We start from the raw sequence: 130,749 nt of genomic DNA, 5'->3' as shown, positions 1-130,749 counted from the left end.
CCTCATAGGGACAGCTTCAGGTTCTTAATCCTTTGAGCCACAATAAGGATTCACCCAGAAAGCTTTTATAACCCTCAGGGCACTCCAAGGAGAAGTGATGGCACTTATTTTTCCAAGTTTCCCAAGAAGTCTTGCATCATGGCACCTACACACATTACTAAACTTATTTCCTGTCTTCTTAGACTATGAGCTCCTTGTCTTATCATTGTATTCCTAGTATCTAGTCTGTAGGCACTTAGGGAAATTGTTATAAGAAAAAAGAATACAAAATAGAACTTGCTTTTCATGTGAGAGAATTGCTGGGCCTTGAAAAGCCAGAAACATAGGAATTGAAGGCAAGCAACGTTTTTTTTTTTTTTTTTTTGCTATATTCTGTCAGTTGACTATTGTCCCTAATACCTTATTACAACATTTAGTGATCAAGTAATCTAGTGAGGTGGCTACTGAAATCCCTTAACTTTGAACAAGGAGATAAGGGCTTAGAGAAAATAAGTAACTTGCCCAAAGACTCATCTGTGTAACAAACAGGCAGCCAGAACAGAAACTTAGGTTTTCTGACGGGAATCTTGGGACTTCGTGCAACAAGTAACAGACAGTGAGAGGGAAAACTGTAGCTGCCTAGTGGAGAAAACAAGAGTGTTCAGTTTCCAGTTCAAAGGTCACTTTTCCTTGTGACCAAAACTCTTTTGAAAGAGTCCAAGTGAAAGTATTTCATCATGTACCTTTGCTTCTTGCACATATCTGTAAGCATGTTTTTGCTATTCTGATATCCCCAACTCCAAAAGCAGAGGTCTTTTCACCTTGCTATTAGCAGTTCCACCTGGGACAATACTGTTAAAGAAGGTGCTCCTGAAAATTTTTTGTTTTATCTTTCTTTAAGGGCAACAGATCTTTTGCTTTTTCATTTAACAAATATTTTGATTGATGACTTTCATGGTATTTTGTTTTGTTTTGTTTTGTTTAGGGCTGCACATGCAGCATATGTAAATTCCCAGGCTGAGCTACAACTGCCAGCCTATACCACAGCCACAGCAATGCCAGACCCAAGCAGCATCTGTGACCTACACCACAACTCACAGCAATGCCGGATCCTTAACCCAGCAAGTGGGGTCAGGGATTGAACCCTCATCCTCATGGATACTAATTGGGTTCTTAACCCATTGAGCCACAATGGAAACTCCCTTTATTGAGGACTTTCAATCTGTAAAGTATGGATAGACATGTTGGACTACAAAGGAGAATGAGGAGCTCACTAGGATATTACAAGCCTGTGAGATACTAGTGAAGATCAAGAGTTACGGGAAGTGAAAGTCCTTTGTAGGCTCTGCAACTAGAATTACTACTCATTCAAGTTATCAGTTGTTTGAAAATAATGGTTTCTATGATGATCCCTTACAGTTCTATAGATTGACTGGGTTCAGTTGGGTGGTTCTTACTGCATGAGGGGCTGCAGTCATCTGAAGGTCTTACTGGGCTGGAAGTCTAAGATTCCCACACACTCACTGGTACTTGATACTGGCTGTGGGCAGGGGGGCTCTGCTGGGTCAAATCATGTGGCCTCCTCATGTACCTTGAGCTACTGCTTATGGCATGGGGGCTGAGTTCTGAGAGGGAGGGGTAATCATAGTTGAGGATCTGGTTCTCAGCATAGAGCACCCCCAAGCTCCATTTTGTCAGGCAGGGCTCCCAGAGAAAGGGGGGGGGCACAGCCCCATGCCACTCTCTGCCTTGCTCAGCCAGCTCCAACCACAACATCCTTCTCTCAATGCTTCAACATACTTTTGAACAGGGGGTTTCCTCTACTTGAAATGCTGTCCCTTCATCCCTATGGCAGGTCTTCCCCACTCACACTACTTCCTGGGTAATTCCTCATTTTTCAGATTCTAGCCCAAATAATTACCACTTCAAGGGCAGTAAATAATTTAAGTTTCAGCATCAGATTCTCCTATTTCTTTTTTAGCTTTTTTTTTGTTAAATTACAGACTCAACAGAAGTTGCAAAATACAGAGTCCTCTGTACCCTTTATCCACTTCCCTGAATGGCAGCAGGTAGCAACTGTAATATAAATTCAAACCCAAATGTTAACACTGATACAATACTACTACCAGACTACTCTAATTTATTTTTCCCCAATTTTATACATTTCCATATTTATTTTTCTTTATTTTTTATTAAATTATAGTTGATTTAGCAATAAAATTCTTAAAAACTTTCTTTTTTAACTTTTTATATAGTGATTTTTTAAAAATTATGCCTAGTTTACAGTGTTCTGTCAATTTTCTGCTGTATAGCATGGGGATCCAGTTACACATACAAGTATATATTCTTTTTTATCACATTATCATGCCCCGTCATAAGAGACTAGATATAGTTCCCAGTGCTACACAGCAGGATCTCATTGCTTATCCATTCCAAAGACAATAGTCTGCATCCATTAACCCCAAGTTCCCCATCCATCCCACTCCTTCATCCTCCCCCTTGGCAACCACAAGTCTATTCTCCAAGTCCTTGATTTTCTTTTCTGTGGAAAGGTTCATTTGTGCCATATATTAGATTCCAGATATAAGTGATATCTCTTTCTGAATTACTTCACTCAGTATGAGAGACTCTAGTTGCATCCACATTGCTGCAAATGGCATTATTTCATTCTTTTTTATGGCTGAGTATTCCATGGTGTATATATACCACATCGTCCTAAGCCAGTTGTCTGTCGATGGACATTTGGATTGTTTCCATGTCTCAGCTATTGTGAATAGAGCTATAATGAACATGCGGGTGCATGTGTCTTTTTTAAGGAAAGTTTTGTCCAGATATGTGCCCAAGAGTGGGACTGCTGGGTCATATGGTAGTTCTATGTATAGATTTCTAAGGTATCTCCATACTGATCTCCATAATGGTTGTACCAGCTTACGTTCCCACCAATAGTGCAGTAGGGTTCGCTTTTCTCCATACCCCTCCAGCATTTGTTATTTGTGGACTTATTAATGATGGCCATTCTGACTGGTGTGAGGTGATATCTCATGGTAGTTTTGATTTGCATTTCTCCACTAACCAGTTGAGCATTTTTTTTTATGTGCTTGTTGGCCATCTGTATATCTTCCTTGGAGAACAGTCTATTCAGATCTTTTGCCCATTTTTCCATTGGGTGATTGGCTTTTTTGCTGTTGAATTGTGTAAATTGCTTGTATATTTTAGAGATTAAGCCCTTGTCCATTGCATCATTTGAAACTATTTTCCCCCATCCTGTAAGTTGTCTTTTTGTTTTCTTTTGGGTTTCCTTTGCTGTGCAAAAGCTTGTCATTTGATTCAGTCCCATTGGTTTATTTTTGCTTTTATTTCTGTGTCTTTGGGAGAGTGACCTGAGAAAACATTTGTAAGGCTGATGTCAGAGTGTTTTGCCTATGTTCTCTTCCAGGAGTTGATGGTGTCTTATCTTACATTTAAGCATTTAAGCCATTTTGAGTTTATTTTCGTGCATGGTGTGAGGGTGTGTTCTAGTTTCATTGATTTGCATGCAGCTGTCCAGGTTTATCAGCAATACTTGCTGAAAAGACTGCCTTTTTCCCATTTTATGTTCTTGCCTCCTTTGTTGAAGATTAATTGACTGTAGGTGGCTGGGTTTATTTCTGGGTTCTCTGTTCTGTTCCATTGGTCTGTATGTCTCTTTTGGTACCAGTACCACATTGTCTTGATGACTGTGGCTTTGTAATATTGCCTGAAGTATGGGAGAGCTATGCCTCCTACTTGGTTTTTGTTCCTCAGGATTGCTTTGGGAATTCTGGGTCTTTTGTGGTTCCATATAAATTTTTGGATTGTTTGTTCTAGTTCTGTGAAAAATGTCATGGGTACATTAATATGGATTGTATTGAATCTCTAGATTGCTTTGGGTAGTATGGCCATTTTTACAATATTAATTTTTCCAACAGGAGCATGAACTATCTTTCCATTTCTTTACATCTTCTTTAATTTCCTTGATTAATGTTTTATAGTTCTTACTATATAAGTCTTTCGCCTCCTTGGTCAGGTTTATTCCCAGGTATTAGATTTTTGGGGGTGCAGTTTTAAAGGTATTGTATTTTTGTGTTCCTTTTCTAATATTTCATTATTAGTATCCAGAAATGTGACTAACTTATGAATGTTAATCTTATATCCTGCTACTTTGCTGAATTTGTTGATCAGTTCAAGTAGTTTTTGGGTTGAGTCCTTAGGGTTTTCTGTATATGATATCATGTCATCTGCATACAGTGACAGTTTTATCTCTTCTCTTCCTATTTGGATGCCTTTTATTTCTTTTGTCTCTCTGATTGCTATGGCTAGGACTTCCAATATGATGTTGAATAACAGTGGTGAGAGTGGGCATCCTTGTCTTGTTCCAGATTTTAGTGGGAAGGCTTTCAGTTTTTCTCCATTGAGTATTATATTGGCTGTGGGTTTGTCATAAATGGCTTTGATTATGTTAAGGTATGTTCCCTCTATACCCACTTTGGTAGGAGTTTTGATCATGAATGGATGTTGGACTTTGTCAAATGCTTTCTCTGCATCTATTGAGATGATCATGTGGTTTTTGACTTTCCTTTTGTTAATTTGGTGTATGACGTTGATTGATTTGCATATGTTGAACCATCCTTGTGAACCTGGGATGAATCCCACCTGGTCGTGGTGTATGATCTTTTTTATATGTTGTTGGATTTGGTTGGCTAAAATGTTGAGAATTTTTGTGTCTATATTCATCAAAGATACTGGCCTATAGTTTTCTTCTTTGGTGGTATCTTGTCTGGTTTTGGAATTAGGGTGATGGTGGCATCAGAGAATGTCTTTGGGAGTGTTCCTTCTTTAACCTTTTGAAAAAGTTTAAGGAGGATGAGTATAAGTTTCTCTTTGTATGTTTGGTAGAATTCACCTATGAAGCCATCTGGTCCTGGACTTTTATTTGTAGGGAGTGTCTTTATGACCTCTTCAATTTCATTTCTAGTGATTGGTCTGTTCAGTTGGTCTATTTCTTCTTGATTCAGTTTCGGCAGGCTGTAAGTCTCTAGAAAGTTGTCCATTTCTTCTAGGTTGTCATATTTGTTGGCATATAGTCATTCATAGTATTCTCTTGTGGTTTTTTGTATTTCTGTAGTATCTGTTGTGATTTCTCCTTTTTCATTTCTGATTTTGTTTATTTGGGTTCTTTCTTCTTCTTCTTGGTGAGTCTAGCCAGAGGTCTGTCAATTTTGTTTACCTTTTCAAAGAACCAGTTCTTGGTTTTATTGATTTTTTTCTACTTTTTGAATCTCTATTTTATTGATTTCCTCTTTGATCTTTATGATTTCCTTCCTTCTGCTGACTTTAGGTTTTGTTTGTTCTTCTTTTTCTAATTCATTTATGTGGTGGGTTAATTTGTCAATTTGATTTTTCTTTTTTAAGGAAAGCCTGTATTGCTATGAGTTTCCCTCTGAGCACTGCTTTTGCAGCATCCCATAGATTTTGAGTGGTTCTGTCTTCCTTATGACTTGACTCGAGGTATTTTCTTAATTTCCTTCTTTATTTCCTCATTGGCCCATTGGTTTCTTAGTAGCATGTTGTCTGGTCTCCATGTAGTCAGTTTTTTTTATCATTTCTTTTCCTATTGTTGATTTATAGTTTCATGCTGTTGTGGTCAGAGAAGATACTTGAAATAATTTTTATACTCTTAAATTTGTTGAGGTTAACTTTGTGCCCCCGTATATGGTTGATCCTTGAGAATGTTCCATGTGCACTTGAGAAGAATATATATTCTGATTTTTTTGATGTAATATCCTGAGAAATGTCAATTAAGTCTAACTTTTCTGTTGTGTCCTTTAGGATCTCTGTTGCGTTATTGATTTTCTGTCTAGAGGATCTGTACATTGATGTGAGTGGGGTATTAAAGTCTCTTACTATGATTGTATTCCCGTCAATTTCTCCTTTTATGTCTATTAGGATTTGTTATAGGTATCTTGGTGCACCTATATTAGGCGCATGTATATTGATGATTGTAATATCCTCTTTTTGAATGGATCCTTTTATCATTAAATATTGACCTTCTTTGTATTTCTTTATGGCCTTCATTTTAAAGTCTATTTTGTCTGATATGAGTATTGCAACTCCTGCTTTCCTGTCTTGGCCATTGGCATGAAATATCTTTTCCCATCCCCTCACTTTCAATCTATATGTGTCCTTTGCCCTAAGGCAAGTTTCTTGTAGACAGCAGATTGAAGGTTTTTGCTTTTTTATCTAATCTGCCACTCTTTGTCTTTTGATTGGAGCATGCAGTCCATTGGCATTTAAGGTGATTATTGATAGATGTGTGTTTATTGCCATTTTAAACCTTGTTTTCCAGGTGATTCTGTGTTTCTCTTTTCTTCTTTTCTTTTTTTTGGTTGATCTCCATTTATTTTATGCTTGAGTACTTTTGTTTTCAGTTTTTGTGAATGTAATATTCAGCTTTGATTTGTGGTTGCCCTGTTTTTTAAGTATGTTAACCCATTCCTATATATGCTTGCTTTAGCCTGATAGTCATATAGGCTCAAACACATCATTAAAATAATAAAAGAATCTGTTTTTTATGACTTTCCTTTCCCACATTGTATGATTTTGATGTCTCTCTCTCTCTCTCTTTTTTTTTTTTTTTTTTACATCTTCATGTTTAGATCTGGTGTGCTGGCTTATTTAAGTGACTGCTTTCCAAGTGTGGTTTCCTCCATCCTAATTCTTCTTTTTTTTAATTTACAGAAGCCCTTTCAGTGTTTCTTTTAGAAAAGTTTAGTATTGCTGTACTCTTTTAGCTTTTGTTTATTGGAGAAATTCTTTATTTCTCTTTCTATTTTAAATGATATTCTTGCTGAATAGAGTATTCTGGACTGCACATTTTTTCCTTTCAGCACTTTAAATATGTCTTGCCAATCTCTTCTGGCGTGTAGTGTTTCTGTAGAGAAATCAGCTGATAGCCTTATAGTGGTTCCCTTATAATTAATGCTTTGCTTTTCTCTTGCTGCCTTTAAAATCCTATCTTTAACTTTTTCCATTTTTATTATAATATGTCTTGGTGTGGGCCTCTTTGAGTTCAACTAGTTTGGGGCCCTCTGTGCTTCCTGTATCTTGATATCAGTATCCTTTAGATTTGGAAAGTTTTCAGTCATAATTTCTTCAAAGGTATTTTCAATCCCCTTTTTCTTCTCCTTCTGGAATTCCTATTATGCATAGACTGGCCCACTTTATATTATACAAAGTCTCTTATATTGCTTTCATGTGTTTTCATTTGGTTTTGTGTCTGCTGTCCCGATTGGGCGATTTCCATTATTCTATCCTCCACATCACTAATTCATTCCTCTGCATTATTCATTCTGGTCTTTATTGCCTTTAGCTCAGTTTGTATCTGTGCAAATGAATTTTCTAGTTTTTCTTGGCTCCTCCTTATATTTTTTAGTTCCTTTCCTTTTTTTTTTTTGTCTTTTTGCCTTTTCTAGGGCTGCTTCTGGAGGTTCCCAGGCTAGGGGTCGAATCAAAGCTGTAGCTGCCAGTCTACGCCAGAGTACAGCAACGTGGGAACTGAGCCACGTCTGCAACCTACACCACAGCTCATGGCAACGCCAGATCCTTAACCCACTGAGCAAGGCCAGGGATCGAACCTGCAACCTCATGGTTCCTAGTTGGATCCGTTAACCACTGTGCCAAAATGGGAACTCCCTCTAGTTCCTTTCTAAAGTAATCTGCATTACTGTTTATATCCTCTCTTAATTCCATCAGTATTTTCACTGTCTCCTTTTTGAACTCAAAGTCTGTCAGACTGCAGAGGTCTGTTTCATTGTTGGACTACTTTAGGTGAAGTCTTCCGTTGCTTTAACTGGGAATAGTTTCTGAGCTTTTTCATCTTGCTTGTGTTTTTCTTTTTCTGTGAGTTTGGGGAAGCCAAACTGTAGTCTTGTAAGGCTACTTCTATGCAAGAATACCCCTTTGTATTTTTTTGGGGGGGTTACTATTTATTTTTGATGTGGAAGTTTGAATATTTGCTGTCTCTTTCTTCCGTGTGAACAGGCTCCGTTATTCCCAGGATACTCAGTGTGTTTTCAGGGAGAAGGAGGCAATGGATAAGGCCAGCAGTCAGTGCCTGGTCATTGGGCTCTCAACAGCAGCAAGGACCTTCAGGAAGGCAGCACAGGCTACTCCTAGTTGCAGGGCCCTGGGAAGTGGTAATGAGCTCTAGGCAGATCTACAATGTGACCAGAGCATTTGCAAGTAGCAGCAGCAGGCTGCGTGAGTTCCCAGGAGAGTGAGAGCAACAACAGCTTATGTTTGATTACAGTGCCCTCCTCTGAGGTGGTTGGAACTGCAGGTGGTGCCTGTTCAGGGACCTCTAGTGAGAGTGGGCCATGGCTGTCTCTACAGTCAGTGATAACTGCAGTGGTTTGCCCCCGTCACCTGTAGACCGTGCGTGAAGCAACCCATCTCACTTAGCCCACATAGGAGGTGCTGTACAGGCTACTCCTAGTTGCAGGATCCTGGGAAGTGACAGAGATCAGGTGTGTGGGTATTGCCTGGAATGTTTGGCAGTGGCAGCAGCAGGACGGGTGTGTTCCCAGGGGTACAAGAGCACCAACAGGTGGTGTTCTGTCACAATGCCCTCCTCTGTGGTTGCCCTTGAGATGAATGGGGCTGCAAGTGGTGTCTGTTCATGGACCCAAGTGGTGGTGAGCCATTCCCACCTCTGGAGCCAGAGATAACTGCGATGGTTTGTTCCCACCTCCTATAGACCATGCCAGAAGCACCTCGTCTTGCTTAGCCCCTGCAGGAGATGCTGCACAAGCTGCTCCTAGTTGCAGGTTCCTGGGAAGGGACAGTGATCTGGCGTCTGGGCACTTCCCAAGTGTTTGGCAGTGGCAGCAGCAGAGTGGGTGTTATCCCAACAGGTGGTGTTCTGTCGCAATGTTCTTTTCTGTGGTGCCCTCTGAGGTGGTTGGGGCTGCAAGTGATTTTTGTTCAGGTAGCCCCAGTGGCGGTGGGCCATGCCCACCTCTGGAATCAGGGGTAACTGCGGCAGTTTGCCCCCACTGCCTGCAGACCACGCAAGAAGCACCCTATCTGACTTAGCCCATGCAGGAGGTGCTGCACTAGCTGCTCCTAGTTGTAGGGGCTTGGGAAGAGACAGTGACCAAGTGTTGTGTGCTGCCCAGAGTGTTTGGCAGTGGTAACTGCAGGGCAGGTGTGTTCCCAGGGGAATGAGAGCAACAGTGTATGGTGCTTGGTTGCAGTGCCCTCTCTTTTTCTTTTTTGCCAACCCCTGAGGTGACTGGGGTTTCAGGTGGAGCCCACTCACAGGCCCCCAGTGGTGGCAAGCCACGCCTCCCTCTGGCCTCTGAGATGACTGCCACAGTCTATCCCTGCCACCTGTAGATCATGCAAGAGACACCACATTGCACTTAGCCCCCTGATACCCTTAGCCCACACAATAGGTGCCTGGCCACCGGTAGCCTGCACAAAAAGCACCTAGTCTCCCCTAAATGAGCAAGAGGCTTCTCGCTGCCAGTAGCCTATGCCAGAGCCACCCCACCCTCTGAGAGCCCACGGGCATGTGGAGCCTCTGGTGCAGAGAGTTTCCTATGGCAGTCCCTCCTCCTTCTCTTGCCCTCCCCAACAATGGCACCTTGCCTCTCCTGTGGGTCCAGACCTTCTCCCGGGTTCCCTCTGCCATGGTGTTCCTCTCCTCAGAAGGTGGTGTACTGCTCCCCTGCCCCTTAGCCCCTCAGGCTGTCCCCACACAGCCAGCCATTCCCAGTCCTCTCCCTGGGACTGACCTCTAGAGCCTAAGTCTCAGCACCCAGCCTCCACCTGAGCATCTCAGGCCATGGTGTCCAGGCCAGTGGTTCAGATGATCTGTGTGGCTCTCACTCTGCTTTGCTGTTCTCAGTCCAGCTTTTCTTGGCAACTTTGAGGTCCCTCCGATTTGGCTGGTCTTTCCGTCAATTAGGTGGCTTCCCAGGATGTGAGTTCTTTTCTCCTTCACAGCTCCCTCTTGGGAATGCTAGTCCCATCCTGATTCCCTTTCTCTCTATTTTTTTTTCTTTTGTTCTACCCAGTTATGTGAAGAGTTTCTTGCCCTTTTTTGGAGGTTTAAGTTCTTCTGACAGCATTCAGTTATGTTCTATGTGAGTCATTTTACATGTAGATGTGTTTTCTTGATGTGTTGGTGGGAGATGGAGAGCATGACCTCTTATTCCTCTGCCATCTTGTTCTGTCTCTCTAGGATGTTTTATATATGGATATGATTATGTCATCTGCAAAGACAGTTTTTCTTTCCTTCTGATTTAGATGCCTTTTTACTTCATTTTTTGCTTGATTGCTCTGGTGAGAATGCCCAGTATTATGTTGACTAGTGTAGGGAGTAGGGACTCTTAATCTTGTTCTTGATCTTAGAGGAAAAGCTTTCAACCTTTCAACAATGAGTGTGATGTTAGCTGTAGGCTTACAATATGTGGCCTTTATTGTGTTAAGATTTGTTCCCTCTTTAATTTGTTGAGAGTTTTTATCTTGAAAGGATGTTCTATACTGTCAAATTCTTGTCTGCATCTATTTAGATGATTTAATTTTTTCATTTTATTAATTTTATTTAACAAAACTTATTAATAGATTGATTTGCATATGTTGAACTACCCTGGTATCCCAGGGATAAAACCCCCTTGATCATGCTGTATGATCCCTGTAATGTGCTATTTAATTCACTCTGGTAGTATTTTGTTGAGAATTTTTGTATCTATATTTGCCACAGATATTGGTCTGTTGTTTTCTTGTAATGTTCTTATACAGCTTATTAATCAGGACAGTGTTGGCCTCATAAAATGAAAGTATTCCATCCTCTTCATTTTTTTTTGGAAGAGTCTGAGGATTGGTGTCACTTCTTTAAATGCTTGGTAGAATTCACAGTGAAGTCATTTGGTCCTGGGCTTTTCTTTGTTGGGAGATTCTAGATTACCGATTTAATCTTCTTACTCATTACTGGTTTATTCAGACTTTTTTTTGTTCATGATTCAGTCTTACTATAGTGTGTTTCTGGGAATTTGTCCGTTTATTGCAGATTATCCAATTTGTTGGTGTATAACTGTTTATAGTGTAGTCTCTTATAAACCTTTCTATTTCTGTGACATCAGTTGTAATTTTTCCTCTTTGATTTCTTTCTTTTTTTTTTTTTTTTTGACTTTTTAGGGCTTTACCCTTAACATATGGATGTTCCCAGGCTAGGGGTCAGACTGGAGCTGTAGCTGCCAGCCTACGCCACAGCCGCTGCAGTGTAGGATCCAAGTCACGTCTGTGATCTGCACCACAGCTCACGGCAATGAACCTGTGTCTTCATGGATACTAGTCAGATTCATTTCTGCTCAGCCACAATGGGAACTCCATTTCAGTCTTTTTAAATTTACTAATACTTGTTTTGTGACTTGTAATATGATCTATCCTGGAGAATTTTACATGTGTACTGAAGAAGACTGTATATTCTGCTGTTACTGGATGGAATGTTCTCTACATGTCTGATAATCCATTTGGTCTAAAGTATAGTTCAAATCCAACATTTCTTTGTTGACTTACTGTCTGGCTGATTTATTGATTGTTGAAGGACCCTTACTGTTATAGTATTATTGTTTATTTCTCATTTTAGATCTCTTAGTATATGCTTAATATATTTAGGTGCTCCAGTGTTGGGTGCACATATATTCACAACTGTGATATCTTCTTGGTGAATTGATCCCCTTATCATTATATAATGACCTTCTTTGTCTCTTGTTATCACTTTTGGCTTAAAGTCTATTTTGTCTTATAGAAGTGTAGCTGATACCAAAATCTCTGATCTCTTTTGGTTTCTACTTGTATGAATATCTTTTTCTATCGCTTCCCATTGGGCCTATGTTTGTCCTTAAAGTGAGTGTCTTGTAGATAGCATATAGTTGGGTCTTGCTTTGTTAATTATCCACCTACTCAGCGCCACTCTCCCCACCCCCTGCTTTTTTGTTTTTTTAGGGCTGCAACTGCAGCATATTAGAAGTTCTCAGGCTAAGGATGGAATCAGAGCTACAGCTGCCAGCCTATGCCACAGGCACAGCAATGAAGGATCTGAGCCACATCTACAACCTACACCACAGCTCAAGTGAAGCCAGGGATTGAACCCGCATCCTCATGGATGCTATTTGGATTCTTTTCTGCTGTGGCATGATGGGAACTCCATCAGTGCCTTTTAATTGGTGATTTTATCAAAATCTTATAGTAATTATGGATAAGTAAGGACTTAATACTGCTATCTTAGTCATTGTTTTCTAGCTGTTTTGTAATTCCTTGTTTCTTTCTTCCTTTCTTGCTGCTTTTCTTTATTGATTATTTTCCTTAGTGGTATGCTTTGATTCCTCTCTCTTTATCTTTTGTGAATCTACTGTAGGTTTTTGCATTGTGGTTACCATGATGCTTACATAAAACATCTTCCAGATCTAATAGTTTATTTTATACTCATAACAGCTTTGCATACAAAAACTCTAACCTTTTACTCCCCCTTTTATGTTTTTGATGTCATAATTTTTATTTTTTATTGTCTATTAATACATTGTAGCTATAGTTATTAATACTCTTGTCCTTTAATCTTTATATTGCTTGATAACATTTAATTTATATTTATTTATCTATTTATTTTAGGGATGCACCTGTGGCATATGGAAGTTCCCAGGCTAGGGGTCTAATTGAAGCTGTAGTCCCAGTCTTCACCACAGCCACAGCAATGCCAGATCAAAGCTGAGTCTGCAGCTTACACCATAGGTAATGGCAACACCATATCCTTAACCCACTGAATGAAGCTAGGGATCAAACCCACGTCCTCATGGGTACTAGTCAGGTTCCTTACTGCTGAGCTGCAATGGGACTCCCTGCCCTGTAACATTTAATACAGCACCATACCACAGTATCAGAGTATACTTATTTTGACTATACATTTAGCTTTAGCATTATGCTGTATATTTTCATATGTTGTCATGTTACTAATTAGCATCCTTTCATTTTAGCTTGAGGAACTCCTTTCAGCATTTCTTGTAAGACAAGTCTAGTGGTGATGAATTCTGTGAGCTTTTGTTTGTCTGGGAAAGTCTTTCTCCCTCCTTCATTTCTGACAAAAAACTTTGCTGGACAGAGTATTCTTAATTGGGAGTATTTTTTTTTTCTTTCCACACTTCTGGCCTGTAAGGTTTCTGCTGAGAAATCCATTTACCATTATGGGGGTTCTCTCAAAAGTTTTTCTCTTTTTTGATGCTTTTAAGGCTCTGTGTTTTAAAATTTGACAGTTTTATATAATGCATCTTAGAGAGAATCTAAGTTGATTTTTTTGGGTGACCTGCAAGCTTCATGAACTTGGAGATCTAATCTCTCCCCACATTTTGCAAATTCTCAGCCACTATTTCTTTAAATAAGCTTTCTGTCCTTTCTTCTTCCAGAATGCCAATAATATACAAATTTGTTCTTTGGACAGTATTCCATAAATCACATGGGCTTTCTTCACTCTTCCATTCTCTCTTCTTTGTTCCAGTACCTTGACTGGGTAATTTCATTTAAAAAAAATTTTTTTTTAATTTAGCTTTTTAGGGCTGCACCCATGGCATACGGAGATTCTCAGGCTAGGGGTTGAATCAGAGCTATAGCTGCCGGCCTACGCCACCGCCACAGCAGATCCAAGCCGAGTCTGCAACCTACACCACAGCTCGTGGCAATGCCAGGTCCTTAACCTACTGAGCAAGGCCAGGGATTGAACCCACAACCTCATGGTTCCTAGTTGGATTTGTTTCTGCTGCGCCATGATGGGAACACTTTTTTTTTTAAATTTTTTATTTTTTCCATCATCCATTCCAGTGTTCAGTCAATTTGACAGGGTAATTTCTGATTGACCTGTTCTGTTACTGAGCTTCTTTATCATAGTTTTCACTTCATTCAGTGTATTCTTCAGCTTCAGAATTTGGTTCCTTTTAATATTTTCTATCCCTGTTAAATTTCTCATTTAGTTTTGCATAGTTTATCTGATTTTGTTGACTTGTATTTCTGTTTGCTTGTAATAACTCATTGAGTTTTTTAAAAAACAATATTTTTGATCTCTTTTTCAGGTAAATCACGGATCTTCATGTCTTGGGTTGGTTACTGGAAGATTGTGACCCTTTGGTGGTGTCATGTTTCCTTGATTTTTTTCAGGTTCCTTGAAGTTTTGCATTGCTGTCTTCCCATCTAAAGTCACCCACTCCTGTCTTTATTAACTGGCTTTAGGACAGAAGTATCTGCCATCAGCTCTGCTAGTGATTCCAAGGCTTTCTCAGACTTTCTCTGGGTACAGGTGATCCACACCTCCTGCTCCCTCTTGTGGTGGAATTCTTAAGCTTATATGCCTTCTCTTGATCCTGCAATGAACCAGGCCATGTATTGGCTGCCTTCCTTTTGTTTTGTCAAAAGTGGTGCTCAAGGTCAAGCTCGTGTTCCCTCCCTGTCCCACAGATTCAGACCAGCCTTCTGTATGTGCTCATTAGCCATCTTCCAGATCTTGCTCTTGCCACTGCTACTGGGAGTACACACAGAGCTGGCCTCAGGGGAGGGGATGTGTGGGAATGAGGCATACTGAGCATTGGGAATGCCCATGGGCCAGCTGGAGGGATCTGCAGGTGAGGCATTCCCAAAAGCTTGAGGGCAAGCTTCTTGAATGTAGTTAGAAGGATCTGTATCACTTTAGAGAGCTCTTTGCCATTTGCTCTCTCTTCCTGCCTAGCAATCATGCAACGGTGGATGAGGAGAGAGAAATTAGCTTCTTTGGCAGCCTCCCACACAGATAGGGAAGCCATGTGTTACTCACAAGCTCTCACTTCCCCAGGATGAGATCTCTCTTGGCCCTAAGCTGTGTCACCTTGGGGGAGGGGTGGTGTATCTCAGGTGAAGCTGTTCTTCTCACCCTCTCAATGTATCCAAACTTGTAGCTTTTTTCTCTAAAGATGTCCTAGAACTTTTCTTCTGGAAACCTGGACTTATACAAAGGCTCTCTTGTCTGTAGGCGATCTTTCTGAGATACTGTTTTCCAGGGGCTTCTGGACCAAGGCCAAGAGAGCAGGGGGTGGGTGGAGCCAATTCACAGTCTGCTACAGGGTCTACCTACAGACAGGTCCAAGTTCTGTATCCCTATTAGTCAGCCGAATCACAGGGAAGCAGGACTCTTCTCAGATCCCTTGGCCTGTGGTGCTGGGTCCCCCAGCTCCCTAAAAGGTTCCTTTGTCTATGGTTGCAACCACACTATGGTTGTTCAGGCAAAACAAGGGATGTCTCATTATGCCATGAGAATGAGGGTTAAGGATCCTCAAGGGTTTGTTGCTTTTAATCTGCATTTTTTTTTTTTTTGAGTGTGTGTTTTCCTCCTTATGTGTTTCTTCTTTGGGCATTACTGGACCATGTCCTTTGTCTCTTTTTCCTTAGAGAGCGTGATATTTTTTCTTTTTAGATTTATATATTAAGGATACCAACTGTTTATACTAAATATGACAAATACTGGTCCCAGTTTGTGACTTTCAATAATGTTTATAGTGCTTTTTGTAGTCACAAGAGTATTATTTTTTGGTGCTATTTTCCTTTTCATCATGTTTTCCTGATGATGTATTTAAACTTATGGCACATTTTAAACATCTGCCACCAGAGGGATCAACTTTGTAAGACACCACGTTCTGGGGAAAGTGCTTCATTATCACAACAGAAAAATAATTATTGTATTTTTAAAAGTGCAAAAAAAATTAAAATCCTGTAAGAGCCCCTTGTAGGAGCAATGCAAAATAGTCAATATACATTAGAGTATATGCTTCATAAATGTCCATCCTCTGTCTCACCTCTGCTCCTATAATCTTGTATTGATCTGTATAGTTGTGAAATGGAAGAATCAGCAGGATCTAGTCCAAGAAGAATGAAACCAGATGGTTCTGTAGGACCCAATATGAAAAGACATGTATCGTAGGGATTATTATACTGTTTAAGCATTCCCACAAAAATTAACAGGTGTTTAGAGTTCCCATTATGGCTCAGCCATAACGTACCTGACTGGTATCCGTGAGGACACTGGTTCAATCTCTGGCCTGGCTCAACAGGTTAAGGATCCAGCATTGCCATGAACTATGGTATAGGTTGCAGACACAGCTGGGATCTGGAATTGCTGTGGCTTTGTATGTGTAGGCTGGCAGGTGCAGCTCCAATTTGACCCCTAGCCTGGAACTTTCATATGCTGGGGGTGCAGCTCTAAAAAGACAAAAATATTAGTGGTTTTTATTTTTTTATATAATTTTTTTTCATTATAGCTGGTTTACAGTGTTCTGTCAATTTTCTGCTGTACAGCATGGTGACCCAGTTACACATACAAGTGTACATTCTTTTTTTTCACATTATCATGCCCCATCATAGGTGACTAGACACAGTTCCCAGTACTACACAGCAGGATCTCATTGCTAATCCATTCCAAATGCAATAGTCTACATCTGTTAACCCCAAGTTCCCAATCCATCCCACTCCCTCCCCCTCCCCCTTGGCAACCAGGAGTCTATTCTCCAAGTCCATGATTTTCTTTTCTGTGCAAAGGTTCCTTTGTGCTGTATATTAGATTCCATATAAAAGTGATATCATATGGTATTTGTCTCTTTCTGACTTACATCACTTAGTATGAGAGTCTCTAGTTCCATCCATGTTGCTGCAAATGGCATTAGTTTGTTCTTTTTTATGGCTGAGTAGTATTCCATTGTGTATATATACTACATCTTCCTAATCCAATCATCTTTCAATGGACATTCAGGTTGTTTCCATGTTTTGGCTATTGTGAATAGTGCTGCAATGAACTTTTGGATACATGTGTCTTTCTCAAGGAAGGTTTTGTCCAGATACATGCCCAAGAATGGGATAATAGGGGTTTTTAAAGAAGGCTTTTTTTTTTTTTTTTTTTTAGGGCCACTCCCATGGCATATGGAAGTTCCCAGGCTAAGAGGTCAGACTGGAGCACTAGCTACCCGCTATACCACAGCAACAGCCACATCTGCAAGCTCCACTGCCCACAGCTCATGTCAATGCCAGATCCTTAACCCACTGAGCGAGGCCAGGGACTGAACTCATGTCCTCATAGATACTAGTTGGGTTCCTTACTGCTTAGCCACAATGGAAACTACTTAAGTCTTTTAATTGCAGAAATGATCTTGAGTAATCCAACTGGGAGAAGATAAATTATAGGCATTTTAGACAAGATGACTTGAGTTATATAAATCTTTAGTTTTATTATGGGCACTTCATGCAAACATTCAGTACTTTTTGCTATTTCTACAATCTTTTAGCAAGGTAATCAGTTACAGTCTGAAAAAAGAAAATATACATAAAAATTTACACTTAACAAAATCAACTTTGAATTCTATAAATTTTATAGTGCAATTAAAGCCTTTATTCCATTTAATTTTTGTTTGTTTCTTTAATTCAAACTGTCTCTTCAGAAAACTTGGTGGAATGATCTTCAGTGAATGAAATTCAGTTTAATTTGATCTTTAGTAAATGAAATTCAGTTTAATTTGAACTCTCTCTTCATTCTGAACTTGGTGGAATGATCTTCAGTGGTAGCAAGAAATGTTAAATAAGTTATTGTACATGGATTTTTCAGTAAGTGTTGACTTTTCAAATTTTGATTAAATGCCATATTTTTAAAGAATTTGATTATTATTTTTTTAGGGCCACACATGTGGCATATGGAAGTTCCCAGTGTAGGGATCCAATCAGAACTGCAGCTGCAGGCCTATACCACAGCAATGCCAAGATGTGAAATGAGTCTGCAACCTACATGTCAGCTCACCACAACACTGGATCCTTAACCCACTGAGTGAGGCCAAGGATTGAACCCCCATCCTCATGGATACTAGTCTGGTTCGTTACTGCTGAGCCACAAAGGAAACTCCTAAATGCCATATTTTAACACAAATATTAAACAATATATAACAGCTCATATCATCACAGTTGATAAGTGCTTTGTTCCAGCCTGGACGCTGACCATGGAGAAATAGATGCCTTTCTGTGCCAGCAGTTGCTGGTGTGTGCCATGCTCCTGAACTTTGCCTTTCTGAATCACCACGATCAAGTCTGCATTCTGGATGGTGGACAGGCGGTGAGCGATCACGATGCAGGTGCGGCCTTCTCTGGCTTTGTCCAGGGCTTCTTGGACAACCTGTTCAGTTATCACATAAATTGACTCCGATCATAATAATACTCTCCCTTTAAATCCTCCTCCATCACAATCCTCACAATTCATTTCTGCAACAGTAAGTGCTTCTTGCACAGTAGTGTCAGTGGATATGGATAGACTCTACAAAGCAAGGGTTCTGTCATTTCAGAATACCGAATTCTCATTTGGATTAGTTCTCCAGCAGGAGTTATTTCTTCTCAAAGTTATGACAGTAAATACAGCCCATCCAGTCATTTAAAGGCATCTAGCAGTATGCTGGCCATGCAGCCTCCTTCAGGTTGATCCCTACAGTAAATCCAAGAGGCCTGAACATAGGCCAAACACAGTTTCCCTGAATTTTGATATTTTGAAGATTAAAAAAAAATTCAGAATGAGTGTCTTTCAGATACCAGACTACTAACTTTTTCCTCAAACTGAAAGCAATTGCTAATATTTACCTTAAGGTAGAGTCAGCTTATAACACTGCACTGGCTTCTACTTCTTTATATAGTGACTCAGGAGATGCTACCACTGGAAATGAGACTGTGCCTCCTGAATGCAGCTTCTTAGGTCACTACAAAGTGATCCAGGGCTGTCTTTTGGAGCCCAAGTGCCATTAGACTAATCTGCCTTGCTTCATCACCATTCTCTTGAAGGATGGCCACAGAAAGTGTTGAGCTTCCCCCCAAAGCAACAGTCAACATATCTGGCTGAGTTCTCTTCTCTACTGTGGACGACAGAAGCATACATTTTTAAGGACAACTAATTCAATTGTGAATGTGTCCAGTTTAAATTCTTACCTTTTCACTTTGTGTATCCAGAGCCGATGTAGCTTCATCCAGAAGCAAAATAAGAGGCTGTCTGACAAGGGCACGAGCTATTGCAATGCGCTGTTTCTGGCCGCCAGAAAGCTGCGTTCCTTTGTCTCCCACTCTGGTGTTATATTTCTGTAAAGAGGGTTTTGTTAGGAAAAGTAGAACTGATGAAGTTCTAACCACTTCCATGTACACAAAAAAGTTTAGGTTCAAAAGCTAAGAATGGGTCCATAGACAGTTAAACAATAAAAACAAAGCTCTAAATGGCAGAATTGGTCTCTCTTCTTGAACATAGACATTTGGGCATTAAAAGTTACATTTTAGTGTAAACAAGGCAACATTTTCTATGAGGAGGACACTGTTGCAATGCTAGTAGTCTCTTCCAACCTTCAGGTTTTGTTACATTTGGGAAAAGGATTGGTAGGATGAAGGAAATTTGATTTTAACATAGTAAAATAATGGAAGATCATTTTATTTATAACGTACAGGTAATGGTCTTTGCTTATTTTAAAGTGAGGAAGGGAAGAAATTCTTGGGATGCTAACTTTTTGGTGTTTTTATAAAACAATTTCCAAATTTTGAACAACCTTAATGGATTCTAAGGAATTCTATTTTGATATCTAGCTTGAAAAGCTAGCATGTCCAGATTTATTTTTTTAGAGTTCTCCCAAACTATTTTTACATAGTATATCCCAGAGTAGATCGGGGTTACTAAGTAATCAACATACTGATGAAGACAGGAGTTAAAGGGATATGTAGGGGAAAGAAGAAATGGGCTGTGTAACCTAGAAAATAATACTACCTATTTATGTTAAGGTCCTTGTCAGGCTGAAATTTTAAAAACTGTGGGCTCTGATTCTGACATCCAGAGTTTGACTTTATGATTTTTTTTTCTTTTGTCTTTTTAGGGCCACACCTGTGGTGTATGGAAGTTCCCAGGCTAGAGGATGAGTCGGAGCTGTAGCTGCTGTCTACACCACAGCCACAGGAGTGTCAGATCCAAGCCAAGTCTGTGATCTATGCTGCAGCTCATGGCAATGCCAGGTTCTTTAACCCAGGGGTCATGGATACTATGCTGGGTTTTTCACTCACTGCGTCACAATGGGAATTCCCAGAGTTTGACTTTAGAATTCATGTTCTGTGTAGGGTTGTCTATTTTTGCTTGCTATTTCTTTTTTTTGGGGGGGGGGGAGGACACCCACGGCATATGGAGTTCCCAGGCCAGAGAACAGAACAGAGCCAAAGCTGTGACCTACACTGGAGGTGTGGCAATAGTTGATCCTTAGCCAGTATGCAGGGCTGCAGCTTGATCCCAGCCTTCTGTAGAGATAAGCCACTGAGCCACAGAAGGAACTCCAGTTTACCTGGTGCTTGTGGCAACCCTAGTTCTACAGCACTCAGCACAGAGGTCTCCACCTACAGATGGAAGGAAGGAGCCCCAGGGGAGGTGCCAGCATAAGCCTGGGATAGGCCTGCCCCAGCACTGCAGCTGCCAGGGAGCACCAAAGCATGTCCTATGCACGTGCAGGGGCTGCCAGGCTGCACTGCTACCATATGGATCCTCGTGAGGCAGGTAAAGGCAGGGCTGTAATCCTGAGAGGAGGCAACTAGACCAGCCCCTGCAGCGGGATGTAAATCCTAGTACAAACCACTCCAGGGAAGAAATGGGCCCTGAGACAGAAAATAGGACTTCAAGGATTTTGCCTTCCCTTTCCATGCCTAGACACTGAGGAAATGAATCACGGTGTCTACAGTGGTGCTGTGTGACAGAGCCCAGAGAGTTGGGATCCTGTGGTAGACTAACACAAGGTGTATATCTAAGCTAGATAACACTTACTCTCTATTTATCTGTGTTAACCCCTAGTCCAGTGGTTCTCAGACTTCACTTGCATCAGCATCAGGCAGGCTACTAAAACACAGATTGCTAAGAGTTCCCTGGTAGCTGAATGCATTAAGGATCCAGCATGGTCACTGCTATGGCTTGGATCATTGCTGTGGCACAGGTTCAGTCCCTGGCCCAGGAAATTGTGCATGCCATGGGCACAGCCAAATAATAAATAAATAAAACACTGATTGCTAGACTCCTACCTTCAAGTTTCTGATCAGCAGGTGTGGGATAGGGCCTGGAAATCTGCATTCTCACAGGTTCCCAGGTGATGCCGATGTGCTGATCAGCACCCAGACTTTGGGAACACTGACTTCGTCCTTAGTAAAGGGGATTAAAGTTATACGCTTTAAATGTCCCATCCTGGGAAGGGCCAGTTATTCACAGTTGGACTAGATGGTTAAAGGAGGGGAGGTGACAAAGCCTCTTCTTGGGGCCTATGATGGGGTGACATCAGTTATCCAAACAAGAGCCTCTAGAAAAGCACATCTTGGGAGAGGGATGTGGCCATAAGGCACTGCCATCCTTCACTTCTCTGCTGGTTTGAGGCTACTGCATTTTATTTTTTAGAGGGCTCTTCCTTAGAGTAGAGAACATAACTAGTGATACTGGGGGCAGGGTGGATAAGTGAGGGCTACATGTACTTCAGAAACGCAGTTTCTATGAGGAGTTTCCTGGGGGCCCAGCAGGTTAAGGGATCTGTCGTTGCCACTGCTGTGCTGCAGGTTTGATCCCTGGCCCAGGAACTTCCATATGCCACAGGCATGGGGGAAAAAAATTGGACCTATAGACTCATGAGAGTGGGAGAGTTCCAATTTATATAACTTCCAAGGAGGAATTCAGAGGGCATCTGTGGGACCAAAGGCCAGGGAAGGTTTCACTGATCCACCCCAAAAGCAGAGCTTGGGGCCCATGAAATGTGTAAGAGGGCAAGAGATGACACAACACCACGGTCACTCCAATGGCTCAGCCGTACTCAGAGAGCCTTCCTTCTGGCATGGGTCCTGTTCCCTGGCCTGATCCACAGAGGGAGGCTGAGGCTGGGGGGAGCTGCAAGGAGGCAGAGGGAAGGAAGGAAGGTTGGCAGAGCGATGGGGAGGGAGGGCCACCCCTGCTTCTGTGGGCCCCACACTCAGCCTGGGAGGGAAAGGCCTCCCACACGTATGGACTGACATGGGTCAGGCTGCTCCCAGGGAGAGTTAGTCGGTGAGCAGGTACATCGAGTGACATCGAGTGGGGGCAGGAAGTGTGGCCAGATGCCCGTGTACAGCTGGGTGTGGGTTCTGGTTGCCCATTTCTCTTCACCATTGGGAACCAGCCCATGAGAGTCAGCCCAGTGGCGAGGCTGCCACAGGCTCCTAAGCACCTCATTTGCAGAGAGACTTACATCAGGCAGTGTCTCGATGAAGGGGTGGATGTTGGCCTCCTTGGCCGCCTGCACGATCTCCTCCTGGGACACGACCCGGCTGTTGTCCCCATAGGCAATATTCTCAGCAATGCTGCAGTCAAACAGGATGGGCTCCTGGGACACGATGCCCATGTGTGCTCGGAGCCACTGGACGTTCAGTTCTTTAATCTCCTTGCCGTCAATTAGCTGAAATCAAGCATTCGCAGAGCCACTTCAGGACCAGCACATTCAGAGTTCAGCAAAATTAATATTACTATTCCATACATTAAAATTGCCAAGTGAGGAGCTCCCTTTGTGGCTCAGTGGGTTAAGGACCCAAGGTTGTCTCTGTGAGGATGCAGGATTGATGCCTGGCCTTGCTTAGTGGGTTAAGGATCCAGAGTCGCCACATGCTGCAGGGTAGGTCATAGAGCTCGAATCAAGTGTTGCCATGGCTGTGGCATAGGCCAGAAGCTATAGCTCCAATTTGACCCCTGGCCTGAGAACTTTCATATGTTGCAGGTGTGGCAGTAAAAAAAAAAAAAATTGCCAAGTAATTTTGAGACATTTCCTTGTTGTTTTTAGTTTGGATTGTCAAGGTTACTTGAATAAGGTCATTATTATAGGCCTTTGGGAACCATCGTGTTTCTTCTGTTTGGGGTTTTTTTTGTGTTTTTTATTTGTTTGTTTGTTTGTTTGTTTTGGCTGTGCCTTCAACATGCTGAAGTTCTGGGTCAGGGATTGAACCTGCACCTCTTTAGTGAAAATGAGCCATATCAGTAACAATGTCAGATCCTAAACCTCAGGGAATTCCCATGTTTCTTCTGTTTTAACCCTGGTTTCTTTTTTTTTTTTTTTTAAACCTGGTTTCTGACACAGGCCTGTGGTAGGTGTAATAAGATCCACCTCACCTCAGATATCCATGTTCTAACCCATGAAACCTGTGAATGTTGTTTACGTAGCATGAGAGAATTAAGGTCTATGGTTACTCAGCAGCCCACTTCAAAATAAGGATCCAGGTGGACTCAATATAACCATAAGGGTCCTTAACTCCACAAGAGGGGGGCAGAAGTGTGTACATGGCAGTGGTACAATATGAAAAAGAGTCATGAACATTGCTGATGGAGGTGCCACATGCCATGAGAAGTGAGTTCAAATTCTCCCTTAGAGCCTCTGGAAGGAACATAGCCCTGCTGACACCTTTTTTTTTTTTTTGGTCTTTTTTAGTGCCACACCCTCGGCATATGAAGGTCCCCAGACAAGGGTTTGAATTGGAGCTTGGCCACAGCCACAGCAACTGTGGATCTGAGCTGAGTCTGTAACCTACACCACAGCTCAGAGGAATGCCTGATCCTTAACCCATTGAGCGAGGCCAGGGATTGAACCCACATCCTCATGAATACTAGTCAGGTTTGTTAACCACTAAGCCATAATGGAAACTCCAAGTGTTTGAATATTTTGAATATCACCTCTGAGTACACCCATAACTCAGTGCCGACATAATGAAAATATTTTGCGGTAAATTCTATTCCTTCCCAACTTGATTTTCTTCCTAGATTCTATTACAGTCCTTTAAAATTTTACTACCTCAAGACTCCTATCTCATTCCTAATAGATAAGCAAGCCCCTGACAGGCACCCACTGAAGCTTTATTGAATGCTGCAAGAATAAATTTGACCCTCCACCTATTCTTTTAGTTCAAGAAACAAAAGAGAATAACTCTGTGTTCTTTATCTGTTCTGAAATGTGTGGATGTCGCTTTTTTTTTCCTTAGAAAGTGTTTCAGTGTCACCTTTCCATCAATGGTTATATTGCATCCTCAGCCTTAAAAATGTATGCGATTCCCCATCTGCAACATTTTCCTTGGGCTCTGCCTTCTCATTCTTATTTTACTTTGATTTTATTTATTTATTTTTTTGCCACAGTTGTGGCATGTGGAAGTTCCTGGGCCAGAAACCGAACCAGCTTGAGTCACTTCAGTGACAATGCTGGATCCTTAACCTGCTGCACCACCAGGGAACTCCTCCTTTGATTTTCTTGATGGTCTCCTCATTTAGTCTCCATTTCCCCTGCTAACCACACCTCAACCACGCTCTACTGTTTTCTACCACCACCACTTCACTGAGAAAACCTGAAGAGGTCAGGTTAACTGCCAACTCCTTTTCAGCATTCATCTCACCCCATCTCTCCATGGCACTTGCCATTGCTGACCATGTTCTTGCTGAAACCCTTCCCATCCCTGGCTGCCATCCTGTTTGTCTCTCTCCACACCTCTCCTCTATCTTTCTGGTGACTGATTTTTCCTGGATCTTCTCATGACAACTGAGACCCAATCAAGGAAAGGGGGTTAGGTGGTAAAATGGCTGCTTGCAGAGCAGGGGAGAGGAGCAGTGTTGAGAGAAAGGCAGGAGAAATTGGCTGGGGCAGTGGACACAACGTAGAGACCAAAGCTAGGATATCAACTGTTGTTGAAAGGTTGGTAAAACCAGGGCTTATCCATGAGAATTAAATACATCCAGGCCTATAGACAAAAAAAAAACTTGAAAAGAGCTAAAAAAGAAGGTGTTCTCACCACTTTTCCAGCCAGGGGGTCATAGAACCTCTCCAGGAGCTGGACCACTGTGCTCTTCCCACAGCCACTCCTGCCCACCAAGGCCAGGGTCTGGCCCTTCTTCACCTCCAGGCTCAGCCCCTGAAGCACTGGGATGTCTGGTCGAGTGGGGTAGTTGAACATGACTTCATTAAATGTCAGATTTCCTTCCATGGTATTCTAAAATCAGAACAGCAGTAATTTGGATTGTTCCAATCCTAAAAGCTCATTTTATAGCCAACCCTCTATACTACTAGATGTCAGAAATCAGTGATTTTGTATTAAAATCAGGTTTCGTTTGTAACTGCTAGAATGTATGTAATACATAAGCTCTAAAAGGGTAGGTGTTTCTTTTTGTTTTATTAAAGTTTAGTTGATTTATGTGTTAATTTCTGCCCTACAGCAGAGTGATTGAGTTATACACATATAGTCTTTTTCACATTCTTTTCCATTGTGGTTTATTACAGGAGACTGGATGTAGTTCCCTGTGATATACAATAGGACCTTGCTGTTTATCCATTCTATGTATAGTTACCTCTGCTAATCAAAGAGTCAGTGTTTTGATGGCATGTCTTGTTAACACAGTAAAAATGTGATCACTTAAATGTGTTCCCCCAAAATAGAGTAACTTACATATAATAAAACCTGACCGGGATTTGCATATAAAGTGGGCAGTGTTTCCATATTTTTTGTGGCTTCATTGTACAAAACTACTAGATGTTACCATGTATTTTCAGCATTTATTAAAATGAACACATGACCTAGAAAGTTTCATTTTATTGCCAGCAAATTAAAAAAAAAAAAGCATAGATGGTATTAAACTTCCTCTTGAAATACTTTCATTCATCAGTTAGGAGCAAATCACATAACAACATCAGACTGACCGGCTTTAGGCCTGTGGTGCTATAGCTGTCAACCAGAGGGGTCTTCTCAATGATCATGATGATGTGGGCTGCAGACACTTTGGCTTCAGCGTAGTCAGGAGCAAATGAACTTACGTGCCCCATGGCCATGGCACCATAGACAATAGCTGAGAAGACTCTGCATACAACGAAGTGAAAATGTGCCAAGAGTCATGGCTGCAGTGCTACAAAGTTGACACTTCTGCAATCAGTGACATCAGTCAAAAAATAAGACAACACAAAATAAAACTTTCCTTTTTTTAATCAGTGTGATAGATTGGAAAATGACTCAGTGTTTCATCTCTGTGTCCTCACCTTCTTGTGACTTTGTAGCTCCTCCATTTAAGTGGAAATTTTTTTATTACCCTTTGAATCTATGGCCTTGGGACTTTCTATGGCCATTAGGATGTGGTGGAAGTGACTGTTGCCACTTCCAAGCCTATGACTCGGGGGACCTTACATGCTTCTCTTTTCTCTCTCCCTCCCGCTGACCCTCATCTCTGCCACTAACTAGCTTTCTCAAGGATAAGGCACAGACAGAATAGTGCTGTGTGGCCCCTGCCAACTAGCTTCTGGCTCCATGCATGCAGCCAAGCTGAGATTCACTGTGCTCAACCCAGAGCAGCAGAACTGCCTGGCTGCCCCACAGACTTAAAGGCATAAATAAATGTTTACTATCGTATGTCAGTGGGCATTAGTGGCTGGTGGTTGTGCAGCAGTATTTGCCAACCAATAATGTATATGGGTGGTTTTGCTGGAAATACATCCATTTATTAGAAAACCTGTGAGTTGTACAGCAAATGGAGCTCTTTAAAGAGCCCAATTTTGTGCTGCTCTAAAGATACGTCGATTAAGATCAATGACACAGGAATCCTGGCATCCCTAAGTTGGGAAGGACCTCACAGGACATCAAGTCTGGCTCTCACTGTTGGAGTCATGGCACTTCCCCTAAGTTGTCTTCCATGCTTTGTTTTAGGAAATATGACTGAGGAAGTCCGTTGTTAAAAAGTTTGTTTCCAAATTGAAGGAAAATGTACATCCTTTTGGATTGATCCCCCCGGGAACCTCCATATGCCTCAGGATGGCCAAAAATGAACATATGTAATAATACTGATTAATAATAAAATGGATTGCTCTTCAGACAGGTCTCCCCTATCATTCACTTGGAAGACTGATTTTTCTGAGTCTAAATGCTCAAGAGTCAGCCACATCCATCAACGGAATACTTAAGCTGGAAGTTGAGCAATAGATGAAATAATTATCTAATCAAATTACCAATGACCCCTGCTTCTGGTCTTTTGGTAACAATTATAATAGCATCTGAATATCATTTGTCAGGAAGATGCTGAGGGGAAATTTTAAATCTTCTGTTGGGGTCAACCTGAAAAACTACAATGCATATGCAAGTCGATGTCTAAACAGGATGGAAACATTATACTAACACATTATATTTCTAGGCTTAGATGACTCTGGTTTAAACATAAAACTGTACTACCACTAATTGTGGTACACCACCAAAGAGCAGCTCAGCCTTCACCAAGTCTGGACACTGAGAAAAATTCTACACACTTTCACTACCAAACCACATATCTGAGTATTTCAGAAGTATAAATAAGTCCAAGCCTGTCTTCTCCTGAGCAAGGTGCTGCATTCACAGTGATGCAGCAGATCTCCTGTTCAGCTTTCCTTTATCACATCTGAATTTCGCCAGCTCTTACCTTCTAAGTGCTTTAGAGAAAAGCAGTATCAAGGAAATCAAATTTATCCTGGAATCTTCCATGGCTTTCAGAACTCAGCCCTCCACACCTGTTATTTATTTAGCTGCCCTGTTCAGAGTCCTTTATGAGTAGCCAGGTACTTTGTTCCAGATTAGGCTTCTTCCCAAATGCCAAGACCTTCTAGAAACCCCTCATTGAATCACCATCCCACCTCACCATTGATTTGGGAAAGTCAAATGTGTGAGTCAGCACTGGGGAGAAGGGAAGACACCGATTCCCTAAAGAAATGAGGTGCTTCAGTGATAACACGTGGAGACTCAGGTGGAAAATACCATCTTCTGAATCACCAAAGTCTTCATGAAGCTCCAAAGTGGAGTTTTTTTTATCCTCACCTTGGTCTGAATCTAGAGCTGAAATAGAAACATGAAGCCCATACTCACAAGAGAACATCCTGAAACTCCATGTAGCCATGTTGTACCAAGTAGGCGCCAAACCGGAAACAGATAGCGTAAGAAAAATTCATCATTGCCTGGGTGATGGCAAAAGTGATTCCGAAGATGTGTGCCTTCCTCAAAGAGTTACTGAAAAGAAGACATTGTGAAGTTTACTTGATGTTGATCCTCAATCCTTGAGACATCACCTTTGAGAGGTCAGCAAGTGGGTATGGAGGTATGACAAACAAAAATGAGTCGAGTTTCCAAAACACTAAGTTTGGTCTTCCTGTCACCACTTGTGAGAATTTAGGAAACTATCTGGTCTCTAAGCCTCAGTGTCTTCATCTTTAATGAAGAATTAACTACATCTTCAAGTGTGAGGTCAAGTCAAAATAAGCCCAGGACAATAAGAAGAGTCTGTTAGGGATTAATAAATTCCATTCCTTCCCCTCTCCACTCTTGGGCATATAACATGCATGTACTGAATAGTGAATATTCATTCAACACACGTTGACCCAAGGCCCACGAGCTGTAGGGACCATACTGGCTGGAACATAGAACCAGGCATGTGCTTGCCCTTAGGGACCCAGAAGTGAACATGGATTATTTTTTATGCATGGAAGTACCTTCTGAATAACATGTTAGAGGGAGAAAGGAGGAAGCACTAACTCCCTGGAGGAGTTAGAAAGGGCTTCACAAAGGCTTCGTGTGTGGATTTTTTTAGCCACAGTGTACTGGGCGATGTGGAGATGAGAGCAGACTGGTGAGTGGGCCTCCTGTTCCTGCTTCAACCATATCTATTTTCTATTATCTGTTTCATATACTGGTATTTCAAATGAATTTTTTTTCCCATAAAAAGACTCTATTGGAGATCCTGTCATGGCTCAGCAGTAATGAACCCTACTAGTATACATGATGATGTGGCTACAATCCCTGGCCTCGATGAGCGGGTTGAGGATTGGGTGTTGTCATGAGCTCTGGTGTAGGTTGCAGATGTGGCTTGGATCTGGTGTGGCTGTGGCTGTGGTGTAGGCCAGCAGATGCAGCTCCGGTTTGACCCCTAGCCATGGAACTTCATGTGACGCGGATGCGGCCTAAAAAGAAAAAAAAGAAAAAAAAAGGCTTTATTGTCATTAAAAAAAAAAAAAAGCTTGAAAAACTATCAGTAAGGTTCAGGTTCAGCCCTCTCCCTTCACCATGGAAGAAACAAGATTCAGAGAGGGTGACCTTGCCTATGTTGACATCACTTTTTAGAGCCCTCGCCTTGAGCTCATTAAAGGGAGAACAGAAGATGTCCACTGGAGAAGGTTAAAGAGAAGAAGGGAAGGAAAACTCAAGAAGCATCACATCCTCAGAACCCACAGATACCTCAAATTTCATGTTCCATAAAGAACTCATTCCCAAGGGGAACATGTAATAGGATCTCAGGCCAACTCAGTATCAGAGTCATTCTCAGTATCCCCTCCCTCTTCCCATCCCATCAGTTACCTGCTCTTACCGCTTCTGTCTCAGAGATGTCCCTGCCTTAGGTCAGAGTCTGAGATTTCCCTCTTGGATGATTATAAGTGCATCCCAATTGGTTTCCTCCTAGGAGTTTCTCCACTTGTCCCCTCCCTTCCAGCAAAAGTAATCTTGCAGAAAACAAATGTGATGACTGAAAAACTCCCCACACTCCCCTCCCACTCTTCAGGGGTTATTACCTGTATGGTATCTGCAAGCTCTGGTCATACATAGATTCAAACTTCTCCTCCCGAGTCAAAGAAACAACAGTTCGGAAGTTTTCTATTGCTTCAGTGGCAATCTGTGTGAGAGAGGGCCCAGTCACCACAGGCACAATGAGTCTGAACTCCATCAAAGAGATTAAGACAATTAATTTTATTATTAAATGTTTTTAATATCGCATATTAAATAATACTTAGTATGACCCATGAGCTTCGATGCTATGGAAAAGGATACTAAGTAATCTGTCACAAATGGAGTTTTAGGTCTGGAAGGAAGATGGACTAATTCAAACTCCAATTTACAGAAGGAGAAGCTGAAGGTTAAACAGATGAAGGCACTGACTAAAGCCACGTCACTTTACAGGAGCAAAATTAACCTGAGAACTCAGTATTTTACCTCTACTGCAGTGCTCTCTCTCTCTACGGCAGTGCTCTGTGTTTTATTATGATCACATTTTAAGTTTATAGTTATTACATACATGTATTTAATGTAACGTATGTATGTTTTGTACAGTTGTCGTTTGAGACAACTAAAGAATATTTGGAAAAGATTGCAAAGGTAGAGAAGGTAATGAAAAGTTACATATGTTTTACGTAAGGGTGTACATGTAGTTTTTTTCCCTAAAGATACCTGTTTAACAAAATTGGGCTCAAGTTCTGTATTTGGCCATATAGCCTTCTCTTTTACCTTAACAAATATCAAGCACATTTCCAAGGTCAATAAATATACATTAGCAATGGAATATTTAAAAGGCCACTTAATATCCCAGCCGGCTAAGCATTCCTTTAAGGTTTTCAGTTCTTATTAAAAGTAATTCTGTGTAAACATCCTTGTACATAAATGTTTGCCCATATTGTTTAAATTCTTCTGTTTTATTTTAAACATTTTTTGGCTACATGGGTGGCCTGTGGAAGTTCCTGGTCTAGGGAATAAATGTGAGCCACAGCAGGGACAACACCAGATCCTTACCTGCTGGGCCACCCCATTCAGTTGTGTTGTATTTTAATTGAATGTAATTCCCAATAAGGCTATTTGATTAGGACAAATACGCCCTTTACCACCTTGTGAAATCTGGGTAAAGGGCTGTGGAAAAGACAAAAACACCAGTGCACAAAAGGAGATTTCAGCTTGCATCAGCACAGGACCTTGAAACACCTCTCTGTCCCATTTGCCTCATCTATAAAATAAGGAGGGTGGACAAGAGGATCTCAGAAGTCCCTTTGAACTCTAAGAGATCAACTTGTAGAATTATGCCTAAATTATAAATCAATGAGAGACATTTTATTACAGTGTTTTTCCTTTCTCTGGTTTCTACACTGGTCATATTTGATACAAATAAAGACGTGTTCAATTACATTAGAATGATTTACAGTTTACAGATCATGAAACCCAAATCTCACTTATTCTTTACTGCTACTAGCAAATATTTGATATGACATTAAGCCAGTCCAAAGACTCACACAGAAAGCTATTAGAAAACCAATCAATATTATATTCTTAGAAAAAAAACATATTTAAAAATAAACTCATGCAAACTATTGCATCTGGAATGGATAAGCAATGAGATCCTGCCATAAATGCTCAGTAAGCTAAGAATGAGGGTCAGATGGGAGTGGATGTTTTATCAGGTCCTGAACTGGCTGGTGCAAGCAATACTTTCCCCACATGCTTCTGTCCCTCTCGTGAACCACCACTGAGTGCATCAGAGTGTCTACCTCACCCTCTACCTTCACCCAGGAAACCTGCCATATTCACACATATCTCTCTCCATCTGCATCCCTTCCCTTGCCCCTTCTGACAGAATTCCCAGACTCTTAAGCTGATGAACCACCTCAAAGGTGCTAAGCCGTGGTTAAGATCTACACTAGCTTAAGACTGATCTTCCTATAAACAACCTAAGACTCCCTTCTGGGACATTTTGAAACCTCAGGAAATGATGACACTATTAAATGGTAATGCATTTTCTTCCTATACACATTTTTTCCTCGGGTTTTCCATCTGCTCATTAGATGAAGAGTCCACACCAATGGGAGAAAATCAATAAAGTATAGGATTAAATGAAGCAACCAGTCACAGAATGGATTTCCTAGCAGAGGCCAGTGTTCCCTGGGCCTGACCACAGCCAGATGCCTGGGGCCGGCACCATCCTGCTGAACCTCAGGACTGGCCGGCTTCTGAAGGCCTGAAGGGAAACCTCACTTGAGGTCGTTCCCCCATCGACCATGGCTGAGAAGCACTAAGGCTGGCCCAAAGGAATTTCCTGAAGGAATCCCAGGGACCCCGGGTAAAAAGCCTGAGGAGGGGATAGCAGGGGGGTTCAGGACAAAGTGTTGGGGTGAGGACCAGCCTCTAGGACCCCTTCGTCATCCTAAGGGATGGGGAGCCGGGCCCAGAGACAAAGTACCTCAGACACCGGGGCCACTCGATCTGCCTGAGTCCCTGCCCTGACACTTGGGCACCTTTGAGGGTCCACTGATGGGCGTAGCCCTTTCCTGGATGGGAGGGTCAGTCGGGGGGTCAGCCCTGTTCTGGCCACTCATTTCGGCCATGAGCCAGATCATGTGATAGCAGGTTATGTTCAGCCATCAGCAGACCTCTTCATTTCTTAACAGCGGCACAACTTGGGAGCATGACTGCTGGGTTTGGACCCTGGCTCTGAGACTAATTGGCTCTAAGGCATTGGGGACATTATCTGATTGTGCCCCAGTCTCACTGGAAAAAGGAGCTAATAACAGACCCTCCTCCTAGGGTCACCCTGACGAGTAAAGCAATTGTTTTGGAAACGCAGCAAATGCCATATAGGAATCTGTTTAAAACAGCAACAACCACCAGACAAGTATGTAGCCAAAAAAAACCCCAAAATTTTAGAGTAAGGGTACACAGAATTAAGATGAAGGGAGATGGCATGATAAAAAGAATGAGAATAATTTAAGCCAGATGGAATAAAGACCTTTCAGCCTTTTCCATTATTTAATCTGCCCCTTTACATATTATTAAATGGACCTACTCTCCTCAATAAAGCAATGGATTTCTGCTGGTTTGAGAGAAAGAGGGAGAGAAAAAGAGATGCTGGGGGAAGAGGGGAGGGAAGGGTGTGAAGACAACCATCTGAAACTAGAAACCCTGATACAGGTGTTGTAGGTCTGGGCATCTGAGCATGTGTTTTGCTACTTTTCTTCAGCTTCCAATCTGCTGAGCAAATGTCCAACAGGACTGCATTGGGGAATGGTTATAACAGCATCCTCAGAAAAGCAAGTGGTCGTGAGTAACAGAAAAACACTGATGAGAGTATTTTACTCTCCTTAGGTCAGCAATGATATTTCATCTAACTCACCTTCCCGGCACCTTCTAGCTCTTCCTTATCTGTCACTGCTTGTCCAGATAACATTTTCATTTCAACAACTCCTGCTATTGCAATGATGGGTACAATTGTCAAGAGTAAAAGTGTTAGTTGCCAGCCAAAGATGAAGGACATAACAATGCCTGTCCCAAGATTTGCTATATTCTGGGTAATGACAGCAAGCCTGGCACCAATAGCCTGCAAAAGAAAGAAAAGACTCTAAGAGACATTTTGATAATATCTTTAAAATCAGTGCTGATATATTTTCTTAAAGATTATGATAATTCAGCTTCAGGAAAATCTCATCTCCAGTTAGGAAATAAAAAGTAAAGGTTTACTGGTAAGTTTGTTTAGTTTCTAAAATAAGGAGTGCCATTATTTCAGAATAAATATTTAAAGGAGAAGATCAATAATTTGCACTTCAATTACACATTTCTGTCTCATCTGATTTTGTATGTGTTTGTGCCAGGGGTCTTTTTAGGGCTGTACAAGGCATATGGAAGCTTCCAGGCCAGGGGTCAAACCAGAACAGTAGCTGCACAGCCACTGCAACACCACATCCCAGGCCTGTCTTCGACCTACACTGAAGCTTAAGGCAGGGCCAGATCCTTAACCCACTGAGCAAGGCTAGGGATCAAAACTGCATCCTCAGTAATACTAGTCAGGTTCTTTTCCGCTAGGCCACAATAGGAACTCCTTCATCGGGTTCTTAATGCCAAGAAAGTGTTCATTAATCAATGATACCATGATAATTAACGCAAGCTCTGCAAATAAGCAAGATAAAATAGACTCACAATTATATTAAACTGGGACTGCTGGAAATTTCCAACGTGAGGTGCAGCACTACTCATGATTTAAGGCTCTTATTTGTCATTGAGGGTATCCAAATATATCTCAGCCTATTTGAGATGCTTATTTTCTTTAGAAAAAATATACAGAGATGAAAGTTACAGAATTTAATTTAGGATATTACGTAGGCACCAGAACCTTCAGCTTATGTGCCTGAGGCAGGATTTTCAGAAGCATGCAGTTATTTCTAGCTGAAAAGCCAGAAGTCAAAATACAAAGTCAATTCACTCCACTACCCTACACCTTTATCCAGAAGCACTCCATTGCCCTCAAGTTTTTCCAAATTCTTGCTCTGGTGCACAGATCTACTTTTTCTGGAAATAGCCCGTATTTTTTCCACTCCCCAGATTTCCTCCGTCTGAGTGTGGCTGGTCTCAGGGAAAGATTATGATGGAGCACAGTCTAGAATGGTCACTGCCACCTCTGTGACCTTGGACCAATTTTTCCCAACCCCAAACAAGCAGGTATATTGATTGATAACCAAAGCTACTATCAGCTCTGAAATTTAAGACAGAATTCTTGGAGTTCCCAAAGTGGCGCAGCGGAAACAAACCCGACTAGAACCATGAAGTTGCAGGTTTGACCCCTGGCCTCACTCAGTGGGTTAAGGATCTGGCGTTGCTGTGGCTCTGGCACAGGCCTGCAGCTACAGCTCCGATGAGACCCCTAGCCTGGGAACCTCCATATGCTGTGGGTGCGGTCCTCAAAAGACAAGACAAAAAAAAAAAAAAAAAGAATTCTTTACAACCTTGCAGCTTCTTGGTGTCATTAAAAAACAGTTCCATTTTTTAAGCTGTGTAGGTACCAAAGTTCTGGAGTCATCTTCAAATTCCCTTTCTCTTGTATCTCACTCAAGAGACAGCCAACTCTGTTGGCTGTACCTTCAAACTATGTCAAGAATCTGATTCCTGATAACACTTTCTCTCTGACTCTCCTAGTCTGAAACTGTCTTCTCTCCCACTGGACGATTGCAACAGACTCTCTGCATCTCCCCTTGCCTCTTCAACCAATTCCCATAGCAGCCTTTAACATTTTCAGATCATGTCCCTCCTGTGTTCAAAACCCTACAGGGGTTCCTCATGGAATTTCAGATATGATGTTCATCTCAGTTCTTAAACGACTCTTCCTTTCACTCATTTTACTCCAGCCACTCTATCCTCCTTGCTGCTTTGGGAACAGTTGTGGAAATAAATGCTCCAGGTTCAGGGCCTTTGCATTTGTGGATCCTTCTGTTCAGAACATGCCACTCTAGATATCTACAGACTGGTGCCTTTCCTTCCTTCAGGCCTCTTGCATATGTCATCCTATCATTGAGGCTGAGGCCTTCTTCCTTCCCTGATGACCAGCAGGCTCCTACCATTTTTTCCCACAGCACTTAGGACATTCTGACACCCCACGAGGACTCTGTAAGGGCATGAGTGTGGTCTGATTTATGAAATTCAAAGTTATTTCAAGCAGTGTACATTCTGTTCTGTTAGATTCTGTACAACTTGATCTAAATCTCAAATTTTATTCACTTGTTGGCTTTAAACAAAGAGTTGTGTAGAAAAACAACATTGCCAGAGTTCCCCTCATGGCTCAGCAATAACGAAGCCAACAAGCATCCATGAGGACACAGGTTCAATCCTTGGCCTTGCTCAGTGGGTTAAGGATCTGGTGTTTCCGGAAACTGTGGTGTAGGCCAGCATCTAGAGCTCCGATTCAACTCCAGCTTGGGAACTTCCATATGCCATTGGTGCAGCCCTAAAAATACAAAACCATTGCCTGAGATATATATTACAACTTTATAATTGTATGTGCTTCCACCTGTATAGCCTAATTCATTCTTACAGAAACCCCATATTAGAAGAAATGTTACTATAGTAGTATCTTAAAGATTAAAAGCTAAAGATTGAGAAGGTTCAAAGGAGGGAAAGACATGGAAGAAATCACATGCTTTTTTTTTTTTTTTCCAAATCCATACTAGTGGATTTTTTTTTTTTTTTTCTGAGCCTGCAGCATGTGGAAGTTTCCAGGCCAGGTATCAAACCTATGCCACATTATAACCAGAACAACAGCAGTGACAACACCAGATCCTTAACCTGCTAAGCCACAAGGGATCTGCAACTTGTGGATTTTTGTCATTAACAGTTGTAGTTAAAGAAGAAATTGTCACTGATCCACCATTCAGAACTTGCTGGTTCAACATTTCCATCCCAAACACCCAGCCCATCCCTCCCCGCTAACCTGTCTCCTTTGGTAACCATAAGTTTTTCAAAGTCTGTGAGTCGGTTTCTGTTTTGCAAATAAGGTCAATGTATCCTTTTTTAGATTCTACATATAAGTGATAGAATGTGATGTTTGTGTCTGTCTAACTTCACTTAAGCATGATAGTTTCTAGGTCCATCCATGTTGTTGCAAATGCCATTATTTCATTCCCTTTTATGATTGAATAATATTCCATTGTGTATAGGTATCACATCTTCATTATTCACTTCTCTGTCAATGGACATTTAGGTTGCTTCCATGTCTGGGCTATTGTATATAGTGATACAATGAACATTGGGGTACATGTATCTTTTTGAGTCATGGTTGTCTCTGGATAGATGCCCAGGAGTGGAACTGCTGGATCAAATGGTAATTCTATTTTTTAGTTCTATGAGGAATCTCCATACTGTTTTCCACAGTGGTTGCACCAGTTTACATCCCACCAACAGTGTAAGAGCATTCCCTTTTCTCTACATCCTCTTCATGATTTATTGTTTGTCAACTTTTTGATGATGGCCATGCTGGCAGGTGTAAAGTGGTACCTCATAGTAATTCTGATTAGCGTTTCTCTAATAATTAGTGATGTTGAACATCTTTTCATGTGTTTTTTGGCATGTGTACGTCTTCTTTGGAGAATTCTCTATTTAGATCTTCTGCAACCCCCCCCCCCTTTTTTTAGGGCTGCACACATGGCATATGGAAGTTCCCAGGCTAGGGATCAAATCAGAGCTATAGCTACTGGCCTAGGCCACAGCCACAGCCACGTCAGATCTGAGCCACATCTGTGATGCATACCACAGCTCACAGCAATGCCAGATCCTTAACCCATTAAACGCTTAATGGGGATTGTACCCGCATACTCCTGGATACTAGTTGGGTTCGTTACCACTGAGCCACAACGGAAACTCCAAAAAAACTTTTAAGTTTAAATAGGTCTCATTTTTGTATTTTTATTGCCATCACTCTAGGCAGTGGATCTGAGAAGATACTGCTGTGATTTATGTCAGAAAGTGTTCGGCCTATGTTTTCCTCTAAGAGTTGTATAATATCTGGTTGTATATTTAGGTCTTTAATCCATTTTGAGTTTATTTTTGTGTACAGCGTTAGGGAGTATTCTAATTTCATTCTTTTATATGCAGCTGTGCAGCTGTCCAGTTTTTCAAGCACCACTTATGGAAGGGACTGTTTTTCTCCATTGTATATTCTTGCCTTCTTTGTCATAGATTAGTCGAGTGTAAGTAAATGGGTTTAAATCTGGGCTTTCTATCCTGTTCGACTGATCTATATTTCTGTGGTTCAACTATCAATATGATAAAATTCATTGAGTTAAAACTTGTAGGTTCAGTAACTTCTAGTTCTATCAATAAAAGAGATTCATGGAGTAGCAGAACTGTGAAAGTTGTTCCTTCTATCCTTGCCTTTTAATTTTTTCACACTCTTCACTTTCTTTCAAACATTTTAAGATATTCTTCCCTCCCCTCTGAACTTTATTGCCCCTAAACTTCCTTACAGCATCTACACACGTTCTTTTCTCTTTTTTTTATAGCAATTACAAGTTTCTATGGATTTGCAAAGCATCATTAAAACAGACTGGACCTTCATGATATGCTGATAAATACTTCCTTTTCTAAATAATTATCCTTACACACATATTTTGTTAATAGCATGAATAAGATGGAAAATAACAAAACAAAGATGCTAAGTTATCTACACACGATACAGTATATGATACTTAAATCATGAACGTATTTGCCATGGGGCACACGATATACTGCGTAAGTTAAAAGTTTAACATTTTCTTAGTGAGGATGAGAACTAACACATGCTGAAATTTAAAAAATAAATTTCATGCTGAAATTCAAAATGGTGCATTAAGACAGTCGCAAAAGAAGGGAGGCAGTCAGTACCCCTTTAACTCGAGCAGCATCATTGGCAAGCCTGGTCGTCAACGCTCCCGTGGTGTTTTTAGGGTCATCGAACCAGCTCACATCCTGTGGCACAGAAAATGATTTCATTATCTTACAGACCTATTCATGAGACAGAGGGCAGGGACAGGATTATCTACCACTTCTCTCTCCAACATATAGCACCCAGGACCTGACACTGAATAGACAAGAAAGGCACTTCATAGACAAACTCATAAATAGGTCATTTTATTTGTCAAAAAAAATTTTTTTGAGTGCCTGCTTTGTTCCAACATAATTTCTATGTGTCAGATCTATTCAACAGTGACCAAAAAAGACAGATCTGCTTCTAGTGATAGATGCCACTAATTTATACATGTCAGGTGGGAGAAAATAGAGCAAGGTAAGAGGAAAAAAAAAGTGAGGGAAGGCATTATTTCATAGACTGAGGAGGAGAGAGAGAAGGTCTCTCTCTGGAGTCCCCTTTGTGGCTCAGCAGAAATGAACCCGATTACTATACATGAGGACACGGGTTCTTTTTGTTTTGGCTTGGTTTTTGTCTTTTTAAGGCCGCACCCATGGCATATGGAGGTTCCCAGGCTAGTGGTTGAATCAGAGCTGCAGCTGCCAGTCTACACCACAGTCACAGCAATTCCAGATCCAAGCCGAGTCTGTAGCCTACACCACAGCTCATAGCAACCTTGGATCCTTAAAGCACTGAGCGAGGCCAAGGGATCAGACCTGCGTCTTCATGGATACTAGTCAGATTTGTTTCCACTGAGCCATGACGGGAACTCTCAGGACACAGGTTCTGTCCATGGCCCTGTTCAGTGAGTTAAGAACTTAGCATTGCCATGTATGCAGCTTGGATCTGAAGTTTCTGTGGCTGTGGTATAGGCCAGCAGCTGTAGCTCTGATTGGACCCCTAGCCTGGGAACTTCCATATGCTGCAGCTATAGCCCTAAAAAGAAAAAGAAGAAGAAGAAGAAGGTCTTTCTCAGGTGACATTTGAGCAGAGACCTGATGAATAAGAGTGTCAGAGACAAGGAAGAAATAGCAAGTGCATAGGCCCTGAAGCCAAGGCATACTTCATCTGTTCAGGAACCATCAAGAAAGCCATAAGTCCTGCCACCAGCCTTACAAGCATCTTTGTGTGAATGTGTAAAAGCTGCCTCTTCCTCTGGACAGACTTCCATTCTCATTGGGCCCTCCCCTACCACCTTATGCATATTCAGTGAAGCTAATGGGTACACAGTAGACTGTATGGGAAAGGGGTGAAGGAGATGAGATCTCAGAGGTAGTGGGGACCACATTGTGAGTGACGTTATAGGTAACTGATAAGATTCCAGATTTTATCCTGAGGATTAGGAGGTGGCTTTTAGCAGGGTTGGGGCACAGGATGTGATCTCACTTTTAGGCAAATGATTCTGGCTTTTGTGCAATGACCCCACTGGACTGGGATAAGGAGAGCAGCAGTGAGAGACCAGCTAGGAGGCTGCTGTAATATTAAACAAAAAAGAGGAGTCAAAGATGACTCCAAGGTCTTCAGCCTGAACAACTGGTAGAATGGAGGTGCCATTACTGACATGGGGGAGGACGAGGGAAGGAGTAAGCCCTGGGGGAGGAGAGATTCAAGAGGTCAATTTTGGAAATACTGGGTATGAAATGCTTATTAGACATCCAGATAGAGAAGTCAAATAAGCAGATAACTGTTGCTTGGGGCAGAATAAGTGATTTGGGTTTTAAAAATCAACAAAAGAAATCTAGAACAAAATCTACATTCAATGTAAAATAGAAATTTCTCTATAAATCCACTTAACATTAAAAAAATACACATATGACGGAGGATAATGTGAAAAAAATATGAGCGGGTTACTTTGCTGTACAGCAGAAATTGACAGAATATTGTAAATCAACTATAATAAAAAATTTTAAAAGAAAATTTTAAAAATACACAAATACCAAAAAGATTGTAAGTTAAAAGTATCAGATTAAGTCTGTTACAAAAATAACTGTGGTCCCAAGAAGTTACCTCAAATGGTGATTTGAAATTAAGGCAGTATCTTGTCATTTTCCCCCTAATGTATTTAAGGAAAAAAAAAGCATTATCATTTATTATGTATCAATTTGTTTTTTGTAATTGTTAAGTGTTTAAGTGCCTCCCATACTGGAATGTAACTTCCTTGCGGAAAGGGACCCAGATCTGAAGGCCTTACAATACTTAGTATTATGCTTTATAAGCAGAAGGCACTCAGTGCACATTGGCCAGACATAATAATTTATGGAGAGGGCATTACAAAAAATCAACGGCTGAGCTTCCAAAGTATAATGGACCTAGGAGTTGGCCTGGGGGCTGGTGGGGTAACGGGGCACTTGGCCCTGGACCAAAGCCTTGAATCTCACTTGAATCTCAGTTATAAATGTGGTTTGACTGAATATCATAAGACAGCACCCTCAACTGAAGAGTGCTCTCTCACTCACTTGGTTCAGGCCTGGCTCTGTCCTTCACAGGCTGGCAATCCCCATAAATATGTCTTCTTTTTAAGTGGCAGTGGGAGGGGTGGGAAGGGAAATGTGCATGTCATTCTGAAACCCAACACAGCCAACCAGTGCTTCTCAGCCAGGGTTCAGGTAACCCCTGCACGTCCAGGACATCCTTCTGGAGCACCAGTGTAGTAGAGATTTTAAAACGTGAACTCATGATGTCACAGATAACACTTGCATGATTGTTCAGGAAACCTTCCCCTTGGAACTTGGCTGCTTTGGGTGGCAGGACCAGACCCCCTTCTCCTCTCCCCAGGAAAACATTCCCATCTGTCTGTTGTCAGGGTTTTGAAGGTGTAAAATGTGAGAGGCATTCCGTGAAGTCCTTATCAGCTAGTCACACTGCAGCTTGAATTAGTGTATCAGTTTAACCCCAGCAAAGATAGTGGCAGGAAAGGGGCTGACTTGTCATCTACGGAAAGAAGGGGTGCAGAGGCCTTGTCTGGGTGGGGAGAAACAAGTGTCCTGGGTCTCCCAGGGGAAAGAAGGAAAGAAAGGGGGGAGAGGGCTGAGGGGTCTTGAGGATCACTGCCACCTGCTCTGCCTACAGCTGCTGAGGTCGAGGCTGCAGGGGAATCTGCCCTGGAGACTGTTTGTCTCGCTGGGATCCTGGTCCCTGTGCCCACGCACAGCAGACCACCCAGGGCAGGTCTCTGAGCCTGACCAGATGGGCGGCTTGGCCGCAGCTCTGAGGTGAGACTGAGCGCAGATCAGGGCAGGAGCTCGGAGTAACCTGACAGTGCTCCCGCCAGCTCCCCATGGGCACATCTCGGCCCAATCCTCAACACACATACCTGTCTCAGCATGGACCTGAAAACCATGTACCGCAGCCGCTTGGTGAGGATCTCTCCGGCTTTGCCAAACGTGAAGCCCTGTGAAGAATAACATGCCACATGGGAAAGACTTGTCAGGAACCCAGCCACTGATGACACAAAAGGAGGGGGATGTGGTGCCATTGCTAAAGCAGGACACCAGACAAAGTCAGAAAGCGCGATTTCAAGGCTTGGCCATGTTTTGGTGACTGAGCACTATGGTGTGTAGCTGCACCTCGGGCAGAGTTGGAACAGCCCAGTTTTGAACTCGACATTATGCTCCCCAGCCACCTGGCAGGCCAATCAGGGCTTTGTTGGGAAGTGGTTTTGTTTGCTTGTTTGTTTTTGTTTTTTGTCTTTTTGCCATTTCTCGGGCCGCTCCCGCAGCATATGGATGGTCCCAGGCTAGGGGTCGAATCGGAGCTACAGCTGCCTACACCACAGCCACAGCAACATGGGATCCGAGCCGTGTCTGCAACCTACACCACTGCTCACAGCAACGCCGGATCCTTAACCCACTGAGCAAGGCCAGGGATCGAACCCGCAACCTCATGGTTCCTAGTCGGATTCATTAACCACTGAGCCAGGACGGGAACTCTAGGAAGTGGATTCTTTGCCCCCTCCCTGACCCTGATCCTTTCTCTCTGTGAACCAGTGTCTGTCCCTCAGGAAGCTGGGGAGTTGTTCCCAAGGCAGGGGGCCCTCTAAACCAAGGGTCTAAATTATGTATCATCCAAAGCAGAACATTTTTGTGCTACTGAAAAGGATGCTGTTCATGATTACACCAGGACCTGAGCTGTACTCTCGGGGAAGAAGAATATATAGCCACCCAGCCATAAAGGATGCAGAGATCAAAGATCTGAAATATATCGCTTTAATTAGAACAAAACAAAACAAAAAAGGCTAGGAGGGACCTGGGTTGGGGAGGAAGGATTACCAAGAAAGAATCTTCTGCACTGCCCTGTCCCGATCCCCCAAAGCTATAACCTGTGTCTGGAAGGAGTGAAGAGAGTTTGGGGAAAGAAGAGAGTAAGATGTGATTGTGCGGCCATGCTGGGCCACATCTGGAAAGGAAGAAGGACAGACCTCATCCCAGAGAGTTTGGGGATCTGGACTCGATGGAAGCAATGCTCTCGTTTCTCTCTGGAGCTCTGGGGAGCAGCAGGCTGCAGATGAGGGCTGCCACACAGTGGCCTGGGGAAAGCAGAGTGGAAAGGGCTGGATGGTGTATGACAAGAGGAGAAGCCCCAACAAGAGGCCCAAGTCTCCAGCAGAATCAGAGAAGCAGAGGAGGACAACCAGAGTGTCCCAAGTAGCATGCTGGACAGTACTGAGAGCAAGGCAAGAAACACGTGCAAAGAGCACAGTGAGATAGAGCCAAATCTTCCAAGGGGTCCTGATAAAGGAGACAGCAGTTGGACCATATAGCTGAGGGCCCCAGGCCCCTGAAGTCACCAGCATGAAGCTGGGGTGGAATGGGATGTCCAGAGACCAGCGCCCTCCACCCAGGGCTGTAATGGCTGCACAGCCTCACCTATAACACAGATACCCACCCAGGGAGAAGTGGGAGATGGAGAAAGGACGGGTTAACTGAGTTGAAGCCTGAAGTTACCGAAATGATTCACTTTCCTTGGAAATGCCCAGATTAAGATTTCCACTATTAGACTGAATGAAATCTGGACGATCCTACCCACTTCATGAATATTCCTGCTGTTATTTTTGTTGAGAACCAGCCATTGTTAAGTACTTCACAAACATTATCCCTGGAAGTCCTCATGACAAACCTACAATCACCGTTTTATAGAAAAAAATGGAAGTTTAGAGGGATTGCTATGTTGCCAGAGGCCACAGTTCTAAGGTGGCAGAGCTGGAATCTGAATCTGCGTCTAAGAGAATCTTACCCAGAATGGGAACCCAGAGCCTGGGACTTAATCCCCCAGTGAGCGCCTTCCTTCATTTCTAAATGAGGAGGTAGCATTCGTTTGAACATTATTATGAGGTACTGTGCCTTCTCTACACTTCTAAGGTCCTGTGATTCAGGGCATCTCATCTCACCTTGTTTGCCAGTCAAGCCAGGTTCCAGCCTCTCCAAGCAGAGTCGTGTTACAAAGGTACCACTTTGACTACCTCTGTTTCACCAATCCACATCTCCAGTCCAAAGCCCAGCTCCCTCCACATTCCTTAACCACCTGCACCCTCAGCAAATGCATAGCTCCAAAACTCCTATGGCCTCAATGGTTGGTATGGCATCTCATATACAATTAGTGTCACATGTATTCTAGGACAATAAAATTCCCCAAAGAACGCCAGTAACAAAGGCGTTCAGTCTGTTTTCTTTAGGACCACCTATCAAGTGTAGAAAAGTATTCTATTTAAAGTTCAAATACATGCTTAGACCGTGTAAAATAAACAGATTTGTTGAGAGTTCCATTTTTAAAAATTACAGGTGATTAATCAATCATTCATTTAATAAGTATGTTTAGAACTGCCTCCCATAGGCCTAGACACTTAGTCTTGTCATCTCTTTCAATCATCAAGAGTCAGCTACCATTATCCCTATTTTACAGATGAGGAAACTGAGGCTTAGGCAGTTTAAGTTACTTACCTGCCCAAAGACACAAAATTAGGAACTGGTGCAACACGTCCTTGAGCCTGTGTCCAATACCAAAGCTCATACTGCCTTACCTTACTGAGCCTTAGGTCTCTTAGTTCCTTGCAATTTACTTTTAGCCAAATCCGTTGCAAGCTATAAAATCTGACTCTTTACAAATGTTTCCTACAGCTTTTGTTTCAGGACTAACATTCTTCCATTATTTCAAGGGTTCTTTGTCCTTTAGCAAAAGTTGAATAATAAGCTCTTCATATTTTTTTAAAATCAGCATGACTTGCTGGGGTTTGGGTTTCATTGTTGCTTTGGAACACTGGAAGGCATTTCTTTGAGTAATGAAGCGGACTGACACTGGCAGTACTTATATCCAAACGTATGTCCAGGGCTCCCCTAAATCCCATTTTTAGACCCCAGTTCTCTTTCCAACCATCCTATTAGATCAAAATCCTGTTCCCTCTGACCTCATTAGTATTTCCAGTTAGGGGAGGAGATGGTGTGGAGAGGGAAGGAAGGGAGCCAGAGGAAGCAAAACATCTTAAACACATCAAAGAAACTTGGCTGCCAATAGCCCAGTGAATGAATAGACAAGCAATTCTACTAAAATGCAAAAATGAACTATTTTTTGGCCGCTCCAGAGTGTATGGAGTTCCCAGGCCAGGGATCAGATCCAAGCAGCGAAAGCTGCAGCTCTGGCAATGCAGAATCCTTAACCCACTGTGCCAGGCTGGGGATCAAACCTGTGTCCCAGCACTCCCAAGATGGCACCGATCCCATTTGTTCCACAGCAAGAGCTCCAAACGCAAATTACACAGATGTTTAGTAAATTACCCCAGTTGAGTAACGATAACTTTCTCAAAATGGACAAAAGTGAAAATATAGACATTTACCTGAAGGAAGAATGTAATAAAAGAAATAATTCCAAGCATTAGAAACAAGAGTGAAAACATGTTACTATGCTGTCGTTTGGTTTCACGATCATCATTTCTTGTAAAAACCTGTTAAGAAAATATTTAAAGGGTTTTCAGTTTAATCACTGAAGCAATCATTCAAAGTCTGACCCATTTCCAAACTAGCACGGGCATTCGGGGTCAAGAGAGCCTTAGTATATGGAGGTCAGGCTGGCTCCTTCAGGGCAGACCTAAAAGGGGACGGACGTCTTGTGCTTCCCTAGGAGCCAAGAGTGGGCCTGTCATTCATTCACAAATGGACCAAGCCCCCCGCCCCTTTATTTTAAGGCCCACACCCATGCCATATGGAAGTTCCCAGGCTGAGGGTCAAATTGGAGCTGTAGCTAACAGCCACAGCTGCCATAACAAAGCCAAATCTGAGCCACGTCTGTGATCTACACCACAAATGAAAGCAATGCTGGATCCTTCACCCACTGAGCAAGGCTAAGGATTGAACCCGAGTCCTCTTGGATACTAGTCAGGTTCGATACCACTGAGTACAATGGGAACTCCCAGTCTGTTCTTCCTTTGATGGGAAACTGCATCAAATGGCAATTGGTTGTTTTACAATCTGGACATTTCAACTTGTCTGAAGTTGAACTGTGTCTGCTGATGTGGTTTTGGTGAACCAGAGGTGCTCATTCATTGAGCCCAGGCCCTTTGGAAGAAAGGAGGTTCTCAAACCAGCCTTCTTTGTAGGATGGGGGTTAGACAGTTAGGGGCGGACCATGGCTGGCTGACCTAGAACCACCCTTTGGAGACCTTGGTTAGAAGACCTAATGGGAGGCCCTGGGCTTGAGGCACACAGACAACAACACTCCACAGGGAAAGAAAACACATCTCCCTTCACACTGGGCCCAAATCAGTCTTGGAGGAGAGCCTCATTCCTAACCCAATCCAGGCATGTTTATCTCTTAAAAAGGGAAAAAAGCTTTGGAGTGCCTGTCGTGGTTCAGTGGAAATGAATCTGACTAATATCCATGAGGACTCAGGTTCAATCCCTGGCCTGGCTGAGTGAGTTAAAGATCTGTCATTGCTGTGGATCTGTCATTTAGATGCGGCTCAGATCTGTCGTTGCTGTGGCTCTTGCGTAGGCCAGCGGCTACAGCTCTGATTTGACCCCTAGCCTGGGAATCTCCATATGTCATGAGTGCTGCCCTAAAAAGACTTAAAAAGAAAAGAAGAAGAAGAAGGAAAAAAGTTTGGGGGAAGAAATCAATTTTTCTTGATTAGTCATTCCAATGAAAATATTAGCTGACCATCAGTGAGCTCCCACTCTGTGCCAGGCATTATTCTAAGCAAATTTATGTACACTATCCTTGATCCTCACAACCACCTCTTGAGGGTTTTTTTTTTTTTTCTTTCTCTTTTTCTTTTTAAGGCCGCACCTGTGACACATGGAAGTTCCCAGGCTAGGGACTGAATCAGAGCTACCACTGCCGATCTACACCACAACCACGGCAATGCCAGGTGTGATTCACCTCAGCAACCTATGCTGCAGATTGCAGCAGTGCTGGATCCTTAATTTGTTGAGCAAGCCCAGGGATTGAACCCCCTTCCTCATGGATCCTAGTTGCGTTCTTAACCCACTGAGCCACAACAGGAACTCCAAGGTTTGTTTTATTATCATCACCATTTTAACAGAGGGAACCTGAAGCATAGAGAAGTTAGTTAATTGCTCAGGATAACACAGCCAGCAAGCGATGACTCAAGGATGTACCCCCGACTGCTGTAACTCAGAGCCCACAACCCTAAACTCTGGGTTATACAACTTCAAGGAGGCAGAGAGCTTGTTGCCTACCCAATATCTAGGATCTAGAGAGTCAGCCCTGGACCATGTGTTTCTAGGCCTATCATTACATGAGGAATGAGGAAAACAGAAGGTCTGCAATTTAAGTTTTTTGTATATGTAGCCAAACCTATTCCTAACTGCTTCATTCCTTTTTTTTTTTTTTTTTCCTTCTGATGATGCCATTGTCTGCCTGCAAGACAAATGTGAGAACAGGGACTAGCCCCAATGTATAGTGGCTATGAGGCACCCACCAAATGCTTATATAAAGTTCTAACAGAACACAGTCATGTTAATTTGTTTCTGAAGGGTTACTTCTGCACTATAGTAGCAAGGTTGAATATGTGTAACAGAGACCATATGGCCTGCACAGCCTAAATATTTACTCTATTACCCTTTATAGACAAAGTCTTCTCTCCCCTGGCCTGGAACATGTGCTCCATGTAATCACACAGTTTCTCTTCTTCCTACTCTTTCAGCACCTAGAACAATACCTGGCACAAAGCAAACACTGAGAACATGTGTCCTGAATGTCACTTAAATAAGTTAGCCAGCTCTGGGTGCCCTTGAATATTTATACATCTTTCTGTATAATCAGAAGTTAGTGTTTGGGCTGCATCTTGTGGAGTGATCCACCTTTTTCTCCACAGTGTTTCCAACGTTCCGGCAAAGGCACCTGAGCTTGATGTTGGAACGTCTGCCACTAAACAGAAAGGACTCCTGCCTAGCTTGGAACGTAAAATGCCCTCATGGAAAGCAGGTGCAACCAGGCTCTGTCAACCTCAGTCTTTCGGAAGCCATCACGTTTGGTTGCAGCTTAACATGCGCATGGCCTGACACATCCTGACAAGCACCTATCAGGGTGCAGCCATGTGACAGATGTGTGAGGAACTCTATATGACAGTCCTGAGGCTTACTTAGAGTCCAGTGATGGCAGGTAGGGGACAGTCACTTAGCTTCATGGACTATTTTTCAGGGATCTCGTTCCTGGGGCTCTAGGACAGAAAGTGACTGCCACGACAAAGGAAGCTTCGAAAAAGTACCTGTTTTATCACAAACCAGACATCCATTCCTACATCCTCAAGCTGATTAGTGTCATACGAAAGTGCTTGGGTTTTTTTTGTAGCTTTTGTATACAGTTACAAATATGAACAGTTCATTTTTCACACGAGCAAACCCCCAAATGGACAGAAACACTTACCCCTATCATCCTTGAAAATATTATTGAAAATGCTGGTTGCAGACCTCCGTTTATAATGGCACAAAATATGCCAACCACAAAATAAGGCCATTCAGTTATATTCAGCTTCAGAATCCTCCAAAAGGAAACTGGAGGTACGTGTTCATCCTGGAGAACACAAAACATTACAACAGACTAGTAAGGAAAAGAACTGAGAGTAGAGTGTGCTGGGGGTTTGGGATGAAAATGCTATAAAATTGGGTTGTGATGATTGTTGTACAACCATAAATGCAATAAAATAAAAAAGAAAAGAATTGACACCTAATTGATTTAAGTGATGTAACGTTCTTCTGTATGTATGGAAATTTAAAAATGAATAGATCTTATTCCTACTTCCATATCAATTGATGGCTATTTAACTTTGAAACGAGTGCTGACAGATTCTATTATATTCCTCCTTTATTTTTAAGAAGTAAATGATGATTTCATAAACTTTTTTTTTTAGGATCCTGCGTGCAGAGGCTTCATGTGGGATCTCAGTTCCCAAACTCCCAAACCAGGGATCAAACATGGGCTATGTTGCAAAATACCAAATCCTAACCACTAGACCACCAGGGAAGTCCTCTGATTCCATAAACTTTTAAGTCTGACTTGACATTTTAAACGTGACAAAAAATTTTATAAGTAGGGATGAAGGAATAGAAATGTTTATATATGATGACCCATTATAATCTGTCTCTTTACATTACAAATTCTATTTCTAAAGTTCTTGTCCTATAAATTGTCATTCTTTTTTTTTTTTTTTTTTTTTGGCCATTACCTGGGCATGCAAATGTTCCCAGGCCAGGGATTGAACCCATGCTATAGCCGTAAAAATGCCAGGTCCTTAACCTGGAAGCCACCAGGTAACTCCCACAAATTCCACCTTGTGTCTAAAATGTTGAGATTTGGGTTTGTGGAACATGTGAGGGAAGAGGACAGGAGGCTTCTGGATAACCCCTTCTTGTTCCCACTCCTATCCCAGCCTTGGCCCACTATTAAAGACACAACTCTACAGGTTTTTCCGTACCAAGCCTTCTTTTGTACTAAGCTTTCTGTCTTGGCCTTGTGGTCCCTTGATACTCTTGCGAGTTGATCTTCTTAGTAGACTGGATCCGAAATCTTTTGGAGACATGTCCAAGGCATCAGCTTCACCAACTGCATTTTCTAATTCTATTTCATTGCCTTTTGTCTAAAAAAGAAATACGCATAAGCTGGTTAGGTTAAGTTAATCAATGAAAACTAATCATTGAATATATGGTATCAAAGTAAATGGCAATTTAAGTCCTTAACAAGAAAGGATCAAGCTAAACTGCTATTTTCTGGTGTGGTTACATTTGAAAGTTAAAGCCACTAATAAGGAATCACATTAAATATGCTGAAACAAGATGACATCCATTATGTGTATCTTATATAGCCATTTCCTTTTCCCAGTTTTTTGGGGGGTTTTTTGTTTGTTTTTTGCTTTTTAGGGCCATAACCATGGCATATGAAGTTCCTGGTTTAGGGGTCAAATTGTAGCTGCAACTTCCAACCCAAGCCACAGCCACAGCAATGTGGGATCCAAGCTGTGCTGCCACCTACACCACCACTCACAGCAATGCCAGGTCCTTAACCCACTGAGCAAAGCCAGGGATCTAATCCACATCCTCATGGATATTAGTTGTATTGTTTCCACTTCACCCCAACAGGCACTCCTTGAGTTTTTTTTGGCTCAAATATACTTGCTGTGGACTAGTGTCCTTAATAGAAATATGTTGCAAACCATACTGTGAACCAACCACATTTGTCATTGTGAAATTTTTAAGAAGTCACATTTAAAAAGAGAGGGAGGAGGAAGGCATGATGGCGGAAGAATAGGGGGATATACTTACCCTCTCCCAGAAACACAACCAAAAAAAACACATCTACAGATTAAACGACTCACACAGAATAGCAATTAATCGCTGGCAGAAGAACCTAAACTCCAATAATGGCAAGAATCTCATGACATAACTGGGTAAAACAAGAGAAAAGAGGAGAATGAGAGAAGGGGAAGCTGGGCTGGACGGGAGCTCCCAAAAGGGAACTGTGGAGGAGAAAGGGATCCCACACCCTGGAAAGTCACCTACTTGAGGGAAAGATCAACTGAATTGGTGGGATCTCCAGATGCAGAGAAGAGTGCAGCAGTAAGTCTGAGATCTGAAAAGCAGAGTGAGAACCAAACAGATCATCTCAACTATTTGCACAGTCACCAAAAACCGAGACACTTGGGTGGAGGCTGGGCACGGAGACCTCAGCTCCGGAGGTTAGTCCCTGGGAGCGGGCTGGGTTGGGTGGTGTGGAGACTGCTTGGGGGACTAGGAAGCAGTCTGTAGGGTTTCTAGGAAACTAGAAAGCTGAGTGTTGTGGGTAGAGGGAGCAATACACTAAGGGCTGGGGAGTGGAAAGCCACATCAGGAAATCCGAGAGAAGAGCTGGATCTGCAGGAGAGACAAGGTGCCAGTGAGGGGAGAGGAGGAGGGGTGAGCTGCCATAGAATACTCCCCATGCCACAGGAAGCTCACTTGCCCACCAGCTATCAGAAAGCTGTGCTTCCCAGTGCATCCCCCCTTCCCCTACCCCGTGCATGCTGGACCTGAGGCTGCCTGCCATCCTGGAGGGCTGACCTCACCATTTGAAGGAAGCCGACCACCACAGGGGCTTTCCCTGCCCTGGCCTGCCTGCCCTCTGGAGGGGCTACACCCCCGCAGAGCAGCACCCAGCACTGCCAGCCCCCTGGAAAAGGCCCACAGCCCAGAAAGCTAGAACAAGTTTGGCCTGGCTGTGCAAAATCTGCCTCCATTTCGGGGCAGTCCTGCCAATTCTGGCTGCCCTAGGGAAGAGCGCCTTGGGTTCTCAGTGGCCCAGCTAGCCTATCCCGTCCTTAGGGGGTGCTGCACTCCCATGAAACAGCTGCCCAGCATTGCCAGCCCCCTGGAAGAGCACCACAGCCCAGAAACACCAGATCAAGCTCTGCCTGGCTGCATGAAATCTGCTTCCATTGCGGTGCAGACCTCCCAGTCCTGTCTGCCCTAAGGAAGTCCTCCTTTGCTTCAGAGAGAACCTGTCAGCTCTGCCCACCCTCAGGAAAAGCCATGCTGCCTCAGAGAAGACCGACCAACAATGCCAGCCCTCGGGAAAGATTCCACAGCAGTGCCAAGGCAAACCCTGCCTGGCCATGGGGAATACAACTCCACCAAGAAAAAGAAAACAAGCAGCAAGATGAAGAAGCTGAGAAACCACCCCAAGTTAAACCAACAGGAGAACTCACCTAAAGCAGTCAACAATGAAACAGACCTCTACAGTTTCACAGACTTGGAGTTCAAAAGGGGGATAGTGAAAATACTGAAGGAATTAAGAGAAGATATGCACAGTAATGCAGACACCCTCAGAAAGGAACTAGAAAATATAAGGAGGAGCCAAGAAAAACTAGAAAATTCATTTGCAGAGATATAAACTGAACTAAGGGCAGTAAAAACCAGAATGAATAATGCAGAAGAACCAATTAGTGATGTGGAAGATAGAATAATGGAAATCACCCAATCAGGACAGCAGACAGAAAACCAAATGAAAAAACATGAAAGCAATATAAGAGACCTATGGGATAATTTAAAGCGGGCCAATCTACGCATAATAGGAATTCCAGAAGGAGAAGAAAAAGATAAGGGGATGGAAAATATATTTGAAGAAATTATCGCTGGAAACTTCCCAAATCTAAAGGATACTGATTTTAAGATACAGGAAGCACAGAGGACCCCAAACAAGTTGAACCCAAATAGACCCACACCAAGATGCATTATCACAAAAATGGCAAAAGTTAATGATAAAGAGAGGATCCTAAAGGCAGCAAGAGAAAAGCAAAATGTTACCTATAAGGGAACCCCCATAAGGTTATCAACTGATTTTTTGACAGAAACTCTACAGGCCAGGAGAGAATGGCAAGAGATATTTAAAGTGCTAAAAGGAAAAAATATGCAACCGAGAATACTCTATCCAGCAAGAATATCATTTAAAATAGAAGGGGAAATAAAAATTTTTTCCAACAAACAAAAGCTAAAAGAATACAGCAATACAAAACCCAGGCTAAAAGAAATATTGAAAGGGCTTCTCTAAACCAAAAAGGAAGGAAAGAAAGGGGAAAAAATGAGGAAAAACTAGGATTGAGGAAACCACAGGGAGCAGTCACTCAAATAAGCCAGCATACAGATTAATCATGAACATGTTTAAAACAAAATAAAATTAAAAAGAAAAAAAGAGTCATCAAAATCATAAAATGTGGGCAAGGGAAGTAAGGAAATAAATAGACTGTTTTAAAAATTTTTTTTCTTTTTTTTTTCTCTCTCTCTCTCTCACTTATTTTTCCTCTTCTTAATTTTAGTATAGTAATGAAGTATTTGAACCTACAGGACCATCAGGCTAAAACACACAATTATAGGAAGGGGTTAGCATACTTAAAAAACAGGACAACCACAAATCAAAACCAAACACTGCATTCACAAAAAATGAAAAGAAAAACACTCAAGCAGAAAATAATTGGAGACCATCCAACCAAAAAAAGAAAGGAAGAATGGAGAATCATAGAATCAACTGAAACACGAGGTTTAAAATGGCAATAAATAATCATCTATCAATTATCACCTTAAATGTCAATGGACTGAATGCTCCAATGAAAAGACACAGAGTGGCTGAGTGGATAAAAAAGCAAAAACCTTCAATATGCTGCCTACAAGAAACTCACCTTAGCACAAAGGACACATATAGATTGAAAGCAAAGGGGTGGGCAAAAATATTTCATGCCGATAGACATGACAGGAAAGCAGGAGTTGCAATACTCAGACAAAATAGACTTTAAAACAAAGGCATAAAGAAGGACACTATTTAATGATGAAGGGATCAATTCAAGAAGAGGATATTACTGTCATCAACATATTTGCCCCAAATACAGGAGCACTCAGATACATACAACAAATATTAACAGACATAAAGGGAGAAATTGATGGGAATACAATCATAGTAGGAGACTTTAATACCCCACTCACATCAATGGACAGATCCTCTAGACAGAAAACCACTAAAGCAACAGAGATCCTAAAGCAAACAATAGAAAAGTTAGACTTAATTGACATCTTCAGGACACTACATCCAAAACAATCAGAATACACATTCTTCTCAAGTGTGCATGGAACATTCTCAAGAATCGACCACATATTGGGACACAAAGCTAACCTCAACAAATTTAGGAGCATAGAAATTATTTCAAGTATCTTCTCTGACCACAGTGTCATGAAACTAGAAATCAACCACAGGAAAAGAAATGAGAACAAACCTACTACATGGAGACTAAACAGCATACTACTAAAAAACCAATGGGTCAATGAGGAAATCAAGAAGGAAATTAAAAAATACCTTAAGACAAACGATAATGAAGACACAACCTCTCAAAATCTATGGGACACCACAAAAGCAGTGCTCAGAGGGAAATTCATAGCAATACAGGCCTTCCTCAAAAAAGAAGAAAGATCTCAAATTGACAACTTAACCCTCCACCTAAACAAATTAGAAACAAGAACAAAAAAGACCTAAAGTCAGCAGAAGGAAGGAAATTATGCAGATCAAAGAGGAAATCGATAAAATAGAGATTCAAAAAGCAATAGAGAAAATTAATAAAACTAAGAGCTGGTTCTTTGAAAAGGTAAACAAAATTGACAAGCCCCTGGCTAGACTCACTAAGAAGAGGAGAGAAAGAACCCAAATAAACAAAATTAGAAATGAAAAAGGAGAAATCACAACAGATACGTACTGCAGAAATTTGTACTGTAGAAATACAAAATACCATAACAGAATACTATGAAAAACTATATGCCAACGAATTTGACAATCTGGAAGAAATGGACAATTTTCTAGAATCTTACAGCCTGCCAAAACTGAATCAAGAACAAACAGACCAACTGAACACACCAATCACTAGAAATGAAATTGAGTATGTCATAAAGACACTCCCTACAAATAAAAGTCCAGGACCAGATGGCTTCACAGGTGAATTCTACCAAACATATAAAGAGGATCTGGTGCCCATCCTCCTTAAACTTTTTCTTTTCTTTTTCTTTTTTTTTTTTTTGTCTTTTTGCTATTTCTTGGGCAGCTCCTGTGGCATATGGAGGTTCCCAGGCTAGGGGTTGAATCGGAGCTGCAGCCACAAGCCTACGCCAGAGCCACAGCAACCCGGGATCTGAGCCACGTCTGCAACCTACACCACAGCTCACGGCAATGCCGGATCGTTAACCCAATGAGCAAGGGCAGGGACCAAACCTGCAACCTCATGGTTCCTATTCAGATTCGTTAACCACAGCACCACGACGGGAACTCCCTTAAACTTTTTCAAAAGGTTGAAGAAGAAGGAACACTCCCAAAGACATTCTCTGATGCCACCATCACCCTAATTCCAAAACCAGACAAAGATATGACCAAAAAAGAAGACTATAGGCCAGTATCTTTGATGAATATAGACACAAAAATTCTCAACAAAATTTTAGCCAACCGAATCCAACAACATATCAAAAAGATCATACATCATGATCAGGTAGGGTTCATCCCAGGTGCACAAGGATGGTTCAAAATATGCAAATCAATCAGCATCATACACCACATTAATAAAAGAAAAGTCAAAAACCACATGATCATCTCAAAAGATGCAGAAAAAGCACTTGACAAAGTCCAACATCCATTCATGATCAAAACTCTCGCCAGGGACTTCCTGTCACAGCCCAGTGGTTAACGAATCCGACTAGGAACCATGAGGTTGCGGGTTCGGTCCCTGCCCTTGCTCAATGGGTTAAGGATCCAGCGTTGCCATGAGCTGTGGTGTAGGTTGCAGACGTGGCTCGGATACCGAGCTGCTGTGGCTCTGGCGTAGGCCAGTGGCTGCAGCTCTGATTTGACCACTAGCCTGGGAACCTCCATATACCATGACAGCAGCCCAAGAAATGGGAAAAAGAAAAAAAAAAAAAAACCTCTTGCCAAAGTGGGTATAGAGGGAACATTCCTGAGCATAATCAAAGCCATTTATGACAAACCCACAGCAAATATAATACTCAATGGAGAAAAACTGAAAGCCTTCTCACTCAAATCTAGAACAAGACAGGGATGCCCACTCTTACCACTGCTATTCAACATAGTTTTGGAAGTCCTAGCCATAGCAGTTAGACAGACAAAAGAAATAAAAGTCATCCAAATAGGAACAGAAGACATCAAACTGTCACTGTATGCAGATGACATGATACTATACATAGAAAACCCTAAGGACTCCACACAAAAACTACTTGAACTTATCAAAAAATTCAGCAAAGTATGAAGGATATAAGGTTAACATTCAGAAATCAGTTGCATTTCTGTATACCAACAATGAAATATTAGAAAAGGAATACAAAAATACGATACCTTTTAAAATTGCACCTCAAAAAAATCAAATACCTTGGAATACACCTGACCAAGGAGGTAAAGGACTTATATGCCAAGAACTATAAAACATTAATCAAGGAAATTAAAGAAGATGTAAAGAAATGGAAAGATATTCCATGTTCCTGTTGGAAAAATTAATATTGTAAAAATGGCCATACTTCCCAAAGCAATCTACAGATTCAATGCAATCCCTATCAGATTACCCAGGACATTTTTCACAGAACTAGAACAAACAATCCAAACATTTATATGGAACCACAAAAGACCCAGAATTGCCAAAGCAATCCTGAGAAATAAAAACCAAGCAGGAGGCATAACTCTCCCAGACTTCAAGAAATACTACAAAGCCACAGTCATCAAGACAGTGTGGTACTGGTATCAAAACAGACAGACAGACCAATGGAACAGAACAGAGAATCCGGAAATAAACCCTGACACCTAGGGTCAATTAATCTTTGACAAGGGAGGCAAGAACATAAAATGGGAAAAAGAAAGTCTATTCAGCAAGCATTGCTGGGAAACCTGGACAGCTGCATGCAAATCAATGAAACTAGAGCACACCCTCACACCATGCACGAAAATAAACTCAAAATGGCTTAAATGCTTAAATGTAAGATAAGACACCATCAACTCCTGGAAGAGAACATAGGCAAAACACTCTCTGACATCAACCTCATGAATATTTTCTCAGGTCAGTCTCCCAAAGCAATCGAAATTAGAGCAAAAATAAACCCATGGGACCTAATCAAACTGAAAAGCTTTTGCACAGCAAAGGAAACCCAAAAGAAAACAAAAAGACAACTTACAGAATGGGAGAAAATAGTTTCAAATGATGCAACCAACAAGGGCTTAATCTCTAGAATATATAAACAACTTATACAACCCAACAGCAAAAAAGCCAATCACCCAATGGAAAAATGGGCTAAAGACCTGAATAGACTGTTCTCCAAGGAAGATATACAGATGGCCAATAAGCATATGAAAAAATGCTCAACATCGCTGGTTATAAGAGAAATGCAAATCAAAACTACCATGAGATACCGCCTCACACCAGTCAGAATGGCCATCATTAATAAATCCACAAATAACAAGCACTGGAGGGGTTTTGGAGAAAAGGGAACCCTCCTGCACTGCTGGTGGGAATGTAAACTGGTACAGCCACTATGGAGAACAGTTTGGAGATATCTTAGGTATTTATACATAGAACTACCATATGACCCCACAATCCCACTCTTGGGCATATATCCGGACAAATGTTTCCTTGAAAAAGACACATGCACCCGCATGTTCATTGCAGCACTATTCACAATAGCCAAGACATGGAAACAACGCAAATGTCCACCGACAGATGATTGGATTCAGAAGAGGTGGTATATATACACAATGGAATACTACTCAGCCATAAAAAAGAATGACATCATGCCATTTACAGAAACATGGGTGGAACTAGAGACTCTCATACTGAGTGAAATAAGTCAGAAAGACAAAGACAAATACCATATGATATCACTTTTATCTGGAATCTAATTTACAGCACAAATGAACATTTCCACAGAAAAGAAAATCATGGACTTGGAGAATAGACTTGTGGCTGCTCAGGGGGAGAGGGAGGGAGTGGGAGAGATCGGGAGCTTGGGGTTATCGGATACAAGTTGGAATGAATTTACAATGAGATCCTGCTGAGTAGCATTGAGATCTATGTCTAGATACTTACATTGCAACGGAACAAAGGGTGGAAAAAAATGTATACATGGAAGTGTAACTTGGTCCCCATACTGTACAGCAGGAAAAAAAATTTAAAAAAAATTTTTTAAATCTAATTAAAAATAAAAAATAAATAAATAAAAAGAGAGGGAAAAACCAATCTTAATTATATTTTTTATTTAACTTAATGTAGCCAAGATTTTTATTTTTATGTGTCAATTTAAGGCTGCACCTGAGGCATATGTAAGTTCCCAGCCTAGGGGTCCAATCAAGCTGTAGATGCTGGCCTGCATCACAGCCACAGCAATGCAGAATCAAAGCTGCATCACAGCTCACAGCAATGCCAGATACTTTACCCACTAAGTGAAACCAGGGATCGAACCTGCATCCTCATGGATACTAGACAGATTTGCTACCTTTGGGCCACAGTGGGAACTCCATAATATATCCAGGACATTAAATCAATGCAAAGATTTTGAGATATTTTGCATTCTTTTTTCATAAAGGCTTTGGACTCCAGTATGTCTTTTCTACTTAATAAGTACTTCAGGAGTTCCCATCGTGGCGCAGTGGTTAACGAATCCGACTAGGAACCATGAGGTTGCGGGTTCGGTCCCTGCCCTTGCTCAGTGGGTTAACGATCTGGCGTTGCCGTGAGCTGTGGTGTAGGTTGCAGGCGCGGCTCGGATCCCGCGTTGCTGTGGCTCTGGCATAGGCCAGTGGCTACAGCTCCGATTAGACCCCTAGCCTGGGAACCTCCATATGCCACGGGAGTGGCCCAAAGAAATAGCAAAAAGACAAAAAAAATAAAATAAATAAGTACTTCAATTCAAGATTAACCACTGCTGAAGTGCTTAATAGCCAAATATGGCCAGTGGCTACCGGAGTGGAGAGCTCACTTTTAAACCTCTCTTAATGTTCATTTTCTGTAATTATCTCTCTTTATTTCTCCTTTTTTTTTTTTTTGTCTTTTTAGGGCTGCACCTGCAGCATATGCACTTTCCCAGGCTAGGGGTCGATTCAGAGCTTTAGCTGCTAGCCTGTGCCATAGCCACAGCAACACAGCATCTGAGCCGTGTCTGCAACCTACACCACAGCTCATGGCAACACTGGATCCTTAACCCACTGAGCGAGGTCAGGGATCGAACCTGCGTCCTCATGGATACCAGTCAGTTTCATTAACCACTGAGCCACTACGGGAACTCCTATTTCCTCTCTTTTAAAGAAAAAGAAAAAGAAAAATTATTGAAAACACTGGTTTGATCCTGATCCCTCCCCACCACTTATTTTTTTTCCCTCTTCTCAAGACAATCAAGTCAAGTAACATTGGTTTATAGCACCAAACACAACAAAATCAACTTAAACCTGAGATTCTCTAGGAAAATGCTAGACTTAGTCTATACCTGCACTGTAACAAGTTTGAAGTAAATGCCTTTCTCCTTCATGAGTTCATCATGACTGCCTTTCTCCACAATGACTCCATCATCAAAACCAGCAATGACATCGGCATTGCGAACTGTGGACAAACGATGGGCTATCACAATGGTGGTCCGGCCTTCTCTGGCCTACAGAGAGAAGAAATTTGGTTGTTGAACACATGAACAATTATACGGAAAAATTAATTCCTTCAGTTTATATGTACTGACCCCCAATGCTTTGGACACTACAAAACTGTGTTAGCTATAAAAGGTAGTCTCTGGTTTCAGTAAATGTATAGTTACTGGTTTAAAAGGGTGTCTTTTGGTGGGAATATAAATTGATACAACCACTATGTTATAAACAGTATTGCGGTTCCTCAGAAAACTAAATGTAAAACTGCTATATGATCCAGCAACCCATTCTTGAGTATATATCCAGAAAAAACTATAATTCAAAAAGATACATACATTCCTGTGTTCATAACAGCACCATTCACAATAGCCAGGACATGGCAACAACTTAAATGTCCATCGGCAGATGAACGGATTAAGAAGATGTGGTACATATACACAATGGAATACTACTCAGCCATGAAAAAAAATGAAATATTGCCATTTGCAGCAACAGAGATGCACCTAGAGATTCTCATACTAAGTGAAGTAAGTCAGAAAGAGAAAGATAAATATCAAATGATATCACTTACCTGTGGAATATGAAATATGGCACAAATGAGGAGTTCTCATCGTGGCTCAGCAGTTAACAAATCTGACTAGCATCCATGAGGACGCAGGTTCGATTCCTGGCCTTGTTCAGTGGGTTAAGGAACCCATGTTACTGTGGCTGTGGTGTAGGCCAGGAACTACAGCTCTGATTCAGTCCCTAGCCTGGGAACCTCCATATGCTGCAGGTGTGTGTGGCCTTAAAAGGCAAAAAAAAAAAAAAAATAGTTTAAATTAAATAAAATATGGTACAAGTGAACCTATGTACAAACAGAAAGACACTCAGACATAGAGAACAGACTTGTGCTTGCCAAGGGGGTTGGGGGAGGGAGTGGGATGGATTGGGAACTTGGTTATTAGATGCAAACTATTACATTTAGAATAGATAAGCAATGAGGTCCTGCTGTATAGCACAGGGAACTAGATCCAATCTGTTGGGATAGACCCTGATGGAAGATAATACAAGAAAGAAAATGTAGATAGACGTATGAATAGGTCATTTGGCTATATGGTAGAATTTGGTGCAATATTGTAAATCAACTATGATAAAAAATGGTGTATTAGGAGTTCCCGTCGTGGCGCAGTGGTTAACGAATCCGACTAGGAACCATGAGGTTGCGGGTTCGGTCCCTGCCCTTGCTCAGTGGGTTAACGATCCGGCGTTGCCGTGAGCTGTGGTGTAGGTTGCTGACGTGGCTCGGATCCCACGTTGCTGTGGCTCTGGCATAGGCCAGTGGCTACAGCTCCAATTCAACCCCTAGCCTGGGAACCTCCATATGCCGCGGGAGTGGCCCAAGAAATAGCAACAACAACAACAACAAGACAAAAAAAAATGGTGTTTTATTATAATAAATAGAAACACAAATATGAGTTGCATATTAATATTATGTAAGCCTCTAAGTATTTTATTCACAATCCCATCTGTCCCTCTTTTGGTTCACAAAATGTTGAGCAACTTGCTTTTTCCTCTCTCAACTATCTATTATGCACACTTAAAACACGATGTTTAAAGAAACAGTGCTGTTTCATTATTCAAGAGGGAGAGTTGGAGCCAAGATGAGTTTGAATTCTTTGTGACACTTGACCTCAGAGGACTTATGGGTTAATAAAACCTTTCCACATTCTTGTCCTCACAGAGCGATAGCCTGTTTACCACCATGTGACAGAGACCAAGCCCACAGTGCTTGAAACAGCGTGAACACTCAAGTCCAATTTGATGAATGAGTCACTCAGACTCAAGAAGTGCATGACTGTCAAACACTATTGATGGCCAACGTCATTTCATGGTCAGGTAATTTCCAACATCATCGGCTCTCTGCCACTCTCCTGGGGATAAGAGGTTTCTCATTTCCTGCACAGTCTTCACTGGGCATTTAGTATCTTGGGAACTAAATGTGAACTTTCCTTTTGTTGACAACAGTCATATTCTCTTCTTGTTGACAATGGTAGAGACTCACAAAACCTAAACAACAGGGTTATCTCTAAGGCTAAGTTTTCAAGATCACAATGAATACAAATTTTCCTTTGAGTCTAAATTTCTCATTGATTAACTTTTAAAGTTTGCAAATATCTATCAATGAAAGTATATTCATCTCTACCTAAAAAAATGGCAGAGAAATAAATAGAAGTTAAAAAGATCCAAAGAGGCCTAATGATTTTAGGAGCATAAAGAATCAGTTTAGAAATGGCTGGATTGGGGGTTTAGGATTGGCATATGCCTCCGATGGAATTGCTGACCAACAAAGATCTGCTATACAGCACTAAGAACGCTACCCAATATTCTAGGATAACCTATATGGAAAAATAATGTAAAAAAGAATGGATGTATATATATGTATAACTGAATCACTTTGATGTACAATAGAATTATCACAACACTGTAAATCAACTATACTTCAAAAAACTTTTTAAAAATAAAAAAAATGTAAATCATAAAATAAATTTAAAGCAAACAATATTGGGGGGAATCAAGAATGGAATGGTCTTATTCCTGTAAACCAGCTATGTTTGAACTGAGGTTCACACACCTTATCCAGGGCCACCTGAACCACTGCTTCACTCTCCATGTCCAGTGCTGACGTGGCCTCATCCAGCAGGAGGATCTTCGGGTTACGAACCAGGGCCCGAGCGATGGCGATTCTCTGCTTCTGTCCACCACTCAGCTGGGCCCCTCTCTCTCCAACCAGGGTGTCAAATTTCTACATCACAGAAAACACAGGAGGAGTAAGCAACAGAAGAAGCTCTGTCAGCTCAGATTTTAAGGTGGGACGTCATCACATAAACAACACAAGCCTCACAGGAGGCGTGGTCCAGTTTCTTAAAGCAGAGTGATAAGCAACCCTAATGAAAGACATACATCTACTCCCAGTTGCTGCTGCTAGAGCTTTAAAATCTGAATAACCTCCATTTCCCTAAGTAGGAGGTTCCTCCAGTTTAGAGTCCTTTCCCAACGTCCTATGCATCAGGCCAGACCCCGTGACCCTCTCACGTGACAAAGATCGAGAAGGACATACGTTAGGCAGTTTCATGATAAAGTCATAGGCGTTGGCTTCCTTCACAGCTTTCTCAATCTCTTCCATGGTGACATTTTCCCGGCCATAGCGAATGTTCTCAGCTATCGTGGTGGCAAAGAGCACGGGCTCCTGGCTCACCACGCCGATAATTTCCCGCAGATACCTTACGTTGATCGTCCTGATGTCCTGTCCATCAATACTGACCTGAAGGAAAAGATAGGTGTGATCTCACCCGCTGCTGATTGTGATGTGTGATCTGCAGAGGTCACCGCACTGGCTAGTTCAGCAAGGGGCATCTCACCACGCCCTCCGTGGGGTCATAGAGCCTCTGCATCAGCTGGACCGTCGTGCTTTTCCCACAGCCGCTGTTCCCAACCAGGGCCACCGTCTGCCCGCTCTCTACCTTCAAGTTGAGCCCCTTCAAGATCTACCAGGATGAATGAAGAATAAGCTTACAGGTAATACATAGATATTGAGTGATGAACCAACAGTTTGATTCAAAACTGGTTTAAATACACCCTTTTATTTTTTTACAATCTCTAAAGGAAGATATCAGAAACTCAACATCCAATATACTGTTGGATCGCTAATCAGTCATTTCTCATTGTACCTTAACTTCGTTTCGAGATGGGTAACTGAAGTGAACGTTTCTGAATTCCAGATTTCCCTTGATATTATCTGGTTTGTGTCCATTCTTTGAATAGCTGTCAATGCTTGGCTTCTAAACAGAATAAAATTGCAGAAGATGACTAGATTACAATAACTACTTTTAATGACATTTATTGAGAGTCAGATGAAGTGATAAAGAAATCAACTTTTTTAGACAGATACAGAAACAGCCAGCCCAGACTTACACTATCAATGATTTTGAATATTTCATAAGCTGCTCCTCTTGCATTTGCAAATGCCTCAATGCTTGGAGAGGACTGTCCAATACTAAAAGCCCCAATTAACACAGAAAAGAAGACCTGAGGAATGTGAAAGAAAACCATCAGTTTACTTAAGGTTTAGTACAATTGTTTTTATACTTCTTCTAGGATAGCTAATTAAATATTTAAATGGAAAGGCAACATACAAATACTGGGTGTTAAAAATATTTTTTAAATGAAAGTACTTTTCAGTTTAGAATGCTGAATTAGTCTTACTGGCTGAATGGAACAATAAATTCTATATTACTAGAATGTTTTTATCTTTCAGTGGCAAAGAATTTTGGTTTAGATCACTAGCATGGTATAGTGGAAACAAACCCTAAGAGAATCAGAAACCTATGGTCTGAATGCTGAATTAAATACTAACTGGATGTATGTCTTCAGGTGGCTGATTCCCTAAAGTCTCTGGGCTTCAATTTTTTAATTTGCAAAAATAAGCAAGATTCTATCCTTTTTCCCTGCCTGGCAACCTTAGTGTTGTTGTACCAAACAATATATATGAAAATATTTTGTAAATTATAAAGCACACATTCTTTATCAGATTAATTCTTTTTTCTCTCCACCAGATTGTTTTCTTAGAGGTCTGATGAACAAGCTCTAATTTTTTTTTTTCAGTTTGCCCCAGTTTCCTATCAATAGACTTGACATCAGTTCTCTTTAATCCCTGAAGAGAAACAATGTCATTATTGATTTCTTTCTAACTCACAGTAGTTACATATTACCCAACAATGCACATAGAAGGAATTGTGCTAAGTGAGGCTATAACCATTTTCTTGATTAGTCCTTACAACAACACTAATGTTATAGCACCTTGTTCCTGTCATTTCCCTTTGGCAGAAGAGGTAACAGAGTCTTGAAAAGTCTAGGTGACTGAACTAAATCATACAGCTAATAAGTGGCACAGGTGTATGTGAACCAAGTTGGCCTGATACCAAATCCCACGCTTTTGTTCACTGTTCTTTGTATTATTCAATAATTCTTTAAAAACATATTGTCTAGCAGTCAAGCCAACACCACTAAATTTCATGGGCATAGTGAAATGAATCATTAACAGTGATTTATTTCCTAATATAACATCACTTACAGTGATTACTTGTCCAATAGTATATTCATTCGAGAGGACCAAGGTGGTCCCATACCAGAATGCCAGGGCATAGGATGCATAAATCAACAGGAAAGTGGCACCATTAGAAATGTTGGCTGTAACAGCTTTCTTTATTCCAATCCTTTTGGCTTCTTCCAAATTTTTGTTATACCTGGGAGAGGTAACAAATACTGTCACACATCTTTATAAATCTTACAGAAAGGGCCACTAGAGTATCATAGTTATTAAGTAATAAGGCTGTGCCTAGCCCTGTGGTAGGTTTTTTTTACATATGTTGTCTCCTTTTGTCTACATTGACCCTAGGATATTAGTACATTTTAATCCCTTCTTATAGAAGTAGAAACTGAGGCCTTATGGAGACAAAGTTAATTTGTGGAGCCTTAGAAATAGTGAAGTAAATGAAGTACTATTTAGTAAACTTCCAGAACCTGCATTGTTTCATACGCGAGACAAAAGACAAGCTGTGAAAACACTCGTGTTTTCTCTTTAAAATCTGCATGTGTTTTAAATGTATTAATCAAATGAAGATATAATGCTAGAAACTGCTCAATACAGCTAGGTCATTTAACTCTCTGAACATCAAGTAAGCACTGAGGACACTTTCCTCCCTGCTTTGCCTCCTTGTGGGGCTGCTGGTAAGATACATTGGTGAGAACATTTCGAGAGCTCTGAATTGCCGTGTAAGACTTTTTACATGTAAATAAACTGCCCAGAATATCTTACTGCCGTAGACATTTATTTTTAAAATTACTGTCCTGAAGAAATTATTTGGCTTAAAAGTATATAAAATACATCATTATGAACCAGTGCCCTCTTCCTCAGCCTCTCCTCCCATTCCCTCTGCCAGTGCTTTTGATAGGGGTCCTGCCATGGCTGCTTCTTGCTGAGGAGGGGGCTCTCGCCTGATGTCTTGGGCCACCCAAGGCTTCTGCCTCAAGGACAGAGCAAATTAGGTTTGCAGCACATCTCTAACACTGTACCCTGTTCATAGCACCAAGGTGTGCACTCCATTAGCCAAACCTAGAGGACACCATTAATGCATCTTACAGTCAATATAGGGAAATTCTACAAAAGAGGGCAAAAGCAAGGAAGCAAACAAAAAACAAAAATAATGTTAGAGACCTCTAAAAGGTATTTCTCTCCCTTGTTCTAATCACTTAACACTTACTCTCAAATGACAATTCAAGGACCTTTTAAACTGGGAAAGTGGCTAATTTTTGATGTTCAAGGTACAGGAGATGGCCTCTAACTTTACCTTCATTTGAAAGGAACATAGCAGACTGTTCTGCTTAAGAAGAAATGGGAAGATAAGCCAGTGGGGCCCAGACATAAAGAAAAAGAAGGATCTTTGTAAATATAGAATCAAGGTGAAATTATTAGAGAAATAGGAGAGATTATAATTGCATCTTAAATCTGTCTTTATCCTCTTTTATTTCATTTTTTATTTTATAATGATTTTTATTTTTTTCATTATAGCTCTTAAGGAGAACTCACTGCAGAACAGAAAACATTTCCTTGCAGAAAGAAGTGCTCACAAATGTTGAAATGAAAGAATTTATTTCCATATAGAATTTGTATTTTGAAGTCATTGATCCATAAACACATGACTGTGTAAATATTACATAGGATTATATTAATTTTTTGGAGAATTGTCTCATTAATTAGAAGCCAAGCCCTGCTCAGTTATGAGCATGCGATCATGACTTTTTAAAACTACTTCACCAACTACCAGTTACCAAATCATGGCCAAATTAAATTTATATGACTACTGCATGCACTAGAGAGAAAACTGAAATGGAATTTCATAGTGATAAAATGGTAACATATTATTCAAGTGTCTCTCCAGTAATGTAAATCCTCAACTTGCCAGTTATAATCTTTGACAAAAAGTTATTTTTGAGAAATGTGTTTCAATAGTTGATATATATCTCTCCCACTTTTTAAGTGGATTGGATGTGAAAGAATCACTAGGCATAAATTATGCATGATTACATTTAAGGAACTTTAATGCTTGTGACTCATACCCTGTTATTATTTCCTTTATTTCAGTACTGCTTATCAAGACAAATGCAGAAATTATTTCACTGATTTGCTGGGTCCCAAGCATCCAGAGGAAACATTTGCAAAGGAAGAAGCAACAAGGAAGAAAATCATTTAGACACCAGAAAAGATAAATGAAAAAAGAAGGGCAGAAGGAGCGAGGAGACACAAACAATATTTGTTTTACATGGGCTTTTTGATTAGCTTTTCAACAAAAATGTCACATATACAAGACCAGATATGAAAATCATCAATTCATTAAAAGCTTTAGTATGAAAATGGTAAAAGTAGGAGGTCTTAAAAGGGGCTAAAGTCACATAACAAAAACACTGACTTTTAGAAAAAAATTACTCTTCTTAAATAATATGGACATATTTAACAATGATGCAAATAACCACTTACCAGAGCAAGGAACAATTCTGATTAAGCCAAGAGAAAGCATACTAATAGGACAACATAAGGGAATTATAAACAAGAGAGAAAACAAATCATTTTTAAATTAAGGAGAAGTGCAGCTCCAGTTCTGACGCAACTGCTTGGGAGTGCTGGGAAATAGGTTCAAGCCCCAGCTTGGCACAGTGGGCTAAGGATTCATTGTTGCCACAGCTGTGGCTTAGGGTGCAGTTGTGACTTGGATCTGATACCAGTCCCAGGAGCTCCATATTCCAAGGGGAGGCCAAACATAAAAAAAAAAAAATTAAGGAGAATAAAAGTATTCTTTACTGAATTGAATTCCCTTTAAATTCTGAGAGAATTTACAAGAGCTAGCTTCTTACTACACCTACTAATTTTAAGAGAAAATCAGGCTAAGACCTTAATTACTTGTCTGTGTAGAATAAGAGAAGGGAAGTGTATGAACTAAAAAGAGGAGTTCCATGGTGACTCAATGGGTTAAGAACCCAAATAGTATCCATGAAGATGGGAGTTTAATCCCTGAACTTGCTTGGTGGTTTAATGATCTGGATGTGGCTAGGATCTGGCATTGCTGTGGTTGTGGTTTAGGGCTCATGTCTATGGCTCTGATTTGATCCATAGCCCTGGAACTTTCATAGGGTGCAGGTGTGGCTCTAAAAAAAAACAGACAGAAAAAAAGAAAATAATTAGAAAACTGAAGGATTATATTTGGCCTAAGAATAGTTTTGGAAGTTCTAGCCACGGCAATCAGAGAAGAAAAAGAAATAAAAGGAATCCAATTTGGAAAGGAAGAAGTAAAACTATCACTGTTTAAAGATGACATGATACTATACCTAGAAAATCCTAAAGATGCTACCAGAAAACTGTGAGAGCTCGTCAATGAATTTGGTAAAATTGCAGGATACAAAATTAATACACAGAAATTAACTGCATTTCTATATACTAACAATGAAAGATCAGAAAGAGAAATAAAGGAAACAATCCCATTTACCATCATATCAAAAAGAATAAAATACCTAGGAATAAAGCTACCTAAAGAGACAAAAGACCTGTACTCTGAAAACTGTAAGACACTGATGAAAAAAATCAAAGATGACAGAAACAGATGGAAAGATATACCATATTATTGGAATGGAGGAATCAATAGTGTCAAAATGGCTATACTACCAAAGCCAATCCACAGATTCAATGCAATCCCTATCAAATTACTAGGGTCATTTTGCACAGAGCTAGAACAAAATATTTTAAAGTGTGTTGGAAAGGACTAAAGACCCAGAATAGCCAAATCCATTCTGAGAAAGAAAAATGGAGCTGGAGGAATCAAGCTCCCTGACTTCAGACTATACTACAAAGTTGCAGTCATCAATACAGTATGGCACTGGCACAAAAACAGAAATATAGATCAGTGGAGTGGGACAGAAAGCCCAGAATTAAACCCACACACCTAAGGTCAACAATCTATAACAAATGAGGCAGGAATATACAATGGATAAAAGACAGTCCCTTCCATGTGTGGTGCTGGGAAAACTGGACAGCTGCATATAAAATAATTAAATTAAAACACTCCCTAATATCATACACAAAAATAAACTCAAAATGGATTAAAGACCTAAATATAAGACCAGGTACTGTAAAACTCTTAGAGGAAAACATAGGCCAAACACTAACATAAACCAGAGCAATATCTTCTCAGATCCACCTCCTAGACTAATGACAATAAAAGCAAAAATAAACCAATGGGACCTAATTAAACTTAAAATCTTTTACACAGCAATGGAAGCCCTAAATAAAACAAAAAGACAACCCACAGAATGGGAGAAAATATGTGCAAATGATGTGACTGACAATGATTAATAATTTGGGAGAAAATATGTGCAAATGATGTGACTGACAATGATTAATCTCCAAAATATATTAAACGCCTCCTACAGCTCCATACCAAAAAAACAACCCCATCAAAAAATGGGCAGAAGATCTAAACAGACAAGTCTCCAAAGACATACACAAGCCAGAAAACAAATGAAAAGATGTTCAACATGACTAATTATTTGAGAAATGCAAATCAAGACTACTATCAACTACTACTGTATACCAGCCAGAATGGCCATCACCAAAAACTCTATAAACAATAAATGCTCAAGAGGGTGTGGAGAAAAGGGAACCCTCTTACACTGTTGGTGGGAAAGTAAACTGGTGCAACCACTATGGAAAACAGTATGGAGATTCCTCAAAAAACTACAAATAGAACTACTATATGATCTAGCAAGCCAACTCCTGGGCATCTATCCAGAGAAAACCATGACTTGAAAAGATACATGTACCCCAATGTTCATTGTAGCACTATATACAATAACCAAGATATGGAAGCAGCCTAAATGTCCATTGACAGAGGAGTGGATAAAGAATATTGGTGCATATAAACAATGGCATATTACAGCAACATGGATGGACCTAGAAATTATCATGATAGGTGAAGTTAGATAGTGAGACACCAGTGTCATATGTGATCACCAATATGTGGAATCTAAAAAAGGGCACAGAGAACTAATTTGCAGAACAGAAACTGACTCATAAGACATTGAAAAACTTTTGATTACCAAAGGAGACAGGTTGTGTGGGGAGGCATGGGCTGGGGGGTTGGGATGGAAATGTTCTAAAGTTATTTGTGATGATGGTTGTACAACTATAAATATAACACAATTCATTGAGTTAAAAAAAAAAGGATTGACCAAGATGGAAAGAACCTTAGGCCCTCAGGATTTTTCTTTGTCTGTCTGTTTTTCTCTCTTTCTTTCTTTCTTTCTTTCTTTCTCTCTTTCTCTCTTTCTCTCTTTCTCTCTTTCTCTCTTTCTCTCTTTCTCTCTCTCTCTCTCTCTCTCTCTCTCTCTCTCTCTCTCTTTCTTTGTCTTATTGTTATTATCATTACTAGTATCATTATGGGTTCTAGTCAGAGGTATAGCTGCTGGCCTACACCACAGCCATAGTAACGCTGGATCTAAGCCACGTCCGTGACCTACACCACAGCTCACTGCAACTCAGGAGCTGTGATAACTGAATGTGGCCAGGGATTGAACCCATGTCCTCACAGTGTTTCCACTGAACCACAACAGGAATTCCCTAGGCCCTCAGGTTGTACTTTTGAGTCTACTATTTATCTCCAAGCAAAACAAATTTCCAATTCTCTATGGGAATTAATCTTCCAAATATACATTCCAGTAATTAATATCTTCTGAAGAAATGATGCTACATACAAAATAAACCTTTGAATATAGTTGTGAAAGCCAGTTATCTTATTCTCATAGTAAAAAGTCAATCACCCTCTTATCTTTTAAAAAAATCTATACCTAATTACTCAATAAATTTGGGAGAAGGATCAAGATAGTGGAGGAGTAGGATGTGGCTTGCACCTTCTTCTACAAATACATAAAAAAAACCCATCAACATTTAGAATGATTCCTACAGAATATCTACTGAATGTTGGCAGAAGACTTTAAACCTCCAAAAAGGGTAAGAAACCCTCCACATGACTCATAGAACAAAGGAAATTAAAAAAAGAGAGAAAGAAAACAAATCAGGACAAGAATAGCACTCCTGAGAGAGAGCTGTGAAAGAGGAAAGGAGCCCACCCTTGGAAGCCAGCTGACTTGGAGAGACCTTAAAGTTGTGGAGAAAAGTACAGCAGCTGCGCTGAAGAGGGCCAATCAGAGTGAGAGCCGCATAGGCCATCTGTACTACCACCCCCAGATGCCATGCTTGGGCAGGGGCTAGGCACTGAGACTCAGACTCCAGAGGTCAGTTCCAGGGAGAGGACTAGGTTGGCTGATTGGAGACAGCCTGAGAGGCTAGGGAGTGGTGCACCATGGGCTGGGGTGCAGAGTGACACAGCCGAAGATCCCTGAAGGAGTTCTGCGACTAAAGGAGAAGCAAGGTTCCATTGCTGGGAAGGGAGAGAGGAGGATGGTGGACTACCATAGGAATATCTATCCCTGCACATGCAGGACTCTCAGAGGGTGAGGTACCACTTGTGCAGGCTACAGGTGGCAGGGCACCTCTTGTGTGGGCTAAGGGCAGTGGGAGGCTAAGCATGATGCAACACCTCTTAAGTGATATACAGGCAGTGGGGGCAAACCACAGAAGAAACCTCAGACATCAGAGGTGGGCATCGCACGCCACCACTGGGGGTCTGTGAAAAGGTACCAGCTATAGCCCCAGTCACCTCAGAGGTCCGCAAAGAAGAGGGCACTGGAACTGAGCACCACCCATCATGGCTTTCACTCACCTAGGAATGTACCCACCCTGCTGCTGCCACAGCCAAACATTCCAGGTGCTGCCTACCCCTGACTGATGATTACTATCACTTCCCAGCACCCTGCAGCTAGGAGCAGCCTGTGCCACCTTCCCCTGGGTCTTTGCCACTGTCAAGGGCCCAGCATCCTGGCACTGGCTACTAGCCCTGCCCATTGCCTGGGTCAGCCTGGAAGAACACACAACACCCTAAAAATAAATAGTAAGCCTTCACAAAATACCCAGGGGTGCTTGTGCATATAAATAGCCCTCTAGGACTACAGTAGTTGTTTTCCCTAACTCAAAGAATAACAAAAATATAGGCAAAATGAAAAAGCTCAAGAACTATTCCCAGTCGAAAAAACAGGAGAATTCACCTGAAGGAGCAAACAATGAAATGTATCTCTGTAGTCAAATAGACACTGAGTTCAAAAAGTAGAAACTAAAAATACTGAAGGAATTAAAAGTGAATATGAAGTAATTAAGAGTGGATATGAACAGTAATGCAGATTACTTTCGAAAGGAACTAGAAAATATAAGGAAAGGCCCAGAAAAATTAGAAAATTCATTTGCAGAGATGTACACTGAGTTAAAGGTACTGAAAAGCAGAATTAATAATGCAGAGGAAGGAATTAGTGACTTAGAAGACAAAATAATGGAAAATCACCCAACTGGGACAGTAGACAGAAAAACCAAATGAAAAAACATGAAAGAAATACAAGGGATCTATGGGATAATATAACTCAGGGCAATCTACACATAATAGGGACTCCAGAAGGAGAAAAAAGAAAATGGAATTGAAAATATATTTGAAGAAATTATGGCTGAAAACTTTCCAAATCTAAAGTAAACAGAAATTAAGATACAAGAAGCACAGAGGACCCCCCAAAAATTGAACCCAAACATAACCACACCAAGACATATTTTAATAAAATGGCAAAAGTTGAAGAGAAGATTCAAAAGGCAGCAAGAGGAAAACAAAGAGTTAATTATAAGGGAACCCCTATAAGGCTATAAGCTCATTTCTCTGTAGAAACACTACAGGCCAGGAGAGAGTGGCAAGATATACTCAAAGTTCTAAAAGGGAAAAATATGCAGCCTAGAATACTCTTCCCAGCAAGAATATCATCTAAAATAGAAGAATAAATTAAGAATTTCTCTAACAAACAAAAACTAAAAGACTGCAGCAATACTAAAACCATTCTATAAGAAATACTGAAAGGGCTCCTCTGAATGAAAAAGAAGTAAGAACAAATAGTTTGGAGGAAATCACAAATGGAAAGCAATCACTTAAATAAGCTAGCATATAGATCTAAAAGGGAAAAAACCTATTGTAAAAGTGATGATAAACAAAAGGAACAGCAAAAGGACAAACATGAAACTGTTAAAAAAAGGACTTCAAAATCATAAAATGTGGGGAAGGAAAGTAAGAAAATCTAGGCTCTTTTTTTTTTTAAGAATGTGTTTAAGCCTCTATCACTATCAGGCTAAAGCAAGCAGATATAGGAAGGGGTTAACATACTTTAAAAATAGGGCAACCACAATTCAAAATCAAATATTACATTCATTAATACTAAAATGAAGAGGACATAAGCATAAAATAAAAGAAAATCATCCAACCAAAAAGAAAAACAAAGAAAAGAAAGCAACAAGGGAGAAACAGGAAAACAAGGTTTAAAATGGCAATAAATACATATTTATCAATAATTCCCTTAAATGTCAATGGACTGAATGATCCAATCAAAAGACACAGAGTGGTAGATTGGATAAAAAACTAAGAGCCCACAATACACTGTCTCCAAGAGACTCACCTAAGGGCAAAGACACACCTAAATTGAAAGTGAAGAGATGGAAAAAGATATTTCATGCAAATGGAAAAGACAGGAAAGCAGGAGTTGAAATACTCATATCGGACAAAATAGACTTTAAAATGAAGGCCATAAAGACAGACAAAGAAGGACAGTACTTAATGATAAAAAGGATCCATTCAGGAATAGGTTATTACAATTGTCAATATATATGCCCCTAATTTAGAAGCACCCAGATACATACAACAAATACTAACAGAAATAAAAGGAGAAATGGATGGTAATACAGTAATAGTAGGAGACTTTTAACACCCTACTGACATCGATGGACACATTCTCTAGACAGAAAATCAATAAGGTAACAGGGATCCTAAATGACACAATATAAAAGTTAGACTTTTATTTGATAGCTTATATTTTTATCGATTGTTGCTTTTCAGGGCTGCATAAGTGGCATATGGATGTTCCCAGGCCAGGGGTGGAATCAGAGCTACAGCTGTCAGCCTACACCACAGCTCATGGCAACACCTTGTCTCCAACCCACTGAGTTAGGCCCACACCCTGATGGATAATAGTCAAATTTGTTTCTGCTGCTCCACAACCGGCACTCTGAAAAGTTAGACCTAATTGACTTGTTCAGGACATTACATCCAAAAAAATCAGAACATACAGTCTTTTCAAGTGCACATGGAACATTCTCAAGGACTGGCCACAAACTGAGGCACAAAAATAACCTCAACAAATTTAAGAGTATAGAAATTATTTCAGGAATCTTCTCTGACCACTACGGCATGAAACTAGAAATCAGCCACAGGAAAAGCAATGAGAAAAAACTGACTACATGGAAATTAAACAACATGCTACTGAAAAACCAATGGGTCAATGTGAAAATCAAATGGGAAATTAAAAAATAACTCAAGACAAATGATAATGATAACACAACCATTCAAAATCTGTGGGATGCCACAAAAGCAGTGCTTAGAGGGAAGTTCCTCAGAAAAGAAGAAAAATCTCAAATCAACAAATTAACCCAATACCTAAACAATTAGAAAAAGAAGAACAAACAAAACCTAAAGTCAGCAAAAGGAAGGACATCTGAAAGATCAGAGAGGAAATCAAAAAAAAAAATAGAGATCCAAAAAACAATAGAAAAAAATCAATAAAACCAGGAGCTGGTTCTTTGAAAGAGGTAAACAAAATTGATAAATGTCTGGCTAGGCTAACCAAAAAGAGATAAATAACTCAAATAAATAAAATAAGAAATGAAAAAGGAGAAATCCCAATGGATACTACAGAAATACAAAAAAATAAATAAGAAAATACTATGAACAAATTTGACAACCTACAAGAAACAGACAACTTTCTAGAGATATACAGCCCACCAAAACTAAATCAAGAATAGATCAATTCAACAGATTTATCACTAGGAGTGAAGTGGAATATGTAATAAAAACACTCCCAACACACACAAGTCCAGGACCAGACAGCTTCACAGCTGAATTCTACCAAACATACAAAAAGAACTTATACCTATCCTTCTTAAACTTTTCCAAAGAGCTGAAGAAGGAACACTCCCAAAAACATTCTATGAAGCCACCATCACTCCAAGACCAAAACCATACAGAGATACTACCCAAAGAGAAAATTATAGGCCAGTATCTTTGATAAATATAGATATCACTGGGCTTACAGTCTTTTGTTTGTTTGTGTTCTTTTTAGGGCCACACTCACGGCATATGGAAGTTCCCAAGCGAGGGGTCGAATCAGAGCTATAGCTGTCTGCCTGCACCACAGCCATGCCAGATCCAAGCCATGTCTGCGACCTACACCACAGCTCAAGGCAATACGGGATCCTTAACTGACTGAGCAAGGCCAGGGATGGAACCCACATCCTCCTGGATGCTAGTTGGGTTCCTTACCACTGAGCCACAATGAGAACTCCCAGATGCTTTTTTTTAATGGAAGTATATGTGATTACGATATTGTATGTTACAGTTGTACAATGATCTTCACAGGCAAATTTTACAACATACAACTATACAACTGTAAATATAATAAAATTCACTGAGTTAAAAACATTATGTTACAGGTCTACAGTATAGTGATTCATAATTTTTAAAGGTTATACTCATGTATAGTTATTATAAAATATTAGCTATGGTTCCTGTTATACAATATAATCTTGTACCTTATTTTATACATAATAGCTTGTAACTCTGAATCCCCTACTTCTATATTGCCCCTCCTCTCCTCCCTCTCCCCACTTTAGTTTGTTCTATATGTGAGTCTGCTTCTTCTTGGTTGTATTCACTAGTTTGTTGTATTTTTTAGATTCCACATATAAGTCATATCATACAGTATTTGCTTTTATGTGTCTGACTGACTTTGATTAGTATAACCTTTAAGTCCATCCATGTTACTGCAAATGGTAAAATTTCATTCCCTTTTATGGCTGAGTATTATTTGACTATATACACATACCACATATTCTTTGCTCATTCATCTATTGATAAACACTTTGTTGCTCCCATACCTCAGCAACTGTAAATAATGCTTCTGAGAACACTGGGGTGCATGTAAAGTGAAATCCTCAGCTCAGGGGAGAGATAGTTCCCTAGTCCACAGAGTATTATAAATTCAGATCCTAACAGCACAGAGAGTGAGGCCTGAGACCTTGATTTCTATGGAGAGATGCTCTCCCTCAGCTCACAAACTAAGCAGAAGTAGGTAGGCTTTATCTGTCTCCCTATGACAACAAACATATTCTTTTGATGGTCCACTTTTCCATTGAGGAAAACTGGAAAAGAATCCTAAGTTCAAAACTTCATTCTGTATCTACCCAAACATTAACTATTCGGAAAGGATTTTGCTGGATAACCTCTCTAAATAGTACCCCCTATGACTTTAAGAGTATTTTATTTCCTCAAATGATATACACCCCAACTGGTTTAATAGATATTTTTTTATTTGCAGTTGTTCGTACCCATCCTCTTCCCTAACTAGAATTTAAGCTGCAAGAGAGGAGGGGTTTCATTTGATTAGATGTTTCTGAGGTAATTAAGCAAGGGTTTGTATTTCATTAGTCAGACATATTTTAAGGCAAGAGCAAAAACCATAGCAAGAAAAGGGGTATAATACAGGTATTACTTTCCTTTAAACTAGAGTAGTTAGCCATCAAAAATTACTCTCATTAAGACATTTTTGTGGGTGCGAAATATATGAACAAAGGGTACTAGAAACATTATGTTCGCTTTAAAGAATATATCCAGAAAAGACAAAAGCTCTAATTTGAAACTATACATGTACCACAATGTTCACAGCAGTACTATTTACAATAGCCAAGACTGGCAGCAACCTAAGTGTCCATTGACAGATGAATGGATAAAGAATATGTGGTATATATACAATGGAATATTACTTGGCCATAAAAAAGTATAAAATAATTTCATCTGCAGCAACATGGATGGACCTAGAGATTATCACATTAGGTAAAGTAAGTCAGACAAAGACAGATATCATAGGATATCACTTACATGTGGAATCCCCAAAAATGACACAAAGGAACTTATTTACAAACCAGAAATAGACTCACAGACATAGAAAACAAACTTACAGTTACCAAAGAGGAAGTAGGGAGGGATAAATTTTGAGTACAGGATTAACAGATGCCCAGTACTATATATAAAATAGATAAACAATCAAGATTTACTGTATGCACAAGGAACTATATTCAATATCTTGTAATAAACTATAATGGAAAAGAAATGAAAAGAGTATACAGATATATACATATCTAAGTATATATATAACAGAATCACTTTGTTGTACAGCTGAAATGAACACAATATTGCACATCGATTACACTTAAATAAAAATAAACAAACATACATATGATCATATAACTTTTTAAAAAAATATGTAGTGAACACCCATGTAAGCACAGCTGAGGTCAAAAAACAGAAGACTATAAGAACCACAGAAGCCCCTGCCATGTGTCCCATTCTTATCACAACCTCTCATCTCCCCCAGAGGAAACCATTATTCTGACTTATAGAAATTCTCTTGTTTTTCTGTACACATTTACCAAGCAATGTATAACCTACCAAACAATGTAGTTTAGTTTTTACTATTTACAAATATTTTATATATATATATATATATTCATAACATTTAAATACGATAAGATCAGAATATTGACATTTTGAATTTTAAATAAAACCTGTCACTGGCTACAACTCAATACATCTGATGAATATTATAAATTAGAGTTAATTACCATCTACGTTCTCAGGAACCTAACAAAAGTGGATAGTTGCAAGGAAAATACTAAACAATATATAATAAAAATTTTTTGAAATTTGGTACAAACACACTATTAATTATATTTTATCTTCCAAATCACAGAGCTTCACCCAACCAATTAGGGGCTTGAAAGAGACCACAGGTTAAAATGACTCCATAGATCTTACACAAAATACTTATTTGATCTCAGAGAATCAAGAACACATATGCTGGGGAGTTGCCCTGTGGTGCAGCGGAAATGAATCTGACTAGGAACCATGAGGTTGCAGGTCGATCCCTGGCCTCACTCAGTGAGTTAAGGAGCTGGTGTTGCCCTGACCTGTGGTGTAGGTCACAGACACGGCTCAGATCTGGCATTACTGTGGCTGTGGTGTAGGCTAGCAGCTATAGCTCTAATTGGACCCCTATCCTGGGAACCTCAAAAACAAACAAACAAACAAACAAAAAAAGAATACATTTGCTGGGAAAAAAAATTATCACCAGAGATATTAAATTTGTCATCCTTAAGAAACCATTTTATGTCGTTACCCACCTGGGAAACTCTAGAAAATGCTTTGAATTAACAGATACAAGAAGAGTACATTTAGAATTACAGCTTTTCCAGATTATTAACTATGCAGACATTTAAGGAAACACATGTATCAGATAAGACCCTTATAATCATCACCATCAACCTGAAGGGCACATAAGATGACACAGAACTTAACATCTCTACCAGCTTTAGAAAAGAGACTCAAACCTTTCAAGTTCTTTCTTTTGTCCTCCAAATGCAATCACAGTTCTAATGGCTGCTAAGACCTCTTCAGCTACTGCTCCAGCTTTTGCATAGGCCAAGAGTTCTTTATCAGTAAATGAAGACAGTATCTGTTTAAAAATGCAATTTCAGATAATTTAAAAAATTTTTAGAAGTTTTTATTATTTGTAAAGAAAAATTAAATATATACACTAATGCTATTGGTATGTTACTGTATATGTGTTTTTCTTTTACTCATCTTTGGTCATAATGTCCTATTTTTTAGTGTATATGTAAGCCACTCTGTAAGCCACTTCCAATTCATTTTGGACTAAGATGGTCTGTAATAAATTAAAATTTTTATTTTCTCACTATACTCCTTCCTCCTCATATAAATAAATAAACCTGAGACTTTGGGGAGATTTTAACTTTCAGAAAAGGAGGTATATACTATAAATATAAATATAGAAAAAAGGGTTTTACATCAAGGAAATAGGGTGTGTACTCAACATAATTACTGCTAATACTACTCTGGTTCAAAAATGTCAACATAGGAGTCAGAAGAATGCAGGGAACCAAGCAGTGTGTGGTGACAGGACTGCGAGGTGTCACATGTTGGAAAAACAGAGTTCCCCCTTTTAAATTTTTTTTAATTGAACTTTATTTTTTTAATTGAAGCGTAGTTGATTTACAATATCATGTTTGTTTCAAGTGTACAGCACAGCAAGACAGAGTTCCTTTTGCTGGGGTTCCTGAGCAGCACATTCAGCCACCAGGGAGGTCTTTGTTTTATGGATGTTCTTTGATCCCTTGGCTTGGTCCCTGAGCCTTTGTTCTATAGAAGGTACAGTAATGGGTCACATTTATTCCTCTCCATTGCACAGTGAGGTAGGTATTATTTTCCCCACTCTATACATGAGAAAACGGAGGGATGAAGAGGTCAAGTCACTTCCTAGTCAGTGAAACATCCGAGACTCAAGTTGAATCCGTGTGGCTCCAAAGCATGAATTCACAGCCATCGGAGTCAATCTCTTTCTAATACCAGTTACTGACATGTGGACTCCTCTGGCATCCCGCAGGGCCTTGTGATAAAAATCAGATCAGCTGGCATGGGGAAAGGACTAAGCTTACTATTTTTACCTGGAATGCCTGACTAGTCAACTATCTAACTCAATATTGCAGATGAGCAATTCAAATGAAATTCTGAGTAAACAGTGTAACACTCTTCCAATAAATAACTTACAGCATTTGTGGACTTGTTTTTTAAGAAAAATAGTCTATTCCTTCTTGTCATAAACAGCTCAAAATTGTTTTGATTTGCATGGTGTATATTTTCCTTTGCTAAGCGTGAAAGTAAAAGGCGCTATGATAGATGTAAGAGTGGGTGGGGGAAGGCAAATGCCCATTTATTGACTATGTTCCATGTGCAGATATTGTGCTGTATGTACCTTCCTCTTTGGCACCCAAAACAATACTCCAGTGATGCACCAGACCTTCCTGAGCTCTCAAAGTGACCGTCCTAGGGCTGCCTTGCCACACTTGCCAGAATCGCTCATAGCACTGGGTCTGAGTCAGGGCAGTCCTTGCCATCCCTGAATCAACAGGCCTGCATCATGTAAGAAGTTCGTACAACATATTGTAGCTATTTCTCTCTGCTCCTCTGGAAACCTCACCCCACAACCATTAACCACACTGGAGGCAGCCAACCAGAAGATTACAAGAAATATTTTTGAATTAGGAGTTTCAAAATGTGTTTTGTTTGTTTGTTTGTTTGTTTGTTTTTTACAGCCACACCTGTGGCATATGGAAGTTCCCTGGACTGGGGTCAGCACACACAACAGCCATGGCAACACCAGATCCTCAACCTTCTGGGCGAGGCCAGGGATCCAATCTGCATCCTCATGGACACTATGTCAGGTTCTTAACCTGCTGAGCCACAGTGAGAACTCCAAAACATGCTGTTTTAATTTATTATTAAAATATCAAGAGTTCCCATTGTGTCTCAGTGGTAACGAACCCCCGTATCCATGAAGATGCTGGTTTGATCCATGGCCCCACTTAGTGGGTAAACGATCCAGTGTTGCTGTGAGCTGTGGCGTAGGCTAGCAGCTGCAGCTTCAATTTGACCCCTAGCCTGGGAACTTCCATATGCTGCACATGTGGCCCTAAAAAAAACAAAATAAATAAATATCAAGTACCACTCCAATTGATTTAATAAACCTGGCTCCTCTATGGTCTTCTGTAATCATAGGCACACGCTTAGGCAAGACTATGTTAGAATCTTCATTAAGTGTTTTGTATCGTTTTTTAGCACATTATGTTTGTTGAAAGACAAAAACCTCCAAAATATTCTCAGAGATATGAAAAGCCAACTTCACTGCTCCTGTAATAGAAATAGGCTGATGATAGTTGCATTACTACAGTTATCCACATAAACTATGTAAAATTTCACTAACTCATTCTCTCCTTTCAAAGGCTGATAATTTCTTAACCAAGGCTAATTGTGTTAGTGCAAGACACACGAAATTGTTATTCCTGTAAGTTAAAAGTTAATATAGCAGTTCCTGTTGTGGCTCAGTTGTACCTAACCAGTATCAATGAGGATGGGAGTTTTATCCCTGGCCTCACACAGTGGGATAAGGATCTGGTGTTGCCCTGAGCTCTGGTGTAGGTAGCCAATGTGGCTTGGATCTGGTGTTGCTGTGGCTATGGTGTAGGCCAGCAGCTACAGCTCCGTTTTGACCCTTAGTCTGGGAACTTCCATACGCTGGGGGTGTGGCCCTAAAAAGACAAATAAAAGAAAAAGTTAATATACACAACTTTATATTGTTCAAGCTAATATATATTCAGAAGCAATATTTTTAACCACTAAAGATGATTTGACCTTCATTTTTGTCCCTTTTTTCCCAATTCTCAGTGTAAGATTTTATTTTCTTTTGAGATTATTTATATATGTTTTATTTTTTAAAGCATCATTTTGAGATAATTGTAGATTCATATACAGATGTAGGAAACAATACAGTGAGATCCCATATTCCCTTCATCTAGTGTTCTCCAAATAATAACATCTTCAAAACTTTGGAACAGTATCTTAACCAGAAATTTAACATTAACCCATCAATGTTATTCAAATTTGTGAGTGGACCCATTTTCATAATATTTTATTTTTTATATAGTTTTTAAATTTTTGGCCGCCTTGCAGCATATGGAGTTCCCAGGCCAGAAATTAGATCTTCGCTGCAGTTGTGACCTAAGTCACAGCTGCGGCAATGCTAGATCCTTTACCCACTGTGCCAGGTCAGGCACAGTGCTCCCAAGACACCACTGATCCCACTGTGTCACAGTGGGAACTCCTTATCTTTTTAAGGTCTGTGGGATTTGTAGTAATATCCTCTCTTTTTCTTATTTTTCTTGGCCATGGCCAGGGCATGCAGAAGTTCCTGGGACAGGAATTGAACCCACACCACTGCAGGACCCAGTGCCAAAACATTTGGATCCTTAACCCTCTGAGCCACCAGAAAACTTTTATTTTGTTCTTGATATTGTGATTTGTGTCTTTTTATTTTTGTAGTCTTGCTAATTTTATTGATTTTTTTTTGAAGAAACAACTTTCTGCTTCATTGATATTCTCTATTATTTTCCTAATTTCAAGTTCACTTATTTCTGTTCTCATCCTTATTTCCTTATTCTGCTCACATTGGATATATTTTGCTCTTCTTTTTTCTAGCTTCTTGAGGTAGGAACTTATTTTGATTTGAGATCCTTTCTCATTTCTAATGAAGAAATTTAACGTTATACATTTCTCTCCATGCTTCTTTTGCTGCATCCCAAATATTTTGATATTTTGTGCTTTGTTTTCATTTAGCTACATGTATTTTTTTTCCTTTGAAACTTCTTTTATAATCCATGGATTATTTTTTAATGTTGTTTCGGAGTTCCTTGATGGCCTAGCAGTTAAGGATCTGGCATTGTCACCGCTGTGGCTCAGGTTGGATCCCTGCCCAAGGAACTTCCACCTGTCTCAGGCGTGGCCAAAAAAAAAAATGTAATATTTAAGAATTCCCAGATGTTTAGAGATTTTTTTCTCGTTGTTCTATTGTTTGTTTCTAGTGGGATTCCACTGTTGTCAGAGAAAGCACACTTTATAGTTTCAATACTTCTAAATTTGTTGAGGTTTATTTTATAGCCTAGGGTATGATCTAAACTGGTGGATGTTTAATATACATACTGATGCTGTTGGGTACAATGTTTTGTGAATGTCAGTTACATCCTATTAGTTGACCATGTTGTTCAGATCTTCTAGAGTCTAGCTGATTTTCTGGCTAGTAATTCTATCAGTGCTGAGAGAGGATAATAAAATAATTGTAGTTTTTCTATTTCTCCCATAAACTCTCTTGGTTTTTAGTTCATGTATTTTAAGGCTTTGTTATTTGATGCATACATATTTACGATCATTATGTCTTCCTGGTGGAATGATCCCTTTTATCATTATGCAATCTTCCTCTTTTGTTGTAGTAATTTTCTTTCTTCTGAAGTAAATATTCAGGCATCAATACAGCCATACCTTAAAAAAAATTTATGTTTGCATGGTGTGTGTTTTTCCAACCTCTTCCTTCCACTCTACCTATGCTGTTTAATTTGAAGTTTCTTGCAAGCAGCAGAGAGTTGCTGAGTCATGGGGTTTTTTTAACCCACTCTGCGGCATCTGTGGAATGTGAAAGTTCCTGGGCTAGGGTGAAACTGGAGCTGCAACTGAGGGCTACCTCACAACCATGGCAACACCGGATTTGAGCTGCATCTGTGACCTGTGCCTCAGCTTGCATCAACACAGAATCCTTAACCCACTGTGTAAGGTCAGGGATTGAACACACAGCCTCATGGAGACTATGTCAGGCCCTTAACCCACTGAGCTACAATGGGAAGTCTTGACAAATTTCTTTTGACTAGTATTTTTTAACTATTCACATTTAAGTTAATTAATATATTAACAATTAAGTCTACCTATTTATTTATTTATTTATTTGTCTTTTTAGAGCTGCATATACAGCATATGGAAGTTCCCAGGTTAGGGGTCGAACTGGAGACCTCTACGTAGCTACATAGCTACCAGCCTACACCACAGCTATAGCAATGCTGGATCCTTAACCCACTGACCGAGGCAGGGATCTAACCCACATCCTCATTGATACTAGTTGGATTCATTAGCACCAAGCCATGGTGGGAACTCCAAGTCTATGATTTTATTACTGGCTCTCTATTTATTTCCTATCTTTCTCATTCCTCTGCTTCTCTTTCCTTGCCTTTCTGAGTGTTACTTGATTTTTAGGATTCCATCCTGATTTATTTATAATGTCTTTGAATATATCTTTTTGTTTCATAATGGTTGTTCTGGATACTATTCATGGGTGACATAAAAATCTACTGCTATCAACATTTTACCACTTACAGTTTTTGGTTCAATCATTAAATATGACTTAAGAATCTCCTGGGAAAAAGAAAAAGGAAAACCCACATTTCTGCATTCTGTTGTTCTTTTTCCCTTCCAATAATCCTTTTATTATTTTCCTTCTGTCTGAAGAATTTCATTCAGTTACTATGGTTGCAGAAAATTTCTTTAGTTTCCTATGATCTGAGAATATTTTTGTTTCCCAATCACTACTGGAAAATAGTTTTACCACAGATAGTGTACAGTTCTTTTCTTTAAGCAGTTGAAAAATACTTAGCCATTTCCTTCTGACCTTTATGATTTGAGTTGAGAAATACACTGTCATTCAAATTGGTCCTCCCTACAGGCAGTCTGCCATCTGCTCTCAGCTGATTTGGAGATTTTTTTTCTTTGACTTCAGTTTGCCCGCGCGCGTGTGCGTGTGCGTGTGCGTGTGTGTGTGTGTGTGTGTGTGTGTTTACGGCCACACCCAAGGCATTAAGGAGGTTCCCAGACTAGGTGTCAAATTGGAGCTGTAGCCACTGGCCTACACCAGAGCCACAGTAACACGGGATCTGAGCCACATCTGCAACATACACCAGAGCTCACACTAGTGCCAGATCCTTAACCCAATGAACAAGGCCAAGGATTGAACCTGCGGCCTCATGGATGCTAGTCAGGTTCATTTCTGCTGAGCCACGACAGGAACTCTGACCTCAGTTTTTAATAGGTCAATTATGATGTGCTTTATCATAGGCTCTTATTTGAGTGTATCCTGTTTAGGGTTATCTCAGCATCTTTTATCTAAAGGTTTATCTTTCACAAACCTTGGAAATTTTCAGCCATGATTTCTTGCAATACTCTTTCAGCCTCACTTTTCTCCTTTCTTCTGGGACTCTGATGGTAACAAATGTTCTATCTTTTGTTATTGTCCCATAGGTCTCTGAGGCTCTTTTCATTTTCTTTGATTCATGATGGATGAATTCTGTTGTTCCATCTCCAGGTCTACTGATTCTCTCCTGTCTTCTCTACTCAACAAAATGAAGCCCATTCATCATGACTTTCGTTTCTGTTGTATCTTCCAGTTCCAATTTCATTTCATCCTTTCTTCATAACTTTATTTTTACTGTATTTTACACATTTGCAATGTTCTTTATTTTTTTGGTCTTTTTAGGCCCATACCCGCAGCGTATGGAGGGTCCCAGGCTAAGGGGCTGAATCGGAGCTATAGCCACCAGCCTACACAACAGCCACAGCAACGCAGGATCCAAGCCATGTCTGAGACCTATACCATAGCTCACTGCAACGCCAGATCCTTAATCCACTGAGTGAGGCCAGGGATTGAATCTGCATCCTCACAGATACTAGTCAGATTCATTTCCACTGAGCAATGATGGGAACTCCCACACATTTAGTTTTGATGCATAAAACAAGTTGAATATATTTCATCATCATTCCAAGGTATGCATTACTCTTTGCATCACTTTCATCACCTCTTGCAAAATAATCCTGCTATTTAATTTGGGAATTTCCTTTTTAAAAATAAATTTTATTGGACTATAGTGGACTTAGAAAGTTGTGTTTCAGGTGTACATCAAAGTAAACCAGTTATACATATACCCATTCTTTTTCAGATTCTTGTCCCACATAGGTTATTATACAGCATTGAGTAGATTACACTGTGCTATACAGTAGGTCCTTGTTACCTATCTTATGTATAGTAGTGTGTATATGCCAGTCCTAAACTCCTAATTTATCCCTCCCACCACACATTTCCCCATTGGTAACCATGAATTTGGTTTCAAAATCTTGAGTCTATTTCCATTTTGTAAGTACTTTCATATACTTTTTGTTAGATTCCACATATCAGTGATCTCATATGACATTTGCCTTTCTCTGTCTGACTTACTTCACTTAGTATGATAATTTCTAGGTCCGTCCATGTTGCTACAAATGGCATGATTTCATTCTTTTTTATGGCTGAGTAATATTCCATTGTATATATGTACCATAGCTTTGTTATCCAGTCCTCTGTTGATAGACATTAAGGTTTCTTTCATGTCTTGGCTATTACGCATAGTGCTACAATGAACACTGTTGTGCATGTCTTTTCAAATTATGGTCTTCTCTGGATATAGGCCCAGGAGTTGGATTGCTAAATAATATGATAGTTCTATATTTAGTTTTTTAGCGAACCTCTATACTGTTCAAATTGGTATACTGTTGCACCAATTTGCATTCCCACCAACAGTGTAGGAAGGTTCCCTTTTCTCTACACCCTCTCCAGCATTTATTGTTTGTAAATTTTTATTTATTTATTTATTTATTTATTTATTTATTTGCTTTTTAGGGTTGCACCTGCAGCACCAGATCCAAGTTGCAACTGCAAATGACACCATAGTTCATAGCAATGCCAGATCCTAAATCCACTGTGCAAGGCAAGGACAAACCCACATCCTCATGGATACTAGTCAGGTTTGTTACCACTAAGCCACAACATGAACTCCTATTGTTTGTAGATTTTTTTAAATGATGGCCATTCTGACTGCTGTGGGTTGATACCTCATTGCATTTTTGAATTCCTACAATAATTAGCAATGTTGAATATCTTTGCATGAATTTTCTTTGGCCATATGTATATCTTTGGTAAAATATCTATTTAATCAGAGCTGCAGCTGTCAGCTTGCACCACAGCCACAGCAATTCAGAATCCAAGCTTCGTATACCACGTATGCCAAAGCTCAAGGAAACACCAGATACCTAACCCACTGAGCGAAGCCAGGGATTGAACCTGTGTCCTCATGGATACGAGTCAGATTTCTTTCCACTGAGGAAGGATGGGAACACCTGAAATATGCACATTTTTTTTGATTGGGTTGTTTTTTGATATTGAGCTGCCATAACTTCTTTTTCATTGCTGATATTTTCTATTTTCTTTTGTATCGGGAGAATTTGTAGTTGATTAATTAATCATTTTTGTGATTATGGTTCTAATACCCATGCCAAGTAATTCTAACATATAAGCTTTCTCAGCATTTGGTAATTAATTGTTTTCTTTTTTTCCTCATTCAAGTTGTGATTTTCTTGGTTCTTGGTAAGACATATGTATTGTTCATTCAACTTGAAACTCTACTACGGAATATGGAATTATCTCCAAGGGAAAACAGCTCTGTAGTGCAGAGTATGCTTTTTATATGAAGGTAGGCAATGAGATGAGAGCTATTCCTTTGGGGTTTTTTGCCTTTTTGTTTTCTGGGGTTTTTTTTGTTTGTTTTTGTTTTTTGGGGTTTTTTTGGCTGCCTGGTGGCATATGGAATTCCTGGAACAGGGAGCAGAATCACATCTGAGCCATACTTGCACCCTCAGCCAGATCCCTAACCCACTGTGCCAGGGATTGAACCCGTGTTCCAAAGATGCCACCAATCCAGATGTGACACAGCGGGAACTCCAAGAGCTACTCCTCTCTTTATCATCCCTTCCCCAAATAACTGCAGAGCCCAGCACAGCACAGAGTCTCGGTAGGTAGAGGAGTCAGTGAAACTGCATCTCATTCCCACTGATGCTGAACAGAAGATTCAAGACCAAGTATCAAGTCTAGAGTCAGGGTCATCATTGGCAAAAACAGCCTGGCACTGCAGGGAGAGGTGAGGGGTATGTTTCAAGATGTGGAAATAGTCTGCATTCACAGGCTTCACCTACCTTTGCCCAGACAGCAACTGACAGACCAAGAATAGGACTGACGGTCATAACCACGAGAGCCAGCTTCCAACCACGTAAAAATGCTGATATAAAACCAATGATGAACGTTGCTAGTAACTGAAAGAACACTCCAATTTTGTCACCAATTCCGTTATTAATTTTGGAGATGTCACTGAAAGAACAATGTCAGAAATAAACATCAGGATTGTGAACACAGAACTTTTTTTCCTGAATCCAGTCACATTGCTTGTTTGCTTTTCGGCATGGAGTAAACATGTTTACATGTAGGATTTGCTCAGAAATTTGCTCAGGAAGTATCATGTTGCTGCTTTGATGCCCACTCCAGAGGATGCCTTGAGTCTGGCAAATCCAACCCCAAATTCAGTGCCCTCATGCCCTGCCAGGGTTCTGGGTACAAAAACATGCATAAGACATGGTGGCAGCTCAGAAGCAATCTGGTTTCATAACTGCTTCTGAGTGATACACTGACAGCTCCTAGGAAATCGGATGACATCACCTTCATTCTATTAAGATGAAGCACGTCTGAGGTCAACGCAAACCCAGGTACTTACTCTGTGAGCCGGGTGTTAAGCTCCCCAACATCATGCATATCAAACCAGCCTATCTCCTGCTGCATGATAGCATGAAAAAACTGTTTTCTGATTTTGTATATCTGTCTTCCGGCTGCCATGCACCAGAACGAAACCTGGATGTAAGCGGCAACAAGCACACCAGCACCAATGGCACTGTAATAATAGGCGTACCTGAAAAACAATAAGAACACTGCACAGGTTCCGCTTTCTCATCGATGCCCTCTTTTCCCCACCAGACCATTCATCCTGGCTTTTTCAGTTATCTGGCTATTGCGCCTTCCTCAACAGAATTGATGGTCAGTATCCACCTGTGGCTGCCCTGATATAGTGCGACACTGAAGAGTATGGTTTCAGGAGTTCCTGCTATGGTGCAGTGGGTTAAGAATCCGACTGGGGAGGCGCAGGTCACTACAGAGGCATGGGTTCAATCCCTGGCCCCAGGGCAGTGGCTCAATGGATCCCATGTTGCCACAGCTGTGGCTCTGGATCAGTCCCTGGCCCAGGAACTTCCAATATGCCGCAGATGCGGTCATTTAAAAAAAAAAAAAAGAATATGGTTTCTGTCTTAGGCAAATCCTAGCTCTTCATTTAAGTGTGTGTAACCTTGGGCAAGCTGCTTAACCTTTCTAAGCCTCAGTTTTCTAATTGGTAAATGGAGCTAAGAACGGTAACACAGTCATGTGTGAATATATTTCGGCCCACACACTTTGCATTGAGAGAATGCTGGTTATTGTGAAAGACTTGTGTGGTGAGTTACCTCCATATAAGCTGATGAACACTTGGGGTTGTTGTTCCTGCACATAAAGGAATGAAAAGAAGTGACAGAATTTGCCAGAAAGTGGGACCAAGAGATGGAAATTGAAAGTGAGAGGATGGAAGAAGATACCCCATTGCAAACAGAAATCAAAAGAAAGCTAGTGTAGCAATACTCATGGTAGACAAAATAGACCTTAAAATAAAGAATGTTATATAAGCAGCAAAGAAGGACATTACATAATGATCAATCCAAGAAGAAGATCTAGCAATTGTAAACATATATGCATCCAACATAGGATCACCTCAATATATAAGGCAACTGCTAACCTTCTTAAAAGCAGAAATCAACAATAACACAATAATAACGGGGGATTTTTAACATTCCACTTGTGGCAAATCATCCAGATAGAAAATCAACAAGGAAACACAGGTTTTAAACGATGCATCAGACCAGATGGACTTAATAGATATTTATAGAATATTCCATCCAAAAGCAGCAGAATATACATTCTTCTCAAGTGCACATGGAACATACTCTAGGAAAGATAGCATTCTGGGCCACAAATCAAGCCTTGGCAAATTTCATAAAACTGAAATAATATCAAGCATCTTTTCCAACCACAATGCCATAAGACTAGAAATCAACAACAAGAAGAGTTTTCATTGTGGCTCAGTGAAAACAAACCTGACCAGTATCCATGAATATGCAGGTTTGATCCCTGGCCCTGCTCAGTGAGTTAAGGATCCAGCATTGCCCTGAGCTGTGGTTTAAGGCACAAACACAGCTTGGATCCTGTGCTTCTGCGGCTATAGTGCAGGCCAGCAGCTGTAGCTCTAATTTCACCCCTAGCCTGGGAACTTCCATATGCCAAAGGTGTGGTCCTAAAAAAGCAAAAAAAAAAAACCTAAAAAAACATGCAGAGACTAAACAATATGCTACTAAACAATGAATGGATTGCTGAGGAAATCCAAGAGGAAATTAAAACATACCTAGAAGTAAATGACAACAAATACACAGCAATCCAAACCTACTGGAGGCAGCAAAAGCAGTTCTAAGAAGGAAGAAGGAAGTTTATACCAATAGAAGCCTACCTCAGGAAACAAGAGAAATCTCAAATAAACACTCTAACTTTACACCTACATCAACTAGAGAATGAAGGAACAAAACCCAGAGTTAGCAGAGGAAAGAAATCAAAGATTAGAGCAGAAATAAATGACATAGAAATGAAGAAAACCATAGAAAAGATCAATGAATCTAAAAGCTGGTTCTTTGAACGAAAAGATCAACAAAATTGATAAATCCTTAGCCAGACTCATTCAGGAAAAAAAAGCAGACTCAAATCAATAAAATTAGCAATGAAAAAGGAGAAGTTATGAAATACAAAGGATCACATGAGACTACTATGAACAACTATATGCCAATAAAATGGACAGCCTAGAACAAATGAACAAATTCTTAGAAAGAAACAATTTTCTAAGACTAAACCAGGAAGAAAGGAAAAGATAAATGAACCAATCAAAAGTATTGAAATTGAAACTGTGATTAAAAAACTTCCAACAGGAACTTCTGTTATGGCTCAGTGGGAACAACCTGACTAGTATCCATGAGGATACTGGCTCAATCCCCAGCCTTGCCCAGTGGGTTAAGGATCCGGCATTGCCATGAGCTATGGCGCAGGTCACAGATGAGGCTCTGATCCTGCATTGCTCTGGCTGTGATGTAGGCCAGAAGCTGCAGCTCAGATTTGACCCCTAGCCTGGGAACCTCCATATGCCACAGGTGGGGCCCTAAGAGGACCAAAAACAACAACAACAACAACCACCACAAACAAACAAACAAACTCTGCAAACAATAAATGCTGGAGAGGGTGTAGACAAAGGGGAACCCTCTTACACTCTAGGTGGGAATGTACATTGGTGCAACAACTATGGAAAACAGTATGGAGATTCCCGAAAAAAACTAAAAATAGAATTACCATTCGATCCAGTAATCCCACTCCTGGGCATCTATCCAGAGAAAACTATGACCCGAAAAGACACATGTACCCCAGTGTTCATTGCAGCACTATATACAATAGCCAAGACGTGGAAGCAACCTAAATGTCCATCAACAGAGGAGTCTGTAATGAAGATGTTGTACATACACACGAAGGAATATTACTCATCCATCAAAAGCGATGAAATAATGGCATTTACAGCAACATGGATGGACCTAGAAACTATCATGCTAAGTGAAGTTAGACTGTGAGACATAAACATCATATGCATTCATTTCTATGTGGAATCTAAAAAAAGGGTACAGTGACCTTATTTGCTGAATAGAAATAGACTCACAGACTTTGAAAAACTTGTGGTTACCAAAGGAGACAGGTCAGAAGGGGTGGGGGAGGGATGCACCAGGGATTTGGGATGGAAATGTTCTAAAATTAGGTTGAGACGGTGGTAATACAAATATAAATATAGTAAAATTCATTGAATTTAAAAAAAAAACTTTTCTGAGAGCCAACTTCAAGATAACTAAATCATTAATGACAGTTTCCCAAGGTGAGTTAAGGTTAGAAGGACCATATTTATCCTGGGATGTTTTATTTTATTGTTTTGAATTACATGATATATTTAAAAAAAAATAAATCTTGGGAATTCCTGTTATGGTACAGTGGAAACTAATCCGACTGCTTTCCATGAGGATATGGGTTTGATCTCTGGCCTCGCTCAGTGTGTTGGGAATTCAGTGTTGCTGTGAGCAATGTTGTAGGTCACAGACAAGGCTCAGATCCCCTGTTGCTGGTGGCTGTGGTGTAAGCCAGCAGCTACAGCTCAGATCCCACCCCTGGCCTAGGAACTTCCATATGCAACGGGTTTGGCCCTAAAAGGCAAAAAATAAAATTAAAAAATCTTGTTGACCGATCGCATCATATGGGAAGCAAACTAATAATTACAAAGCCATTGTAAATAACGTGATTCTTAATTTAACTGCATTTTATTTATTTATCTATTTTTTATTTTTAAAACTTTTTTTTTTCTTTCTGCATTTGGGGCCACAGGTGGAGCATATGGAAACTCCCATGATAGGGTTGAATTGGAGCTACAGCTGCAGCCCTATGCCACAGCCACAGCAATGCAGGATCGGAGCCACATCAGTGATCTACACCACAGCTCAAGACAATGCCAGGTCCTTAACCCACCGAGCAAGGCCATGGATCATAACTGAATCTTCATGGCTACTAGTGGGATTCATTTCTGCTGTGCCACAATGGGAACTCCCTTTAATTGCATTTTAAAAGGCCACCTTGAATTCTTCTAATTTCCCTGTAGATGATATTCTGTATTCACCAATGCATATATCAGCCTAATCTAGGCTTAAACTTAACTTTAGCACATTTTATGCAGAATAGGTTCTTTAAAAAAAATTCTACCAAAAAATAAAAAATCCTACATACTGTCCTCTTAGAAAATTGACAGTGAATTTGATTGATCTATTCAAAATTTTGAATCTTTACTATAATGCAATAATTTAAACACTGATGCAATTGGATTGAAACAGAAAAACTTACCAACTGTAAGAAAAATGTCTACTTACTTGGTCACTTTTTCCTCCAGTGTGCAGCCAAAATGTGTATGATCCTTAAGACCTAGATCAACCACAAACATACACCATTATATCTCTTTGTTCTCCATTAAAAACAAGCACATGAAAATGAACCAAACTTGTGTCACTTAACAATTTACACAAAAATAGGTCAAACTGACTTGATTTTAATTATGTATAAGCATCATGGCATGCATTTAAATCCTTCATTGTTGGCCATGTGCAACCACACACACACTAAATTCAATGAAGCTTATATACAAGAAGAAACCTACATGGACTAAGAAGTCTGTCAACAGAAATACTGATGTCCTTGATTTTATGAAATATTACCCTGAGATGAAATAGAGAAAAATCTTTTCCCGGGCCTTTGTCCTGATTATCATCAGTGCAGACTTGACACTAGAGCACTTAGTATTTCCAAATTAACACTGCATTTCTCCAGTTTTTATTTTTATCTTAAAAATATGAAATAGAGGACTTCCAGTTGTGGCTGAGCAGTAATGAACCCAACTAGTATCCATAAGCACACAGGTTTGATCCCTGGCATTGCTCAGTGGGTTAAGGATCCAGCATTGCTGTTAGCTGTGGTTTAGGTCACAGACACAATTCAGATCCCACAATGTTGTGGCTGTGGTATAGGCCAGCAGCTGCAGCTATGATTCGACCCCTAACCCCAACCTGGGAACTTCCATGTGCCACAGGTGTGGCCCTAAAAAGAAAAAAAAATACACACACACACACGTATATGTGTGTGTGTGTGTATATATATATATATATATATATATATATATATATATATAATAGAATAATGGAATAAATACCAGTGAGCTCATCAAGCAATATTAGCAAATGCAAACATTTTGGGACAAAGTACATTAAATTTTAACACACCCTCTAAACAGACACACACGCACACAAAATAGCCACTGTTCGATATTTTGGTGTGAATTATTTCAGATTTTCACTTCTGTATGCATGCATACACATACACAGTTATTTTAAAAGATAGAATCGTAGCCCACATCCAATTTTCCATATCAGTATTCGTGTGTATATGTGTCTCTCCAATTTTTCAAAGTTGCATTTCTTTCACTTGCTTCCAACCGAAAGTTTCAATGCTGCATTGAACATACCTGTATGCATATATTACATACAAATATATAGTGAGTATTTTTCAGGATAAATTATCATAATCAAGATGGCTACATAACATGGAGGCGCATTTTAAATCTTTCAGTCATTTCAAGAGTTACGGTATTAGTAGTTCAGATAAGTGTGATTTTGACAGGTTTTCTGTCAAAGGGAACACTATGGACAAAATCTCACTTCATGTTTGAAGAATGAGTAAGCCAGTTTTGCAGGGGTGTGGGGTGTGCCGTGCAGATGGACGGAGGGTGTGTGTGGCTGGAAAGATGATCCAGGTTCTACAGATATGGTGTGTAAAAACTAGCAGGCATTCAGTGGTTTTGAGCAGAAAGGGATAAAATTAGAAGTTTGGCCTAAGGTAACTAAGCAGCAAGCAATATATAAGATGAACAGGAACAGGGGCAGACAGAGTGATGGAGCTAGTGAAACTATGTAAGGAAAGGGTTATTCATAATGAGAATAGGAAAGAAGGAAAGTGCCCATAAAATTTAGAGAGTGAGGATCAGTGGCTCAGTGGTAACAACCCAACTAATATCCATGAGGACATGGGTTCAATCCCTTGCCTTGCTCAGTAGGTTAGATCCACTGTTGCTGTAAGCTGTGGCTTAGGCCAGCAGCTGCAGCGGATTTAACCCCTAGCCTTGGAACCTCCATATGCCATAGGTATGGCCCTAAAGAGCAAAAATAAAAATAAATTAGAGAGTGTAAAGTTAGAGGCCCTAGCAACTGATGAATATAAATAGAGAGAGTAACAATAAAAACAATCAGACCTCCAGTTTAAGCATGAGGAGAATGGTGATGTCATGGTGGAAAATAAGAGGTCAGCAAAAAGAGGAGATCTGGTCGGATGTGAGAAGGTTATTAGCTCAGTTCTGAAGATCTTTATGCCTGGGACATTCAACTGAAGATGTTCAATAAGTATGGCAGCCATCCGGTTCTGCAGAGAGTTAGGTCTAAAGACATACGTGTCATACGTCTTAGGGGGCATGAAAAAACCATCTCTTCTCACTTGAGCAGATAGGTAGCAGATAAGGAGGAAAGCACAACCAAGCAGAGAACCCAGAGAAGAGTAGGTTTAGGAGTAACAGAGAGAGGAGGAAGTCAGAAAGAGATGCAGAGATGCTGCAAAATGTGAAGCAGAGAAAGCTTCCACCTTATGTCAAGTGGAGTAGTAAGTGTCCACATTAATTTTCATTGGTTATGAGACTTCTTCTGCTCCATACTTTCAAAGATAGAACAGGATATTAAATTACTGGGTGAGGATTTTTCTCCAAATCAGTCTTGGAAGATTTTCTATCTTCTCTCTCTAGCCAGGAGATGCTTCTAAATGGTATCGTCACTAGTATGCATCAAGATCAAACAAAGACAAATTTTCAAGGAGTTCTCCTGGGGAACAGCAAGTTAAGGATCCAGTGTTGTCACTGCAGTTGTTCGGGTCACTACTGTGACAGGGGTTGGATCCGTGGCCCAGAAACTTCCACATACAACCAATTCAACCAAAAAAAAAAAAAAAGACAAATTTTCAAGTCCAAATATCTGTTTTCTACTTATACCTACTACTAGTTTTCTCAACTCCAGGGATAAAGGATAAGAGGATTTAAACAAATACTCTTTGGCATCACTGCTCCTAGGTACAATAATTTTTAAAATTTTATTTTATTTTGTCTTTTTGCTATTTCTTGGGCCGCTCCCGCGGCACATGGAGTTTCCCAGGCTAGGGGTCTAATCGGAGCTGTAGCTACCAGCCTATGCCAGAGCCACAGCAACTCGGGATCCGAGCTGCGTCTGCAAACTACACCACAGCTCACGGCAACGCCGGATCGTTAACCCACTGAGCAAGGGCAGGGACCGAACCCGCAACCTCATGGTTCCTAGTCGGATTCGCTAACCACTGCGCCACGACAGGAACTCCTAAAATTTTATTGAAGTATAGTTGATATGCAAAGTTGTATTAGTTTCAGGTGTACAGCAAACTTATTGTTACATATGTATGTGTGAATATAGACATATTCTTTTACAAAACTCATTTTCATTATAGATTATTATTATTATTTTGCATATGGAAGTTTCCAGGCTAGTGGTAGAATTCGCGCTACAGCTGCAGGCCTACACCACAGTAACTCCAGATCTGAGCCTTTTCTGTGACCTACACTACAGCACATGGCAATGCCAGATCCTTAACCTGATGATCAAGGCCAGGCATTGGATCGAGCCTCATGGATCCTAGTCAGTTTTCGTTACTAATGAGCCACGACTGGAACTACCTTCATTATAGATTATTAGAAGATATTGAGTATTGTTCCCTGGGCTATACAGTATATTGGTCCTTACTGATATTTGTTTATATATAGTAGTGTCTATATTTTAATCCCAAACTCCTAATTAATCCCTCCCTCTAACTTTACAATAATTTGTATACAGTTCAAAAAGTAAAAAAATATTTTCAAGGTCAAAATTGACTCCTTTATTTGTACAACTATTCTCTCTCCTTCCCTCTCTCATTGTATACAATTTTGTTATCAGAAACCACCTCTTAGAGTTCCCATCATGGCTCAATTGAAACAAAACTGACTAGTAACCATGAGGGCAAGGGTTCGATCCCTGGCCTCACTCAGTGGGTTGGGGATCCCATGCTGCCATGAGCTGTGCTGTGGGTCAAAGGTACAGCTCAGATCTGGCATTGCTGTGGCTGTGGTGTAGGCCAGCTGCTGTAGCTCCAATTCAACCCCTAGCCTCGGAACCACCATCTGCCATGGGTGCAGCCCTAGAAAGACCAAAATGAGAAAAAAAAAAGAAAGAAAAAAGAAAAGAAACCACCTCTTGCACCAAGTACTTTTTATTTGTCCCTCAGTGGTATTAGAGTGGTCTTTTTACTCCAATCCAGTCTTTATATTGCTCCCAGATTTTATCTTTGGCAGCAAAAATATAATTCTACTGCTTCTCCTAAGAACCTACAATGGCAGTCCACTCCACAAAGGTTAGGTCCAAGATCCATAACATGTCCTATTCGTCCCTTTGCAATCTCCCCACACTAAGTCACCCCATGACTCTCCGAATGTTTTCTTTACCCCCACACCCTTCTCCCCATCTCAGCAGTAAAGGGCACTGTGCAGTCGCTTTCTGGAGGGAGAGAAGACAGTGCCCAAGTCTCTGATTGACCGTCATGCTCCTGAAGCCTCTAACCGTGGGGTTTGGAGGGGACACTGAGCACAATAAGATAGTTTGCTTAAGTTTCATGAGCCTAAGCTCCACCCTTTGAGCCATGAAACTACTTTCCACATACTGAGAAGAGATGCAGTAGAGAAGTGATGAGAGCTTTCTTCCTCCAAGCCCTGATTCATTCTCCTCGCTCTCAAAGCTGCCTTTTACGACAGTTTTTCTCCTGGAAAAGACTCTTCCTTTGTGAACGAGCTCACTAGGACCTCCACTCAAGCGGCTTAGCGATAGCAGAGTAACCCACACAACTCCAGAGAAAATTATGCACAATTCAATGTGAGAATAGACTGTGATGGTTTATACCCATCTCCTCCTCCAGGGTTTGATCCTTGCCTGGGAATTTCTACATGCTGTGGATGCAGCCAAAACAAAAACATAAACAAAACAAGCTGCTATTTCTCTAATCCTAAAGCACACACACACACACACACACACACACACACACACACACACACGCACACGCACACACACACACACACACATACACACACAAACACTCCTGTCCTCATGTCTCCATTTTCACGTTTCCAAAAAGCCCAACCTATGACAATGTCCAAAATTAAATTTGTGGTATTTACCACCAAACCTAGTCTCCTTCCACCTTCCTCAACTCAATTGATAGCAACTACATCCAATTTATCCAGCTTCTAGGACTAAAAACGTGTAAATCATGTTGGAGAACTCTCTCTTACAGCCGAGAATCTCTTAATTGATTCCCATTTATCATTCAAAGTCCAAATCAATCCAGTTCTTATATCTTTTCCTGAACTCTCTGGGCTATTTCTGACTTCATAGAGCTCTCTCTTTTTCTACATCTCTCACCAGAATTTCCACTGTATATTCTTTTTTTTTTTTTTTTTTGTCTTTTTAGGGCCACACCTGTGGCATATGGAGGTTCCCAGGCTAGGGGTCTAATTGGAGCTGTAGCCACCGGCCTACACCAGAGCCATTGCAACGCCAGATCTGAGCCACGTCTGCAACCTACACCACAGCTCACGGCAATGCCAGATCCTTAAGGTTGAGCGAGGCCACAACCTCATGGTTACTAGTCGCTGCGCCACAATGGGAACTCCCCACTGTATAATCTAATGTTTGTGTGTATTATCTTCTCAAATTCATCACAAATATGAACTATAGCTCAGACCCCTCCACCTCCTACAGCACTGAATACACTAGTGCATATTTAGTAAGAGCTCCACAAACTTCACTCATAGTGACTGATATTTCTTCACACTTCCAATAAAACCAGTACCAGGAACAATACTCACTTCCACTAGTTACATTGGGAATTTTTATGTGTGCCAAATTTCCTACACTTGCGAAGCTATCTATCATTTCTCCAAAAACCAGCATCATGAGGGGCAGTCCAGCTCCGTGCACGATGGCAGCCGTAGTCCCCAGCAACATATACAACACATCAAGCCAGTTCGAATAGCGAAACTAAAAAAGAGAAAATACAGAGAATAAGAACAATTAGCACAGTTTCGAGATGGTTTGCTCTACTTTCCAAATATATCCAAAATGTAAACAGTGCTAAGACTACTACTGCGACCACCCTGGTCAGAGCCAAACTATTGCAATAACCCAATTAGAGTTAGGAATTCCTGTTGTGGCTCAGTGGGTTAAGAACCCATCTAGTATCCATGAGGATGTGGGTTCCACCCCTGGCCTCACTCAGTGGGTTAAGGATCCAACACTGCTGCAAGCTGTGGCATAGGGGAGGAAGTAATGGAGATGAAGTAATGGAGAAAGCATACTGACTGTCCTTGTGATGATCGTGGGGCAAATGGAAGAATAACATACTTCCTAGAGGGGATGCAATGTCAAGGAAGAACTAGTTAATGTAACTAGTTAACTACACATGTTGGTAGGTAAATCAGTCAAAGACCGTTGGTGAAAATACAGGAAAGATCTAAAGAATAAGAGAAACACCAGTGGGTACAATAACTATTAGGAGAAGCATCACATTCCCATGATGCCCCAACACCCCTCATAGTTGTAAGGGGGCAGAGACCCCTCTACCACAGAGGGAGGACCCAATCTATCCTCACCCTCACCAAGTGATCAAACTTAGTGCCAAAAAAAGTACAACACCTTAACATGTGATGGTTCCTGATGTGATGGTTCATGAAGTACACAGCATCCCCCATGTACATTCCTTACCAAAAATATTTTAACATGAATGTTGTAAAACCTTTAGACTCAACTTCCAGGCTTTAAGAAATGCAGTGGGCATGGGAGTTCCCATTGTGGCTCAGCGGGTTACGAACCTGACCAGTATCCATGAGGATGTGGGTTTAATACCTGGCCTCTTTCAGTGGGTAAAGGACCTGGCATTGCCATGACCTATGATATAGGTCATAGACACAGGCTCAGATCCCATGTTGCTATAGCCGTGGTATGGGCTGGGAGCTGCAGCTCTGACTGACCCTGAGCTTGGGAACTTCCATATGCCACAGTTATGGCCCTGAAAAGAAAAAAAAAAAAATTCCCCAAAGCAAACAAAAAAACCACATTGCTACCTATTTTCTCTTCAGAGAATACAAAAATAAAAATACAAAACAAAAACCAGAAAACGAGATAAAGAATTAATCATATTAAAGTTTTCATATTCCAGCATAGAAGAACAATGACATGTACCAAGTCATAGTAATAAATAATTCATTGCTAACTTCTATTATATGAGTGCCTGGGACTTTGACCTCAAACCTGCCAGGATTAGAGCCACTGATGACAGGGTACCCTGTGTTTCCCTGAACAGACCTCCATGTGGCTGACGTCCTCTATCCACATGGCTGAGACCATCGCTGGCAGAAGTGCCTGCCCAGGTAACAGATCACCTTACTCATTCAGAGAATACTGAAATCTAGGCCAAGAAGGGTGGCTGTGGGGCCCCAATGCACATGGCAAGTTATGATGGGCATTCCCCTGAAAACAAGCTAAAGTAAACAAATTCATTTTACCTCACCATTAACATACTCCCCAAGAATATGTGGTACCAGGTGAAGTACCACTTTTCTAGATCAGGAGAAGCCAAATTTCCAAAGCACTGTGAAGAGGGAATACATTCAAACTCACCATGGCCAAAACACTGACAGCTGGTTTCTTTTCTTTCTTATCATTTTTACTGAAAAACAGCAAGAGAATTACACAAAACTTTAAAAACTATATAAATCTTAAATTGTTCAATTAACAGAGTTCATAGTTAATAACAAATAAGACAAAGAAACATGCCTACGAGGTATTATTCATTTGGAAAAGCAGGCTAGGAGTTCCTTGGTGGCTCAGTTCCTTAAGGATCCAGCGTTATAATTGCTGTGGTGCCGGTTCGATCCCTGGCCCAGGAACTTCTGCATGCTCTGGGAGTAGCCAAAAAAATAATAAAACGAAGTAAAAATAAAATTAAAAACAGGTTAATACTACCCATTTATGAAGTTTAAGTATGTTTACATGTTTCTTAGAAATCTATATATGTGGTTATCAGTGTGTCCTGAGTTTTCTATTAAAATATCTTCTTCCTTGTGCCTTTGGTATTTCCTAATTCTCTATGATGAGTACACACAGAGACACAACTTTTGCCATTAGAAAAATATTACTAAATAAAGAGAGCTTCCGGTTTTATTCCAATTAGAAAATCATTCATGTCTCTGGAATTAACCCCCTTAATTATCATCTGAGTAATTCTAACAGTATATATTCTACCTACTACCTACATATTGTCCTCAATCATACCCTTTACTAATGGAGGGTAGTGGCGATCACATGCAGGGCATAAATTACCCTAAAAAAGAAAGGTAATTACTTCACTTCCAATAAGCAAATCTAATTGTGAAAAGATGTCTGGAGCCCTAAAGGGACCACTACAGCAATAAATGCCACCTAGCAAAACTACAGTGAGAAAAAATGGTTTGTCAACAGCAAAAAAGCTGTCCTCAGGCATTGGAAGGTCAACTATTTTGAGCCAAAATTGAAATTAACCTAACTCTGTAACTAGTTTTCCACCCTGTGTAACTGCCACCCAGCATATGAAAGCAAACCAACCATGATCAGCCTCTGCATCTATAGTTTCATATATATATATATATATATATATATATATATATACACACACACACACACACTATTTCAGAGAAGAATCATATGATTTTCACACATTTTCCACTTTCAAAAGTAAATTCACTGTTGTCATTGTTCTTTATGCTCCATGAGGTAAAAGAGTTGAAGCAACTTCTAAAGAAAAAAATCCAGACTTTATCCCCTATTTGGCTTTGGAGTGATGTTAGAAGGACATAACACACAAAATACACAAACGTAACTCTTCAGATTTGGTCCCACCCTATTCCCAGTAAAGGTATGATTTCAATATCCCTGGAATCAGGAGGAGAGGGGAAAAAACAGCCATACAAAATTGAGGGTTTTAGCTCTAAGCATTTTATTTATATTTACATTTTCTAAAATTCTAGTTACCGAGAATTTATGCTGTTTCAGACACTAAGTAAACACTTCCCATGCAGGACCTCATTTAACCTTATCTTAATCTCTGTGAGGCAGGCACATTGTTGACCTTTCTTGAGAGAGGAGAGAACCACAAGTGAGAAGAGTTCACTAACCTGTCCCAGCACACACAGCCAGCCAAAGCCAAGATAAAAGCTGAGAAATCTAAGCCCAAAACACCAGGCTACCATATGCAAGCTCCTACTTCTGAGACACTGCATTTCACAGAAACACACTTCCACAATGACTCTCACCCCCAACAGCTGACAAAAGGCAAGGTGCTTATCAAATCACATTTTAATAAAGGATCTTTACCAATACAAATATGCCAAATGGTACTATGATCCGAACATTACACCTGTTAACCCAGCCAGATGATTCTTTCTAATTCCAAATTAGAATGTAGACCTTTTATATTTTATTCTTTTTAAAAAAATTTATTTTTGCTTTTTAGGGCAGCACCCACATCATATGGATGTTCCCAGGCTAAGGGTTGAATCTGAGCTGCAGCTGCCAGCCTACACCACAGCCACTGCAACGGCAGAGCAGAGCTGTGTTTGTGACCTACACCACAGCTCTGGACAACACTGGATCCTTAACACACTGAGCAAGGCCAGGGATCGAATCTACATCCTCCTGGATAATATTCAGGTTTGTTAACCCTGAGCTACAACAGGAACTCCCACAAATGTTATTTCTTTTCCTATGAGTTTGTTTTTATACTATAGGAGTTCCTATTGCGGCTCATGGGTAATGAACCTGAGCAGTATCCATGAGGATGTGGGTACAAGGGATCCAGCATTGCCATGAGCTGCGGCGTAGATCACAGATGGGGCTCAAATCTGATGTTGCTGTGGCGTGGTGTAGGCCAGCAGGCGAAGCCCCCATTTCACCCTTAGCCTGGGAACTTCCATGAACTGTGGGTTAGGCCCTAAAAAGCAAAGAAATAACATCTGTGGTTACTAGAGGTGGGAGGAGGCAATGGGAAAAAAGTACAAATTTCCAGTTATCAGATAAAGAGGTGCTAGAGATGTAAATTTCAAGGTGACTGACAGTTACCACTGCTGTATGTACATAGGAAAATTATCAAGTGAATAGATCCAAGAGTTCCCATCACAAGAAAAAAGTTTCCTTTTGCTTTTTCTCTTACATATATATATGATATATATATGATGATGGATATTGGCTAAACTTGTAATATTTCACAATATTTATAAGTCAAACCATTATGCTGTACACTTTACACTTAAACAGTGTTATATGTCAGTTGTATTTCAACAAAACTGGAAAAATATATAGTTTTATTAAGAACAGATGAAAATCAGTAATGGTGAGCACAGTTTAACAAGAGCTACTTAACTAAAAAAAAAAAAAAAAATTCCAGTTTGGAAAAAAAACTCCATAGGCCACGATAAAAATCAACAATTAAACAAAGGTATGTGCAGGCTGAAATTTTTGTTCTTGTTTTTTGTTTTTGTTTTTGTTTTTTTAATATGGACTATTATTTGGGAGTTCCCGTTGTGGCTCAGCAGTAATACACCCAACCAGTATCTATGAGGATGTGAGTTCAATCCCTGGCCTTGCTCAGTGGGTTATGGGATCCAATGTTGCCATGAGCTGTGGTGTAGATCGAAGATGAGGCGCATTGCTGTGGCTGTGGTGTAGGCCAGCAGCTGCAGCTCTGAATTGAATTACGGATTCATGAATTGTACTTTATTCAGTATTTCACAACCAAGCACAGTCATTTTTCTTTCCAATGTCCAAATTTGGTCATTGGAAGCCTCTTCAAGCCAGTTTCTGTGTCCATTTTGATAATTCCACTGAACCCCACTTCCTGTTTTCAGGTACCACAAGATACTCCAGGCTCAATTACTATTAGCCCTTTTTCTGTGTGGTGCAGATTCCTTTTTGTAAGGTTTTGTGAGAAACCAGTATCTGACACTAAGTGTGCTCACTGCTACTCTCCCTTTTAATGGAGAGAAATGGAACTATTTTTCAAAAATCATGAAATTACACTGAAGTTTCTAATTCAAATTCAACATTGTTTTTTAAAAACTTAATGTTCACACTTGTATTTCTTTTCTCTTACACTGAAAAGCTTGGTTTCTAATAGTGTTAATACATTCACTAATTTATTTTATTTTATAATTTGCTAAGAGCTTATTGAGCAAAGTTTGAAATTTTCTATACAGACACTGCACTGCAATCAGAATATAATTATTTTCCCTAAGGGGATAATTTCAATCAAGATCATTTCAAATCATTCTAGCAATTTCTTTGGTACTAGACTCTCTAAATAATTTCTTCTCCAGGGGTCAGATAGTCATTGCCTTTAAAAAAAAAAAAGAAAAGAAAAGAATGCCTAGGGAGTTCCCCTCCTGGCACAGCAGTAATGAATCTGACTAGTAACCATGAGGTTGCAGGTTCAATCCCTGTTCTCTCTCAGTGGGTTAAGGATTTGGCTTTGTGGGGAGCTGTGGTGTAGGTTACAGACTCGGCTTGGATCCTGCATTGCTCTGGCTGTGGCATAGGCCAATTCCACCCCTAGCATGGGAACCTCCATATGCCTCTGGTACCGCCCTAAAAAGAAAAAAAAAAAAAGCCTAAATGTAGCTGTGGCCTTCTGTCCCATCTGCTATGACACAAACACAAAATTGTTTATGTGACTGTTTTACCCAGAAGCAACAGATTGGACAGCAAAGCACAAGCACAGCACAAAGTTCAGGCTCGTGGCCAACTGACATCACTTATAAAGAAGAAGGTTTTAAAACATGAAGAAGAAGGAGTTTCCAAATGGTTAACCAATATGACTAGCATCCATGAGGACGCAGGTTCTATCCCTGAACTTGCTCAGTGGGTTAAGGATCCTTCGTTGCTGTGGCTGTGACAGAGGCTGGTAGCTGTAGCATCAGCTCCAATTGGACCCCTGGCCTGGGAACCTCCCTATCCCGAAAGTGCGGCCCTAGAAAAGAGAAACACACACACTCACAGAGAGAGAGAGAGAGAGAGAAGAATGTGACCATCACTGGGGGCCAGAAAGCTGAGGAAGAAGCTCACCACGAAACGCAGCCGGCAAACTTCTGAAGCCTCTAGAATTTAAGATTAAAATCACCGTCTTCATCATCACCATCATCATCATCACCAACCCTTCATTTATTTCAGAGCTGGAGGCTAGAAACAGATCTCCCAAATCTCTCAAGCTATATAAAATCTGAAAGTGAAACAAACTGGCTACCTTTTTTGGTCCCTTTTTAAGAAGTTCTTCTTCCCCGTTCCTTTGTTTCGGCCTTCTTCAAGATCCATCGCGACCTGAGGAAAAACCACAGCGGAGTAGCCAAATGCAAGAACCCTGGAAGGCAGAGGTGAGACAGAGCCTGACTTCCGCGGGGAGCGGTAAGGCAGAGCGCTCGCCCTGATGCTCTAGCCGCCAGAAGCCGCGGTGGCTACCTCAGGGACCTGCCTCGGTGCCTGGCATCCAGCCGCCGCAGGTGAGCAGAGGGGCAGGGCGCCAGCGCGTCCTGGACTGTGCCCGCTGCCACTGCGGTTCTGCCTCCTGGTTCACCTCGCCGTCCACAGGTTCCCAGAGCCCAGCTTCAGGTACCAAGCCGGCTCTATGGGCTCAGGGAGGGACACTCCAGGACGAGCGGCCAATGTCCAAAACTAGATGCCCCAGGAGCTCCCCAACTGAGAATAACTCCAACTCCACCCGGTCTCTTTGGACTTGCCAGTTGGAATCCACCCCTCCTCCTCTCCGAAACCCTTCTCCCACCCGGCCCAAACTCGGAAAACTGGAGAGCCCACCTGTCCCGCGAACCGTCTCCATCTAGTGCCCAGATTCGCGCGCTCTTACCTCGGGCTTTCCTTCGGAACGTCCACCACGACGTGGATTTGGGAAGAAGAGATGCAAACTCTAACAGGAAGCCTCCGGTGGATGCGCACAGCGACCTAAACCACTTTGAGCCTTGGAAGAGCCGCTGCTCAAATATGTCCTGGCTTCCTGGGGCAAAGGCGCAGGGGGCCTGCAGCCCACACCCAAGAGCTCTGCAGCCCTGCCAATCAGCCGGACCGCTCAGAAGTACTCCCCGCCCTCTCGATTGAAGCTGATTGCACTATGAGTTAGGAAACAGGTTGGAATTGCAGGAGGAATGTCCTTGCTTCTGTTGCCCCTCAGCAAAAGGGCAAGTAGAGGAATGCTTATCAGCTGAATCATTAGGGACATTTACAATTATAGAGTCATGTCTGTGCAAGTCCTCAGAAGTCTTCATATCCACAGAAGTATGTATAGATAGATATGGATGTGGATATACAATCCACTCCTTGTGTCGCGAGTAGAAAAAGGAAATTTTCTTTGGTATCTCATCCAATATATTTAATAAAACCACCTCCGACCCTGTGCCCATACAGTAGTTAAAACGATTTAGACTTCCCTTCCTAGCAGTGCCTTTAAAAAGGCCAGGTGAAAATTTTCTACAAGTCTTTCTTCAGTATGTTTGACAGTTTCTGAGGTTTATCTCTTACCTTTTGTTTGAAGATAAATGGAAAGAAATAAATAGGAAGATTTTTTTAAACACGTGAGTGAAAACAGGTAGAAATGTATTTAAAAGAATGGAATGTTTTCAAATATAAGCCATAAGAGTAATGATAATGTTATTCTCAAGACATTTTAAAGCTCTTCTATATTTTTTTGGCTTTTTTTTTTTTTTTAAGGGCAACACCCGTGGCATATGGAGGTTCCCAGGCTAGAGGTCAAATTGGAGCCTTAGTCGCCAGGCTGTGCCAAAGCCACAGCAAACAGATCCCAGCCTGATCTTCTACCTATGCAGCAGCTTGTGGCAACTCTGGATCCTTTAACCCACTGAGCCAGGTCAGGGATTGAACCTACATTCTCATGGATACTAGTCAGGTTCCTAACCCCATGAGCCACAATGGGAACTCCTAAACTCTTACATTTTAATCTGGATAATTAAAGTTTTGTGTATTTTAGCATATTCCTTTAGTTGTAATTTAATTCCATATTTACTGTTACCATTTTTTTCTGGTCCTCTGTCTTTTCCACAAGTTAATGAAACCAAGTGCAATCTTCACAACTCAAATTCATAAAGCAGCGTTATCTCACATTAGGGCTTTTCACCCTTATCAACCTAGGGGAAATGGATGTTTTTGCAACCTTTTGTTTGCCTTCTCTAAAATATGAGTTACCTCTCAGCTCACCACAAAACTTTAAGGACGAAAACCCTTTTATTTTTTACTGCATAGTGTACTTTCCCTATGTTCTCTGAGTAACTCATACTTCAAAGCCATAATTTTCTTTCCACCTTTTATTCCAAATTTTCCTTACCTTGATTTTCTTTTCCTGAGCCATACAGTCAGGTTTTTTTCATTACAAACTATTAATTAGACTTTCTAACAGGTTTCTAACATTTACTCTGTGTTCTAATTGAATATGCGTGTGCAGAGCATCCATCCAACTGTTTTAAGGCCTAACAACACCCCATGATCCACCTGGGGCAAATGTATATCTATCTCGTTCCTCTTTTTCATATGCGTTTTTGCTATGATTCCTGCCTCTGCTCTTTGTTTCTGTTTCCCAAACTCGCCCTCTGTTCACCTGTGCCAAATAGAAACAGGGTGATGGAGTTTAGGGTGAAGTAGAAAAGAGTAGCTTTAATTGCTTTATCTGGCAAAGGAGGCCACAGCCAGCTAAGGCCCTAAGGACAGTACTCTCCCTTGAGAGGGAACCAGAAAGGGGTGTCATAGTTTAGAAGTGGGAAATTGAGCTGCAGATAAGGATAAGCAAGTGTAGGTGTAAGCTTGCATTCTTCACCTTGGAAAATTTCAAAACCGGCATCAAAGGGTCTTGGGACAAGCCCTGATGGTCTCTGGGGTTATGGTGACTTTCTTTCTGGAATGAAGAATACTTACAAAGATGGGAGTGTTGGAAAGTTTTTGTTTTTTTCAGAGCAATAAACATCAGAGGAGTGAACACCACGTGCATTATACAATTCAAACCAGAAGGCAATCACTTGCAAAGGTGCAATTAAGTGAGAAAAGGCATAGAGAGAGAGACTGAGTGGGCTAAAAGAATAAGATTTAATCTGTTGGTGGCTATTTTAACTAGTCTACTGACGTAACATTTCCACTTTTGCTTTACCTTGTTCCAGCTTTACAGGTTATTACAAGATATTGAATAGAGTTCCCTGTGCTATATAGTACGTCCTTGATGTTCATCTAGTTTATATACAGTAGTGTATATCTGTTAATCCCAACCCTCCCCTCCCCATCCCATCCTTTTCCCTTTGGTAATCATAAGGATCCAGTGTTGCCATGATCTGTGGTATAGGTCACAGATTTAGCTCAGATCCTGCGTTGCTATAGGTGTGGTGTATGCTGGCACCTGCAGCTCTGATTTGACCCCTAGCCCAGGAACTTCCATATGCCACGGGTATGGCCCTAAAAAAATAAAATTTAAATTTAAAAAAAAATGTTAATCTCTTCTGAAAAACACCTTTTTTTCTTTTACTTTTTAAATGTTTATTTTTGTTTTCTATTTAGAGCTGTACCTGTGGCATATGGAAGTTCCCAGGCTAGGGGTCACATCGGAGCTGCAATTGCCACCCTCCACCACATCCATAGCCATGCCAGACCCACGCCAAATCTGTGGCAACACCAGATCCTTAACCCACTGACTGAGACCAGGGATTGAACCCATTTTGTCACGGATACTAGTTGGTTTCTTAACCTGCTGAGCCATAGCAGGAACTCCTTTTTCTTGTTTTCCTTTTTTTCTTTTGGCCACAGATCGCAGCATCTTGATGTGGGATCTCAGTGCTGGACTTCAGGGAGAATTAAGTCAAAGCCTCTGGCCAAGACAAGAATTACCAGACCCTTATCTTCACTCATCCATCTCATTGCAAAGTCCCTTCCCCTACCTTGAGCAACCTGGCCTACTACTTCCAACCCCTACTAAGGAAAGTATATGCCCCACTCCTCACCCCTCCTTTATAGGGGCCTTATAAGCCCCAAACAACCTGCAAGTGTGTTTTAAGACCCCTCTTTCCCCAACTCATCAGCAGGTCAGCAGGTGTATCCTGAGACCTCTCCTCTCCCTGGGTTAAAAAAACACACATAACCACATACTCACCCTTGGCTCTCCCTGATTATCAGGAAGTCTTCATGCTGCTTGCAGCATCTCTTATCTCAATAAAATATTTACTTTAATCTCCTCATGTCAGAAATTCTTCCAAACTGCACAGATCATGCAGACCGGGGATTGTACCTGGGATGCAGCGGTGATAGCTCCAAGCCCTAACCATTAGACCATCAGGGAACTCCTGAAACACAACTTTCTAACCTACCTCAAGCAAAACTAATATGCAAAGATCTACCAAACAACCCAATCTCATTTAAATTTTTTAAAATTTTATTTTGGTTACAGTATAGTTGATTTATAATGTTGTATCATTTTTGGCTGTACAGCATAGTGACCCAGTCATACATGTATCTACATTCTTTTCCTCATATGATCTTCCATCATGGTCTATCCCAAGAGACTGAATATAGTTCCCTGTGTTTAACAGCAGGACCTCATTGCTCAACCATTCTAACGTAACAGTTTGCATCCACCAACCCCAAACTCCCCATCGATCCCACTTCCTCCCTCCTAATTTATATATGGCATGTGTATCTGTTCATCCCCACCCTCCCCTCCTCATCCTGTCCCTTTCCCCTTCCATAACCATAAGTTTGTTTACTGTGTCTGAGTCTGTTTCTGTTTTGCAGATAGGTTCCCTTGTATCATCTTTTAGATGCCATGTGTAAGTGATAGCCTATGATATTTGTCTTTCTCTGTCTGACTTCACATAGTATGATAATCTCTAGGAGCATCCATATTGCTGCACATGACATTATTTCATTCTAGTTTATGACTGAGTAACAGGATTTTTTTAAGTATTACAAATATATAATGTTGATGACACTTTCTACAGCCTTGAGCTTCAAGTGAACATCTCTATCAAGGATAGAGGATAGTAGTTTAAGGATCAGAATAGCCTGGAGAATATTTAATAAATCTCTCTATTTTATATATATATATATATAATTTTTCTAGTTCCTTTGCTCCACTAACATGAAGATATAGATACAAAATACAATGGACCTAAAACAGTGGGCAGATCTAGCCACTCCCAAGCACAGTTCTTGACTTTAATGACTTTGACTTCAGTCTGACATTACTGCATTATTGCTGGCCTCTCTGGTATTTTCTAACAGCTAAACTAGAATCTGCCTCTTTGAGCCTCATTAACTTGCTTTGAAATCCCTTGGAAAGCAGCCCCTTTGCAAGTCTTCACGTGAATGCCTTCATTGGAGCAGCCATCTTTCCTTTTTTTTTTTTTTCAAGGGCCGCAGGTGCAGCATATGGAAGTTTCTGAGCTAGTTGTCAAATTGGAGCTGCAGCTGCCAGGCTACACCCCAACCACAGTAATGCCAGATCCTTAACCCACTGAACAAGGCCAGGGATTGAACCTGCATCCTCATGGTTACTAGTCAGGACTTATCCCACTGAGCCACAGTAGGAACTCCCTAGCTTTACTTTTTGAAGTTTGCTTCCCCGTAATTCTGTACCTTTCTCTCCTCCAGCAGCATGTAGATCTTTCTGAAACTTTTCTGTACTCTCCCAGTGCTCAAAATTTGCATCCCTGCCCCAGTCTATTCTGTATGTACCTGTGAGAATAATAATAACTAACACTGTCCATATACAGGAATTATTCCTAGTACTTGAAAGAGATGAACTTATTTAATCTCTATAATTATCCCCTGCAGTGTTTACTATTATTGTTACATTTTACAGTGGAAGAAACTGAGATTGAAATGTTTGTCCAAAATCACACAACTGACCCACAGCTTGAAAGGCAGTCCAGCTCCCAGGTCCCATAACCACACCTTTTTTTTTTCTTTTTTTTTTTGGCCTTTTTATGTCCATACCCATGACAGGTGGAGGTGGCCAGGAGGTTCCCAGGCTATGCCACAGCAATGCCAGATCCGAGCCCCAACTGTGACCAGTTCACGGCAATGCCCGATCCTTAACCTACGTAGCAAGGCCAGGGATTGTACCTGCATCCTATGGATACTAGTCACATTCGTTTCTGCTAAGCCGCAATGGAAATTCCCATAACTATACTCTTTTCTTCTTTTTTTTTTTGGTCTTTTTTTTTAGGGCCCCACCCAAGGTATATGTAAGTTAACAGGCTAGGGGTCAAAGTGGAGCTGTTGCTGCTGGCCTGCACCACAGCCACGCAACGCAGGATCCCAGCTCTGTCTGTGAACTATACTATAGCTCATGACAGCACCAGATCCTTAACCCACTGAATGAGGCCATGGACTGAACCTGCTTCCTCATGGATGCTGGTCAGATTCATTTCCTCTGAACCAGGATAGGAACTCCCATAACTACACTCTTAACCACCCACCTGTAGTGTGGTACATTGTAACAGTCCACTCTCCTACACTGCCTTTCCAAGCCCTAGGAAATATTTTCATCTTGGACTCCACCTCAGAAAGCCTGCAGTGGCTCCCCTACCACCAACTCTAGCACACCTGAGAGTTTTCCACTGAGCTTTGAAGGACTATAACACGCTGTCCCTCTCTGACCACCTTCATCCACCTCACTTCCTTCGCTCCCTCTCTGGCCCCAACACGTACATGTGTGTTCAATCTATTTCCACCCAACTCACCTCTCAGATAATGTGTTCTTTTTTTCACTCTGTGCCTTTCCATATGTAAACCTTTAATGTACAGCAGTTTCTTCTTTAGTACCTGACTCTACGAACAACTTGGACTTTGATTCAAGTACTATGTCTGCTGTTTTTGCTGTGTAAGTTTGAACAGGTTAGCTACCTTTTTCGGTCACTGAAAGAAAGGACTATTGCTCATTACAAGTTGCATTTTTGTTGTAACTAATAATTTAATTATTATAATACCTGAAATGATGTTAACACATAAAAAATGAGGTCATGTTGCTAATCTTAGTAGTGTAAAAAATTGCAAAACTTGTCATTTATCCTATGACCTTTTGTTGAGACACTGATGAATACCGATTCTTATCTTTCAGTTGGTTTCCCTTGAGTTAGTCCTTCCCAGTGAGGAATTCTGTAGTCCTGCCAAATATTTGACTGTATCATCTCTGTTGCTTGCCATAGCATTCCATGACCTTGTAGTTATTGTGTGCCTTCTATTTGCTGTCCTACTGCAGTGTTCTTTTCTTGGAACTGGAAATTTAGTTTGTGATTAATATTTTGCTACCATTTCTAGCTTTGTTCCTTTCATTTTATTGATTACTCTGTATTACAGCCAAAGCATGTTCATCCAAGCCAAGAATATTATCCTATTACCTTTTCATCTAATGGCAAAAGCAAACCTTCTTGCTAGTCTATAGGCAAGATTTCCTCGGTCTTCATCATCTTTGTTTCTGTTAAAAGCAATACATTTAAAGATCCCGCTGTGGGGACTTGTCACCTGAGTGGCTCCACACGTCTCACACTGAGCCCTGGACTTTTGATTCTGCCCCCAACTTGGCTTCACTCTCAGCATGCACATCTGAGTACACAGCACCACCACTTACTTTTTACCAGAAACCCAGGGTGGGGGGAGGGGAAGGGTCAGCCTTGGCACCCCTTCTCCCTTACTTTCTGTGTCAGATCTGAATCCATTCTCTTCTCAGCAGTGACAATAGCCTTGTCCAAACCATTATAACCACCATCCTCTCTTTCTTGGGCTACTCTCAGAGCTTCCTACCTAGTGTCTCCATATCCATTCTAGAACCCTTCTAATTCACTCTGCATGCACCAGCCAAAAGAATTTGTAAAAATGCACATATGACCATGTCACACCCCCAGGTGAGACTTGCAGTGGCTTTCCTTTGCTTTCAGGTTCAATTCCAAAGGCCCTCCACTATCTGGCTTTTGCTCATCTCTGTAGCTACAGGCTGCTTCTCTCCTTGCTCCTCCATGATCCAGCCACACTGGCCTCTGTCAGCTCTGTGGAGGCTTGCTGTGCACCAGGCTCCTCCTGCCTACTCTCCTGGAGATTTCTTTCTCTACCTTCTCCCACCCTTCACAATTGCCCAGCATACATGTGCATGGAAACACACGCACACACACATACATACACACATACATACTGTCACCTGGCTAACTGATTGATTCCTCTGGCTTAGTTCAAAAGTCCCTTCCTCAGGGACATGCACTCTATGCTTTCTGATTAGATTTGGTCACCCTGACAGTAGTTCACCAAGTACATTGTACTTCTCTCTCCTAATATACATCACAGTTGCAATTTTGGTTCATTACTAAATGTATCTTTCCCATTGAGATTGTGAACTAGACTTTGGCATTTGCTATCAGCCTGTACATGGATTAAATCACTAGCCACTATAGCTGCCAAGCCACAACACTTCCTGAGCAGAGCTCAGGGTAGAGATCAGGAGTGAGGCACTCTGTGCTCTGGGAAAACTGGAAGAATTGTCTTCATATAGTTAGATATTTTGGGGAGAATATTTTATGAGCCCACTTCTTGCATCTCCTCATTTCTCGAAAAACACTAAAATCCTTCATGGTGATGTCTGCTCCTTGTGACTAGTAGTAACCTTCCCAAGACCAGAAGAAAATTTGTAAAATATGTGCATGGCTGCAAGCACCTCCCCCTTCATATATATTCTGGTATTTCCCCTTTCCTCTTTGGGGCGGTATTTCAGAGCTCTCTGAAATACTGCCTCTGGGGTGGTGGTGGGGGTGGGGGTGGGCAGGTATGGTTATATTGACAAAACAAAAATGTGGTGGGGGGTGGAGGGGGGGGGGAAGGTACGGTTATGTCAACAAAACAAAAAGATGTCACAGTCGTCTGTGAGTGCAACCACTCCCATGAGTGAGTCTGTGAGCTCTGAGGGAACTCAGCAAGGTAACAAGGAATACCGGCCTCATAATTAAGGTGCATGTCAAATGAATGATCCCGGTAACCCCAGACGTTTGCATCTTCCCCCAGAAAGCTGAACTCCTTATCTTGAGATATCTGGTTTTTGTAATCTTTTGTTCCTGCTACCTGCCTATATATCCTAGCTCCTCCCCTTGCCTCCTCTGAGCAGTTTTCTCAGGGCTACCTGAGATGTTCTCTCCTAGTTTTGTCCACATAAAACTTAAATGTCAACTTTCAGGTTGTGCATTTTTTTAGTTGAAAATGTAGAAACTCTATAAGGGGAGCCTATCTGTGATTTGTTCTTCTGTTTCCAAAGAAATGAAGCATAGTCATCACTAGGTAACTATTTAGTGGATGAAGCAATGAATAAATTAATATCATTGCTCAACCTGAAACTGAGCAGGGCCCTGTGGGGCTCCCGGGTGGAAGCCTTTCTATGTCTTCAATTTCTTGTTTTTAGGGAATAAGCCTCACCCTCATGACCTTCCCTGAGTTCCAAAGCTCAACTCAAACCTTTGCTAATCTGAGAAGGGAGGGGATGCAGAGACAAGGGAGGAGCCATCAAGAAAGAATACTGCAGGGCTGGGGCAGGGCCCTGGTTCCCTCTCAAGTGATACACGTAACAATATCTTTGAGATCTTTTGTAGAACAAAAACCCTCAACAAACAAAAGGTGTTAACTAATTTATGAAGCGTTCTTCATTCCAGAAAGAAGGAAGACCACCAGCACCAGCTCCAGGGCCACTAAGCACCAGCTTTGAAGAATGCAATCTTCCACCTACCCTGATCTTTATCTGCGCCCCTATTTTCCAATCCCAAATATGAGACCATCTCCTATTCTCTCCCAAGGTGGGGGGAAACAGTCTTTAAGGGATTTGCCTGCTGTGGCCTCCTCCTCCGCCTGGCAAAGCAATAAAAGCTATTTTTTTCTCCTTTACCCAAAACTCTGTGACATTTCTATTTGGCACCTGTAGCCTCTTTTACAATAAGTTTTTTTGTTTTTGTTTTTGGTTTTTTGGGGGGTTTTTTTTGGTCTTTTGGGGCCACACCCATGGCATATGGAAGTTCCCAAGCTAGGGGTTGAATCACAGCTATAGCTGCTGACGTATGCCACAGCCACAGCAATGCCAGATCTGAGCCACATCTGTGAGCCACATCTGTGACCCACACCACAGCTCATGGCAACACTGGATCCTACACCCACTGAGCAAGCCCAGGGACTGAATCTGTGTCCTCATGGATGCTAGTCAGATTAGTTTCTGTTGAGACACGAAGGGAACTCTTACAATAACTTTTTATTTATTTCTTTTATTTATTTTTTTTTTGTCTTTTGTTTTTTAAGGCTGCACCTTTGGTGTATGGAGGTTCCCAGGCCAGGGGTCTAATTGAGCTACAGCTGCTGGCCTATGCCAGAGCCACAGCAACACCAGATCTGAGCAGCATCAGTGACCTACACCACAGCTCACAGCAACACCAGATCCTTAACCCACTGAGCAAGGCCAGGGATCGAACCTGAAACCTCATGGTTCCTAGTCAGATTCGTTTCCGCTGTGCCACAACGGGAACTCCTACAGCAGCTTTATAATAGCGTTGTGCTATTCTCACTTCCCACTCTTTTAATCTCTCTTTTTTGGCTTCCACTTTCACTATTCTATGAAAACAGTGCTTACTGATCTGCAGGAGCATTGTGTATAAAAGGAAATTAGCAGAGTTCCTGTTGTGGTTAACAAACTTGACTAGTATCCATGAGGGCACAGGTTTGATCCCTGGCCTAGCTAAGTGGGTTAAGGATCTGTCACTGGTGTGGCTGAGTATAGGCCTGCAGTTGTAGCTCCAACTTGACCCCTAACCTGGTAACCTCCATATGCTGCAGGTGCAGCCCTAAAAAGACAAAAGACAAAAAATTTTAAAAAAGGAAATTAGCTTTGTACATGATGCAAATTCAAATATATTTTCTCAGTCTGTTATTTTTCCTTTGTGTTTATGGTGATACTTGTATCATGTATTTTAAAAAATGTCTCTTCAATTTTATCAGTTTTCTCTGGATGGCCACTGGGTTTGGACATACATGGAAAGACTTCTTTGAGAATATAATAAATGATGGTTTAGTAATCTCTCTGGTTTATAACATTTTAGAGTTGAATATATTTTATATGTTATGGTTGTAATTTCGTCTTTTTTTGATGGAGAGAACAAGAAAGTTGGGAAAATGGTGAATGAGCATGATCTGCCCATTCAGTTCTCTAGATTTCTTGTAGGTTAAATTAGGCATGTAATGTTTTTGTTGGTTGGTTGGTGGTGGTGGTGTTGTTTTGTGGGGGGCACACCTGAAACATATGGACGTTCTCAGGCCAGAGGTCGAATCAGAGCTACAGCTGCTGACCTACAGCACAGCCACAGCAATGTGGGATCCTAGCTGCATCTGAGACCTACACCACAGCTCAGGGCAATGTCGTATCCCAGACCCACTGAGTGAGGCCAGGGATCAAAACTGCATCCTCATGGATACAAGTCGCATTTTTTTCCGCTGTGCCATAATGGGAACTCCTGTTTTCATTATGTTTATTGTGGGTTTTTTTTGTCTTTTTTGTTGTTGTTGTTATTATTTTTGTTGTTGCTATTTCTTGGGCCGCTCCTGTGGCATATGGAGGTTCCCAGGCTAGGGGTTGAATCGGAGCTGTAGCCACCGGCCTACGCCAGAGCCACAGCAACGCGGGATCCGAGCCGCGTCTGCAACCTACACCACAGCTCACGGCAACGCCGGATCGTTAACCCACTGAGCAAGGGCAGGGACCGAACCCGCAACCTCATGGTTCCTAGTCGGATTCGTTAACCACTGCGCCACGACGGGAACTCCTGTTTATTGTGTTTTTTATATCTCTGAATTATCTTTGCGCAAATGCTTGGATAGATAAATAATTGCAATGGATGCCAAAAGAATTTCAAAAAGTAGTGTGAAAATTCATTTGGCTCTACAGTAGTATTGTACTTTGTGTTAGTGCATCAGGGAAAGAAAGACAGGTGACCAGAGCAGTGAGATCTCAAGCAATATGTATTGACCAGCAGAGTGGCTGGGAGTACTGAGCAAGAGCACAGAGCCTCTGCCACTGGGAGAGAATCAGGTTTTATAGGCAGGGGGCCATGGCTGAGTTCTATAGGTCTGAGGATGGCTGAGTTCCATAGATCTGAGATCATGGTATAAAATTTAACTTTATCCTTGGAGCTGTCTTTGTCCTTGGGAAGTCAACTGCTACATGGGCTTGGTTGTTTTGCCTTTGGAGGTCCGATACTGCAGGTCTGGGTCTGTGTGGGTCAATGAGTCATGCTGGCTTATTCTTTTTTTAGGCCTTCCTTTTAGTTTCCACCTAAGACTTTGTACTGGATATAATTTATTCATTATCTCCAGATTAGTCACCTGAGGAAAGAATGAGACCCAGGACATTTTCCTCAGGATGATTAAGGAAAAGCTTTATCAAATAAGGTCCCCAGGTGGCAGTTTAACGACACTTTCTACATACAAAAAATGGTTTAAGGAGTAATCTTGCTCAGTAAGTACCAATGTCAACTGAATCCCCCTAAAAGTAGCATTTGAAAAATAACACTATTACCTAATTATCTAAGATGGATTTTTAGTAATTCTCTGTCATAAATATAAATTTGTAGTACAAATACCATGAAAATGTACTTCAATGGCTAGCCAGTTTTGAGAATAAGAATGCTGCACTTCTCTGCATTTGATGTGACCACTCAGTTTTGTCTTTTTTTTTTTTTTTTTTTTTTTTGGTCTTTTTAGGGCCACACGCATGGCTAGGGGCCTATGCCAGAGCCAGAGCAACACCAGATCCGAGCCGCATCTGCAATCTGCACCACAGCTCACAGCAACGCCGGATTTAACCCACTGAGCAAGGCTAGGGATCAAACTCGCAACCTCATGGTTCCTGGTTGGATTCATTTCTGCTGCACCACAATGGGAACTCTGAGTTTTGTCTTCTTATAAGTGTTTTAGACATATGCGGTTTTTCCCTCCTGCAAGATAAACCAGCATGGAATTTTCTTGACATTTGATGGATGTCCACTATTTCCCCAATGAAGGTTTTTTTTGTTTGTTTGTTTGTTTTTGTCTTTTTAGGGCCACAGCAGCAGCATATGGAAGTTCTTGGGCTAGGGGTCGTTTTGGAGCTGCAGCTGCAGGCCCGTGCCACATCCATAGCAATGCAGGATTCGAGTGGCATCTGCAACCTATACCACAGCTCATGCCTAGCTGGATCCTTAACTTACTGAGCAAGGCCAGGGATCAAACCTGCATCTTCATGGATACTAGTCGGGTTTGTAACCCCCTGGGCCACAACAGGAACTTCACCAATGTAGTGTTTTTGTTTGTTTGTTTTGTTTTTTATAGTTGATTTCCAATGTTCTGTCAATTTCTGCTGAAATATATGAAATACTTCATGAATTTGCCTGTCATCCTTATGCATGGGTCATGCTAATCTCTGCTTTTTTTTTTTTGCCTTTTTTAGAGCCATACCCCAGACATGGACGTTCCCAGGCTAGGGGTTGAATTGGATCTGCAGCTGCTGGCCTACACCAAGCCATACCAACATGAGATCCAAGCCATGTCTGTGACCGACAGCACAGCTCATGGCAACCCTGGATTCCTTAACCCACCTAGTAAGGCCAGGGATCTCACCCTCATTCACATGGATACTAGTGGGGTTCCTTGCCACTGAGATACAATGGGAACTCCCCATGCTCATCTTCTCTGTATCGTTCCAATTTTAGTATATGTACTGCCTAAGGGAGCACCCCCATGTGGTTTTACCATGTGTTTATATGACAATAACTTTGCTTTGAGTAGGGTAAACCTCCTTAAGAGCCTCTGTGCACCATAGAGCAGTTAAGAAATATTTGGCAATGAATGGCCTGTCCTGGAAAACCCTCCTGTTTTTATTTATATGAAAGATAATGTTTTAAGTCTGTCTAAATTGTTTTCTTATAATTTTAATATGTGAATATTTATTGTAGCAAATTACAACAAAATTTTTTTCCTACATGTATTTTCATTCTACTGTGATTAGACTAAGTAAATGAAAGGATTTGGTCTTTGCCCTGATGATTTTTTTATTTAAAAAAAAATTTTTTGTCCTGATGATTTTATTTTATTTACTTAATTTTAAATATTTTCGGCTGCGCTGGAGGCATGTGGAAGTTCCTGGACCAGGGACTGCTCTGAGCATTTTAAACAGATTTAAATTTTCTTGTACAACCTCAGAGATTAGTAATCTACTGCTTTATATACAAAACTCTGTGTTAATAGCATAAACAGAGAGTAACATACATAGAGTAACAGTACCTCCTGTAATACTTTGTTTTTTTGTTTTTGTCTTTTTTAGGGCTGCACCTGTGGCATATGGATGTTCCCAGGCTAGGGGTCAAATTGGAGCTGCAGTTGTTGGGCCATACCACAGCCACAGCAATGCCAGATCCAAGCCCTCTGTGACCTAACACCGCACCTCAGGGCAACAACGGATCCTTAACCCACTGACCAGGGCCAGGGATCCAACCCTCTCCTCATGAATACTAGTTGGGTTCATTACCACCGAGTCACAATGGGATCTCTAGTACCATGTATAACATGCAAAAAAGAGATATTGCCACTATATCTATATATCTGTTCTGTATCATTCTTCTTTGATGGAAATTTCAAAACCAGAGGTGGAAGTTTAATGGATTTTGGAGCCACCCAAACTGTAAAATTCGAGTCAAATAATGCCAAATGTGACTTCAAGTTAAATTAAATGAACATTATTGAGAACCTGTTCTATGCACAGCACCAAACTCACCACGTAGGGATAGCTGTCAATAAGGAATTCACTCTAAAAATCTGGGCATATTGATGCACAAAGTGGTGAATGACCAACCTATATGAGCGCCAGAGAACGGGAGACTAAAGCCAGGACCTCCCTGCTGCTAAGGGTGGAGGAATGGAGAAGTTCTGTAGAGTGGGCACTATGTTCCAAACACGCACCACAGGGGCAGCACTCTTGGCCTCTGGCAGGGAGCATCCCGGCCCATTCAAGACCAAACTGCGCTTAAGAGTCATGGCATCCACTCCAATTCCGAGTCAACTGTCTAGGAGGGGAGAAGGCGCAAGGAGCAGAGTACACACTCCAATGGTGTTCACTCTTATGTGGGCGGCCAGTCCCAGCGAAAGCCGATGCTGGGGGCGAGGACAGGAGAGACGCGGCTTTGAGGGTCAAAAACCCCACCACCAGAAGCCCCAAGAGGAATATTCTGCGGGCGGGCAGTTTCCCTCCTTGGGTTATTTGTAGGTGTTTGTTAGGCCCGAGTGGGGGGCGATAGGGTAAAGGGAACCCCATTCCTTCCCGGAGTCAGGCCCTGGGCCAGGCAGGGTGCCAACGCTGCTATTTCCTTGGCCTTGTAGCTTCGGATGCTCCTGGACTTTGGAGCCATTCTCTGGGAGCATAGTCAGGCATTAGAGATGGAGAGCCCAGCCATTAGGCTCCGGGCAAGGGTCGCATCCTGCTTAAGCTACTCCTGAGCTCCGCATCCCACAATACCCAAGCCAGCTGCGTAGCTTCTTCACCCCTTGCAAATAGCCTGTGGCCAGTGGAGAACTAACTCAAGTCAGGTGTCTGGATAGCTGCCCAGGCGCGGGGCGGAGGTTCTAGCACTTTGCTTTGAAGCGCCTCGCGTCAGGCCACGCCCCTTGCGCGCAGCGGTTGGCTTCAGCTGAAGGGATAGGCGATGGAAGGGCGGGGCTGCGCGCGCAAGGCCTGTGGCCTCCGGGTCCCAGCTGGCGCTGGGGCGCAAGGGGCCGCCAGGTGTGGGTGTTTTCCTTCAGCGGCCGAGATGCCTAGGGAAGTAAGGATGCCGCGAACGCCATCTCGCTCGTGAGAGTGGAGGTGGTTCGTGAGTGTGTGTGTGTGTGTGTGTGTGTGTGTGTGTGTGTGTGTGGCTCTGGTGCGGGGTGCCAGGAGCCAATTCCCGGGGGCGGCTCCCCCGCCGTCTTCCTCATCCTCCCGCTCACCCTGCTCTTTCCCTACGACCCTCCCACGCCCTAACGGTCGCCCTCGGCGGTGGAGACCGGGGAAGCAGATGTGGGGGCAAGCGGGTCGCACCTGCCAAAAAGGGCGTGGGGGACAGCCCGCCACGGCCTCCAGTAGCCTGTGGGGCCTGGGCCGGAGCTGCGGCGGAGGCGCCAGCGGCAAGAAGAGCCTGAGCGCCCGCAACGCCGCGGTGGAGAGGAGGAACCTGATCACCGTGTGCAGGTACGACGCGGCCGCCGCTCGGGGAGAGGGGCGGGGGCGGCCGGCGCACCGGGCTGAGGGCTGCGGGGAACGCGAGCCGCTGTGAGTCCCGGAGACCACGGGCTGGAGCTCCAGCCGCTGCGGCGCCCGGCGCGTCCGCGGCCCGGAGCGTCCTGAGACCGGCCGGGCTGGGAGCCGCCAAGGCCCCGGACTTTCGGTCAGTTTCTGTGCTGGGAGCTGCTGAGGGCAGGGCTGGGGCGGGGCTGGGGGAGGATGTGTTTTGAATGGGCTCTCGAGTGTGTGGGGAAGAGGAGGGCCGGGAAGAAGAGCTCTTTGATTCTGTGCGCCTGAAGCTGTCAGCCAGCTTTTAGTAAAGTGGTGGTTACTGTGACTGTTTACTGTGTTGCCTCAAAATCGGAGCGCCTTCTGTTTTGGCTTGCTTACATATGTGTTGTCATTTCGGGCCCCAAATGTCGAGTGCCAGCCAAGTGTGTATGTGTGCAGTGTCCTCTCCATTCTAAATTGCAGTGCTAGTGCTGTTTCTGCAGTTGCTGTCAAGAGTGGGAGTGTGGAGGAGACCAAGTCAGTGATTTATTTCAAAGTCTGCCTTTGCATAAATGTTTTCCGACTCTAATTGTAGTATTTCTTTACTTTAAAAATATAGAAACATAAAAGGCATAAATGTTTTCTATCAGTCTGATATCAGAATTAACTGACTTTTAACAGGCTGACATCTTCTTTAAGTCTTATCAAGGTGTTAAAAAAATTAAAGTCCTAAACATCCCTTTCTTTGAACCATTAAGTTATAAAATTACTTTGTTCCATCAAACTCCTCTTCATCAGCCGCTCAAAATCCGCTAAGAATCGGAGAATGAAGAAACTTTTTTCTCATTTGCAATTGATATCTGTATTTTGTTCTTTTCATTGTGTTAAAATGTGTCTAGCATCTTAAGTGGAATATAGATATTTATAGCAGGACCTATATTCTATCCCTTTGAGTGACCTTTTTTTTCAACTTGTACTATGACAGATGTTTTCTCCTAGCAGGAATACCTGCCTAGTTGACAATAATGGCACTTGGAGTTAGAAAGAGTGAAATATTAATATGAGAAGTCAGGTAGAGTGTACGGCAAGCTTTATTCAAGCCCTCAGAGAGAGTGGCCGCCCTGGGTAGGAACTGGAACTGACTGCAGCTGGTCTCTCCTTATATTCCTATATCACAGACCTGTTTGGGGACCCCTATTCTCTTGCCCCACACTCACTAATTTCCTGTCCCACCCCCACCACCACCTTGCTTGCTTAGGAGGTACATTTGGATCCTCTGGTTGGTTTCCATGAGGATGCCTTATTTGCACAGAAAAAAAGGTTTTAGGGAGATGCTCTGAAAAGCATTCCTCTGGTATCTGCATGGGTCTTCATTGTTTGATTGCAGGTGTCCTGTTTTTGATAACAATAAATGGCCTGTTTGGAGTCACCTGGGTCAGAGTCCCTATCCTCTCCTACCTAACATTTGGATGTTTTTAATATTCCCGCCTCATATTCAGCAAAACGAACAGATCAGTGGTTATGTATTTCTGTCCCTTTTCTCTTTTGCTGTTACTAAACCCTGGGTTTCTCACTCATGTTTCTTAATGAATTTATTTTTTAATTTTCATATGGCAGATCAAATGTGATTTGATATTTAAGTTGGGAAGAAACTGGCTTAGTGGAAATATAGTTGAGTTCTAAGTTTACTTTGTCATTAATTGAGTATCCTTTAAGAAGCCATCCAACCTTCCTGTTTTCCAGTTTGTAAAGTAATCTTGGACCAGATCATGGGTAACCTTCAATAATAGTTCTAAAACTAGTTGTAGTCTTGAAGCAGAATGGGTTTGTATTTGGTTTTTAGTGTCTCCAAATATGAGTAGGGTAGTGGTAGAAAGATGTTTAATGGTAGCAAGAGGAGGCATGTGCATTTTTCTCTGTGAACAAAAACATTTTAAGCTGTGCCTTTCTGTAGTGTGAATCTCTACTGATATTCTGGGGGGGAAATGGAACAATATAGAAAGCCAAACAGAATTAAACAAACTCCCCACCCCATAACTATTATTCTAATGTGTCTGGGTTTTTAATTTAAAAATTCAGGTATAGTTGACTTACACAATTGTGTTATTTTAGGTGTACAGCAAAAGGAATCTGTTATACATGTAAATACATCCGTTCTTTTTCAGATTCTTTTCCCATGTAAGTTCTTAAGGAGTATTTAGTAGATTTCCCTTTGGTATGTAGTAGGTCCTTGTTACTTATCTACTTTATATATTTAGTGTGTATATGTTAATTGCAACTTCCTAATTTATCCCTCCCCACTCATAGTTTCTCCTTTGGTTTCAAAATCTTGGAGGAGACTTTTTTTTTTTGGCCATGCCCTGAGCATGTGGAAGTTCCCAGACTAGGAACTGAACCAGAGCCACAGCAGTGACAGAGTTGTATTCTTAACCTGCTGAACCACCAGGAAACTCCTGGTTTGAAATCTTTGAGTCTGTTTTGTAAATAAGTTGTATCATATTTTATTAGATTGCACATATTAATGATCTCATACTTGTTTTTGTCTTCACTTAGTATGATAATCTCTAGGTATATCCATGTAGCTGTAAATGACATAATTTTGTTCTTTTTAATGATACGATTGTATATACATACCACATCTTCTTTATCCATTCTTCTGTTGATGGACATTTAGATTGCTTCCTTGTCTACTGTACTAATATATCTATTAATGCTTACACAGTAATACTTTTCATTACCCCTTAAACAATTTAGTCATACTCTCAGTGTAGGTTTAAAACCTTATTGTATAACTACAGAATTCATTAGGTTTAAAAACACCTTATACAAGAACAATATTGTTATAGTTTGAAATTTGGAAGTGAGTTGTTTGATTAGGTAGGGTAGTCAAGAATTGAATTTTGGTTATTATTGTGTGTGTAATAGTTTCATCAGGTTTTTTTAAAAAGTGAACATCTAAATCTTGTAGACTAAAAACGCTTGAATGGTACTTACCTCAGAATATTGCAAACTGTTTGATATTTCTTACAGATTGTATCAGAGAGAGAGTAAGTAATTTGAAGTCTCTAAATATTCCACACTCAACTCCAGAGTATTCATAGACTTTGGTTCTGTGTACAACTAGTATTCTCCCTGCATATTCTTTGCCATCTAGAAAAATTAAATTGTTAAAGTCCTTCAGGATTTTTGTAACGTGCATTTTCATAGAAAATCAGATCTTAGTCATTTTTGCTATTATTTCAAAGTTTTATATTTTATAGTTTTTTTTAAAGCTTACATATTCCTTTGACTATAGTTCTGTTGACAGGGAGAATAAACATATAAATCCTGTTTCTGTGGGTTCACATTAGTTTATTAAAAAAATAAATTAAAATGTAGTTTAAATCTCTACATATGCATAAACATTTAAAAATAACATTTGTTAACCTTTTATTTTATTTTATTTTGTCTTTTTGCTTTTCTAGGGCCGCTCCTGCAGCATATGGAGGTTCCCAGGCTCGGGGTCTAATTGGAGCTATGGCCTCTGGCCTATGCCAGAGCCACAGCAATGCCAAATACGAGGTGTGCCTGTGACCTACACCACAGCTCATGGAAGCGCCAAATCCTTAACCCACTGAGCAAGGCCAGGGATTGAACCTGAAACCTCATGGTTCCTAGTTGGATTCGTTAACCACTGAGCCACGATGGGAACTCCACATTTGTTAACCTTTTAAACTAATGCTGTAAGAGAAACTCCCCACACAAGGTCATAATTTACCTGTCTTATGAGTGGAAAGGAATAATGATTGATTTTAGGAGACCATATGATGAACTAATGAGCACAGTGGAGACAAATGATTTTCAAAATTAAAGCCCTTTTTTTTTTTTTTTTTTTGCTTTTTAGGGCCTAACCTGTGGCATATGGAAGTTCTCAGGCTAGAGGTTGACTCAGAGCTACAGCTGCCAGCCTATACCACAGCCACAGCAATGTGGGATCCGAGCTGCATCTGTGACCTACACCACAGCTCATGGCAAGGCAGGATCCTTAACCCACTGAGGGAGGCCAGGGATCGAACCCTCATCCTTGCAGATACTAGTCAGGTTTGTTTCTGCTGTGCCACAATGAGAACTCCCCAAATTAAAGTACTTTTAATAACATTTACAGGAGTTCCCGTCGTGGTGCAGTGGTTAACAAATCCGACTAGGAACCATGAGGTTGCGGGTTCGGTCCCTGCCCTTGCTCAGTGGGTTAACGATCCGGCGTTGCCGTGAGCTGTGGTGTAGGTCGCAGACACGGCTCAGATCCCGCGTTGCTCTGGCTCTGGCGTAGGCCAGTGGCTACAGCTCTGATTCAACCCCTAGCCTGGGAACCTCCATATGCCGCGGGAGCGGCCCAAAGAAATAGCAAAAGGACAAAAAAAAAAAGATATATATATATAATAACATTTACATAGTTCTTAATTTTCTATAGGTCAAGTTTTTTGTTTGTTTGTTTTTTTAAGGGCCAGAGGTACATCATTTGGAAGTTCGAAGGCTAGGGGTAGATATAGAGCTACAGCTGTCAGCCTATACAACAGCACAATAACACCAGATCTGATCCGCCTCTGGGACATACACCGAAGCTTGTGGCCACACCAGATCGTTAACACACTGAGTGAGGCCAGGGATTGAATGCCCGTGCTCGTGGATACCAGTTAGATTTGTTACCAAAGAACCACAATGGGAACTTCCAAGATAGTATTTTATAACTTGAATGTTACTTCAAATAACAATAGCACCTCAGTTTTTCGGTGTACTTGGGGAATGAAGTGCTCATATTTTTCATGTAACTAATGTTTGAGTCAACCTTAAAATTCTACTAGCTGCAGTGCTCTACTCGGCATTTATTGTGCAATGCAATCTTCTGTGTAACTGAAGCTAATAATGTAAGTGTTCAAATTTAAACCACAGTAGACAATATTTTAAACATTTTGGATTAATTATTTTTTTAAAAAAAACTGTACATTTCCCTACTTTATTTAAAAAGACTACATAGTATAATATAATCCTTATTGATGAGCTAACTCTGGATCTGTATCTATAACTATGCCCTGGGTACTGGCTGCCTTTGGAGACTATTTAGGCACCTAGAGCTGTTTGCTACAGGGCCCCAGAAGATGGCAGTGTTTGGAGTTCTTGGTCTGCTTTTGCATTTGCTGTCTCTTCCTACCAAGTTAGCTGTTATTTCTTACAACTCTGTTTCTATCAGCTCTTTTCTTTGTGCTTCCAATCCTGACATGCTCATTTTAATGGGTGTGAACTCGGAAAGCAGATAAGTAAATTTATCATGTGTTAAAAAAACAACAACAACAACAAAAAAAAACACAGGATGTCTTACTGTGGCACAGTGGGTTAAGAATCCAGCATTATCACATCTGTGAAGTAGGTTGGAGCTTCCTCTGGGATTCCATCCCTGACCTGAGAATTTCCATATGCCACTAGTGTGGACCAAAAAAAAAAAAAAGACCAAAAAAAAAAGGGGGAAATAACAGTAAAAAAAGGGGGGGGAGGGGAGGGATAACAATTTAAAAAAAAAAGTCACTGAGAGGCCTGAGTTAAGTGAGTGAACTGTAGTATTCTGAACTTTGCAACATTCTGGTTGCTAGATAGAGAAAAAAAAATTTATTCCTATGCTTGAATGGGTGGGTAAAATGCAGATATACATGTAAAATGTTACTAAATATTATTGGTGATATAATCCTTTAAATAAATTCAAATTCAGTAACTTACTTGTTACTGTTTGTTTAAGAATGAATGCATTTTAAGGCTGTTCCTATCTTGCCTGTCATAATTATATTTTTGACCAAAGCTCTTTTAGTTGTACTATATATAGCTGAACTTTGGGTTGGGGCTTACACTGTGTTGCTTTGGAGAGAGTTCAGGATCATTTCTAAAGATTCTTAGAGCCTTAATAGTAGGTGTTCACAGTGGAGGTGGGATGATTATCTTTTCAGTTACTGTTCAGAGATAGGCTCCTCAGCACTCACAAAAGGTCATTATCTCTTCCCCTATCTAAGCTGGGTTCACTTCAGCTTACAACAGAGAATAGCTACTCCCTGAGCATTTACTAAAGGGTATTATCTGAACTTCACTGCTGATTGATGAATATCAGAACTCAGTTAGGAAATAGGATATCCAAGGGGAATATGTGAAGCTTATCTACTATTGTATTCAGTCTTACATATTTATAAAATGTATCTCTGGATCAGTCCAGATCATCCCAGAGCAGCTGGATGTGTGACTGCGTTGCTTCACACTCTCCTATCCCGTTTTTTTTCCCCTGTTGTGCGTTGATAAGATCCCATCAGCCTACATTGAGGTGCAGCACAAGGAGCAATCACAGAGGATCATCTTGACTCTTGGATGTTTTTGCCAGGAACATTGTTTATTATATCCAAAAGTGTCTTCTCTCTGGGAAGATTTTTTTTCTTTTTAGGGCTGCGCCTGGGGCATATAGAATTTCCCAGGCTAGGAGTCGAATCGGAGCTACAGCTGTTGGCCACAGTCACAGCCATAGCAATGTTGGTTCGGAGCCACATCTGTGACCTACACTGCAGTGCACAGTAACGCCAGATCCTTAACCCACTGATCCAGGCCGGGGATCTAACTCTAATCTTCATGGATCCTAGTCGGGTTTGTTTGAGCCTCAATGGGAACGCCTATGAAGATTTTTATAAGAAACATCTATCTTGGAGTTCCCGTCATGGCTCAGTAGAAATGAATCTAACTAGTATCCAAGAAGATGCAGGTTAAATCCCTAGCCTTGCGCAGTGGGTTAAGGATCTGGTGTTGATGTGAGCTGTGGTATAGGTCGCAGATGCGGCTCTGATCTTGGGTTGCTGTGGCTGTCGCCTAGGCCAGCAGCTACAGCTCCGATTCGACCCCTAGCCTGGGAGCCTCCACATGCAGTGGGTACAGCCCTAAAAAAAGACAAAAAAAAGGGGGGGAGGGCGGGGAAGAAATATCTGTCTTTGAGCTCCTGCTCTGGCACAACAGGATCGCCAGCGTCTTGGGAGTGCTGGGACGTAGGTTCGGTCTGTGGCCTGGTATGGTGGCTTAAGGATCTGATGCCTGGCCGGAGACCTCCATATGCCTTGGGGCAGCCAAAAAAAGAAAAGAAAAGAAATAGCTGTCTCTTAATTTTTAGTGCCAAGAACTGTATCTTTAGGCAGTTGATTTATTTATATCTGCTGGATACAAATGTGTGTAACTGAGGTCTTCTCTTTTGTTCATACAGCTATTAAAAATCTTAAATTTGGAGTTCCCTTTGGCTCAGCAGGAGTGAACCCAACTAGTATCCATGAGGATGTGGGTTTGATCTCTGGACCCACTTAGTGGGTTAAGGATCTGGCATTCCCATAAGCTGTGGTGTAGGTCGAAGATATGATTCAGATCTGGCATTGCTGTGGCTGTGGTGTGGGTCAGCAGCTGCAGATCCTATTCGTCCCCTGGCCTAGGAACTTCCATATGCTGTGGATGTAGCCTTAAAAAAATAAGTTAATTAAATAATTAAAAAAATCTTAATGGCAAATTTGCAGTCAACCTCTACAGCATACCTAGTACATGATGGTAATATATTTAGCCTTATTTCTACCTACACTTTTCTTCGATTTTTCGTATAAATTTTTATTGACTCAGAATATACATATAGAAAAATAGAGCATAAGTATCTAGTGAATTTTTTCTTTTGGCTGAGCCCATGGCATACATAAATTCCCAGGGCAGGGATCAAACCTGTGGCACAGCAGCAAGCCTAGCTGCTGAATGATAAAGCTGGATCCTTAACCCAGTGCACCACAAGGGAGTTCTTATTGGATTTTTTGCAATGAGAACAACATTGTAACTAGCACCCAGGTTAGGAAAAAACAGTCTTGGGAATTCCCATTGTGGTACAGTGGAAATAAATCCTGCTAGTATCAATGAGGACCTGGGTTTGATTCTTGGCGTCACACAGTGAGGATCTGGCATTGCCTTGAGCTGTGGTGTAGGTCGCAGACGTGGCTCGGATCTGGCATGTCTGTAGCTGTGCTGTAGGCTGGCATCTGGGAACTTTCATACGCTGCCAGTGAGGCCCATAAAAAAGAGTCTTAACTAAAGGAAATGAAATCATTATCTTACAGAGGTATTTTCACCCTCATGTGCATTGCAGCATTATTTGCAGTAGTTAAGACATGGAAACAACCTAAGTCTCCATCAGTTGATGAATGAATAAAGAAAATATGTACATATGCAGTGAAATATTATTCAGCCCTAAAAAAGGAAATTCTGCCATTTGCCACAGCATGGATGGACCTTGAGGACATGATTCGACATGAAAAAAGTCAGGTAGAAGAAGACAAATACTCTTTGATCTCATTTATATGTGGAATCTTAAAAATACCATATCCATAGACCCAGGAAACAGATGGGTGGTTGCCAGAGGAAAGGGATGGGAAGTTAGCAAAAGAGTGAAAGTGGTCAAAAGGTACAGACTTCCAGTTTTAAGATAAAAAAAATTCTAGGGTAACAATAATAATAATAATGAACACTACCCAGATACCCAGAAACTTCTCCCGTACCCTCTTTCAGTTACTACCCTCATTAGGAGAACCATTCTCCTAGCCTTCAACACTGTGGTTTAGTTTTGCCTCTTTTTGAATTTGCAATGAATGAAATAATACAATATGTACTTTTTTCCACCTAGCTTAATTTGCTCAACATTATGTTTGTGAGATTCATCCTTTTTGTTGCACATAGCTGTAGTTTGTTAATTTTCATTGCTGTATTTTTTTCCATTATGTAAATATGCCACAATTTACCCACTCTACCTAATGGACATTGGAGTTGTTTTTACTTTCTGATTGTTACTAATCAAATATTCATGAATATGTATTTTGGTGACTATAGGTACATATTTCTGTCAGATATATATGTAGGTGTGGAGTTCCTGGGTCACATGGCATGCATATGTTCAGCTTCAATGGATACAACAGTTTTCCAAAGGCATTGTATCAGTGAGCAGTGTATAGTTGACCCTAGAACAATTCGGGGGTTAAGAGAGCTGACCCTCGGTGTAGTCAAAAATCTGCATGTAACTACAGTGGCCCCTCTGTATCTGCAGTTCTGCATCCTCAGATTCAACCAACCAGTGATTGTGTAATACTGTGTATTTAGTGAAAAACATCTGCATATATATGGGCCTGTGCAGTTCAAACCTATGTTGCTCAGGGGTCAACTGCGTAAGAATTCCAGTTGCTCCATATCCTCACCAACCACTTGAAATTTTTCTGTCTTCACTTTTGCTCTTCTAATGTGTTTGATGGGGTGTCACATGGTGGATTGAGGTAATTTTTATTTTCAGATGTCTACTGATTTTAAGCACCTTTCCATAAATCTGTTGGCCATTTGGAGGTGTTTTGTGAAATGCAAATTCAAGTCATTTATCACTGGGGATGTCTGACTGATGAGTAGGTTTCTGTACATTTGTATACAGAATATACGTAATGCAAATATTTTTTCCCATTTGGTGTCTTGATTTATCATTCTCTTTGTAGTATATTTTGATGATTAGAAGTTCATAATTGAAAACTAGTTGATAAATGTTTTTCATGGTTAGTGTTTATTATGACTTGCTTATGAAACTGGTCTTCTCCAAAAGGGAACCCTCCTACACTGTTGGTGGGAATGTAAACTGGTACAGCCACTATGGAGAACAGTTTGGAGATACCTTAGAAATCTATACATAGAACTTCCATATGACCCCGCAATCCCACTCTTGGGCATCTATCCGGACAAAACTCTACTTAAAAGAGACACGTGCACCCGCATGTTCATTGCAGCACTATTCACAATAGCCAGGACATGGAAACAACCCAAATGTCCATCGACAGATGATTGGATTCGGAAGAGGTGGTATATATACACAATGGAATACTACTCAGCCATCAAAAAGAATGACATCATGCCATTTGCAGCAACATGGATGGAACTAGAGAATCTCATCCTGAGTGAAATGAGCCAGAAAGACAAAGACAAATACCATATGATATCACTCATAACTGGAATCTAATATCCAGCACAAATGAACATCTCCTCAGAAAAGAAAACCATGGACTTGGAGAAGAGACTTGTGGCTGCCTGATGGGAGGGGGAGGGAGTGGGAGGGATCGGGAGCTTGGGCTTATCAGACACAACTTAGAATAGATCTACAAGGAGATCCTGCTGAATAGCATTGAGAACTTTGTCTAGATACTCATGATGCAACAGAAGAAAGGGTGGGGGAAAAATGTAATTGTAATGTATACATGTAAGGATAACCTGACCCCCTTGCTGTACAGTGGGAAAATAAAAAAAAAAAAAAAAGAAACTGGTCTTCTCCAAAGTAATGAAAATATTCTTCTGTTTTCTTTTTCTCCTCTGCACCCACAGCACATGGAAGTCCCCAGGCTAGGAGTCTAATCAGAGCTACAGATAGTGGCCTATGAAACAGCCACAGCAATGCCAGATCCAAGCTGCATCTGCAGCTTACACTGCCGTTCACAGCAGTGTGATTCTTTGTGTGTGTGTGTCTTTTTTTTTTTTTTTTGCCATTTCCTAGGCCCCTCCTGCAGCATATGGAGGTTCCCAGGCTAGGGGCTGAATTGGAGCTGTAGCCACCAGCTTACGCCAGAGCCACAGCAACTCGGGATGCGAGCCACGTCTGCAGCCTACACCACAGCTCACAGCAACGCTGGATCCTTAACCCACTGAGCAAGGCCAGGGATCGAACCCGAAACCTCATGGTTCCTAGTCGGATTCGTTAACCACTGAGCCACGACGGGAACTCCAAGTGATTCTTAACCCTCTGAGGGGGGCCAGGGATTGCACCTGCATCCTCATAGAGAGAGCTTTGGGTTCTTAATCCTTTGAGCCACAATAAGGACTCACCCAGAAAGCTTTTATAACCCTTAGGGCACTCCCAGGAGTGGCTCTCTTCTTTCCAAGTTTCCCAAGAAATCTTGCGTCATGGCACCTATACACATCACTAAACTCATTTCCTGTCTCCTTAAAATGTGAGCTCTTTGTCTTGTCATTGGTATTCCTAGTATTCTAGTCTGTAGGCACTTTAAGAAAATTGCTAAGAGAGGAAAGAATACAAAACAGAACTTGCTTTTCATGTGAGAGAATTGGTG

General features: G+C 41.1%; 1 protein-coding gene and 1 non-coding gene across 3 annotated transcripts; both read right to left on the bottom strand.

Annotated features, from left to right (window-relative positions):
* Positions 1-18,001: 18,001 nt before the first annotated feature.
* On the bottom strand, positions 18,002-103,605 carry LOC125111358 (ATP-dependent translocase ABCB1-like). Of its 2 annotated transcripts, XM_047753296.1 has the most exons (28): positions 103,535-103,605; positions 102,392-102,400; positions 98,887-98,935; positions 97,077-97,248; positions 91,435-91,486; positions 87,078-87,269; positions 86,506-86,677; positions 77,388-77,512; positions 63,780-63,951; positions 62,621-62,734; positions 62,377-62,487; positions 62,068-62,193; positions 61,767-61,970; positions 61,281-61,451; positions 58,519-58,680; positions 48,963-49,124; positions 47,915-48,061; positions 44,865-44,972; positions 41,352-41,429; positions 38,017-38,100; positions 33,008-33,211; positions 29,652-29,752; positions 27,958-28,098; positions 25,782-25,938; positions 24,880-25,077; positions 22,308-22,514; positions 19,021-19,167; positions 18,002-18,223 (listed from the first exon to the last, which is right to left on the bottom strand). In XM_047753296.1, exons 1-28 carry the CDS (start codon positions 103,603-103,605, stop codon positions 18,002-18,004), a joined length of 3,858 nt encoding a protein of 1,285 aa, XP_047609252.1. The 2 variants fall into 2 exon arrangements, with proteins under 2 accessions (XP_047609252.1, XP_047609251.1); XM_047753295.1 differs by lacking the exon at positions 102,392-102,400 and having other exon boundaries at positions 103,538-103,605.
* A 13,093-nt stretch (positions 103,606-116,698) lies between these two features.
* On the bottom strand, positions 116,699-116,804 carry LOC125112240 (U6 spliceosomal RNA). The gene has a single exon (XR_007131047.1). It is a non-coding gene; the product is annotated as a U6 spliceosomal RNA (small nuclear RNA).
* Positions 116,805-130,749: the final 13,945 nt, after the last annotated feature.

This window comes from Phacochoerus africanus, chromosome 11, assembly GCF_016906955.1.
Source record: "Phacochoerus africanus isolate WHEZ1 chromosome 11, ROS_Pafr_v1, whole genome shotgun sequence".
Classification (NCBI taxonomy): Eukaryota; Metazoa; Chordata; class Mammalia; order Artiodactyla; family Suidae; genus Phacochoerus; species Phacochoerus africanus.
Note: the sequence above shows the minus strand (reverse complement) of the source record. Positions and strands in the feature narration are given on the sequence as shown.

Bases quoted from the DNA above. Each gene is read 5' to 3' on its own strand.
- LOC125111358 (XM_047753296.1), bottom strand. From the start codon at position 103,605: ATGGATCTTGAAGAAGGCCGAAACAAAGGAACGGGGAAGAAGAACTTC. The intron at 97,249-98,886 runs GTGAGTTTGAAT...TCTCTTTTTTAG, and splicing joins CTGTCAGTGTTTTGGCCATG to TTTCGCTATTCGAACTGGCT. The intron at 19,168-22,307 runs GTAAGTCTCTCT...CCCTCTTTACAG, and splicing joins TCATCGAGACACTGCCTGAT to AAATATAACACCAGAGTGGG.